This window comes from Columba livia, chromosome 7 (genome assembly GCF_036013475.1).
Source record: "Columba livia isolate bColLiv1 breed racing homer chromosome 7, bColLiv1.pat.W.v2, whole genome shotgun sequence".
NCBI classification, from domain to species: domain Eukaryota; kingdom Metazoa; phylum Chordata; class Aves; order Columbiformes; family Columbidae; genus Columba; species Columba livia.
Window position 1 is genome coordinate 16,424,066 of NC_088608.1, and position 121,896 is coordinate 16,545,961.

Genomic DNA, 121,896 nt, shown 5'->3' on the forward strand with positions numbered 1-121,896 from the left:
TGATGCTACTATGAGATGCTAAGCACCATCTGAATGAACTGGACATAGAGAAACAAAAAACTAAGCTTAGAGTTCCTGGAGATACACCCTCTTCAGTATCCAGCTGAAGACTCAACTGCTTTCCTTGCAGTCTACATTGCAAACATTTGACCAGTTTGGGATGCTCAGTCTGTTTGCATTGCCCTACTGTACTATGAGACTCTCTGGAGAGAGGATCTTCCCTTTTCCAAACCACGACACAGATGCACTATGGATCTACAGGATAGTTCAGACAGACAAGTTTAGCACTCTTACCTCTAGCAGGCGCAATGCTCAGCTGGGAGTGGAAGGACACTCAGAGCAGCCCTGACATGGCCAGGAACCTGCACTTTTGCTGCAGTGCTTCATACAAAAACAAATAAGGAAACAAACAAAGCATGTTTGACAGTACTTACAGTTTGGGGGACAGGTAATAACTGTTATTATTACTATAATGGCCAAAATGCCATGAAAGATCCAGGGTTAAAATTAGTTGTAAACTGAGTAGGTCCACTGAGAAACTATCTTTGCCCTGAAGGCATTATAACAACACAGAGAGTATATTGCAATGAAAAGAGGGTGGTATTTCCCTGGGGAAAATGCTCCACGTAGGAACAGTGGCGAGGGCAGGTGAGAATACCTGTCTCTGTGCATTAGCTTGAACTTCAGAAGCCCCTTCCAACCTCAGTTATGATACAATTCTATAAGGAGTCCACACTGCTGGCTTAGGTTAGGCACTTAGTCTGCAGACAGCAAATCCTACGCCTAAGTGACTTTCCTAAACTCAAATGAGGTCCCTGGCTGAATCAGGAACTAGACCTCTCTTTTTCAACCCTTTCCAAGTCTGTCTGTCCCTCCCAGCACTTGAATTTTCCATTTTTGTCAAAGGTTCTTGAAAACTAACAGAACTTCAGCATTCAAAGCCCTATCTCTTTAAACACCACAGTGTCCCCACAGAATGACAATCAGCCCCACACAAATGGCTAGCAACAGTAGTTAAATGGCTTGCTGAAATGCTGCTAGTTCTGTCTTCATGGCTGACTTCCACCTTCCAAAAGCTGAGCTCACAAAGATCTGTGTTTCTGCTCAAAATGCCAACACTTTGCCCTTCTCCTTTTGTTCAAAACTGCTAGAAAATGAGGACTCTTTCTTAATCAGTTACTTGAAATCTTGGTGATCGTGTTTTTGATTTCACAAGAGGACGGAGGGGGTGGAGATTAGACATTGCCTATAGCAAACTAGCAGTATTTCACTACCTCTGCAATGAGAGAGTTTCCAAAACCTTCATAATCTTCTCATGAAAGAACACACTGACCGTGAACTTACTTCTACCAACCTAATTTGTCAGCTTTGACCCTAGACCCTCCTCCTGGTTTAGGATATTGGCTGAAATTTTGCTGTTAGGATTAGTCCCTCTCTCTCTAACTGACCTCTGGAAAGGAAAACCAGGCTTTCCTTACAGGGAATTACGAAGAAATTTGCAAAGCACGCAGAAGATAACTACTGAGCCTTTTCTCTGTGCACAGCAATGTCACTGAAATCAAGATATATCAGATGAGGACTTAGACCCAAAAGGAGTAGGTAGTGTGAAGCAGTTTTTCTGTTAGAATCAGTTTTTCCATCTCTATGTTTTACTGGTTTGGCTGGGAGAGGAGAATGGGAGCCACAAGTGATGTGTCTGGGGCCATGGAGCGACTCAGCTCCACATCTGAGACTGTGAATGCCCCTTCTCCTCTTGGCCTCTTGCCTTATTCAGTCAAGACCACACAATGTCCTTAGGCTGCTGACAGTTCCTCGGCAGCTGAGTTCCAGTTTATTCCTATAGACCTTTATGGCTACATATATCATCCAGAGACAATTTAATCTCTAAGTATCATCAAGTTTATTCTCTTTGATCTGACAAATCCAGCCTCTCTTTTTCTTTTCTTTTCAACAATCTTTGTGGTTAATCTTTTGCCCGCTGCAATGTTGTTGCTCTGCAACTGTAGCAGGTCAGGGAACTTAGCTGCTGACTCTGCAAATATTGTTCTTAATCGTGATTTGATGGCTTTTCATCTCTAATGACAGCCAAACTATGAGCAGGGATCCTGTTCTATCACATGAGTTACCTGAGTTTGGATAGTTGTACCAAAAAAAAACAATACACGCAAAAACCCTACAATGAGCACCCAAGTGTCTGTAAGAGAAAGTCATTTTTTTCACAGCAGCATCCAACCAAAGCGCTTATGGTCAGCTGATCAGCTGAATTCCCTTCTTTTCAATGACCCAATTCACTGCTATCACTGTGAATCAGAGACATCCTTCAGGATTTGGCAAGAGGAGGGGTGCAAGATTCTTGGTCCAATCCCATCTGATGGACCAACAGTCCATTCTTCCCTCCATAGGCCCCAATCCAGTAAAGCCCTTAAGCACGTGCAAAACCCCCCTTGACTTCAGTGGAATTTCTCACTGGCTTAACGCTAAGCATATGGTTGCGTTCATACCACCGCCTCAGCGTGCCTCTCCAATGGCTGTGTAACGTGCCCGTGACCTGGTAAGCAGCTGACACATTCCACCAGGCAGCAGTTCTCCACTGTGCAAGAGTGCAATTTAGCCTTATTGCTAAATATCCTTTTATTTATTTCTTATCTTTGTGCCCATCCCTCAGCAATATATTAAACTGTCAGAAGGGCAGGGAGACGGGAAAAATCCCTGGTTGGTTTGCTTCTTATCAGTCACAGAAACAGGCTGCAAAGAGGAGGAGGAGCATGAGGACCTGAATAAAACAGACCAGAGTAGGCCCACTACATGCAAGGATCGTAAGGGTATTACATGAGGAAGGGAGAAGGGGACTTAACATCTTAAAGAAAAGATACTGTGTTGAAAGAGAGCTGGGAGCAGGCAGGAAATCTGCCTGTAGGAGACTTGCCTGACAGGTGAGAAAATTCTCTCAGCAGGCAACAAACCCATGTCCAACACTTCATGTCCCATCTCCTTTCTTTTAAGAATATCCATGTTTTCTCCAGCTGCTTTTCTTCATCCCCTTTCCTTTGGGTCATCCTGGACCAAAAAAGCTTGGGTAGAGATTTTATCACCTGCAGGGCTTTTCCTTCACTCACATCCCATCACTGTGCTGCACGTAGGAACACCATGGTTTGGAAGCCAACTAGAGATGCCTGAGGAAGCATTGCATGGAAATCACACCTGGGACAGGATGGATGGGGGAGGATTCAGAACTCGCTGCAGAGAAAGAGACTGAAAAGCTCATCTCGGAGAATTTTATTTTAAAAGTTGGTTCACCTGCAATTTAAGCCCATGTCTGTTCTGTCGCATTTCAGCTCCATCTCACCAACACAAATGCTCTGAGGAGGACCTTCAGCAACCCAGACTAACAAGATTTGTTCAAATGTTTCCCATGGGAGACATGCTGAACCTGGCCAACTTCTATTCATCTTTCACCTGCCCCTGGGCCAGAGGACTTAGTAAAACACATCAACTTTGTGTTGCCTTTGTTTGTTGACCCCACTGGATTTTACTGCTACAGTTCTGCTGCCCCAGCCATGTCTCTTCTTTGTCAGAGGGTGAATAACTTCAGAAATGCTGTCATCTGCCCCATGTTTGGAGTTCATGGGGGATCTTTACTTTTGGAAAGCTGTAGGGATAAAGTTGTTGACCGAGACACAGCGATTCAACAAACAAAAAGCTTGAGTTAGAAATGTGAGGTGTACCAAATTCTTCTCCTTGCTAGAAGGGCTACAGTAACTTTGAAGCGATAAGAAAGCAAGTAAACTTGTATAGCCCATTTCCCTCTTCCTTCTATTTGCTTTGCAATATCAAAGTTTAAAGTACTTGAAGTACTTTGCATTGCAAGAGCGGTCACCTGGCTTCAGTTCTCAAAGCCTTTCTGACTTCCTGCTGACCAGTTCATCTGGAAATTATTTTGCCTTGTGAAGAAGCCCCTGTCATTGGCCAAGATTGTCTAAGTGGTGACATGAATGTGGGGCGAAAACCCTATTTTGGTACGGTGCTTCTATAGACCCAGGGAGCAGAGGTCTTGAAGGAATAGAACAAGAGTAGGATAGGAAACATTCCCTTTAAGCTCCCTCCTACAGTCTCAGAAATTTGTGGGATGCCTTTAATTTCATGAAGCTTCTTGACTGAGATCAAATGTAAGTCAAACAAAAAAAAAAAAAAAAAAAAAAACAAAAAACTGATATTGGGCAGGACCAGATTCCAAATATGTTGTTCTGATGCTTCTTCCACATTTTTTTTCAAACTCCAAAGTAGAGAGGACAAAACTTGCACTGGCTCTCCAGATGTGACTCTCTCCCACACCCAGCTCTTCTTGACAAATAGATAAACAGATGTCTTCATGCCATGACATCCTTAAGCAGCTAGCATCCCCCTAGAATATGGAATCTTATCCATCCATCTATCCACCTATCAAAAATGCCACACTACATTTTTCTCAGGTCTCCCCATAGGCAGTCCAAAGATCCAATTTTTAGAAGGAACACCAAACAGGACTGAGCTACTGCTTGAGTAGATACCCATGGTAAATTTTCTATTTCAGAGTTCTCTCAGGATGTTAAATTAAGACTTTTCAGGTGAAGGTTTTGGTATATAAGATCTGACAATACAAAGAAGGTGTTTGCCCTGTGTAGGTTACTGGCTACAGCTCACATGATGAACTGAAAGCTGCTGAGAGAAGGTAGGTGTGACTGTTTCTGCCATAAATGTGTGTCTGACTTGGCAAGAAAATAACTTTTTTTCTGCAGTACAAAAGGATATAAAAGAATATTTTGCTATAATCTCTGCACCAGGATGGAAACACATAGAAATAACTCCAAATGGAAATTGCCAGCTGGTCACAGCTGACAAGGAAAATTTTGGAGAAGAAAAATGGTTCTGTTGGTTTTTCAGTTCCTTATTTCTTCAAATTAAACCAAGTTGAGGGCATGCAATGGACTAGTGGAAGATTCGAAAGTGTAATGTTGTCCTTCATAAGAATCCCCTTCTCTGGAAGGAATATTTTCATGTGTCCCACTTACAAAATGGATTAACCAGAAGTAGCATAGTGTGCCTCCTGGTAAAAGATCTAAGACAAACATCCTTAGACTTAATGACTCAGCCTTAGATTAGTCTCCCAGGAGGGAAAAAAACAACAGTGGTCCCATTTTCTAGAGCATTCCAAACTAAACTAATCATATAGCTGTGATAATTAATGATTTATCCCCTCAGTGGGCAGATGAGAAGATTAATAGTTTTATTACATCTCTGCTTTGATATCTGTAATTTCATAAACATGGTACTCACATTGAGTGTTCATCAAAGTAAATAATAATGTGTTTTGAAATAATGTAGAAAAATGGATAAATGTTCCACGACCACAGGTCTTCAGGGGATGGCAGAAAGCAGCTTTCTTTCAAGGACTAGCTACATATAATAGAAGTTCAAATGATGCACAAGAGATTTACTTGGTGACTGCGGCTTTTTCTTTTAGCAAATGGTCATGACCAAGACTTCAGTATTCTAAGCAGTGTTCAGTATGGGGGATTTTTTTGTGAATTTCTTAAGCAAGCAAATTCTGTTCCACAAATTATTAATATCTCCAGCTGGTTTACACTACTGGTAGTTTTTGACTGTTTGGCTTGTCTGACATTAGTGTATGGGAAGCCTTATGAATTTTGCAGGACTAAATTGTAAAACAAATGAAAATAGATGGGAAGAGGCTTCATTTTGCTCCCATTACCACCTAATTTAAACATTCACTTTAGAGGGAGAAACAGATCCTCCAGGGGCACCCGTCCTTCACCTTTGACTACAGCATGAGCCTAGAGAACTAGAAAAGTTTACATTTGTTTAAAGCTTCGGATAAAGTGTTGTGAAACAAATTCCTCCCCTAATTTCATCCTGTGCTGCATTTTTTCACTTCTAGCCATAAGTAAATTAGTACTGAAGGAAAGTTTTTTGTGGCCATCATCCAACACGATCTTTGTGAAGCACCTTTCCAAGAAAGGCTGAGCCTCCACAACTCTCAGGGAGATCCTCAGCACCTCACCACATTAGCCCCTTCATTAGCTGATGTCCTCACCATCAGCAACAATGCATTTCAGTGGCATATCCATTTCCACGAGGAGAAACACAAGTAGCTGGTGCACACAAAGCATATTAAGCCTGTCTCCAAATCAGCATGTAGATGCAAAACACATTACTGATTTATTATTTACTAATTATTGTGCAGATTTTTCATAATGGAGGAGAAGAAATCCTCCCTATCTTTGGTGACTGTTCAGCCAAGAGTCACAAGCAATGAGAAATGTTATACAGATACTACCACCAAAGAAAGAAGAGTGAAATTCTGGAACAGATGGCCTGGAAAGTTTGTGAACTCTCCATCACTGGGGGATTTTAAGAGCAGCCCCGGCAAAGACTGTTTTCAGTTGAGTTGCTGTTGTCTTGGGGAAGGTCAGTGCAGTGAACTGCCTTTTGGGATCCCTGCCATCTGTTTTCTGTGGCTCTAAAAATTCCCTTTTCTCTAAAATATTTGAGGTGTATTTGCACACAAGTGCTGCCATGCATCAAGGTGTTCCAGAGGCAAGCAGCACACTGAGTAAACGCTTTCTTGACAGATTGCCTTGCCTGACTGAAAAGCTGAATGGTTTTCTGGTGACTCAAACACAGACATTGTCATGAAAGGAGCAGTAAAATCCACCACAGGTAGAGTTTTTGGCTACTGCAGCACTCCTTGGAGTGAATATCTACAGTACGGGCACGATTTGCTGGGAAAAGAGTTTTGATGGGGATGAATCTCCATGGGTAAGTCTCTTTGTACTTCCTTCTCTTGAGAAGACAAAATCCTGGCACAGCAGAGCCTCCACTAGCACCAGTCCCAGCCTCAGACTGGGGAGGGGACAGCAGCTCTCCCACCGGGCACATGGCAGCAGGATGCCCAGCACCTGGAATCACTGAGGCCCCCCGGGCTGCTTTAATAAATACCCTGACTCAAGTCTGGTTAAGAGAAAGCATGTTTCTCCCGTAGAACAGCGCGCTGGACCTCCCCAGGATACAGCAGCAATACGATGACAGCACAACCGGAGGGGACTCTCCACCCCAAGTCTGAGTTGCCAGCTCAAAGTCTCTCAGCACACTCCTCCTGTCTCAGGCCAGAAGTGAGGGAACAGCAGCTCTCCTTTTGTCCAGCACCGCTGCTGACAGCATTTCTCCCCGGTGCAGATTACAAGCAGCAGCCTCCTGCCCTCCCTGCCTGACTCTCATCTGCGCAGCCCCTGGAAGTTCTGCCTCCCCCAGGCAAGCAGGGGAGGGGGATGTTTTGAAATGGCTCTTCCCCGTTGACTGTTTGGTTCCAATGCAGAGTTCAGGTCGCAGCAGACTCACTTGTTTGCTTATATTTAAAAGGAGGGGGTGGAAGGGGAGAAAGAAGGAGGAGATGGGTCAGGAGGCGCACTTTTTTTTTGTTGTTTTCAGGCAGAGCAAGAGCACCCTCTACAGCTTACCGGTCAGAGCACAGGCTGGGAAAAGGAAGGTGGATCGCCTCCAACCCTGTCCATCTCAGAGAGAAGAAGGGGTGGAAAGAAGCAAAGCACCAACAGCCTCTCAGGTCGCAGGTGTTTCCTGGCTCCTCATGAAGTGGCCCTCTGAATTGCTCTCAAATCTGTTAAGCAGACCAGCTTAGCCTGCCCAAGGCACAGGTACACTTGCCATTGTCTCCACAGCCAGAGGACCCGGGATTCAGGGGAGAGTGAAGGTCACTTTGGTTCATTGCAGTCCTGATCTGGAAAGGCATGTGTAGCAGTTTCAAGAGCTGAAATCATAACAAGGCTGTGCTGACTCTTCAACTGTTACAGTGTTTCCAGACAGAAGTCCTGGAACACCACAAGGTGGGCTCCCCTACACCAAGAGGATCAGAAAGTCCCAGCGTCATCTTGGATGTCGTGAGACTTCACAACAGTGCAAAATGATGTTTCATTTGTTTATTGGACTCTGGGTGGTTTTTGTCATTAACTCATTGCAGAAGTTACAAGTTTGTTCTTTATCTCAGAAAGTGAAAGCAAAAAGCCCTGTCTTATGAAGATCACCTGAATCTCAAAGATGCACCTTCATGGCAACAAACAAAAACTGTTAGGCTGAGAAATAAGGAACACAGATATTAGTCTCACCCCACCCCTTCCCATTTTCACTTACGAATATAGCTTTGCATCCTGCTTGTATTAAAAAATAGATGGTTTTGTGTTTAGAAACAAAAAAGAAAAGCCGTTCCTCCATCTTCTATCTGACCTTAGAGACAGTGAGGAACTTGTCTCCCTGCAGGTCCACAGAACATCTGTCAATTGTCACAAGAAAATATTGTGAATTTCATAGCCACCCTGGATATCTGCAATAGCAGAAGGATATGAAGGAACCTAGTAGGTTGCAGAATCCAGATCCCTGCTATGGCAGGCCACCAACTCATACCCTCTCCGTAAAACTGTCAGCATCCATCATACAAGAATATCCTAGCTGTGATAAGGGAGTTAAAACTTTTTATGACCCTAGTGCAATCCTTCCCACAGCTTTTTCTGACAGCAGGTGAGCATAGTGCAGTTAATAAAACAGCCAAGCATGAAGTCTGGCTCATACGGGCTAGGAACAACTAGAAAAGCCTCTTTATTTGATTGGAGGGGCAGAGAAGATGGTTACACCATTTAATATTTGAATTAAATGGCACTGTAGATATGACTACTGACACTACAATAGAACAACAACAGAAGGTCTCCTTGTTTGTAGTTAAAACACTTCACAGCATAGGCCCCCAAAAAGCTGAGGTCCAATGTCCTGATTCAACTCTTGCTACTAGAGAAGGTTGAAAGGAAAATCTCCCACAGAAATCTAGAGAGCTTAAGCAATGTCTCCTTGGCATGTATGTTTATAGAAATGGCTTGGAATTTCCTGTTGAATCCCAAGAATTAAGTTATTTGAGATGGGTGAAGAAAGAAGAATAGAAAACCAGTAGTTTTTAGCTTAGAACAGAATTGCTATGTTTTTTCCATTTTCCAATGACAAAAAGAAGCAAAATAGCACTTTCCAGAAGTCCAGCTCCTCACTATGAAAGGACCAAAGGCTTTTTACCATTGTTTTCAAGGATACTCATTCAGTCATCAAACATCTCCACGATCAGCCACAGGTCACTGGAGTATCGAAGAGAACCTATGTTCCTTGTCAGCAAACACCAGCATCTTGTTGCACCTGATGACTTGTGCAAAAGTCACATAGAAGTCAATGAGCTATTTCTTGTGAATTTTGTATCATTTCAGATCTATTTCTGAGGATCAGGCAGGCTAATGAAACCATTAACCATTCTGTGGCTTTCCAGAGCCGGGATTTGATCCAGTTTTTCTCTCTCACTGTAAGAGACATTTACAAATGGACCGATTGTCCCTGGACTTTTCTTCAGAAGAAATATATGCTGAATTTTGCTGAAAGCTGTGGCCTATTTGGCTTCTTTGGAGATCCGAACCATATTATAATAACTACAAATGACACAGCTGCACCCAGGGACTCCAAAGCTTCTAAATTCTGGAATGAGACCGGTCCCATAAGTTGGTTGGTCTCCTGTCCGAAACTGTGAACAACCCTTGCATCCTCCCAGCTGAAAGGGATTGACTTGAAAATGGACCAGAGTCATCAGGTCTCATTGTTTTTCTTCCTGAATATCAGCAACCCAAACTGCCGGCATCTGTCTTTTCTCCCAGCTGCAGAACCTGTGGATCTTAGCATGTGCTGAAAGGCCCATGTGACTCCTTTTGCACCTTGCCTCTACATATGCATTTTGCTTTCATGACAGGTCTTGGGAAGATAGAACATGCTCCCTGCAGCCTGCAGGTAGTCTTCTGCTTGCTCAGGCAAAAGCACCAGATTTTCTGAAGGGACACAATGCCTAGTGCTACTGGAAAAGTCAGGAGGCCACTACCATTTGGGTGCTACAATAAAAGCATCTTGAGATTTCTCAGTGCTGCAGAGAGTCTAGAGCTGTTTCACTCAAGACAGGGTCATAGGTGCCCCGCTCATCTCTTGTACACACAGCTAGCTACTCACCCCTAGGTAGTTTTCTATGCAACTTATCCCTTAAGCAGGTTCTCTGGTCACAGCCTGAGCCAGACACAGCTTCTCATCCCAACAGAGAGCAGCCCAGACAATCAAGCAGAGAAAAGTGTCCGTCAAACCACAGGGATGTGACTTTTCTTTTGATTTAAATTCTGTGTTCTTTTTGTATAATGCCTCATTTCATATTTCAAAAACCAAACCCTAGCCTTTCTTCTTACAGGTAATTAGCTGGAGAAATGCCAATACATCCCAGTGAATTTCTCAAGGCCCACAAGGAGTTAACAATATTCCTGATTCAGCTCTCTTTACCTCCTCATTAAAGTCAAAGGCATTCTTAGCAGCTGACCTTGAATACTTCCAAGGGCAAGTTCTTCTTGATGTGTGCTTTGAATTCCTGAAATGGGGCTCATGCATTGGCGATGCTCTACCCGCAATTAGGTAGAGATGCACTTTCTTTCGAGAAAAGCCATAGAATCCCAATGCCACCATCCCCTAGTCAAGGTGAGACAGCAGTCCTGAATGCTCACCCACAAAATGTCATCTGCAAACACCAAGCATCCTCTGAGTTTCAGCACATCCTTTCAAAGAGGCCTGAAATTATGGTGCTGCCTGTGTGACCTCAGAGCTGCCTGCTGGAGCCACAGGTAACAGCTTAAATTCATGGCTGGCTATAGCTACAGCTAAACAGTGGTGACCTGAGCCTCAGGTGCAACAAGAGGAGATTGCAAATTGAAGGGAAATAGATCCCTTCCAAAGGGAAAACGTGAGATTCCAGGCATGTTTAGGCTGTGCCTAATTGATGAGGATAGGCATAATTACCCTCAATTTCCAAAAGAAGGGAGGAAAACATGGAGCTTAAGCTTTTGCCCGAGGGCACCTTATGTCACCTAGTGTTTCAAAGACCAGCATTTTGAGTTTGGACTTTAAAGCACTGGGTTTGAAACTAGTATTTGAACAAGTTTCCAGGCAAGTATCTTTGGCAAACCAAAGAACATCATAACCCAGAAAACCAGCCCAGTCTTTCTCACTCCCAAATAGTACAATGGTTTGAGCCAATCAGATCTTGTCTGAGGCGTCTGATGTTGGGCACAATTGAACATATAGCATAGCTGGGCCACTACTACAAGTGCAATGACAAAGAGTAAGAAAAGTCTCTGTTTGTTCCCCATTTTATGCAATTCTGATAGCTTCACATCAATTAGTTGAGCAATTAGACATGCATTTTACATGCACAATTGCACATCTATACTGTCTGAGAATCTGGTTCCAGGCTAGTGCTTGCCAACCATTTCAGGCCATCACTGTTTGAGCAGTATGCAACGTGGCCCATATTCAAATGATATGTCTCACTTCTATACGGATGATTTCTTTTAAGTGTCCCCATCCAAACGGCAGCATTGTAAGCTCCCTGTAGCCTGCGCTGTCCAAGAGCTAATGTTCATGTGTCTCCTGGTTCACCCAATGCAAGAGACTTCTCTCTCTCTCTGAAGCCAACTTACATGTCTCAAAATTTTGCCCTCATTTCCTTAATCAAACTAGTGATGGGTTTGGATACGACTTCTTCAGTCTGAAGACCCTCCTGTCATGGCCACATGCTCTTCATTTTGCATGACATTTTTGCTTGCACAAGCAATCCTTTGTACATGCAAAAGCTCGCATTTGTTCTTGCCAGTCAAGCAAGCCATTGTCTCCTTGGCCTTTGTGCCTGCAAAAATTCTAGGGCAAATGGAAAGGCTGGACAGAAGAGCCTTTGGGACTCCCAATTTTCTTAGCAGCCAAACGCACTTATAACTCACAACAACCTTATCACCGTGAATTCAAGCACATATCCATCTATCCTGGCACAAAGGCTGAAGTCCTGGTCCTGTCCAAGTTGATGGAAGCCTTGCCTCCGATTTCCAAGACATGCTGGAATTTCCCTTCTGTGCTTTTTTTTTTCCAAGTGTCCCCTTAGTAGAAACGATGCTCCTCAGTTGCATGTGCTCTGTCACTTGCAGCAGTGAAGGCAGCCACATGACCCAAAGTAATTAAGGCACCAAGCACTCAGGCTTGCTCTCACATTCTGTTTGGTCACAAAAGAGCAGTCATGGACTATTTCAACTGAAAACAGACCTGAACACAGAGACTTCATTGTCCTGAGGCCAGAAGAGATGGCTGCTGGGAAGAATCTGAAAGGCATAGGTTTCGGTATATATGTTGCTTTTCCATGAAACTATATACGCTTTTGCAAATTATAAGCCGTTTCCTGTCTATGTTCCAGCACTTTGGGCTCAAATTAAAATCTCCTTAAAAATCAGACCAGCAGGAGGGGGAAGAAGGAGGAGGTGTTTGCTGCAGTTCTTGAGCAAATAGGAGGAATTTAAGGTCTTGTCCTCTCTAATTCCTTCCCTATAAAGGAACGTACTTCAACAGGTTGCCACATACTGAAATAAACTTGGCAGTGGTGACAGAAGCAATGTTTTCCTTGGGGTTTTTTAATGCTTTTGGCTTAGACTGCATTCTCATTGCATCCTCCTATTACATTCTCCTGCCATTCCATCCAGGTGCCACTTAGCACATGGGACATTTTGGCCAGGGACATGGCAACAAAAGGAACCATTCCACCAGACTGTGATGTTTTCCTTCCCCTTTGCCACTGGCAACCAGCAGGCCTCCAGGCAGGAGGCGTTGGCCAAGAGGATAGGTAATGTTTTATATGCCCCTTGCATGGGGCTTGCTTGCATACCAATTACAGCCTGGCGCACCTCTGTCCCCCCGAGGGCTGCAAACATCTGGAAGCATTCACAGTTCAAGCACAATCTGGGCCAGGTCCCAGATCAGAAGCAAAACAAACCAGGGAGCCCAGGAAGTCAGCAGAAGAAGGTTCACTGAGATATGCAAGGGACCCACCTCTGATGTCTCTGCTCCTCTCTCTGCTGTGGGATGGGAGTTCTATGAGGTGAAGATATCCACCTGTCTGCTGACCCCATGCTGTGAGTCTTTGCCATCCTCATAGATCCTCTTTTCAGTGCAAAAGATCTGTCTCTGGGTTGCTTTCCTTCTGTCCTCAAGAAGGACTTGATGTCCCAATTTGAAACTCAAGCCTTCATCTTTTCCAGCCTTCTGGAACTGGTCTCTTGTTTCCCTGGATCAGGTTTTCCAGTGCATCCTGGGTGCCATGAGACAGCACACAGACACACCGAGACATGGACAGGCACTTCAGCTCCCAGGAGAAGCTATTTTCTAACACCAATGCTCAGTCATGGCCCACCTTCAGGCACCTTCTTCAGACAGTGGAAAGAGCTCAGCACATGCCAAAGGACAATTCAGGCCATGCACTTTACACACTGACCTGATGCTTTGTAGTGCCCTGAGGAACCAGTCTGCCTTTGCTGATGTTGCTCTTGGAGGGATGGACACCAGCTTCCTAAAATGATACTGCTACAGCAACTGCAGCATTGTGCAGAGGTAGAGTGCTCAGTGACAGCTGGCTGTGCCAGTGCAGAGCTCAGCATAAGGAAACTCACCCTACTGCTGAGGTGGGTTTTCTAAACCATGTTCAGCTCTATGTTAGCCTGGCTGGATCAATACTGTGCTCAAGACAGCACTCAATTTTAAAAGCTGAAAAATCAAACAAGTAAGGAAACCAAAGAGAATGGTTTGGTGTCGAAGAAAATATGGACTAGCCTTCATGTTTTCTCTTGGTAGTTGTGTTCATAATGAAAGACAATGCCATGCCACAACCATCCATGAACCAAATATGTGCATGATTTATAGCCCAGCATGAATTCTCTGTTCAAATTTTCATCCAATGTTACAAAAACCAGGAACAGTCTAAGTGTATCCTTGGTGTAGAAAGGTGAAAATAAATGTGGAGAAAGCTTTTGAATTATTTTATTTGGTTTCTGCTGCACACCACATACACATAAAGGCAAAAAGACAGACAGAAGGTAGGCAGTTAGTAACTTGTTTTGCTACTCTAATGGGATTTGCAGAGTCCTACAAAGCAGGCAGCACAATCATGATCTTATCCCACCTCAGCTTTCTTAGCAACTGCAACAAACCATTCCTTCATTTGCAGATAGTTCAGAGTAAAGTACATTTCAGAGACACGGCAGCAGAATCTATGTCCTCCTGTAGTAGGGAGAAGAGACTGATTTTTCTGTGCTTGATGCCTACAGGTCATGTTCCCAGAGGATGCTGGCCTTGGTAATTCTGAATCTTGAGTAAGATCTTTGGCTTTTTAACACGGTAGGAACAGCACTCCATGTTTCTTTAAGTCATGGCGGTACAGGGGTGTCTTTGCCAGCTGTGTTTAACCTTACTGATTTACACACACACACTCCTGCTTATTCTCATTCACACATGAATATTGTTCCTTTGCCTTTTGACAAACTTTTCAGGCAAAGTGGACAGTTGCTATCTTGAATCCAGCCCAGGACAGAACCAAGAAAAGCAATAGGCAAACTGGGAGATCACAGTTTAGCAGGAGTAAAGGGAGTAAAAGTTCTTACACTGGGACACAGGTAGCCTGGTAGACAGTGACATGTATTCATTTCAGACAACATAAATCAGGATTCAGTTGTGGCTTCATGTTTTATGCAGGGAATTTCATGGCAGCAGACAGTTGCAGTCTGGGAGACCAAGTCAAGACCATTTTACGTGGTCATCACAAGCAGGTACAGAACCAGCAAGAACAGCATTTCCCTTCCTGTGGTCTCAACTAGTTTCAGCTTGACTGCTACAGCCAAGCAATGCTGAGAACAAAGAATTTCCTTCATTTTTGCCAGCTTCAGCTGGAAGGTCCAGAGATCTGAACTCAACTAAATAAGCCAGTTTTTCTAAAGCCATTTTATACAGGTGGAAAAATAATACAGAGAGCACAATACTACAGAAAGCATGCTGTCAATCTTTCATGCCTGTGGTGTGCCTTCTGCACAGAGGTGCAGAGCCAGTGTGCAAAGCTCAGCAGATGATCCTCCCTCCTTGTCCACAAACAATTGCCCTAGGAAAAATATGTCTGTAGGCACATCCCTGCTCTGGCCCCACCTCCACGCCAAAGACAAAGGAAAACATAGACACAGTGGGCAATTTCCAGAGCTACCCAGTCTCCAGCTGCTCTTGGGGCCACCTTGATGCTGTGCTTGCCCTGTCCCACGATGTGGCCTGCAGGTTTCCTTGCTTTGCACCTCATGATGCATTAGTCACGCCCAAATGAGTTAATAGCTCTGCTGTGTTGTTGTGGGTTTTTTCCTCCACACAAACCAAAACACAAAAAAGCCTGTGTTGAGAGGCCTGTCACCATCACATATATTTTTGAGTCTCCTTAGGGTGCTCAGAAAAAGTACTGATGAGGCAGATTTTTGCCTAATGAGGGAAAGAAAGAGGAGGAGAAAAAAAACCCTGGGGAATCCCCTTCCATTATACTGCCATTATATTTTCATGAGCAAAGGACACAAGGTAACTTTTGGTACACAATTTGGGGCTTTTCTAATAAAGACGGTTAAGTGGTATCTGAAACTAATGTAGACAGGGCTCCTCTTTGGACTTTTGGCAAGTTCCAAGTGCCAACCTTGAATCCTACAAGCAATACTGGGTTTTAAGTGTCCAGTTGAATTCAACCATACCCTTCTCTCCATTTGGTGAGAACTCCAAGGTGAAACATGCTAGAGAAGGAGGAACTTCTAGATGTCCTAGTAGAGGCTGAAGACAAGAGACATTTAAGCCAGTTATACCTGTCTAAGTCCCAGATCATGCTAGGACTCTGGAAACCTACCATCAGCCAGGACAGAACTAATCAATGTTATACCTGGCTGCCCAAGTGTTGTTTGTAGACAGGGAAAACAGCATCTTCAGAAATCAGTTTATCCAAACTTTCTTGCTTCTGTCCTGAACAGTGATAAAATCCTTCCAATTTAAGCAATCTATTCTCTATTAATTGATCCCAAGCTTTTCCATGCTAAGCATCACATGTCTCTATATACCTCTAAATACTCTTTATTTGGGGTCAAAAATCAAACAAGTAAAACCCCAGTGGATGCATATATTGACTTTATTACTGATTCCCTAGATTGGCAAGACTCCTTTAATATAGCTCTCTTTCCTCATAGAAGAGGAGCACAACTTGAGCATATCAAGTTCCAACCTGCAGGGAGAGTTTATGAGCAGGCCGAAAGAGCCTGAAATGTGACTCTTAAGATGTGCCTTTGAGAATATTGCCACTGAAAGCTCCTCAACTGAAAACCCTTCATATAAAAATCTTAACTGGAAGAGCCAAAAGAGAATGCTGGTGCCTGAGTACAGACTGAGGAATCAGCAAATTCATTTGAAATTCAGATGCCAGCACTGAGACACATATGGAAACAGGCCCTACCCCTTCTAATCTAGATGATCATGGGGATCACGTTCCTTGCAGGACCCAGGCCTCAGACAGACAGGGGATTTAGGCAATGGATGACCTTGGAAATGCTGCAGCATAAATCACCACGCAAACCCAAGAGGGTGGGTCTGTTTTCCCCATATAAATATTTAAAGAACACTCATTTTTTTCTAAGTGATAGATGACAAGCAGGTGGCCTGAAAATTGGAAATACTTTTGCCATTTGTTCAGGGAGCTTTCCACACAGGTTTTGCATTTACTTCTTTATCTATTTATTTATTTATTGGTGGTTTGCCATGTTATTCTCCAAGGCCAGGAGTTGGTTTTGGAAACTTTCCTGGAGAACAGTGCTCCTGCTCTGGGATTGCTTTCTAAGCCTGGTTTTGATTTTAAGCAAGCAAGATCTGATTTCCCTGCTTTGCTCCAAGCTACCTTGCAGACTACGCTTTGGCCAGACCCTCAGCGCTCGCTCCATGGTCGGGACTGTGCTGATTTCATTAGCACATGAGTGCAGCCAGGTCTGATCAGCCCAAAGGGCCAATATCTTTTATCTGAATTTAGGCAGTAACAGGTGCCCAGTTAAGAATGTAAGGGCTAAGCAAGTGTACAGTGACGCCTCCCTAGAGTGCTCTCCCACCCTCCAATGATCAAAGACACTAGCTTTGTGCTTTAAAGCCCTTTATTAATCCAGTTAGCTTTTGAACCCATGCCAATTTTTAGCCTTCATAGTCCTGTGTGGCAAGGAATATCTTTGGTTAACTTCAGGGGACTTGGGGGGTTTGTATTTGTTTGCTTCCTTCATACTTTTCCTGCCTGTACAGATATCTATAAAATCCTGCCTAGGTCACCTGTTTCCCACCTGAAGAGTTCTACTGTGCTTATTTTTCTTAGGAAAGCTCTTCCTTGCTTCAGACCACCCCTGTCAAAGGAACACAAGATACAGGTACGAAATCCATCAGTAAGTCTCACCACCTGTTAAGTCTGGGAAGTCAGACAAGTGGGAAAAGACTGTTCATGCTTCCGCTTCCGCTGTGGCAGAGCTTGCATCTATACATAAACAACACACCTCCATCTGGCACAAACATAGCAATAAGGGGGATCTATACCCTAACAGTTTTAAAAAACAAAGAGGGGAAAAAGGCAAGACAAATCATAAGGCAGAGGGCAAGACATTTTCTCAGATAACCTGTTGACTTCAAAGTCCATTTGCAAGGTAGGTTTGTGAAACAAATACCTAAGATATATTATCCAAGCATTAATGGGGCCATCCAACAAGTCCATTTTCCTGGACCAGAGCAAGGTTTTAAGATTGGGTAGGTGAAAAGCACTGTAAAAGCATCCTGTATGGGACAAAGTGATGCTGGAACAGAGACTCAAGAGAGACTGGCAGGGAGAAAGCAGTTACTGAGCCTTGGTTTGCCCTAGTTTATTTCCTCCTCCTTGTTAGCATGAATAATAACGAGATAACAGAAGGGTGGTTGCTAGCCAGGCTGCTAGTAGGACTCCTGAGTCCCAAAGGAGAGTATATGCAATTATCTGAATGGGTTAAGACCAAAGTCAAAGATAACCAGCACCAATAAATGAGCAGAGATGAGATCAGGCTGACGTCATTCACCCCGGGCAAATTTTAGACCTCTCTCTGGGTGGAAGATTCGCTAACCAGTGCACTGAAAATAGGAAATTAAAAACAAGCCTCTGAACCATGACTTTCACCATTGAGTGCTAACACTACTCTCTCCCCAAAGCGAAGGAGGAGGCCAAGTAGGGGAGAAAAGATCAGGTTCCTGTTTATCTCAGATCTATCTCCCGGTCCTCAGCAGTGCTTTGACATGGTTGAGTGGCTTCCGATGAGTCACTTCCCTTCCAATTTTCCTCCACCTCATGTAGCTCAATATTGGGCTTATGGAAGTAAGACACAACCCCCTCTCCAGTGGTCAGGCTTAACAGTCCTGACATTCGCCAAGGCTCAGCAATTACGCTAGCAATTTTTTGGAAGTGTTAAGCACCTCTTGACAGCAACAGGAGTCAGAGAGACTCAACAAGCTTTCAAAACAAAGCCAGAGGAGAAAGTTGAGCTATTGCTGTCTCTTTTTTCTTTTTCAGTAGAAGCACGTGTATTAGAGCAGAGCTGCTGACCGGTCTCTCAGTGACTGACATGTGGCCACTGGGTGAAGCCATTGGTCATGGATGCACAAGGGTTGTTTCCTTCTTTTGTCTCAGCAGCCATATTTATAGATCTGCAGAATGTTCTCTACACTTAGCAAATTACAACCTCATACAGCTCTCATCTTTAAGATTTTCATGATACAGAGCCAATCCAGCATCTAGACCAATAATGATAGCCCACATCCCAGTCAAGCCTTTTCTTAATTGTCCACAGGACTGGCAAGGAAATATAAACATTCTTACAAAACCGACATTACTAAAAAGGCTTTGAGCATCTGGCATCTTTCCCTACCAGTCCTGGGGCAGCTTCTTACTGTATATTTCCTAGAGTTCAATCCAGTCTGGTCTTAAAATAGCTCAAATGATGGTGGTTCCCTAAAAAAGAGGGAGTTTCTGCAGAAAATGTAATGGCTGGAGACATGCCTTCTGACTCTGCCTGTTGGGGTGAAGCTTTGTTACTCTTTCACTCACCTGCAGACCTCTCAGCTTCTTTTTTACACAGTGTGGTAGGGGCCAGTGTTTTGGGGTGTCTTGGGAAGGCACAGCCTCCTCCCTTGCCCATCCTTCTCCTACACTGATGGGGCCACATCTCACATGTTGGAACACCAAAGCCATGGAGTGTCTCACTGTCAGCTGCAAAGTGCCCCTGGTACCATTAAGGGTCTATAGATGTTGCCATACGGCAAAAACATCATTGTCTCAAAAGATGGTATTTTGTATTGAAGGAATCTTGGCTGTGCCAAGGCATATGTCTATGCCACACCTTTCTTAAAGTGTATTATTTTCTTCTGGATCCTCAGAATCTCCTGAATAAAGTTATGCCCAACTTTCTGTCACTTCTCTCCCCATCCAGCTGTCCTGCAATTTGGTGATCTTCTCCTTGTTCTTCCACCATTTCTCCAACTCACTTCCAAATTTTTTGATTGCCTGTCCTCCCACTTTGACTATGCACCTTTACTAAATGTGTGCCCAAAGCCAAGTGTTGTGATCCAGGTGTGACCATACCAGTAGCCCTGACAAATCATTCCCTAAATTTCTCCAAGACTGAGACGCTCAAAGATTGTCATGAAACTTGAGACCATGTGGTCTTGTGCCTTTGTGTTCATCTCTCTATATCCACCTATTTTGACTTCCTTGGGACAAAAATTGTTGGTACGTGGTCTTACACTTAATTTTATGGTTTAAATAGCACCAGGCAAAAGGAGTGCAGTGGGGAAGGGAATGAGCAGGTTCCTCAGTGTTCTGTCCAGATATTAATAAGAACCCCAAACTGCCCTTTTCTCTTGCATTTACAGGGAGAACCCCACCTCACCAGCCCAGACATTGTGTACCCCATCCCAACAAGGCCTAACTTTCATTTAGAGTCCAACTCAAACTATATTTTGTGGCATTAAATGGGAGTTAAGTACTGAGAAGGCTTTATGCAAACTCTGGGCAAAGAGGGAAGTTTCACCACAAAAGCATTATCAGAGATTGCTGACTCAACTTCTGCAGCACCTCATTTTCAATTGCGTGAAAGCTGCAGGATCCAGACTTCAATGTCGAGGGGCCAGGGGCTTCAAGGTTTTGGCTGGGGCCTGTGTCCCCTTGCAAATTACCCACTGAAGACACAAGCGATGCTGTGGGCTGTCACGTAATTTGAGGCATTTTACTGCAGCCAGGTTGGGGTTCTAAAATAACATGATACCATGCAATGTGCAGCTGGGGAACATCGCTAGAGAGAGTGCCACTTCAAGCCTTGCCTGCTGGGAGTCCGCAGCAGAGCCAGGAAATAAACCCACAACTCCCAAGACTCAAACTAGTGGCTGAGCCACAGGATCATTCCTCTCCCCCTCCTGCAGTCACAGCAATTGCCCCACCCAAGGGCCTGCAAGCTCCCCAGCATACCAAGCAGAGTAGGCTTCCAAAACATCCCTGCCAAAAAGACTGAAGTGATGCTGGGACTTGTCCCCATGGCATAGAAAGGGCTCTCATTGCTACCCCATATGCAATCATTCTGCACCTCTATGCCATTGCTGCTGGCACAGCCCAAGGAAGCCGCACTTCCACCTTCCAAGTGTTCAGCTTCCTTTCTCAGACACTAGAAACCCATGGAGTCCATGTTCTTCCATCCTTTAAAAAGATTCTCCCCACACCACTAAAAAAAGACAGCCATCCAATTTCATCTGCACATACAGAGAAGGTCCCTGTGTGCCATCAGGTTGTCCATGTCATGGAATAAGAGAGGGGCAACTGGAATTTGAAATGCATGGTACCCTGGATAGCAAAGCATCAAGCTGGGCAAGTCCATCAAAGAGAGCTACCACCAACAGTCACCATGTGTTCTCTTTGGTTCCTGACAATCCTTTGGAAACATTCAGGTGCTGGTTTCGTTCAATACCAAACAATCACTCTGCAGCTAAACTCAAGGGGAGGGGGTCATCAAATGTACACCTGTGATCAAAGTCCACTTCACATCAAGTCATTCAGGGAACTCACAGAAAAAAGAAAAAACATATGCCACTATATCCAAATGAATGTTGCACAAGAAGCCTGTTTCCAAGTATTTCCAATCTCCTGACCATGAGTTTGCAAGCAGAGCACTCTATTCACTTCATTTTTATTTGGTGTAATATCAGCAGAGTTCCTTATGCCTCTTTTATTCAAAGGATTGTGTCAACTCTTTTAACCACATCATTGCACTATGAATGTGTATTCAGCTGGACATTCACCATAAACCCTGTCTTTTGCATAGTCACCATCTTTGGGAGAACAGCTTTTCCCTTTTTCCAATTTGCCTTTCCTTTTTGTTCATAGTTAATATGTGCACATATATATGCATGTGGCCCTGTTAAAACCCACTTCCACATGCAACCAACTATCACTGTTGAGATGGTTATTAGCAGCCAAGGGACTGAGCCAGATGGACACATTACTGTAAACTTGTGGTAATGACAACATTGCCCTGGCACACAAATGAGAGGGTTTCTCACTCCTCTCCTTCATCATTCCCTGAGCGTCTAGGTCTTCCAGATTGCAACCTGGTGCTCTAGGCTACTAGTGGCATTGGTACTATAGAAACAAAAGAGGTGGGCAGCTAGATGGTTGAAGGCTTGCCAAGCCAACAAAAATAGCTGAGCAATGTTACAGCTTAAGCCAAGAATGGATGACTTCTAAAATCTTGAGAAACTCTTATTGCCAGTCAGGTGTTCAGGGACCAGGCAGATGCAACTTAATGCTGCAACCTGCCTAATAAACTTTACCAGACCTAACCAGGGTCTGCATTGCTCTCCCAACAAACACACCCCAAGGATGGTAGGTCCACCTTCAAACTGGATGCTAGGGCCTGCATACAACTTTTGAGTTGCCTGCTAGTCAACCTTAAATAATCTAAATAGAGAAAGTGAACATGAGATAGCGGCCCCTCTCTTGTGCTGACAATGTTCTTTCTTCGAAAAAAAAAAAGCCAAGACTTCCCAGCTCCACAAACCTATTGCATTTGTAAGGACACAATGAAAACACACATTAACCAGACCATAACTGCTGTAGGCACTGATTCCACACACCAAAAAAAAAAGAAAAAAAAAAACCTCACATTTGGAGCATGACATCAATTTGCCCCTGTAGTGACGAATTCCCAGACCTGCATCTCTCCTCTCCTCTCCTTTTTGCTTCTTGGGCTATTGCTTACACACAGTCTCTCACTGTCCCCACTCCCCAAAGACCACAGCAGAAGCCAGAGCAAGGGCAGGGGTGTTTCTTCCCTGAGGCCAGAGGCAGCTCCAGAGTGTGATGTAGAACTGGCAAGTCCCTCTTCAAGGGACGGAAGGAAGAAAGATCAACATTTCTTTGGGACAAGCCTGGCATAGTTGTTCTTTGCTTGCCATCTGGTGCCCAGGCTTGCCATCTGCCTGGCTCAGCCAGGACCTTCCTGCAGGAACATTTCATTATCTCCCTGCACACATCATGTGCTGCAATCCTGGATCATGGGTCACCTGGTTATGGTGACACAAGACTGAGGTTTAGTGGGTCCATTCCTCACTTGGCCACAAACCATTTTGGGGAAAGTAAATAAATCCCATTCCCACTTGTAAACTGTAGATAATATTTCTTTTCAGACTATCTTTGTCTATTAAATTTATAATCCCTTTATGGCCAGGACTATGCCTATAGAGCACTCCATGCCACACATGTCTAATTTCATGAGACACATCATCCCCATGACTTCTGACCTGCCAAGTCAGAGCAACAAGGTACCTTTTTTACTCACAGTTTGGCAGGAAGCTTTCACCATAAATGGAAAGAAAATGAGGAAAGAAAAAAAAAAAAAAAAAACAAAAAACACACACGACACCTCACAGCCCTGAGCCTGTAGCAAAATAATTTAGATACTTTAGTATCTCATACCAGTGGGAAATAAATTACAACCTAGACAAAAAGGACGATGTAGATTCTAGTCTGTGTATTTGCCTGTAGTTTCCTGTGGCAGCATTTCTGGATGATAGGTTTTGGCTTCACCTCGAACTGGTAGATTCGACAAAAGAAACAGAAAATTCTGCAGGGTTTAGCTTATCTGCCACATGTCTGGGTTCATCTTCACAACTGTCCTTCCAACCTTACTGCTCAAGGACCACCACACAGAAATCCTTTGGGAAAAACTGAGGAACACCATAGACATTTTCTAACTAGATCAGTTACAATCAGCTAAAACTTAGTCTGTTTGAGGACTTTCTGCTGGAGCTACAACTTTGGGTTTTTAGTCAGCTATGACAGGTAAAGGGAAAAAAATCACAACAGTCACTTTCACCTTCTGTGTGATGAACATACCAAATAGGTCCCTGATCTGTCCTCTTTGGGGACCACTCCTCTACTCCATCCCTCCATCACACATGATCACTATTTGTCTTCAGCAAAGAAAAGGTTAAGCTGGGCAAAGAGCACCTTGTAAACAGACTGGAAGTATAACCTTTGCTTATAAATCATGCATTCAGCCCCAGAACATGCATTTAATCCTGTAATTACATTCAGAACTCGCTGTTTCAGTTCATGAAATAAGAGCTACTTTCCAAATGGCACTGGAGCTGACCCTAAATGATATGTTAGCTCCCCAAAACATCCGCAGAGCCCCACATCTTCCATCATCCCATTCCTGGGCGGCAGGGCAGGAGGAGCATGCCCAGGCTGCATCACTCCAGGTTTTGTGACAGTTCCGAGAGAAAAACCGCCTGCAGGCATTGGGTTGGCTTTGCAGCTGCGGCTGACCAGATTCCAGATCCCTGACAGCTCAGGAGCATGCAGGACCTCAGCCATTGGTAGCAGGAAGAGGGGACAGGCATTATCAGTGGAGCATGGCATCTTCTTTTTGCAGCTCTCCTCCTGTTGTGGGCACAGCCAGTCCCCACAATCCCTGGGGAACGAGCAATTGTCAAGAGCAGGATGAGGGCAACCAGGCAGCTCCCTTTCTGGTCTCAGCTCTGCTTCTCTCTCTAGGAGCAGACTGATGTATCTCTCTGGTCACTGCATGGCTGCAGCAAGCAACACAACTCATGAGGCCATCCTCAGGGTGGTCCCCAGTCAGGGTCCTGCCTGTACCTCTCAACTCTTATTCACAAATGGAAGGCTGGGAGCTTAGAAAGAGGTTTCCACCACAACAGCAATGTGCAGGCAGCCGGCCAGCCCTGCATGAGCCCAGAGCAATGCTCTTCGCTGGCATGGCCTGTGGATGTTGGAGCAGGTCAGAGATTGCACAGTTAACCCCACAAGCACAGCTCCCTGCACTGACACTCACCCAGATGGTGTCAGCTGCAAATGTGGAGTATTCCCAGGAGGAAGACTCTTCTCAGGTAGGAAAAGAGTTCAGCTGCACAAACATACTGTACCATTTGGCTGCAGGGCTCAAGTGCACTCCTCTGCCCATTTTAGTATTTATACAGGCTTGGAAGAGAAGCTGGAGGACCTGCAGGATGTCAGTGGCAAAGTGGGAACCTGAAGCTAGAGTCAAGGCCCCTGAAAGGTATTTTCTCCAGCCCAGTGTGCAGAGATCTGCCCAGCATGGAGGGGTGGTCACCTGTCCTTGGTTATCTGTGAAGCAATAATTGTGCAACCAAGGTTTTAATTTATTCCCAAGGCATCTGTATTACATTCTTTTGATTAACCCCGGGATTATTTTCACCCCATTCACTTCCTCTCCATGTCTGTTTCTTACAGAAAACATGCACCAGCAGCTTCTTACACAGGCTTGGGAAGGTTTTTCAGGTCTGATCAAGAACCTTCCAAGGGTATGTTTTCTCCAGCAATTTCAGAGTTTCTGTGGGTGGATAAGCAAGGGGCAGGGAGGCGGTAGGGAAAAGGGTACTACTATGGCAGTACAACCCCTGGCTCCCAGGTGGTCTGCTCTGGTGCAATTACTTGAGCTAAAACTTCTTGAAAGTTTAGCAGAGCTTTCAGTTAAGTGAAAAAGAGTTGCTGCTTCCTCAACCCATTTAGTCTTCCTTAGGATATGACAATGTGTTGTTTCCAAGACATCTCAAATGGATAAATCAAGCACAAAGCTAGTATCTCCAAAGAGAGGCTGGCAAGATCCTGCAATAAGGAGATGTTCTGCCAGCACCTTCTGAATTTCTGGAGCTCAAAGTAGTAAACAGGGTTATCACATTGCAATGAACTCCCAAGATCTCTCTGGATTCATTCCATTTTCCATCCCCTCCACGGTAGTGATCCAGGAGCTGGATGATTCATTAGCGGAGGCTGGCCAGAGCATGCAGCAACCACACACCTCTTGGGCTTTCATGGGAGCAGATGTACTGTCCTCACTGCAGAAACACTGGTGCGTTTCAATCCACAGCTGCCTCACTGTTGTCCTTTTGGAATCCTCACTTGAAAGATCTTACCTTTCCCTTTTATTTCCTTTGCCAAGGACAGGGAATGCCAAACGCAAAGCTGGGCCAGCAGATCGTAATCTGTTGTTAGTGACATCAAACAACAGAGTCTTGAATGTCACTTAGCAAAACATGCACCCATGGTTCCCCTTTAATCACACTTGTATCCTTCACATAGGTCAAGAAATTAAAATATTCACCCCCCTCTCTCAAATACCTACTACATCTGCAGGGATGATTTGGTGGCCAGTCCATCTATCTGAGGTCAGTTGTGCCCTGATGCATAGACTACCACTGTCCTATGGGGGCCTGTAGGCAGTATGTTTCATTGTTCATCTCTCTTAGGACAACAGTCTGTTGGCATAGGTGGGAAAGCTCCTGGGCTATTCTGCTTTGGAATAGTAATGAAAACAGTAAGGGCAGAAGGTAATACAAGAAGCACAATTCTGCTTGTTGCAGTCCTGTAGAACTGGCTGTTGAAGTGACATTTGGTTTTCAAATTTGCTGTTGAAAATACTTCTTGCACTTGAGGCAGTTCATATCAAATTCTTGAGTCCTGACCTCTAACTCAGTAACTAGGAATTTACTCCTTTTCTCTTAGGAAGCCTGAACACAGTAGTTCTGCAAGGATCCTGAATTTCCAAATATGTGAGTCTTCCGCCTTTGCTCACAGACAGGAAGTTTCTTGCTTGAAAAAAAAGCTTCCTTTAACTTTTACAACCCATCTCCTAAATACGCTTTTATTTCCTCCCTCCTCCTATTGTAAAGTGTTAACATCAATACTAGTTCTGTGCCTTTTCAGCAACACATGGCTGATAGCCTTCAAGGCCTGACTCCCTCTCTGGGCAAGATTGCAGATAACTGATCTGTCCCTCAGTGCTGAGGAGCAGGAATTGCAGCTACACAGTCTTTTTCAGAGTTACATCCCTTTTTTTTTTTTCCAGTCTTTCCCAAAGCAACAGAGAAATCTTCCATTTTATGCACAGGATACTTGCCACTGTGTCTTACCATGTGTCCATAATTCCTTCTAAACCCATACTCCTGGGAACAGCAAGGCAGAGCAACGCTTTCTCTATTCTAGGGTCTCCATCCTATATATTACTACTTGCACAGAATGCATTTGAATAGGTTAAACTGTTCTCCATTGGTGCACTCTGCTTCTGGGGGAATACCACAATAACATATCAATTTAGATTGTCAAACTTCAGCTGCAAATGGTGTGGCAGAACTGTTGTAGAACTGATTTACATGACCAAATGTATGATGTGGTCAAATCTGGCTTCAGAAATCACAGCTTTTCCACAAGACCTCTTCCTTCTAGGTCTGCTGTGAGATTTTCACAGTATCACAGTATGTTTGGGATTGGAAGGGACCTCAAAAGATCATCTAATCCAATCCCCCTGCTGGAGCAAGACAAAATTCACCTCACATAATAGGATTTTTCTGCCATGCATTTTGGGGAAGGCTGAAACAAGGAAAAGGACAGCTCAGATTCCACTCACTGACTCACGGATAGGAGAGGAAAATTGGCTGCAGAGCAAGAACAGTCAGATAATTCTCAATGGGAACTTTTCTAAGAGGGAAGGAAGTTGCTTGTGGAATACCACAAGGATTAGCACTGGGCCTACACAACTTTTAATTACCTACGTTGCATAAATTAGAGCTGGGGAGTACTTGGTGGGGCACAGGGGGAATAAAGAAAACCCGTACACCAAACACACCTTAACTGGCAAACCAACTCTGCTTCCACCAAACCCAGCTTTCACTCTCTTTCATGCCTACTCTCTCTCTTCTTCCTTTCAGCCCTCTACTCTTCACCATTACTCACTTTATACCTTCCTTTGTTCTAATATTTATGACATGATGCTGCGCTCTCATATGGTCTATACAGATTACACTCCACCAGCTTGTGAGCTCAGAGGAAGGCACAGTCAAGGCTGTGCTGGCATTTTGAGTTTTAACCTATTTCCAGTCATTAGTGATGCATGATTCATTAGATTCTTGCAAGTGCCTTCTATAACACCACAAGAGGGTTTCTGCCCCAAGGAGCCAGCTCCAGGCAGGAACCTCACACTGCAACCAATCTCTGTCCCAAGTACTTCCCTAGTTATGTTCTCATGGTACCTTAACATCACACAGACCAGACTCCATTCCTACCAGGACACAGGTGTGTACAGAGAAGAGTGCAGAGGGGTTGAGACTTTGATTCAGCAATTGAGAGGCTGTCTCTCCTCCTGGAATGCAGTCCAAGGCTGTGCAAAATTACACTTTCTTCACTTTCAAGGGGCATTTTTATTTCCAGTTCTGCTGAAATAGGGATTTGGGCCTTGTTCTTTATAATTAAAAGAAGTGATAAGAAACAGACCCTTTGCTTTGTAGAGATAGGACCTGAGCTTTTCTCTAGTTCTGTCCCACTCCAATGGGTCAGCTGGCTGCAGAGGCTCAGGGCTGAACACAAGCCACCTGTAGAGTCTGATTTCTAGCATTTGCTTTTTTTTTTTTTTCCTTAACTGAGGCAATATGACTCTTCAGGGAGCAAACCAACTCAATCGGCAGCTTCACAGAGTGAACACGCAATTGGGAGGAAAAGTCAAGAGCCATGAGTTTCGCAGAAAAAAGGAATCATCTGAGCACTCATCTGACTCATCTTCTATTTTCCCAGCAAAGCTTTTTTTTTTTTTTAAAAGGGCTGAACTAAAACACATGAGAAAGATACACAGCCTAAATTTAGGGGCACATGAACTACTTTATTTACATAACACTAAAGAAATATCCATTCAGCCTGGGAGTAACTATCAGGTACTACACAGTCACACCAAGTCTGAGTCTGATTTGCAGAAGAGAAGAAAACAAACAAACCCCAAGAAGGTCAAACAGCCAAAGAAAGTGAGAAGAATGGAATGGGAAACCCAGTCCGTGGTTTCCCTTATGTCCTGAACTTCTCATAGACCTGAACCCTGAGCCTATAACTTAAGCACAGACATTTTTCATTACAGTAGAGGTATTTCAAAGCATTGGGATCTTTGGCAATTGAGCTTAACACTGTCTATACAGCCCCCACCAGGAGCCAAAGGGGATCAGTTTCATAGCTAAGGTGGATAAATTGGGTCAGATGAAGACTGAGGTTTGGGATTCCTTGTCCCTGTGCTCTATGGCCACTCATCCAGCAGCAAGGCACACAGAAAGTGATAGGGTGAAAACAGATGTTCCCCTCAGACTGACCTTTCCTGGGAAAACCAAATTCACTGAGGCAAAAGCTTTTCTGGCCCCAGTACATTTTAATTCAATGAAAGACTGGTGCTTCCATTCACAGGAATGGAGATTTCTATCCCAAACCACTGTGCTGATATCCTTTCTCTGATGGCAGCCAAAACTTAATGCCTCAGACAAAAGCAACAGACCGCCACAGTGCACCTGGTCAATTTTATGTGGCTGAAAGGAGCACAGGAAGGGTCTAACTTCTTCCTGGGTCCCAAGGTGATGCCTTTGCTGATGCCCAAGATCTCATTACTTCCGTTTTTCCTTGCATGGCTCCAAAAGTTTCTGACCTGCTGTTTGTCCTGTGACACTGCTGAACTTGCAGCAGGAGTGTTGGGTTGGATTAAATGAATGATCTATTGCTCACCTTTGCTCCAAGCATGGAAGCCTCTCAGAGGGGTCAGGTTCTGATCCAACTGTGCCTCCCTCCATCTAGAGACTTAAGCCCCACTTAAAACTAAGGCTGGCACTCTTAAGACCCATGACAAGGTTTCCTATCAATTTTCTTGTGATCTTGCAGTCATCTAGTCCTGGATGGGATCCCAGTAAAGGCAGAGGAAGCACATGTGATCAGATGAGGCCCAGGAACAGAATCAAAGCATCTGACGCAAGGAGTCCCAGCCGGCCAGCCCTTGGCATGTGCGATGTACAAGGGCTTGAGAAACGGCTTTCAGCTATGTCTGGAAGGGATCCAAAAGCCTGAGAATAACATGTTGCCCATTTCCACCTAAAACGTATGCTGAGCTAAAGACACAGACAGAGGTCCTGGCAGTTCGAATGCCATAGCACCTACCAGCACACCACCACCTATCTTGATCATCAGTCCAGTGAAGAAGGCTGTCAATATAGCTGTGAGTGTAGGCCAGGGGAAACTGAGGCAAGGCATGTTTTTAAAAGTATCTCCAATAAGACAGCAGAAACAGGCAAACCAAGAACACATCCCAGGTCTAGAGAGCCTCCCCACTCTAGTTCTGGAGCCAAAAGATTTTACATCTTACTTTTTATACAGGTACAGTCAAACCTGTCTCAAGAACCTGCCAAGCTTGTCAGTACAAATTCCAGTCCACCTTATATAGTAAATATTTGTTAGCCACATCTCCCAAGCACGCTCCATCCCAGTGGTCACATAACACAGGCATCAGCTGATCCACAAACATAGACAGACTCAAGGTTACAAATATGGATATGCTGCAGTGTGTCTGCAAGCCCTCTTAGGTGAGATGACAAGCACATCTGCACTTCATGTTGCAAGACACTGCATTCCTGAGAGTTTCTGGTGTCTACTCTGTCTTGCATGCAATGCAAACACAGCCCCAGCTGTCATGGCTAGCTGCACCAGCAAAACCACTTGAGTAATCATTGAGGTGGGAACCAGAGCATCTCATGTGTCCCTGCAGACACAGTAAAGAGGGGAAAAAAAAAAATCTCCATGGCGTGGACACAGAGCACATCACCACCACGCCCACAGGAGGGTTGTATGGGCATCTCAGAGAATGATGCTCACCTTGTGACATGCAGCTACAGACCATAGACAGGACTTGCCTGTTTTCTCCTATGCTCAGCAGAAGCTGGTGGCTGCATTTGAGTCTCCTCACTCTTTGGAGGGAGGTCATCACTAGCAGAGCAGGGTCAGAGGCATTACAACTCTCAAAACAGGTGCTGTGTGGTTTGTTCCTAGTGCAAGTTCCCAGAGGAGGGGAATGAAGACTATCCACTGAGATTTCTGACCTGGCCCCTAGGGAAAAATTCTTAGTAATGTCCCTCAGAGACTGGTTTAATGGGCTTGTACCTCAGGGCTGTGTCTGATAGCCTCAGTCTCTCTGATGGGAAGCAGGTTTCCCTCTCTTCCCACAAGGAAGACAGCATGGTGCAATGTTTCCATCATCACAGAAGGGGGAACAACAAGCTGCTGCACAGATCTATGGCATGGCTGGACTCAAAGCCACTCGGCCAGAGGTCCTGTACTGTTAGCAACAATCCTCTGCCAGCCCTTCCATGGCTCACTTTTCCAGTAGAGCGTGTGAATCCTATTGCCCCTGCAGCTGCAATGCTCAGGTCCCAGCACCACTGGTATTGACATCACTAGATTTACAGCCTTCCCCATTTTGCAAGACTGTTTTAGCCTCTCTTGTTTGCCTTGGGGACACTAGTAATGTGCCCAAACAGAATCACCCGCTGAGACCAAGTTTCTCAAGCTGTCTCCCCCTCATGTATTATAGCAGCAAGAAGCTGGATGAAAAAGCCTTGGCTTCAGGGAAGAGGCTGAGCCCATCAGCTCTGTCTCACATCACCGTGGGAGTGCAAAGCTGAGCAACTCCGCAATTTTTTTTTTTGGCACCATCCCAGAAGTGGGTGCTGCAGGCACAAAGCAGCTCTCCATGGACCAGGGAAGCCAACCTCCTGGCAAGGGGTACCCCCAGTGGGATGGCATCACAACATTTTTCCCACTTCTCCCTCTTTGCCAGCTATACTCTGTCTCCCTAGTTGCCACTTTCTCTTGTGTCGGTCTCATTCCAAGCTGTGCTGAGGCTCCTCCATCTGCTATCAGGCAATGGAGCTCACCACAAATTACTGACTCCGTGTGCCTGCAGGAAACATGCTCCAGCATTGGGGGGTGGGCAGGAAGAGGAAAAAGGGGTGTTAGCTCCATGCCAAACACGCACACAGTGCTCCCTCCAGCTGCCATTGTTTTCCTTTCAAGTCTGCTATGGCTCTGAGGAAAGCTCCCTGAACCCACAGAGCAACTACTGGCTCAGACAACATGGCTGCAGGGCCCTAAGCCCCGCTGTGGCTCTGTGCCCCAGCTCCTGTGCTCACACACACTTTCCACTTCACATAGATGCTGCTTAGCTAACCAGAGACCAGGCTGCAGGAGTCAAACCTCTGAAGGTGAGAGGGGAGGCTGTGAAGGGGGAGGGAAGCACTGCTATTTGTTGCAGGATAAACAGCTGCTCTGGGCTGAACACCTTTCAGCAGTGAGCAGTGCTACATGCCAAGGTGCCTACACGGGAGGCATCTCTCAACAACTTGCTGATGGTGTGATTTAAGAACAAAACCTCCCATCTGTAGCCGCTTGCCCTCCCTGTCACAGAGGCACCCCAAAAGTCAATTTTAGGCAAACAAGTTCCAAACCAGACTTGATTCTAGCCAGAAAAGTGTAGCAATTAAACCAACTAGAAACAGGTTCTATACAATTATTTGTATAGAACTCCAAAAACATAAAATACAGGTTTGGATATCAGTTGAGCAGATTATTGGGATACAACAACATAAGAATAATGAGGATCCACAACATGCACTCATACACTCACAACAAAGAAAACCAGAGGCCGCTCACTCCAGGGTACCCACAAGAAATACTCATCTGGGTTAGGTGAGGGCTCACACTCGCTTGGGTTAGGTGAGGGCTCATTCAAGGATATATCCAGTAGAGAAAAGTAACCACTCACCACAGGAGGAGGTGAGGCACTCTCAATCCCAGAAGTCTCCTTAGATGGCGTCCAAGTGTAAGGGGAAGGCTCCTGTTCACAGACCCACTGCTCCGAGAAGACAACTCAAATGGGACCCCATTTCATAGCCTGGTCAGATCTGGCTGTGGGCATTACAACATAGTCCAGAAGCTTCTCAGCTTCTCTGGGCACCTCGTTTGTTGAGGACTTCTCAATCAACTGAGGGTCCCACCCCTCCTGCCCCCCAGCTGATGGTGGTGAAGTCACCCTGCCCCAGGGTAGGGGAGGATGTGACTGTCAGCACCTTGGCACCACTCTAGACCTTGGGACTGGCACAGTGGGGCACAAAAGGTGCTAAGGAGCCATCATCTGCCCTACTGAAGGCTCCACATCTCAGGGGGATGTGCAACTGCCACAGTCCCCACACTAAAAGATATCCATCACTGCCAAAATTTTCTTCTCCTTCCCCAGGACAACTCTGCAACCTGACTGCATCCCATCAGCCCTTTCCTGGGACTGCAGCACCTGTTGGCCTCTCTAGGATGGAGAGGATTATTTCTTGCCCCTGATTCACCAAAGGGGTGTGAGAAGATTCAAAGCTTGGAAGTTTTGCTTCTCTCCTGTTGCCGCAAACAAATGTCACTGGAATTGAGGCTGAGGGCAGAGGCTGGAGCTGGGAGCCTTGGAAAGACAAAAATCCTTAGCCATCAAGGACTGAACTGCCAGAAACACTGTTCAGGGGATATCTGGGAAGATATGCAGTTCTGATCCAATTTGGCAGGTTAAAATTCATCAGCAGTGACTCCAGAGTCCCTTCCTTCCTACTGTGAGAGACCAAGTGAAATGTCTTGTCCATAAGTTTGGCATGAGGAGAGATGCCAGGAGAGCTCTCAAGAGATCTATGTTTTACTGTGCTCATGGCCCCCTTCAAAGCAGACAAAAATGCTCCCAGAGATGAGATGAGCTACCTGTGCTATCCAGGACCTAACTTGGTAGATGAGGGTAGAAAAAGCAAGAAACCTGGGTTTCTGCTCCATTCTCACACATTGGGCAAGCAGCTGACCTCAGTGTTCCCACCTAAGAAGTCCAGATGATCTGCTCACATCCTGTGCAGTTACATCCCCCTTCTGAAGTGAAAATATAGCAAGGGGGTTGCATACCACCACCAAAAAGTCTGCTGTGTGTCTGGGCACTTGGGCACCCTCTGCAGCATGGCCACATGGTGCTGCCCAGGGGATTTAGAGGCACCATTCCAAAGCAAATGCTTGCTTGGCTCCTTAACAGTGTCTTTGCAAGACAAATCACACCATTCCCTGCCTTCCCCATCCAAGATCAGCATTTATAATCAGAGCTTTTATTTTGTGAAGTAGAGCTGCACCCCAGCTTCTGAGAGCAGAGGGAGAAGGTATTTCCTCTGTCCTGGAAGGAGGTCTGTCCTCAGTCTCAGTCTGGAATGGCACAGAAGAGTTCAACAGGGGCAGCATCCAGTGCTGGGAGGAACAGTCCCTTTGACACAGCCCATTTGAGGTTTGGAGTGAGGAATGGTGGTGGGAAGGAATTAAACACCATAAAAATGTAGAAGGAGTGCTAAAGACATGCACTGCCATTTAAATAGGTCGGCGTGATTAAAACCCTATGTGTTGTAAGATCTTATGGGCATCTCATTAAAAACCTATTACTTAAAAAACACAGCTTAGATGGGAATGTTGTTAAAGGGCAACTTAAAATAAAACTGACCATCTGGTCCTCATTAGGCAATTGTCTATAACCACTGTGTTATTATAAAATCCACTGTGTGCTCCACATCTGCTTATCTCCTCCCTGCCCCTAAAAGGGCAACATTGGCTGAGATTCAAAGTCTGGAAGGAGCATGGTCTGGGGGAGGTGTAGGGGGTCTATGCTGGTGTAGGATTTCTAGGTGATAGTGATCAGCTCTTCCCACATTGCCCATCTGCCCATATATCCCCTTATTTTGTTTATCCCCATACCTTCTATCCATCCCTGCACAGCATTTCTGTTGTGATACTAGCTTTCTTTGTCTGTCTCCCAATGTAAACCACTCCTCTTTCTACTTCACCCCCACTTTCAGCTTTGTCCAGTGCCAACAGCATGCCTAAAGCACACGCAGTTAGCAACCCCAGTTGGACCAGGTACTCCAGGCTCTTTTGCCTCAACCCACAACAGTGCGATCCCAAGACCAATGCCCTGTGCTGCAGCCTCAGACCATCCACACTGTGAAAGTATGGAGGGTATCAGCATCACAGGAGGAACACAAAAGAACAGAAACCCATCCGCAATAAACAGTAGTTTCATAAGTCAAACACTTCCCAGAGGTGTCGGACTCACACATGGTACGTGGCTTCCAAGCACAGACTTCACCAAAGATTCCTTGTGCCAAGGCAGGTTGAATAGCATAACTACATTGTTGATACCAAACCTACATGCAGAGCCATCAAGTTTTTAAATCAAAAATATTACAGGAAATCCCATTCCAACACAGAAAATCCTCCAAATATGCCCAGAAAACACTTTCTATGTAGAAAAGAAAAAGGATCAACACCACCACGACCAAAAAAAAAAAAAAAACACATATATATATATAACATAGCTTTGCATTTGTTAATTGCAAAGCCCAGGATGAATAGGCTTTGTAAGAACAGCTGAAGTAATTTCCACCTAAGGAAGGTATACACTGACAAAAGTGGTTCCCAGAGAAGTTTATCCTCCAAACTATACCTGGGAGCAGGACCACATACTGGTCATAGGGTCCCACATCAACCCCAGATGAAGCAAACAATGAACCAGTCCAAGGTTCATACAAAGAGCCCGGTGAGAATCAAAAAAGATACAGGGCCAAAGACAAACTACAACCCGCATTAGAAAAACACATGCTGTGAACAAATTACCTGGAGCATAGGTTCAAAGTCTGTCCAGAACACAGGATCAGAGTCAATACTGCAGCCAGACGTAACTACAAGACAGCTCAGGAAAGGACTAAATACCCTGGGCTGAGCTGAAATGGGACTCTAGAGGCATTGGCAGAGGGTGTGGCTGGAGGTCCCAGGTGAGGCTAGTTAGGGCAATTAATGCCTATTAGTACACTGAGAGACCTCATTAGAATCTGCTTTGTCTGACCCTTCCTACAGCACCCAGCTCTTCTATGTGGGAGATGCAAGACCACAATGTTGTGGTGTAGTACATTTATCAATCCACCATACACAGGACCAAACCAATAGAGGCTCCTACATTCATGTGCCTTGGGCTCGGGAAGCAGAGACAGGACCACTCTGAATGTGCAAACCATCTTTCCACACCCAAGGATGGGGCTTTTTCTAAGAGGCAAGGTTCAGAGGAACAATTTGGCAAGTTCTCAGCACTTTCAGTATAAAGTGCAAACAATTCTGACTAGGAGGAACACACAAGTAGCCCGCAGTCACGAGCTCCTGCCCCCAGGACACACTGCCTATCAATCCCAGTTGAAGTGGGAGAGACAGGCTTCCAAGAAAGAGCCAACATTGGAGAAATGGCTTTTGCTTGCTCACAGAGAAGGAGGTGAAGGAAACAGATGCTAGTCCAGTAGGAAACGACAACTGTAGGAACAACATCCTGACCCCTTTCTGTTTTGGAGGGGCTGGACCCCCAAAATATGTTTTACTGGAGTTTTCCTCTTACCTCCCTGGGGCAGAAGTCAGCGATTTGCCATTTGCTCCAAGTATCCACCCTGACACAAGGGCTCTATGTTTGTCGCCAAAGTCCAGCTCCTGCCCCCAGGCTCTGGAGAATAGAGTCAGATGCCCTTCCAGGAACACAGTGTGTGTGTACTTGTTTGTTTGTTTGTTTCTCATCGGGATGTTGTGAAGGCTGCCTGGTTTGTTTGTTTATTTCTTAAATCTCCCAGGGGAAGTTTCTGGCAGAAAGCACCTCCTGAGTAAGCTTGGACAAGGGCATGGTTTGGCTGGGAACTGAGGCGATCTGTGTACGAAGAAACAAGAGGTGAAGAAAGGTGTCAGGCCAAGGGCTAAGGATTTGGCTTTGCTGTGTAATGTCGTCATCAGGCAGGGACAAAAACAACCAGAAAATCAGAAGCAAGCTTTGCCCACAACACAATTCAAACCTTAGCAAAAGCCATTGGAAATATTTTCATTTTAATTTTTTGCCACCATTGAGCCTCCTTTGTGTTTTATGTGACAGGGGCTACTCTGGTTCCTATTGAGATCTGTAGAAGGCTGCCTGCTTTAGGCTGGGGCCATGTGAACCCCCCACTTGGAGAGAGATTGGGAGATGTTATTGAAGCCTAACATGCCTCAGAGATGTTAGAGATGGGTTGCATTCAAGGCAGTTAAAATTCCCTACATGGCATCTGTCAGCCAGCTTTACCTTTGCCACTTGAGGAACTACTCGCTTGGGGAATATTACTGCAAAGAAATCCACAGAGCTCCAAAATATGCCTGAGAGAGACAGAGGGCTGGCATACTGATGTCACAACAGTCAAAGAAACATGTCCTGTGGCTGCTGAGCTATCACATAGCCCTAGGAGCTGTGGTGAGCTGCAGCAGTAGGCAGCAGCTTTTCTGTAGACTGGCTCTGCAAGCCATCTTAATTGTCTATATTATTTGGTTTAAAGTAGCTGGACATGTGGAAAATAGAGCTACCTTTCCTGTTCATTGTTTCCCTTGGGATAAATGAATATTGCACAGGTCACTACAAAGAAATCTTTCTAACGAGATGCCAGGTCCCATCTGCTCTGGGAGAAGTCACAGTCCTGCATTCAGAAAATGCTGATGGAAGTAACAGATGATGTAATAATGATCCTTGGGGCTTTTAGACAGGTTTACTTAGGAAACCAGGCATGTGAGATCACAGTGTCTTTTAGTCTGCCAATACATTTGTCTGGGTCCTTCCTAATAGCTTTTTAACTCACAGGCCAGTTTTAAGAAAATGTAACAGAAGAGTTTAAGTCTCCGTAATAGGAACTTTCTATGAGTTTCATGAAAATTATTGGCCGAGCAAAAGAAAAAAAAGTATAGGTCTAATAAAAACACACACTGCTGCATGAGCTCAACCCTTTACAAGGCTTCAGAGAATCCACAGAGGTGCTCACCTTCAGGTCACCTGAGAAACAAAGCTTCCTTGGTTTTGCTGTTCACTTAATGTGTTAGGACATCTGTAGGCTTCAAGTTCTGAATAAATGGGTGCCCTTTTCCCCTTTAGCATGCAATGCACCTGTCTGTCAAGGTCAGCACAGGTGGATCAAGCCTGCCCAAAAGATGTTGCAATGCAGGATATATACGGTCATAAGCAGACAAGGCTTGTGAAGCTTGTGTTTGGAAAGCAGCAAGGAAAAAAAACATATAATTCTTAAACCCCGAAAGAATAATGCAGATTTGGGCATACTCATCTCATTTTTGTGTTTGAACTTTGTTTGCTTTTCATCCCACAAGCTCTAATGTAAAGGAATTTATTTGCCTAAAAAACATGCACTTACACATCCAGTACCATTTCCTTTGGAACAAAAAGCAGTATTTAAAAAAAAGAAGCAATCTAAGTAAGGTTGAAAAGGCCTCTCAAAATGGGTGCTGCAAACTATCGTTTGCAGAACCACCATGCCATCCTGCCACGAACACACACACCAGCACACACTCACTGGTGTGAAGAGTGCTCTGGGTGGTGAGGAAGGAAACACAGAAAGGTGAGCAAGAGCTGCAGACCCCAGTGCCCAAGGGATCAGCATGTTGTTAATTACTGTAGCTGGTGCTATCACAGGTACACTAAAGCACAACTCTCATGGTAGCATCTGATACTACATGCCTGAGGAGGTACCAGAGCATCGATGCCAAAGGTAATTCTTTGTTTTTAAAACAGCCACTATCCTCTCTCTCCCCTTCTTAGCACTCCTCTTTCCACTGATCATATGGTTGGTTTGGAGGACATGTTTCCTCAGCTTTCCCTCCAGAGGCTGATGCAAGAGGAGGCCCACCGGACTTAGCATGTGGCCATATACAGCAGAGGACTTGATCTCCTCATCCCACCTGCTGCTTCTCATCACACAGCTGATACTCCTCAAGCATTGACATCTAGAATGCCACCTCTGCTACTTTATCCTGGGTTTCTTTGCCCAGCTATGTCAAGTGCAAAAAGTGTTTTCCTTCCCTGATCTCCTTCTGTACCTGGCACAAATGTGTGGAGAGGGGGGGACTGATATTTGTTTTCTTTTTCCTTTCCTTCATTTTTTATCATCTAAAGATTTCAATGATGAAAGAAACTCTGGTAATATGTACTGTGGGTGATGAAGTGTCATGTAAGATTAGCTATGAACAGACAGCAAGTTGTGTTTACTCCCCCTGGCCAGCTGGGAATTGGACATCTCCTATCATATTTATTGGTCACCCATCCTCTGTCACCTCCCCCTTCCTATTTACCCCATCCTTCAGCTGCTGCCTCTCATCTTTTAGACATGGAGATTCAATTAGGATCGTTATAACTATGTAAGAGCCTTCAGCTGCCTCCTAATATACATAATTGTAATAATATTTACATGCTCATTTCCATTCAAAGGCACTGTCAAACTTGACTTTGTATGCTGGTATACATAAGCAGAAAGAGATCTACCCAAGACTCAGCAGCCCAAGGAAAATGGAACTAAGGAACTTCGAAGTACAGACTCAAAACAACAGCAACGCCATACCCTGAGATATTTTGGGCACAACTTAAGTGTCTGATGATTAATGAATTGGCCTGTATTTGTTTTAGAAAACCTTGTGAACCTTCATTAAAATATTCTAATAATGTTATACATCAAAATCAGGCGTTATTCTTTTTCAGTAAGCAAATTCCTAGAGTAACTCAAGGAAAATACTCATTCAGCTCATTACAAGAACTACAAATAAGACAGAAAAACATATTGTATATTGTATCCATATACACTCAAACAATTAACAACATGTGGGACATTTTGTGATTATTCCCATCAGAAAAACTGATGATACAAGAAAAATATATTCTTGATGTCATCTTGTAAACTTTTTTTTTTAATTATGTATTTCTTAAATGTAGTTTATCTTAATAACTGTGGCATCCCATTTTATTGCTGGAAATTCCCTTTGTAAATTCTCTATGTTCCTGTGATATTTTGTTTCTAGAAAACCACACCACCTTACTTTACTTTCTTGCACATTATGTCCTCACTGCACAAATAATTCACAACTTTTCTTGATTATAACTTATTGTCTCTATTCCATTTTTAAAGAAAAAAACAAAAAAGGTCCTGGAATTGGGTTTGGAGATACCTTGAACCTGGACAGGCCTAACTGGCCTGAGGTATTCATCAGAGCTCTCCCACTTTGAAGAAAAGGATCTGATAAAATCACAAGGGTGCTGATAGTCCTCCCCTCCATGTTTCCCCGCAGTTGTTCCTGAAGGACATACTTCAAATTCTTCTGAAATGAACACAAGAGATGGGAAAATAAACATGGCAGAGAAGCTGATGGGAATTCACCCCTCAACATAGTTCCGAAGAAGTAGGGATGACGTGTGCTATATATTTCACTGTGATGGACATACCACCAAAGGTTGGAAGACTTTTCAACAAGGCAGCCAGTCTTCTGGCATACACAAATCTCCAAATGGGCAAGAAATGCAGACTGAAACTCTGAGGGCTGAGGTGCCAAACAGCTTCAGGTGAAGTCTGCAGTCAAGAGATGGTAATAGCAGTCCAAGGGGGTACTCTGCTCCATATTTGGAAAGAAGCTGTATTTCTCTCTGGCTGTCTTCAAGATTTCTCATCACCAATACAGCCCAAGGATAGGTCATACAAAACCTCTACCACTTCAAATGCCACCTCTTGCAATACATGCAAGAAACAAAGCAGGTGACCTTTTAACAGCCACTGGAGCACCTAAACCTGGATGTGTCTGAGCACTCAGGGGTCATGTGGGCATCTGTGGGAAGGAGCAGGCAGCAGAAAGCCTGATTTAGAAAAGAAGAGATTAAGAGATGCTCAGGTGCACTGGAATCTGAAGGAAGGGTACCTGGAAGAAGAGACAAGAACTCTTCTATACTACTGAAGTGCAGAACTTCCTCAGGCTAGACCCAGCTTGTGCAACCTGTCTGTGGTGTGTCAGAATGTCTTTGAGCCCATACCAGAAGTAGACCTTATTCTTCCAAGCTCACTTCAGATATTGCATGGACACAAAGACAACAGTCAACATTTGGCCATACATGAGCATACCCCAGAAATTCATCGGTACAGTAGCAGCCAGAAGTTCTCCGCCTTTGTCACTGCTTTTTGCAGTGCCCACAGAACAGCCCAGGTTTTGCTGGTCCTCTTTCTTCTCCTGTGCCATTTCTTTTCAGGAACTACCCAAGTTACTTCTGCAAGTTGCCTCCTATTTGCCCTCTTCCTGTCCCTTCCCCTCCCGCTGGGAACCTCCTTCTATCTCTTATTGCCCATACAGCACTTGGCCTTTGAGGGAGTTGGCCAGGCATGGGCTCAGTAGAACACAGATCTAATCCAGGTGCAAAAGGACCTTACTTTGGGGAAGCTTCCAGCCCACACCTGACCCCATCGGCACAGCTTTCCCTTTCTGCTTCTGGACCCACTGTATCCCTGCAGCTTCCTCTCTCCATCCTGAAAGAGGTGGAGAAGAAACAGGAGGCATTTCCTTCTCCTGGTCATGCTTTGGAAGATGTACTGTGCCCATGGACAGCATTCCCCTCCCCCTCCGCCATGCCTCCCCCAGGGTTGCTCCTGGTGGCCATAATAAGAGGTTAGCCAGCCTATTTTAATTAGTGGCAAACCATGTGGCGTGACTCCAGGCCCTCCATATGTTCATAAGTATGTGCAACCGCACTTTCCTTGACGCATTCCTCATTCCAGGGAAAGGCCACATCTCCACAGCTTGCTGGCACAAGTCACACCCGCAACTGCAGAAGAGATGGGATAATAAATACACACTCACATATACATACACACACACATACGTCGGAAAACTTGGCACCCTCCCACCCTCTCCCGTATTGACTGCCACATGGTCCCCATCAATTTTTGTCAGAGCCAGCAAGCCAGCCAACTGCTCACGGATGCTGACAAGGCAATTTCAACAGCTGAAGGGACTTCTCTGCTTTCATCCTCCAACCCATGGTTGGTGGGGTTTTTTTTCTTTAAAGGCATCTGCTCCTGGGAGACCCTTCCCAGTCATGGCATTACCAGCTTCCTGGGTGCTCCTTGGCTAGGGTGCCCATCTCTGCAGCTGGGGGTCAGCAGGTTCCATTTTGTCTTGTGTGAGGATGGGATGGGTTCTGAAAGCAAAGGGGTCTCATAATGTGCCACCTCTACTGTCTCAAGCATCCCTGGAGGAGACTGAAGGTCTCCAAACTCAGTTGCTGCCATTTTCCCATACTGGCTGCAAGGGTGCAGATTCCATCTTCTCCTCTACCCTGAACATGATCGCTACTCGCATTCCTTCACCTCACCACTTCTTTCACCAGCCATCTTCCCCCTTCCCTAAAACTGTTTCCCACCCCTCATTCTCATTTCTTCTATCCTATCCTGGGTGAAGCTCAAGAACAACAGCTTTGTCTAATATAGGTTGTTGTTTTCAGCCCCATGAGAAGAAGCATTTTCATGTCCTGGGCCTGGAGGTGCCCATCACCTTTGCAAATCCAGCATATCTGACCCTTCTTTCCCTGCTCAGTCCTATCCCAGGTCAGGAGAGAGGTCTGTGGTTGAAATGCGGTTCAACACAGAGAGAAATCCTCCAGTCAGGCACGACCCCCCAACCAGCTGTTTGCAATACAGCTGTTGAGCTGTGTTTTGCAGGCAGGAACGTGCTGCTCACCCAGATGCCCAGAAACATCTGTGCAGTGAGACAGACAGGCACATGATGGGATGGGAAGCAGGGGGAGAGCAGGACTGGGAAAGGACTGAATGGAACTGCTTCAGATGAGTAAGCAAAGTTCAGCAAGTCTTCACAACCAGGGTGCACAAGCAGGTCTGGCAGAACTGTCCATCACAGGGGCACTCTTCTTCCCCCCCCAGCGTTCATGTCCATAATGGACAGGACAACTGAAACTTCTCCCACATTGCCAAATGTAAGGTCATGTCAGCCTTTGCCATGCAGACGAAGAAACCACATGACTTGAACAGACCCATTTCTCAGAGCTGAAAGCAGCTGAGATAGAGGAAATATGGAGATCAGTGTGCAGCTTGGGCCTGGATGGGGTCATGGGTAGTGTCAAGGCAATTATGAGGAAGTGCTCTGACCACAAGCCCACACTGCCAGAGACACATCTGATACGTAAAAGGATCTTCTTAGCAGAACACACCCTGAAAGCTATCCAAAGCTGACGAACCTTTTCCAAACCACTAGCCTGGGCTCAAGATACAGCATCATGGGATTTCCCTATACCTATATTGTGGTGCTGCTCAATTATATGCATTATGGTATTTCTATCTCTCTATCAGAAGCCCTGGGTGTTGATCACAAGTGATGACAGGCAATTGGGCAAGGATAACCATCAACCAGGAGTTTGAAACTACAAGCTGTGGGAAGTAGGCTAGGCAGTCTGGCCTCACAGAGCAAAATATTGCCATTTCCAAGGATGTGCAAAGTGAAATATTAAATAAAGTGCTGGGATGAGCTGAGGAACTGAGAAGCCTTGCAACACTGCATTTTGCTTCACTGCTCTGTCACATCTTAGTTTAGTGACCCATGCAATCTCATTGGGACTAAGGTGGGATGTAGAAACTTGTCCATGTCAGAGACAGAGTCTACAACTGGAAAAGGAGCTGGAGGACAAAAGCCATGAAGACTTTCTCAATGCACAGAACTTAGGCAGCTTCCCCAATCTCTCTGTTGGATTGCCCACTGCAGCTGTACCTTTTGCATCAGGCCGAAGTCAGGTGTATCAGCTATGACTGGAGATGGATGAACAGGGCAGAAGAATCTGAAAGCAATCTTGAAGAGTCCTGACAAGTCCCCATGGGAGGTACTGTTTCTTCCTGCAGCTAATGGTGAGATCCATGCTACAAGAAACTTGCTGCTTCTACCACAGTTTAGGGCTTCCAATCCTTTTTCTGAGCATGGATCCTGCACAGGAAATGAAAGAGAGAGGTCCCATATAAATGCAGGAGTCTTCCAAAGAATATAAAATTATGCCACAACATGGAAACAGTCCCAAATATCCCACTCTCGAGGTGCTCTTCTTCCACGTTCCTGCCTACACATCTGGGAAGGTCAGAAAATTAACAGGAGAAGTTAGAGAAAGTTGCGTAGAAAGCACAGTTGTTTTCAGACTCAACCCAAATATGCCAGGAACTCTGTGCCCTGTTTCTGAACGACCAGACATTTCAAGAGATCAATGCTGTCTCAATGCCTGGGGTGAATGCTTTCTTTCCCGTTGCTGCTCTGCAGGTAACAGTGGAGACACCGCATGGATGTGGTAGCTTTACTTCCACTGGTCCAAATCTTCTCTAATCAGTCCTGAAACACCCACATCCTTGTGGATCAACAAATACCACCACAAGGAATGAGGCAAAAGAGAAGGAAAAATTAGTTTTGTCAACTTTGCCAATCTGATTGAAGGCTAATTGTCCCCATATCTGCCCGAGCCAGAACTAAACCACGTGACCAGTTTGAAATCTCACTTGCTGGCCATCCCTGGGTGGCTGGAGGAGCCAGCTAGAGAACAGGTGCATGCAGACAGTTGGAAAGACCTCTAAGCAGAGCTCAGGGAAAGATCTAGAGTTTCACTGTTGGTTGAATGAAATGAGCTGATTTTGCCAGTTGTCAGGCAGAAATCACAGCCCTGATGAATGACAGAATAAACCAAGTTCCTTCTGCAGCCAAATTCCATTGACACCTCCACAGAGTTGGCTTTCACCATACATCACGACATCTGCTGAGGTCCACAGGAAGGGGAGAGGGTGTAGCTCTCCATCCCACCCTGGGTTATTTTTACAGCTGGGAAAGGAGGTGGTGAACCTGGACAAGAGGGTTGGAGGCATTTCCAAGGCAGTTCACAAAAGCTGTGAAACCAGAATTGGAGCTTACAAGGCCCCAGATCCCCAGATCAGCAGCTCCAAATGTGTCACTGGCACTGAACCTACAAGGGCCTTGTGCCCCAGAAAGGAATTTCCCTGGTTCTGCCCAAGTAGAATTTTTCTGCACACAAATAAAATCTCTCAGCCAAATACCTGTCTTCTCCACTAGTGCAGGAACCTGAAATAGATACTCAAAACTCATAAGCATCTCCAGCCCTCCTGGAGGACACAACCTCAGGGGGTACAGGCAAGGCAGTGGGACAGAAAGACCATCTATGACATGCAAATCTTTTGCCTGTCCAGATGCAAGACTTTTGGAAAATACCCGATCAAGCCAAGACAACGGAGCTGTGCTGATTTCCATTAGATGACGATGGGTCCCTTGAAAATCGATTCCAGGTGAGCTGCATGGAGCTGCCCAGAAGTTACTTGCTAGATTCATTCTCTCCCCGTTCCTTGTTGCCAAAACATGTTGAAGCTGAGGATTCACAGGCAACACAGAATGGTTCCCTTGGGAGGAGCCGTTCCACACATGCCTTCCCAATAAGCTATCCCATCAGAGTGGCAATGTTTAGAAACCAAATTGGTCATTGCTGGCAATTGTAGAAACGAACAAAAATAGCAGAAAAAAAAATTTCACAACTTCCTGTACATTTTTTCTGATTGTTCCACAAGAAATTGTTGGGTTATCCAAATAGAAGAATGGTTTTAGCAAGCAAAACAACAGTAATCACCTGCTTTGCTAAGTGTTTGCAAATACCATAAACTGTTTTTCTTGGCCAAATGTAATTTCTTTCCAGAACCATCACCCCCTTCTCCCAGTTACTCACTATGACTAATGGGAGAGAAAAAAGATTGTTGTCTTTTTTTCCAATGCATTTTAACTCAAAAACTTTCATTTTAGTTGGAAAGTGCTCTCCTTGCATCTTCTTTGCCCCCCATGATGGGTGACACCATTTCATCTGTGGCATGAAATGCTTTGACTTTGGTCACTTAAACATTTGGCAGTAGAAGATAACAACTAGCTAAGTCCTCTCTGGCAAACTGTCAGTGATGGTACAAGATCTCTAAGTTTATAACACTTCTCCAAAACAGCAAAGGTTCCTCAGCACATCCTTCATCAAACTCTCCATTTTGTTAATTAAGCTATCAAAGCCTTGTTGGAGGGGAGAATTGTTTATATTTATTTCTTTTTCTGGATTGTAGACATTGCCAGTAAAGTCTTCAAAATAAGAAAAGAAAAACCCTCTGACTCGGTGCCCAGAAACTCAATCCCAAAAGCCTCCTCCCAACCTCTGTTTACAAAATTATAAGCTTTCTTTGTCCTAACAATTTTCCTGTTACAATAATATTCTTCATCTTCTATCTGACTTCTTTTTGGTGCATGAAAAATATGATTTCATTGTGAAAGGATTTCTTATGAATCAATATAGCAAAGGAACTCAGAGATGTTTGCAGTAAATCACCCTCAAAGCAGAGACATGTAGAAAATGAGTTACAAGAAAAAGTAGATAATCCCAAGCCATTTCCAGATGGAAGGAGCTTATATTTTCCATACACTGTATCTGGTTTTCGTGTCACAAAACATGCCGATATTTATTTAAAGTATTTTTTTCTTGTACCATTGGGTTATGATTGCATGAAATCAGTTTCCAAAAATTACAAAAATTGGCCTGCTTTAGGTAACAAATGGAAGAACTGAGATACTGAGTTCAAACTACCTAAGGCTCAGTTTCTTTTAAGTTAAGAGCCAAGTCCAGCAGCAGAAGGCTGACATCCATACAGCAAGGTTCCCTCCACTGCTGGGACAGTCGTGACCAGTACAGATATCCGATTTTCCAGCATTTTGCAGTTTCTTTCGACCACTTCTCCCTTGCTGGAAGGGACAATACTTGGAGGTAGTCTTGCTTCTCCCCTTCCGTAAAGTGAACTCTGTCATTGCCATCTCCTTGGAGAAGGCTTGGCAGGACTAAGTGCCTGCGACTTGAGGAAGCCGCTGGATCACTGAGTTCTTGGAAGTGCTGGATGGGGAGCAGCCTGTCTGAGCCACGCATCAAACTGGGTGTTAGGTACCAAGCCGTTCTTCTAAAGGAGAGACATCTGAAAGCCATTTAGAGAGCATCTGGATGGAATCAGGTCTGGCTGCAACCCAGGGGAGTGAGGCACATCCTCCAAGTGGTTCGCTCCTTCAGTGACCTAAAACCTAGACAGGTAAATGAGGGAACTACTCCCTCCTTCCAGCAACTCCCTGAGACCTGAAAATCTGTTGAAACATCATCCCATGGGTTCTTCATGGAACCATGGTTCATCAACCCTGTGTGTAGCATCCTGCAAGGCAACTGAGAAACCAATGACTGTAATAGATAAGACCTCAGACATGCAAGCAAACAAGCAACCTCTGAATAAATAAAAGTAAAACCAGACTTGTCTAAGATCAGTCTAGCTGTGAGCAGACAGTGTAGGAAAGCTTCTGTGCAGACATTTGGGGGTCATGTTCCAGAAAGGGAAGAGGGTCCTTGAATTTTAAAAACTGGTGAGAAAGATTGCTGTGGTACCCCCATAAGCAGAGCAGTGTGGATCTGGGCTAACTATGTCATGGTCAGTAGCCCATCTCCAGCCATCTTGGAAGGTGGCTGGATCCTGGCCCAAGAAGCCACTTGCAATATTGCTGGTGTTTCCTGCTTCAGCGCACCTTAATCTCTGGCTCTGACAAAGCAATAAAGCTGTGCTTGGCCTGTCTCACATGTTATTTGGATAAAACACCAACAAAAAGGTCTGGTGTCACACAAGCCAGACCAAAAGGAAAGTTGCACAAAGGGTGGTTTCAGGGGAAAGCCAATGTACCCAAGCTCCTGTCCTTCATTATCCATTTAATGCAATATTTACAACCAACCCACCACCCGTTACTCATAGTTTTGTTGAACTGAAGGACTCTTAGTAACACAAGCAGTTTAATTGCAGCCTGCCTTCTCTAGATACACCAGACGAGCTTCTTCCTTTGCTCTATAGATGGACAGAACTGAGCAAAGCAAGAGCTAGAGCTTCATTAAAGCCCCTGGTTGTTCCCTTACTATGAATCCCTGATTCTAATTGTACTGACAGGTGGTGGGATCCACACCTGTTGGTTATTAGGGTTTCACACTCAATGAAAAGTTCTGAGGGCATCACCACTTTCTGAGTTCATGCAGGTCACTGAGCAATGGAGGACTCCAAACAGCATGGAGACTTGTCTCCATGAGGCTGAGGGTGACTCTCTTCACCTCTCCAATGGCTGGAGCTGCCTCTGAGGCTGCCAGAGCTCTGTATGCACTGGCTGCCTGCTTCAATTTTGTTGTTGTTGGTTTTTTTTAACGATGAAAAGCTGGCACTCCAGCTATTCCAGCACTCCCCTGCCCTTAACCACCTGATTTTTTTTTTCTAGCGTGTCAAATACACGGATCTATAAGAGGAGCAGCACCAAGCCTGGAAAGCTGGCCCGGGGCCGGTAGAAATGTCAATACGAGAGGAAGTGTCTGTCACACACACACGGCTCCATCAGCCAAGCTGTTGGAAGTCATCCTCGGCCGGCTGCTCCCTCCTCCGGCTCTCCGCAGTCCCATCGGTAGGGACCGGCCGACCTCTAGTGGTGTGAGCCCACAGTGCCAGCAGGAGGTTCCCCTCGGGCTGCGAGGAAGCCTACATCCAGAGCAGAGTACCTGACCTTTGCATGGTATTTTTCTCTGGATAATAAAAGGTCTGGAGAAACTAAAAAGGGAGGAAACGGGTGGTAGAGCATCTAAGAGTTCATAGGGAAAACGACAGGAGCTCAGATTACCAGCTTTGGACTTGCATTACCAAACCCTTCAGCATCTCCATTGGAGCTATTCCAAAAGGGCTGGTGGCTCTGACAGAGCACTTGATGAAAATGAGGTTGAGGGAGAGAGCAAATGTGGGATAACAAAGTGCTAACCTTGGTGAGGGCTTGTGAGGCCAGGCAGACGATGTTTAGAGTCTCTGGGTTTGTGTCCCACGCTCTGCACGGTTATTTTCCTTTCCCTCTTGCAGCAGTTTTGGAAGTGACTGTAAAGGAGATGTCTCCCTGTTTTGTAGTGAAGAGGAGGAAAGCCAGGAATGAGCACCAGCCAAGAGCTGGGTAGTATCTAGGATCTCCCTCTGCATTGGGCTGAAGCTGGAGCTGAGGACCCTTGGGAATGAAGGACAGCCATCACTTGCAAGCCGAGGCGGATAGCAACCTGCCTGAGCAAGGCTGAGATTTCTCTCACGTAGAAGTGTGAGCTATAAAGATGTGTGAAATCCTATCCCCAGCACTATCCATATCAAAGGGTTCAAGGGGGGCTGCTTTAAAATAGGACCTTGGCACAGGTTCCTGCTTCTCCTCACGTCCTACTGAGTGGCACTCTGCCAAAATGCCAACTTGGCTGCTCCACATGTCTCTGGCATCCCAGGCATGTCCTACAAACCTTTCCGGTGGTCCCAAGGAGTTTTCTGCCTCCACATGCATGAAAAGGTCTCTGAAGATGGTGCTGGACAAGATGTGCACAGGGACTACCTTTTTCCCTCCTGCCTTGGGTGCCCACAAGAGATCCATAGGGAACTGAGGAGCACAGGAAAAGCTGGTGGAAAATAACTTTCTGTTGTAAGTGGAAGAAGATATTGCAGCTGTGGTGATCATGGCCACAGGTGTCCAAAGGCCCTGAAGGTTCACAAGGAGCCAGAGGCTGTCAAAGCTGTGGCATTTTGGAAACCACTGCATGCACATAAACCATGGAGTCATGCCCCAAGGGTCATCCCAATACCACAGTAAAACTCTAGAAGGACCAGACAGAGTCGTCTGATGCTGTCCTGGGATACTGGCTCAAGTCAAACTGTCTTAAAGGGAAAAGACTACATTCTGACTCACCACAACCATTTTTTCCCACCCAGGCTTTCATTCTGGTTTTTGCCCTTCTCAGCCTAGTGCACTTGGAAAAATCCCAGCCCAGAGAGGGAGCTCACACAAGCAAGAAGCCTTTCAAGATTACTCCAAGGCTGGTAGGTGAGCCTTTTATCCCCTCTGCTCTCCCACCTGGAGAAATGGGCAAGGGTGGCTCAGAAAAGATATCCAGCAGCACTGGAAAATCCGAGATCTCAGTAAAGCCAAAGGCATTTCCCAAGCATTTCCTGTTAAGACAGATTTCTCTCACACAAGCCCCTTCACAGACAGCCAAGATAGTGAGGTGCTTCAGCAGTAAACTGCTCATTCCCTCTTCTTCGCAGCCTCTTGAGTGACTGCAGCATATCCCAGCAGAGCTCCGCTACAACAGGACCAAGGTTCCTGCTGCACTTGGCTTTGATTCAACGCAACCTCCCCTCCCACAGGAGGTTTTCATTAGAGCTCTTCTGGCAAGGGCACTGTGCACAGTCACGAGAAGCTGTTCACTGGTGGCTTGTTGTATCCAGTTGTTGGAAGCTTAAAACAATGAGCCTGCAAATATTACATTCCTCCCTTCCTCCCTTCTTTCCTTCCTTTCTTCCTTCCTTTTTTCTTTCCTTTCTTCGAAGTGAGAGGTGGGAGAAACATAGCTGATAGCACTGGAGCCTGGGCATAGGAGAGGTGAGAGAAAAAAGATCAGAAGGGTATTTCTATCATATTTTGCTCCCCTTGTGAATACAGACACATGCCCTCTCAGAGGACTGTCCCAGCTGTCTGGCACCATTGCAAACTGAACATGTATGTTGCCCTGACTCAGTCAGGAAGGCTCAGAGCAGGATCCCTATCATCACCACGAGAAAGCCACCACAAAGGACATGCCAAGGCCACACAGCTGTCATAGTGTCACCAGGACAGAGACACATCCCTCTGTGCCTTCAGTCTGGCAGGCAGAGACATGAAGAGAAGGGAGCCTGGAGACCAAAATGATGACCTCCATTTTGAGGTCAAACACTCTTGCCTGCCATCAACTGGCAATTTTCTGCTGGGATCAGTTGCCACCAGGACATACTGATGTCTTGAGCCCCAGGTAACATGTGCGGAAGGCTTGCTTTTTACCAGAGATGAACTGTGTGCCTGCTTCTGCTGGGCACTGCCTGAGGTCCATGTAAGGACAAGCGGGGAAAGCAATGGGATAGTGCGAATATAGAGTAGCAGCCACAAGGTAGGAGGGTATGAGTCACCCTGAAACCATCAAGACATGAGGAGGCAGAGAACAATTCCTCTTGGGTTAGCCCATCACAAGGACACATGGATACAGCCAGATGGAGGCCATCAGGTGGTGTAGTTTGAAGCAGATATAAGGCAGAGCAGGAATGAGGTGGGAAATGAAGGACCACTGAGCATGTTAGAAGAACTTCCTTGTCCTGGGCTGAGGCAGAGGGGTTATTAACAAGGTGCTTCGCATCCCTTCTCTAACCCACATTGCTTTCTTCAGCCTGGCTATTGCATGCTGTGCCAGTCCAGACTCTAACTTGTCACTTCTTCATGCCCACCTGAAATTGCTGGCGTAAGGGGCATCCAAGGAAGGACGGTGGCAAGCTGAGCATCAGCTAACCGAGGAGGAGAGACCTGGCTAATTCTGCTTTCACTCACCTGAGCTTTTGAATTAGGCTGCCGCCTGATTTGCTTGGACTTCATGGTCCCTGCAGCTGCACGATCTTCCATAGGGTTGGAAAGAGTCACTGGCACTGAAGGCCTGAACAAGGGCATCTTTAGGCTGCACTCACATGAAAGGCAGGCAGGGCCTGGCAGAGGCTGTGCAGACCATGCCACTCTGGGATCAGCAGTGCCGGGAGTGCTCTGCACCCGTCTCAGGGTGCCCTTACTGCACCCCGGTCCTGCAGCCACCAGCCAGGCTACCAGCCCCTTTATCTCAGCAACCTACAAGCCGATCTGCATCTGAGCTCATCCCCCAATAACAGAGCAGAAGGAGCACGACTCAGAGGTGTTCTGCGGAAGAGGAGCTGCAGGAAAAGCTGGCTGCAGGCAGGAGTCATTACCTCCTGCCCAGCCTGCTTTGGGTTGTGTGTCAGTCGAGGGCCTCGATCACTTGAAGGCACATCCCTGTAGATGGAGCCAGAACCTCACAAGGCAGAAGGACAGCACAGTCCTACCCATCACGCTTCTCCAAGTGACAGCCCAGAACTCTGCTCTGAGGAAGGGTTAGCCCAGCCCCTCTACCCCCTGCCCTCAAACACCTCCAAGGTTTCAACTCCACTCCCTCTCTAGGTGAATCACTCCAGAGTGTCATGTTTCCCTCTTTATTCAACATTTAACCCACGTTCCCTTCTGTTGCCTTTTCCAGTCCACCACAGCCATGGACAGTGGGTAACTCCTGTATCACAGGCGGCAAGTTTATGCCCCCTTCAAAGCGGTAACCTCCCCCTGGGATGTCAATGGAGACTCTAGAGCTATTTTTGGGATGGCTTTTCTCACCACCAGCCCTATGATGGCCTTCACCAGGCCCTGCTGGTTTGGATGGAGATACACACTGTCCCCTACAATTGCCTTGGCCCCCTCCCAGGGAAAGGCTGAGAGTCTGGCCCAGGAAACAGAGGGAGCTCCAAGTGGGCTGCTGGGGTGAGGGAAGCTGGCAGATCCCTCTCTTTTACCTCTAAAGCTCCTGATTTGGTGCTGCCCAGTCGCAGTTTTGTGTGTCAGTAGCAGCCCTTGCACCTCCACATGTGGCTCAGGGTATCACCGTTGCACACAGCGGCCAAGCAGCTCAGGCATGCAGTAAATTAGCAGCGATATCCTGGACACCAAGGCTGGGTTTGCAGCCTGCAGGGAGGCACCAGCACTCCCACATGCACAGCTCACCAGCCGAGCTTGTGTGTGTGCCCACGTTCATCTGTGTGCAGTGTGTTGCACAAGGGTGTGTGCGTGTGGGGCAGGCAGTACTCTGTCCAGCACACCCACCTCCTCCAGAGAGGGAGCATTGATCAGTCCTTCTAGCACATTTGACTGACTTCAACACCCAAAAAGGTTTTTTTCACTTCAGGTCCCAGTCTGTCCTGCCTGCAGCACCACAGAGCCTGAGCTGGTCTGGGAGACAGGACACGGATGCTTGGCTGGCAGCAATGTGGCATCAGTCAGGCCCAATTCCACATGGACAAGTCCCTCCCTTGTGTGGCAGTGGGGTGAAGGCAGGATCAGATCGGCAGGGAGGACACGGCTTGGGTGGTTTGACACCAGTGGTTGCAGCAGGACAGGGGATGGGGACACTATTTGCTGCATAGTGTGCAGACATGAGCATGGGTCGCACCAGCCCCAGGGTCGCTTTTGCCCACATCAGCTTTGCTCCACCGTTCCCACCCTGGGGACCCTGGCTTGCTCCTGGTCTTTGCTTGGGGAAAGGTTGTGTCACACTTTCTGTCCCTTGGGGACACTTCTGAGGGGGCCCCAGCACAAGTAAAAAGCCTGGGAAAGAGTAAAAGTGAAGGAAGAGGAAACTGCCCCATGCCCCACAAATGACCCCCTTTTGTCCTGGAGCAGAAGGCAGAGAGGAGCAAGAAAGTTTGTCACCTTTCACAACGCAGCAAGAAACACTCCCTTGGTTGGCCCTGAATCTCCAGAGCACGGGCTGAAATTAAAAAAAAAAACAGATTTGAGAACCCGAAGGTAGGGACTCAATAGGCCTGGGGAAATGTGATGGGGGCAAGATTTCCTGGCATGGAGTTGGTGGGACCTGCCTTTCCTGATGGTCACACCAGAGCCACCAGCCTGGCCTGGACACAGCAGCAGGCCGCAAAGAGGGAGACCTTGAAAAGCCTGCACTGTGAGAGCCAGCAAAGGGAAGCGGGTGGCAGATAAGAACATGTCGAGGAAAAACACAAACCAGAAGCTCCCGAGGAATTTTGGAAAGGAAATGGGGAATTAACTGCAGAAAAAGAGCTGGGGCAAGGAGGGGTGAAAGACAGGAAATGCACAGCAGTCTGTGGTTTGCAAGGAATAGCCTGTCCATGCCACCTCGCCAGGCACTCGCCACCTCCCCTTGCTGCCTGGGGACACCCAGCAGCATCCATCCCAGCTGGGCAGGAGCATTGGGAATGGGCAAGTGGCTGCTGCCAGCTCCTGGGGGACAGTCCAAGCAGGAATCAGGAAAGAAATGAAACCAAGAGCAGCTGGCAAGAAAATACCATCCCCATGGTGTTGGATAGGGAGAGGAGGCTATGGATCCCGTCTTGTCGGCGAGTAGACAGGGGACAGCCAAGGCCAAGGCTGGCAGACTCCAGGTACCTCCCAAGGTCCTGTGGTGCAGCCTGGCTCAGAGGGCATGTCACTTGGGTGCCCACCCACAGCCCCACAGCTATTTCTGGGGGGCCAGAAACCATCCCTTCTCCTTTCTTTTCTTATCCCTCTTGCCTTCACCTCCCAGCAGAAGCCCCACAGCACGGGGTCTCTGCACAAGCAGCCCCCTCAATCCACCCCTCGCCCCACAGCTATTTTAGAGAAAGGCTGGAGATATTTTTAGTGCTGCCGGCTCCCAGGAGAAGCTCTGAGCCTGTGAGCCGCAGCAGTGCTGGCGCCAGAGAAACTGCCGCTGCTCTGGCTGATATTTCTTGTATAATTAAACTCAATCCATCCCGGGGGCTGGGTCTTGGCCACCAACTCAGCGAGAATGGGAAGGAGTGGAGCCAGAGTGCCGGGGGCTGAAAGCTCTGACGGATGCTGGGAATTGCTCTGTGGGAGCTAGAAAAGCCAGGCCTGAGACTCTGAGGGGAGTTTTGCAAGACATGGGGGGGCAGGATGGCTTCGAAACGAGCAGGGAGTGGAATCTGATGGGAGCAGACCTTCACAAAGGCAAAAGACCCCATACCAGCATCTTCCTATCCCACTCCACTACAGGAAATGGACTCAAAGAGGATGCCCAGGGCTGGACAGATGGCATCTAAAGGCAACCTGGGAGAATGTAACAGAATCTGAAGAGCACCTAGTGTCTGCAGGGCAAGCCAGAGAGATCCCTCCTGGTTAACAAAAGCCCGAGCTGGAGCCACGTAGGAAGTTTTGGGGCTGTCTGGTTAGTGAGCATCTGGTGAACACAAGCTGCGGCTGGAGGATGACAAGCAGCAGCACAACCCCTGCTTCCCACGCCCACCGGCTGTCCTGGGGCCCCAATCTGCTGCCGAGAACAGGGGGAACAACAGCCCAGAGAAAACACAGCACCCGCCGGGGCTTACGGTTTTTTTCTTTTCTTTTTTCCCCCTGTGCAAAAAGAACAGAGCATTTATTCCTGCGCTCCCTTAAATTTCAAGACACATTTCCAACCATCCAGACACCAAGCTGGCATTCCAAGCAACAGTATATTTTATATAACTGATTTTTTTTGTTGTTTTTACCACTTTATAAAGCCATACAATGAACAGCAAAGAATCCAACGTCTGTACAACAGGAAGACAACAGCGGAGTCACATTCACACAGGGACATGGGTACAACCAAAGTCATCCTTACACGCGCGACATTATGGGCACAAAGATACAAAATATAACGTATTCTTTTTCCATCTATATAAATACACAGAAATGGGCAAGTCTAAAAGTTTGAAACTGTTCATTAACACTGATTAGCAAATAAATCTGTAACATTCCCAAAGTAACAAAGACAACAACAACAAAAAAACCACGCATAACACGGCGGCACATGATCCGCCAACAGAAACATCAGGTTGCTTCCTTTATTTCTTGTTTTTCCTTTCCTTTTTAAGGAAAAGAAAAAAAAAAAAAAAAAAGAGTAACCCCAAACCAACCTCACAATTTGCAAAACAAACGAATGAAATGAAACAAGCCCCTGCGGGCTCCTTTGCTGTCTGATCCTCCTGCCTGCTCCTTGGGAAGGGTTGCCTTTTGTTGATGCTCCTGTCTGGGGTTTTTGGGGCAACTGGTTTCTTCACCCACCCAACCTGCTGGGTGGGGATTTTCTTTGCACTTTGGTTCAGGCGGTTGAACTCACTGGAAAAGCAATGCCTGGAGGCTGGGTTGGGTTTTTCTCCCTACCTGGTTTGTTTTCCATGTGTGGTTTGACCAGGAGACAGACAGCAAATGTTGCATCCTGAGCAACCCCAAACTTCGCTCCGTTTATTTGCTTAAACCCTTGAACTCCCATCTCCACTGGCAATGGGGGGCCTGGCCAAGACCGTGAGATGGGTGCATCCCATCAGATGATGATGATGCGGATCATCCCCCAAAACACCTCTTGGGGGGCAAAGCCAGAGGCAGCCCCATTGAACGGGATCCCCACATTTTCCATCTTGCAGGTGCTACCATTTGGGACAGGCAGCAAGCGACCCCCTCAAGGAGCGTTTCCCAACAAACAGCAACACTGACAGCAAAGGGAGGATGGATGTGAAGGGGCTCCTCTGAAGAACAATTCAACACAAAAAGGGCACGTACAATAAATTTACACACGCAAAAAAAATTATATATATATATATCTATATATGTGGGGAAAAGTGCGTTTTTAAGGATATCTTTGGCAAGAATATATGCAGTTCTTTGTGCAGGAAGAAGGGATGTGTTTGTGTGTGTGTTTGTGTGAGAGAGAGATACCATCCAGCTGCTGACAACGGCAGTGTGATTACAACGAAACATATGCTGGGCTTAACTCGTGCAAGCTCAAATCTCAAATACCATGACTGCATTTAAAAACCAAAGAATAAAAATAAAGAGTATTTTCTGTCCCTTTCATAAGGAAAAAATATCAACACTGGGTCCCCGCCAGCCCCAGGAGCTGGGTGATCCTCAATGCCAGCTGACGGTCTCTCCTGGGGACAGAAAGGGTAGTTACATCTAAAAATGTAACTTTAAAAAGAAGACAAAAAGAAAAAAAGTGCCATTAAAGGGAGCTGACAAACACCTGGCTACATCATTGGAAGGTGATTAGCTCTGTTAAAAAAAAAAATAATAAACATCAGACAATTTTGTTAGTGTTCGAGATTTGGATACGGTCTTAATCTCCACCTAGCAGATTAGTGGGGAAGCCGTGCGTGGCTCGCGGCCCAAAGCAGGTGTGATGCTGTCGGCACGTATCTGCTGGGGTTGGCTTCTACACAGCACCTCTGGGGTGCTTAGATCTGCTTCATTTGTACAGGGAGAAAAAGAGGAATGGGAGTTTCAAGCACCGTTTTCCGAGGCAGCAGATTAAAATAAAATTACATTATTATCATCTCTTTTCTTAGCAGTGAGAAAACCGAGTCTGAAAAATAGAGGCTTTCAAAAATATATTTTTATATATCTATAAACACAGTGTTTTCTCTAATTGATAAGCGGCAGGGTAAGGAGATTACAGGTGAGATCATCTCTCATCTCGCTTGAATTTTGCAGAAGGAGGGAATCGCTTTTTGGAAACAACAAAAATGAAAAGGTCTCTGCATCTGTGTGGCCAGGGAGGGGGAAAGCCCCCCTAGAACCTCCTGTCCTGCCACCATCTCACAACCAACTCCTTGCTATGCATCCTTTCACACATCAGTACAGCCTCCGGCCGTGCCAGCCCCTCCGGGCACCCATGCCGCTCCCCCACGCACACGCGCACACACACACACACGCACACCGGGCACACACACGCGCTGCCCCGACACGGGGGACCCCTGCATCTCTTCCCCCATCTGCATTTTTCCTTGCTCCGCATTTTCTTTTAACATGAAGGTGTTTCCCCAGGGCAGGGGAAGGGGGGGCAGGCAGATATAATGGGGGAGATATGATATGCATAAAGCGATATGGCAAAAATAAATACTTTTTGAGTGTAAATTTAACCTTTTTTCCTCCTTAGAATTTTGTTAGCTTACAGTATTTCGTCAGTATAGCTCGTACATATATTATAGCTATCAAGGCAAAGGCAGTCCAAGGGAGGCAAGCTTTCTCAGGGGGCTGCAGTGCTATGTTTCTCATTTTTGCCCCCAGTAGAGTATCTGGGCCACTTTGCACTGAAAACTTCTCCCAAAAGGCTCTCAGGGGGATATATGCAGCAGAGGGCTCAGCAATGACCATTCCCCCCACCCCAAACCTGCATGTATGACCTAAGGCATCCTCTGCCCTCCCCCAGCATCATGGAGCTGGAACCTCCACCTGCTGTCCCCGAACCATGATCCCCCCCTGCTGCAGCAGCTTGGGGGGCCCTTCGCTCCTCTCACCCGCAGCTGGCCCTCCACACCTCCCAAAGCAAAGGGAAAAGCTGACGGCACCAAAGTCACTGCAAAACTATGGTGCATTCGGGGAGGGTGAACCTCCAGCCAGCCAGCCAGTTTTTTGGGTACACGCGTGCTGAGCAGGGTGGCTCTCAGAGGACCTGTTACCTCCCCACTGAGCCAAAGTTGCCCAGCGACCGCAGGTCCTTTTTTTTTTTTCATTTTTCTTTTTTCCTTTTAACTTTCTTCCTTATCTTTTTTTTTTTTTTTTTTTTTTTTAACGTGGCCTCCAAAACAAAAGGAGAAAAAAGCGCCTGAGTTACTTGTAGTCATTCGCCTTTCGTGCAACTTGAACGTCCATGCAATTTAAAAACCACTTGCTTGTCTCCGAAGAGCAAGACAGGGGTAGCCACGGGTCTGCTGCTTCGCACAGGGAACCCACCTGTGCCAGCATCCACTATTATTATAATTATTATTATTATTACAATGTTTTTCTTTCCCTTCTGTTTTGTTTTGGTTTATGTGTTAAGAGAGCATGTGACAGGCTGCAGGAGAAAATTGCCAAAGAGGACTAGCGATGGGAGGGAAAAGGGGAAGATGGGAGAGGAGGTTAATTTCTGCATCCTCCCAGGAGGTTCCCAGGGAGGGTCCTGCCTTCCCCAGGAGCAGCAGGAGCCCCCCACACACACCTCCCCGAGGGCTATGGGGCACCAAAGCACCCCTAGGGAGGTGGGGAAATGCCATGACCCTCCTATCTGGGTGGACTCACAGCTGCTCACCTGTGATCAGCGCTGGGCTATGGGTCAGCAATGGATGTCAGCCCATGGCCAAGCTCCCTGGGGATGGGAGGGCTCAGGACTAAGCCCCCCAAAAACCCTATCAAGTCACCAGGCAGCCAGCAGGTTTTGGGAGAAGTGTGGGGGCCAGCAAGGACCCTCCACTGCAGCCATGCAAGAGAAGGTTTCCAAGGGCATCTCCTCCAGTGTCCTGCAGGCCCAGCCCACGTTATCACCTATGTGTTGTTTCAAACATGCAGCAGACATTCACTAATGGAGTTGATGGGATGGAGCTTCTTCCATGGGTTTTGCTGGTTGTCTCCTTTTTTTTTTTTCCAGGTGGAAAACACCAGTCATGGTCCCACATCTGGTCCCAAGTGGATGTCATAACTCAGGACTGTGATGCTGAAAGCTGGGAACACACCTCTTGCTACTGCCTTCTCTTTGGTCTCCGTCCCTGTGCTGAGACATCATGCATCCCGTCTGACACGATTTTGTGGCTCTCTTATGTAGGTGCGTGGTTTTGGTTCCTCTATGTGTGTGTTTGACTTGTGTTGAGTTCTTAAGGGTTTCATAGGGGTTTTGTTTGTTGTTTGCTGTTTTCCTCCAAAATTCCAACCCTTTTCCCCCCCGATTCACTTCCCTCTCCCACAATGCACTTCCTCACACTCCTTCTCGGATCAGCTCCAAGTCCTTCTCCAAAATTCAAGAATCACCTGCAAGCACCGGCTCATCTTTTCTGGCCGGAGCCAAGCATGACCCTGGATACAAAGTTGACGATGGCTGCAGCTGGCTGGTCCGGGTCCAGCTCAGCAAAGAGGTGGCAGACATTGTCTGTGGTGCTCCCTTGCTTCCTGGCCACAAAGCCAAAGAGCCTGGGTGGGGAGAAGGTGAGAGGTTCAGTGAGGTTTGACAGCATTGCTCACACAAGGAACACCACAACCCTCTTCCAGCATGGTCTTGTCCACCTCTCATTCTTTAACATCCACCTCACATTGCGCAGAGGGAAACATCACAACCAGTCTGCATGAAAACCAGTCTACTCTTCCCTTTGCTGCAGTTTCTTTCAAGGCCAGCACTGCATTTCCATAATCTCTTGGCCAAACCTCCATTGCTCTGACCATCCCTGCCATCCTTCCCTAGATCGCTCCCAGGAAGGGACCTTCCAGATGATCACAACACTGCCTCACTTTGGGCAATGACCATTGAAACCACAAAGATATGATGGGCTGGGCATCAGGGTAGACCCTGTATGAGAGATCCCATAACATTGGGAAGGCCATGTGGGGACATGGGGCACTGGGTAACACCATGTGGTTATTTCTGTCTGTCTCTTGTCTGATAAATAAAATGTTCCTTTTTTTTTTTTTTTTTTAATTAGAACATGCAAACTCAAGTTATAAATATGGGGGAACAGAATGTGAGACAGGCCCGGGCCGTGGCATTTCTAATTGGAGAGGGGAAATATCTCAGCAGCTGGACATCCTAATAAAAAACCCTTTGCTAACACAATGGCTAAAATTAGTGGGAACTGACCCCTGGAAATGGGCTCAGCCAGCAGCTCTGCACTCCTGTGGGTCAGGACAGGGAGGACAGGAGGAAAGGGAAGGGCTGGCTGGTGGCTCACACACCCTCAGCATAACCCCCAACTCTGCTCCATGAGCTGCCTTTCACTGACTCCACTGAGTTTCCAGTAAGGCCAGTTCAGTCAGGGCCATGCCTGCTCTGACCAGAAATTTGGGGCTGAAAGGTGCTTCCTGAGTACCCAGAACCATGGCCACATGGCTTGGTTCCTGCAGCAAGGAGCTGAGCCCATCTCACACTGCCCTGTATGGGGTATCTCCCAGCCAATGCTCAAACACAAGCAGGAGCCACCCCAACAGCAGCTGGGAGGAATTGAGCACAGAAAGTACTTACTTGGCCGGGCCACTGCCATCAGTTTTAGTCCACCTGCAAGGAGAAGAGAAGGTGTGAGGAATAGTGCCTCCTGCACCCTACAGAGAGATGGGGATGGGATGGGGACCACAGTAACAACAATGAAGGGCCAGCCTGGCTTTGCACAGGCTTGGTTCTATGGAAGGAAAACATGACACTCCTCTCCCGCAGCAGGCTTGGAGATACCAAGAAGTCACCAGGAGAAGTTGATGTTGCCCCATGATATCCAAGGGGACCCTTCAACCCTGCCCTCCACAGGAGTAAGAAGGACAAAGGAAGCAAGACCCTTCTCCATGCAGCCCAGGAGTGTCAGGGAGGGAAAGGGGCAGGGAACACTTACTCCCCCAGGTTACGGCACTCACTTTCGTTCCTGGGGGTCCAGATCACAGAAGGTGACAGTGTTGAGGGGGTAGTGTCGTCGGAAGAACAACCTGAAAGACATGGCTTGGAACATCAGGGCCAGAGAGCCCCCACCACTGCCTCACCACAGCCCAGCCCCGCTGGCACCAGGGACACTCCCATGGGTCTCCCCTAGGACGCTCCAGGAGTCAAGGACAAAGCCCAGCCCTGCCCATGACCAGGTTCATGCCACCCCAGGGACATCTTTCAGCCACACACTCCCTGGATCACAGCCCTGTTGGCTTTGGGGACGCAGGGACATGGCCATGAGGGCTCTTACTTTCTCTGGTTGTCGGTTAAGGTGATGCCTTGTGCAGAGACTTTGAAGTGGACGATGGTAGCAGTGGGCGTGGGGTCAGCTACCAGCGTCTCAGCAACAGCCTTTGCGATGGCCTGGGGGCCCGTCAGTGACTCCATCTCCACAGAGTTGATGAAGAGAACATTGCAGGCTGGAAAAGGAGATATCAGGCGTGGGGTCAGCCACTACTCTGGCCACATTCACCGCACAACAGCCCCCCCTACTCACCTGCACCCTGTTTGAGGAGGTCCGTGGCCGAGTTGGTGGCCGATGTGTTGTCTTTCTTTTCCTCCATGGGATCTAGAAGACATGGGACAGTTACTGCTGCTCCCTGCTTGGAAATCCACCCCATCCCTGCAGGCTGTTGGGGCGGATACATTCCCTTCTGGTCCTGGCTCTTACCTCGGTCAGGAATGACAAGCTTGCAGGGCAGGGCCAAGGGCATGATGGAGTGCTGGTACACCAGAGCCGAGAGGCAGCCTGGGGAGAGAGGGGCAACGGTCAGCGCAGGGCTGGGGACATGGGTTTCCCTGATGGCAGATCATTGTTGCTCTAGGTGGATGGGAACAGGCTTTTTGGTGGGTTTCTTCACTGGTCCTAATGCCATATGTGGCAATTCCTCTTGCTGAAACCACCATGACCATGGAGGGCTCAGAGAAGGGGCAGAGATGCCAAGGCCACCTTAGCAACGAATGGGGCAGCCGTCCTCATGCAGCACCTCAGAGCACTTTAACCATGGGAAAAATGGAACAAGGGGAGACCTTGCCCTCCACCCTGCCCAGCAGCATCATTTGTCCTACATGTGTGTGCAGGAAGATACATACCTTTGTATATACACACATTTGTGTATATTCCTGAATGTGCATCGCCTCAGAGACTCCAAATGCTCACAGGAGTTGGTTGTGCAGGGACCAGAGGCAGTAAAAGTGACAGGGGCTCTCCCAGATAGTCTGTTTTGATAGTCCAGCAAAGGCAAGGCTTTCCAAACCCAACCCCACATGCAGGAAGCACACTGGGGGCACTCACCAAAATAGGGCTCGTTGGCACATCCTTTTAGTTTCACACCCCGTGGGCTGGTCTCAATGAGGAAGTGCCTCACCAGCTCGTTGGTGATGTCTCCTAGGAAGAGACGGGACATTCTCACATCAGAGCCATATCACTCCTCCTCCCACTCTGCAGTCCCAGGTGGAAACCAGTACTACAGCTCAAGGGAGGGGTCCCTGCCAGCCCACACACCCTCCCCAAACCCAGGCCTTTGCACAGGGTTGACCCCAAGCCAGGCTCCCCCAGGGTGCTGGCAGGCCAGGGAGGTTGTGCCAATTTCACCATGCCAAAGCCCGAGATGCAGCTGTCCCTGAGCCCTCCACTGCTCAGAGCAGAGGGCATCTGGTACTTCCCTGTGCCCTGTGAGGAGACAGCTGGGAGGGAGGGATCCTGCCACATCAGCACATACCCAAGGGCACGACCAGCACAGCAGACCCAGCTGCCCGCTCACCCTGGCCGAACGATGGCAAGCGTGGGATGGAGAAGAGAGCACAATACCTTTCTTGTTCTGCTGCATGACCGTGGGAGGCGGAGAAGCTACTTTCATGGCGAGGCCATAGGCTCCGCGGAAGGAGTGGCTGTCTCGAATGATGAAAGCCCCTGGCTCCCTGTCCTTCAGCAGTGCAATGGCTGCAGGAGAGGAGGGAAGACCTCAGAGCTGGCACAATGAGAGCCAATGAGACCTCCAAAACCAGCAGGTGTGTGGGCTGGGATGGGGTGCCATCACTCATCTGCATATCTGGGTGGAGGTCTTGAGGGGATCTGGAACCAGGCAGGGGCTCACCTCCTCCCAGACTCCACTGCCCTTGCATGGGCAACTCAGAGCATCCATTCCCACCCAGCCCAGCTCTGCGCAACTGAGCACTGGAGAGCAGGCAGGGATCAGGCGACAAATACTGTGACCTTGACCCGGAGGCACTTTGTCCCCTCCTTGTTCTCACTTCTTATTTTAGTCATGTCTCCAAGACCCCCTCTGAGCTCTCTCAACTCAAGATTTGGGTGCTTTGCACCCCAAACTGCATAGATTAACTGCATGTTGTGGGGACCAGGGTTCCTCCACCAAAAGGAAGGTTTGGGGAGCCCACATTATGCAAAACTGCAGCTGAGCTGGGCTGCAACCCCCCCCGCCATGGTCTGAGTATCCGCAATCCACCTTCAATCCTGACCATGGCTCACTTGATCATATCCTTCTCCCTGCGTCATGTACCCACCCTGCTCCCTGGAGATCTCCGGTTTGTACCAGTACTTGGAAGTGTCTTGCACAAACTTGACATTGGCACGAGTCTCGGGGCTGATGTCTGTGAAGAAGGAAAGAGAAGACAAGAAAAAAGTTAAGATGCTGCATCTGAAACTCCACGTGAGCTTTTAGCAAATCTGGCTAAAGCAGTAAGACTTCCTCCTCTTCTCAGCCCCAACCACAACCCTATCCTACAAACCCAGGCAGACTGATCATCACCTGGAGCTGAGGGGGCTGCTGGGTATCTAAAGCTAAACCCAGGCACAAGGGCTCTCAAAGGGCTATGTGTGGGATGAGCCTCCTTGCCACAGAAGCCAACACAAAATGGGAATTCATCATTTAAAAGGGAGTTGGCCAGGTAAAATGAAGGCTGTTGAAAGAAAGAGATATGTCCAGGGTGTGGCGAGAGAGATCCCTTAACTTCAGAGGACCTTCACTGCTCTCTAATGTTCAACCTTTGGCTCACCTATCATAAAAATAAAGTATTTCCCTTTGCTTTCCCTTCTTTGCTCCATGCAGAGGAACTGTGCTCCCCGAGGAACACAGCACCCAGCCCAATTCTGCCTAACTCGATGCCCACCAGTGGGATGGCCCCAATGGGAGCCGGTCCTCCAGCCATGAAGCCCCAGCTTTACTTGGGTAATGTTTCCAGCCACCTGCTTTCCAAACACAACCAAGCAAACAACCCAGCGGGCCGGATAGCATCGCTGCTGGAGACGTGTTATCAGACCTCTGCAATCTGGTCACCTTCAGAGAGGTGGGAGGCTTGCTCCCCTCCCCAGCCCACTTGTTAATTGTTATGGTTTTTAACTGCTTGTGCTTCCCAGCTGGGAAAGGTCCCAGCCACAGCGGGTCACAGGGCCAGAGTGGGCGCCAGCCTGCCCACAAAGGGCTGTGCACTCAGCAGCAAAACCGGCCAGGCAGCCAGAGCCACCGCTGCCCCACGGCTGCCCCTTGTCCTATCATCCCAATCTTGGCGTCACCGAGGTGTCCCGTAATGGAAACCAGCGAAGGCGTTCCAGGCGTGGCGACACCCAGGGCACAACACATCATTTGAAACAAGGAGGCAGCACCGCAGCAGGGTCTTGACAGGGTAAAACCCACTGGGAACGGGGCCGGGAGGTCAGCACATCCCCACGGCAGAGAAAAGCTGCCTCCGGGTGCTTTGATCTCCCTGTACACAACTCTGGATACTGCTTACACCATGCCGGGTCAGTGCTTTTCCTGTTTGGATTTACCAGAAAGTGCAGGAAATGGCCCGAGCCCCGGCAGTGTTACCGGTTTGAGGATGGGCAGGAGGGGTAAATCAGGACGCGGCTGCAATCTCCTTCGCTGCCAGCCAGTGAGGAGGAGGAGGGGAGAGCCTTGAGCAGAGGAACATGGGGACCTCCAACAGCATCCTTTACCTGGCATGGAGAACTTGGAGAAGTCTGGCAGCGTGTGGGAGAAGGTGACGGTGCTCCCACCGCTGGGGCTGGACATGCCGCTGGAGAGGGGCGAGGACGCCTTGCCGTTGATGGTGGCATAGTTGGGCAGGCTGTTGGAGCGGTCCCCTGTTGATACGCGCCGCTTCTCAGGCAGCGCGGGCTGCGGTGTGGGGCTGCCCTGGTGGTAGGCAGCCGAGTCCGGGGAGGAGGAGTGCGGTGTGCTCGTGCCGGGGTAGTATGCCGGCGAGACAGGGAAGGATGGCGTGGAGGGAGGCTGGTAGCCAGAGGAGCTGCTCTGCCGAGACAGCGTTGGGTGCCTCTCCTCCGGGCTGGGGTAGCCGTACAGGGGGCTGCCAGGGGGGACGGCTGTCGCAACTTGATGCCTGACCAGGCTAGGGCTCCCCGGCGGGGCCACCAGGTTGCTGTGGGCTGCCATGGCATGCCTGCCCAGCCCAGGGCTGCCAGGAGCACCGCTCACGCTGGGGTTGATGGCTCTTCGCCCAAAGCCAGGGCTGGGCGGCGTGTTGGTAGCCACTGTCCGGTGCAGGGTGCGGGGGCTCCCTGGCAGGACATGAGCCCCCGCCACGCTGACCTGCGGCTGTGGCCGAGCTTGGAGGTCCGGCTGGAGGCCAGCTCGGCTATCAGGGTAGTCGGGGCTGGTATATGCTGAGCCTGGGACCCCACCCTGGATCATTGTAAAGGAAGACGGAGACGAGTTTTGGTAGCTGCTGTGAGCAGATGGCATCTGCGAGCCAACAGGTGACCGGTAAACAGGCTCAACCGAGGCGTGGGGAGGTGTAAGTGTGCCATGGGGGCTGCCCTCCGATGGGTAGCTGCGGAGAGAGGCCCTGAGGAGAGATGAGAAGGAGGATTCAGCACCATCACTTGTTCCTGCTGCTGGCTGGCACCTTCCTGTGAGTGGTGCACAGGGCAACTGAGGCACAGTGCCAGACAGCTGCTTGGTTGCTCAGAAGCAACAGTGGGATGGGTCCTGCCAGCTGCATAAAAGCAACTGGTGGCAGCTTTAGCTCCCACACACATTCAAATTCCCTCTCAAAATATGACTTACTGTGAGACAAGAGCATTTTCCAGCTCCTCTCCCAGCAAAATGCCATGTTCATTCCTCCCTGCCAGCCTCACCAGGTGAGCTGGTGCAGGACACCCGATGGGCAGGGTAGAGAGGGGACAGGGACGATGGCTCCACTGCACCACAGGGCACCAGTGCTCAGCCCAACCCAGGGCTAGGGGTTAGCACAGAACCCATACCTCCTCCCACCCCAAGGGCTAGGTTCCCAGCAAGATGCTGCTGAGGACCAGTGACCACCAGTGACCCAGCCTTGTGTCCTCAGGGCAGTGAGCCACACAGTTAGCCAGGACCCCTAAACCCTGCACAGGGAGATGGGGATCCTTGCAAAGGCAATTTCAAAGTTCAACCCCAGCCCCACCAGTCACCCAGACCTGCACCCACTGCCTTACCCATCCATGCTGTGAATGGGGCTGCTGGTAGAGACAGGGCTGGGGGCAGTGAAGGAGTTGGCAAAGGTGCCATTCCTGGTGGGCATCTCGGGGCCCCCGGGCTGGGCGGCAGGCAGGGTCCCTCCCCTGCCTGTTGTGGCCGTGCGGGCCACCGACTCGACATAGCTCCTGGGCTCTGCGGCAAAAGAGAAAAAGATGAGCCCACAGCTCCCATGGGCAGAGGGCCATGCCCTTCCCAGTATCCTCTTTTCAGACAGTGAAGGTGTTTGGGCTGAGCTCCTCCAGCTGCATATTTCTCTCATCCCTTATCGCACAGGGGGCATGGAAAAACACATCTGGCTCACCTAGGCCTTTAGGTTGCTCCAATGGGTGCTGAAGACCCAAAGCCAGGGCATGGGGAGGGGGGTAGTGCCTAATCTTTTCCCCAAGGGGACTACAGCACATGGGACCGTGGTCCCTTCCAGTGCCCCGGCCACTCCACCCGGCTCTGAGTCAGTGTCCCTCCCCGCCCAGGATGCCACAAAGCACACGTCGTGCTCCCTGCTCATCCCCAGCCTCTAAAAATAGAGCCATGACTCTACCCAGCCTGCGCTGACTCACGCGGGACTGACGATGATGCCTGGCGGTCACTGCCCTGTGCAGCCCACCTCTACATCTCCACCTCACCATCTCCAGCAACAGACCAGAGAGCAGGTCCAGCTATTTCCACTGCAGTATCCAACACTCTCATTTCCAGCCCGGCTTGAAACAGGAGCCCGCAAGCATGACCAAGAAAAGTAATTTTCCTTTGCAGCTGCCGAGCTGTCCCGTGTCAGAAGCAGTGGGCTGGGCTCACCATCACCAGCCAAGGCAGCCTCCAGTCCCAGCCCTCTCTCCTCCCTTTCCCCTCTGCCTCCTGCTCCATCCAGGCTAGTTCCTATCCCTACGATAGCCTCCTGCAATCCCCAGCTGTGACAGGCAAAGGGGCTGCAGCTTGAGCCCCGTCACCCTATGCCCCAGCAGCCATGTCACATGTGGGCTGGCACGTACCACCGACTGCCTTCATGCCGGGGAACAACACCCTAAGCAAGACCCACTGGCGTCAAATGCTAAGGCACCCGTGCAGGTCCCCGGCTCCAGGCTGGTCATGCCTGAGGCGGCTTCATAGTAGTAATTAGCATGACAAACATTATTATTATCATTAGTCATAACAGACAGGCTTCAGCTAAGCCTACCAGCAAGCCAGCCTGCTCACAATCAGCAATGCCAATGCACAGCTCTGTGTTCAGTGCTGGACCAGGGGGTCGCAAGGAAAAAAGACTGTCGTGGGTCCTCCTCCTTCCTCTCTAGTGTCTCCATGCCCATTCACCTGAAGACATGGAAAGAACCATCCATGCCTCGGGCTGATCTCCATGCCGTGCCCTGCTCATCCCCCAAGGGAAGATATGAGCCAAACCAGACCAAGGACCTCAACACAGGCTGAGTACCAGCATCTGAGGCAGGACACACAGCTCCGAGTGACAGGGATGTGGCACTGCCCAGGGGGACACCCAGGGCAGCTGCAAGAAACTCATAATTGCTTAGGTAATTAAATTAATTTCACAGCTACTCACTTTTCTACCCCAGCTCCCCACCCCTGACTAAAATTAGCCAGACAGTACATATGAGTCAGCCTGCAAGAGGTTAAGACCAAACGGTTGTGAAGATGCCAGGCCCTCCTGCAAAGGTGGGGGCTGGATGGAGGTAGGAGCCAGGGGCTGAGGGAAGGGGCACACTGTGTGCCACACCAATGCGTTCCATTTGTTTGGCTCAATATAGGAAAAAAGAGAGAAAAAAAAAAACTAAGAAGTTTCAATCAAGGCTTTTTTAGGTAGAAAAAAGAAAACAGATCTTTCGTCCTAGTGAGTTTTTTTAAGAGGCTCTGGAGATGTGAAGCCCTTGAGTCACCAGGGGGTGAGCAGTCATTTGGGAATCCTGAATCCAAGCGGGGCTCTGCTCCAGCCAGAAATCCCCAGCACTGCGACTGCCGGCCTGTTCTAAAGGTGGCAGCCAGGCCCCAAGCTCCCGTGCTGCCAGAGCATCCCCTGGTCCCAGGAGCAGCTGAGCAGAGCCCAGCGGGGCAGGGATCCTATGAAGCCTGTGGCTTGGTGCAGAGGGTGTTAAGCCAAAGCTTTGTTAAGCCAAAACACACCTCCCTGCAGATTCAGTCCCCCAAAAAAGCATCATGTTATGCAAGAGGAAGGACTAAAGCAGGGCAAAAGGCTGGTGGTGGCTACTCAGCTCGGCCAGAGCGGGATCTCCAGACATCCTTTAATGTATCCAAGAAGTCATTGCTGAAAAATCAGAACCAGAACATTTGCTTCAAGCAAACACTTTCTCCCGTATTACACAACGTTCACGTTTGGGTTATGCACATTTTGAAGAGCTCCTGGGGGAGAAACACTGCCGGCTCCTGGGGCCACAGGAAGCATCACAAATTCACTGAGAGGAGATATCCTCTCCCCAAAACCCATCCTGAGCACACGGTTCCCCATCCCAGCCCTGAGGGCCCAAAGTTTTATTAAAGAAGAAAGTAAAACCACCCAACAATCATTAGATAGCAGGCAGCACTCCAGGGAATCACAGCCACTCCCTAAGCCTCCATCCCCATGGGAGATGTGCTCCCCAGCATCGGTAGAGCCACCCCCCAACTTCTGTCCCAGCTCAGCCCAGTCCTCAGCATCCCAGGAGAGGTGCAGTCCAGGGATGGGAGAGGCGGGGGGAATTTTGGCAGTCTCCCATACAGCAGAGGATGCACACCGGCTGCCGGCACTGTACTGCTGTCCAGCCGGCTGAGCCGGCAGCACACTGGTGGCCTCTGTGCCTAGTGACCTTTTGTGCTGCACTTTGGTTTATTTTCGCTCCAAACAGCAGCGGCAAAGCCAGAAGGGGAAGGCAGGAGCCCAGAACTGGGGCTGCTGCTCCCAGCCCCCCACCAGGCTTGTCCAAAGCTGGCCGTGAGATGCCAGCATCCTCAGCATGCCACTGGCGAGGATACCATGCACCAACAAAGAGCTCTCAGCCCCCATGGATGATCACCACCCAACGTGACAGATCTCCAGCGCCAATTTGGATATTGGGGGAGCCAACCACAACACAAAGCACAACGTTTCCTTTCTCAAAAGGGAGTGATACCAGCAAGACTCAGGCTCTTCCATCCCTAGGGGCCAGCGCAAGGGAAGGCTGCTGGCGCAAACAGTGGGAGCCTGCTCTGAGCAACAGTCCCAACAGTGAGCACGAGGAGAGAAGAGACAGAGAAAGAAAAGCCTTTCTTACCTTCTTCAGAGCTACCGCCCGCCTCCCCTTCTAGCTCTGAGAGACAGAGGGGCAGAGGAGAGATGGGATCAGGGAGAGGAGGAAGAAGGGAGGTGTGAGACAGAAAGAAAGAGAAATCTGAGTTAAGCAGCTTTGCCTTACTTGAGCACAGGCACACAAAGTGCAAGGAGAGCCCCACAAATCCCCAACACAGCACGCCAAACTCAGCCCCTGGCCTCACACAGCCCCAGGGTCCACCTGGACATCCCAGAGATTAGGTCCAAACACCAAGAAGCTGCTTTCAGGTGGGGAAGAGGGAACAGTGGGGAGCCACCACAAAGGGCTGCTCCAGGAAAGCCAGCAAGCACCAAAAAAGTATCAGCTTGCCCTTGGGAGCACAAGGAGAAGGGTGGGCTCAGCCATGCCATGCCCGCAGGCTTAGCCAGGATTTGGGGATGTTACACTCATAGATGGCCCAGGAAGGGGCCTCAGATGTTGGGGAGCAGCAAGATCTGGCTTGGCAGGCTGCTCTGGGACATGCCCTCAGGATAGCAGGGCCTTTGCACCCAGGGACCACTCTCTGAAACTGAGAGCACTCTGGATACTGTTTCCAGCTGACAGGCTCAGCTCCTGGAGAGCAAATCCTCTCTGGCTGTGCTGCAGAGAAGAAGGGAGGGAAGAAGGAAGGGAGGGAGGGAGATGAGGCTGGGGAGGAGGCAGGACCCCTGAGTTTTCCAACCTCCACCACCAGGGACCCTGCTGGGCTAAGCCTCCTAGGCAGCACCAACATTCGCCACCCTCACACAGACCCAGAGTCCCCACAGTAAGTGACAAGGACCCCAAGGCTACCTGGCCCAAAAATGAGGCAGAAGTGCCTTCTCCAGCCAGGGGACTCTTCCAGAGGTATCCTCACAGACACACCCCCCAAAAAACACCTGCACCCCCCCTGCCTGCACTCACCTCCCACTGGATGCAGCAGGATCTCAGCCGGGTTGTGGGGTTTCAGCCCCAGTGCTGAGAGAGGCGTCTTGGCCAGGCCAGGGGGAGAACGCACTGTCGGCACAGGGAACACAGGAGTGTTAGTTGCGAGTGGGAGGTGAAGCCTCAGAAAGGCTGGAGCTGTCACTACCCAGGGGTTCAGAGCCCACATGACCCATCCCACCCACCAGCTGCAGTCAGGGGCTGCCAGGAAGAGCCCTTGTGTGAAGCAGCACCCTGGGGAAGGTCACCCACCACCCATTCCATTTGGGGATGCACATAAGGCAGGAGGTACCCAGGAATAAGCAGTGTGCCCCACTGCGGGGCTGGCAGGATAGAGTAAGGGGGCAATTCCCAGGGCAGGCCCAGACCCCATCTCCCAGCAGCATCCTCACAAGGGAATGGTCCCACCATAGGCATGAAGCCTTTTTCATTGCCCCTGTGCAAGCAGCCACCTTCCAACCCAGCACTCCCAAACCTTAACCCCCCAATCACCACGTCTGGCTGAGATGGGATTGTGCTGTCTCAGGGCAGTTCATCACCCCCAAGAAAGGGGCAGCAGGGCTGCCAAAAAAACCCCAGCCCTCCAGACCAGCTCAGCGGGTGGATGAGGATGTTCACACAGAGTATGTTCCCTGAGGGGTTGTAATGCACACATGAGGTCTGTGCCCCTGTTACCATACATACGTACCAAGAGGAACTGCGTATGTATGTATGGCTATGGTATGGACACACCAGCAGCAAGGTTTCACAGGCCGCAGTGGACCTCTCCAAGCAGACTACACTTTCTGTCCCCTCCTGCCCCCAGGCTTTGACCCATCTCCTTGACGCTGCATCTCCCTGGGTCTCATCTCCAGCAAGAGGGACCAGAGGGAACATCCCTCCATCAGCATTTGAACGTCCACAACTGGTGGCATGAGCATGGGGCCCACAGCGAGGCCGGGACACGGTGGGTGGTGGGTGCTCCAGAGGAAAGCCAGACCCTCACCCCCAGGCCAGGTCCCCCCAGCAGCCTCGGGCTGGAGCAGTTGAGCAGCTGAGTCCCTGGGAAATGAAGAAGGCAGCATTTTTGCCAGCAGGTGTCCAATTTCCCCAAATCTGGTCAGCCACAAGCCACAGTGTCAGCTCACACTCTGTCTGACAAGCAGCGGAGTCCTCCCCGGGGCTGGGAATTCCCCTGGGACCAACATCTCCCCATCCATCCTCCCCTGGGAGCACTTTGGCAAAGCCTGCAACCTGCAGCTTCAGGCATCCCAGGTCTCCCTGTCTGGTGATGGCTAAGAAGTGCTGCCTCCAGGCCACATCCACAGCCAGGCTGTTCCCATCACCTCTGCAAGTGACTCAGCCCCCAAAACAAGTCACTGTTCCACTGCCAAGGAGCTAGTGCCCTGGGGCCAAGCTCTCTGGGTCCCTGGAACAAGGGGGCCATTTCTGAGCTGCCAAATGCCCCAGGGACACTCTCACGCTCCAGCCACTGCATCCCATGAGACAGGGCTCAAACACCAGCAGGTTGCAGGGGAATAACAGCAACAGCAGGAGAGGAAACATCCTTGAGCCCCACGGGCTAAGCTATAGGGGTAGGCAGCCCCATTTCAACCAGGATGTGGCATCAGAGAGGGCTGCACTCAGACAGAGCATCACTAGGCCCAGAGCATCCCTCGGCATCCAGCCTACAAAACTGATTTTGCTTCTGGGCTAGGAAGGGGCTGCCAACTTTTTAATGGGTTTCCCAGTTGACCGACTGCTCCATTGCACTGGTCCAGCCCGAGTCGTGCTGTGCTGACATGAGGCTGCTCATCAGGGCTCATAGCTCAAGTTGTCACACAAACCCAGTCCACAAAAACCAACCACAACTGCACAATCAGGGTTAGTCAGAAAGGAGGCATGCCACACTGGAGGAGCAGATAAAAGCTGCATGCAAAGGGATGGCATCTCCCAGCCTTCTCCACATCCTGCTTTGGAAATAGCGAGTGAGAAGTGGCACGGCATGCGAGGGTCTGCCCTGAGCCCCCTCCCAGTCTCCGGTCCCTCCTGCCTCCCCCTGGCTCGCCTGCTACTGCAGCCTCACTGCCCTTCTTGCCATGCAGACAGGAAAGACGGGGAGGTGCAGCACTGGGATGGAGTGCAAGGATCCTGTCTTTTGGACCCCGTCTCTCTCCTTAGCCCACTTGGAATCCCAATAAGCAAATGTCCCAGGGAGTATAGGGTGGGAAAAAGCCAACAGGAGGGTGCCGAGCACAGGATTCTGATGGCAGTGGGATGCTGATGGCAGCATGGAGTGGTGGGATGTGGAAGAGAGAGAAGGATGGAGAGGAGGAGTGATTGACATGGTGGTGGTGTCTGGAGCCTGGAGCTGTTTGACCCTTGGCGAATTTCTGGCTTGCCGAGAGCCACCCACCAAGCCCTTCCGCCTCCCGGAGCCGCAGCACTTACAGGGGTTGGAGTAAGGGGTTTGTGGCGAGACGGGGAAGGCTGGGGTGGGGGAGGAAATCTCACCGCCGCTGGAGGGTGGGCTGGTGGGGGAGGCACTCTCCATCTCTTCGAAGGCTTCCTTGTAGCTGTGGAGGTGAGGCTGGAGAGAGCAGAAGAAAGGGTCAGTCCCATTTCTACAATGTTCATGACCCTCCAGGACACCACCTCCACCGAAAGCATCATTAACCCACAACCCTGCAAGATGTCATGGATGCTAAAAGTCCTATATGCCCCTCTAAGCCTTCTCCTTCTCCAGAGGTGGATGCACCCCACCAGCCACCCCCTCACCCCAGCATCCCCCACCCCAGCACACCTCTTTGGGCCTCCCTCCAGGGTTGGCTGCGATAGTGCTGACCACCTCAGGCGAGAGGATGGTAGGGCTGCGGGGCGAGCTTGGCTCCGGTGAACTCTTCTCATAGTGGCTGTCAGTGGGGGTTCGCTTGCGAGCAGGGACAGTGCTCTCCTCCAGGGGCTTCTCCCGGGACTGTACCCCTGCAGGGCAAGCACAGGGTGGTGATTGGCTGAGGAGCTGCCAGCTGAGATGGGGACCACCAGGAGATGCTCCAGGGCTGATCTGAGAAGTCCCGCCAGGGCTGGTTACCACAGAGGGGACTCTGCCCAGTTGAGATGGCAGCTTCAGCACTCACCTGCATCTAACCCCCAGACCAGCACTTTCAGTTTTGAGCTGGAGCAGATACACCCTACAGCACTGGCCCTGGGCCAAGCAAAAAAGCAAGGCAGAGTTGTGTGGCTAGTGGCTAGACCACTACACTAGCCCTCCCAAGGACCTCGAGTCTTGCACTCAGAGGCAGCATCCCCAGGCAGTGGGTGCAAGGGGCATGAGCACCCTGCGAGCAGCCCAGCCCTGCAGAGCATCATGGTGGGAAAGGGTCAAATCCCCCAGCACCGGAGCAGTTGCGTTCAGCTGCATCCCCACTCCCACAGCCTGATGCAGCTTCAACCATAGCAGTGGAAAAAGCCTGGTTCTGCAAGTCCCTAAAGCAGAGGGAACACCAGGTCAGGAGGAAAAACCCCAGAGGAATAGTGCAGGAAATCCCAACAAACCACTGCTGATCTCCTACTACCAGCACAAAGCCTTCCTAAAAGGGGAGATCATGATCTCCTCTCCATCTGCCCCCAAACCACCTTCCCAGGCCCCAGCACCACCAGTGCCCACAGCCTGGGACAGCACCAAGGGGCTATGAGACCCTGGGGTGAAGAAGAGAGCAAGCAAGTCACTGTGACAGAATGGGTTACTCCAGGCTGTCAGGGTCTGGTAGAGCCCACTGGTGAGCCCATGGCTTGGGATAAAGCCCAGGAATGAGAACAAAGCCAGCGCAAGGCAGGGGATTTGGGGGGCTGGGATGAGGGGTGTGACCTAAAACCCCCCAGCAAGGCCAAAACACACTCTCTGCCCCATCTCGCCTGACTAAGAGGTTAATTAAGGCTCAGGGACGATGGTGCTGGGTTCAGTGCAGGGGAACCAGGCAGAGCATCACAGCTCAGAGCTCCATGGGACTCCCGTTCCCCCCTCAGGACCCACACAGCAGTGGGGTGACCCCTGGTCTCAGCCCCACTAGCAGAGGTGACAGCACCATCCCCTCCACCTTTCCCGCAGGGAGGGCTCACACTCCCCGTGGCCCTGCACACTGCACGGCGGGGGGGGGGAAGAAAAAAAAACAATATATAAAAAGAAGAAGGGGAAAAAAAAAAAAAAAAAGAGGCCAGCATCACGCTCCAGGAAATGCACTTTTCAAACACCAACTCTTTTCCCACGGGCTGGCTAAGGAAAAGCAGCCATCAGCTGCTTCCCCTCACTCCCCGGGGCTCCGTGCGGGACCCACGCCTCGCACCCGCCGGCCGCCCCTCGTCCCTGCTCCCGCACCGGAGCTGTCCCGGCCCTGGGGAACGGGCTGGGAGCGGGGAAAGGACTGGGGGCGCGGGAGGGAGGTGGCCTGGGTGCATTTCTAAATAATCAGCCCAGTGAACGGCAACAACAATAAAATCACAGCTGGGGGGGGGAGGCGGCCGGGCTGGGAGGCGGGGGACTCGAGCCAACGGGGCTGGCTCCAGCCACGGAGGCGGCCTGGAAAATTCCACTAAGAGCAGCTTTGAAACACGACTCCCCAATCCCTTCTGCAGGTGCTCACCAGCGCAGGGGACAGCCGTTAAAACAGTCCGTGGAGAGAACAAGGGGAATGAGAGGGTCTCTGGGAACCTGCCCTGCAGGCACAATGGCCGTGGCTAGCATTGTATAGGGCCACCTTATATTTTTTTCCCCTGTTCCTCGCTTTAAGGGAACAAAGCCCCAAGTTGTAAGCATAGGGAGAAACAAAATGGGGGAGGACAAATAACACAAACCCTTACATTTTCACCCCTTTACTTTGTGCACTGTGGGGTTTCCTGCACACCCCAAGAGCATCACCAGGAGCAGCCCTTGGAACATCCCAAAGTGAGCTGCAGCGACCAAGCGCTGCAGAGAGGCAAGGATCACATATGCCTGCCCTGCTTTGCATTTTTCATTTGAGAACCACAAACAGCAGCTCACCAGAGCCCGGCTGTCAGTACACATCACACACCTACAGTGTGGGACCCCCTGCTCCATACTCAGGGCTGCGTGTCACCCAGCTGCAGGGTGCCGGATCTGGCCCATCAGGACACCCAGGCGCTCACCGGGCTTTGGCTGCTCCACTCCCCAGACATGGAAAGAGGCTGGAACTGCAGGGAGGGGAGGAACGAGAGGGGAAAAAAGAGACTCATTGTTCGGAAGCTGAGAGTGGGAAACTTTACGGGCTGCCCGGAGCAAAGCCTGGAGGAAACCCAGGCTCTGAGCACGGCTCCCCTGACCCCCCGGGGTGATTTATGGGCTGGAAACTACGCTTGAAAAACAAATTCTCCTTTCCCCTGCTCGCTGTGCCCCTTCAGCACACATAGAGCTTCCCTTAGCCACGGTACCATCTCCAGCCTCCCATGGATGCTCGGCTGCGGGGCGGTGGCGGGGAGGTGGTCCCCATCACAAAGGGGGAACAGCAGCCCACACCCTGCTCCCCACCCTTGCCACCACTATCTCTGGCACTGCCACCCATTCTGCTGCCTATTTAACTCCTTAACCTGGCAGCAACCCCCTCCCAGCAAAGTCCTGCCCTAGGACACAGCTCTAGGGCTCGGGAAGAGCAGAAGCACAACAGCCAGAGGACAAGGAAACAGAAGGGATTTAAACCCAGGTGGTTTTGCAGCTGAGGAGCTGCATCTCTGGGCCAAATCAGGAGGCAGCTGCATTCTGGGTATGAGATGCTGGAGCTACTGCCAGACAAGGGCCAGGCGATGCCCCCACAGTGGAGAGGAGAGGGCAAAGCAGCATCCCATGGCCCTTGGGATGCAGCACCCATCAGTTAAAGCCACATGGACATACGATGCCCAGGGAAAAGACAGACGCGAACTCACTCCCTCCCCGCATGAAGAACAGCAGCAGACGTTGCCCTATACCTCTCTCTGCCAGAGCCCAACTCATCCCATCCCACTGGGCACAGACATGTTTACTGTTCCCCTGCTCCCAGGGCACTTAATTGATGTGTCTGTCCATGTTTCACCCCAAAACTAGCACATCCAGGGGCCCTCCCTCACTCCCCACTCAGCTGCAGGTGGACCCATAGAGAAAATCCCCAGACTGAGGCAAGTGAGACCCTGCCAGGCCAGGAGCTGGCTGAACCAGGGGTCTGCAGAGCTGCACCCCAGCCAGGGCAAAGCTTGGAGGGACTGCAGCAAGGGTCTGTATCCAGCCCAGTGATGAAACCTCACCAGAGAGCAGTGCTAGGCTTAGATGAGATGCAAAGCCAAGCGTGGGCAGGGGAGTCTGTACCCAGGGCCAGGGGCTCCATGATCACTGGAGGAGGTCAAGGGGGGGCCCTGAGCATCATCCTGAGAAAGGGGAAATTGAGCCTGCATGGAGAGGGTCTCCTGAGGCTCCCTCCATCCCACATGCATGCAACACACAGAGCACTCAGCATGCAGGGACAGGGAAAAAGTGATAAAGGGGAAGGAGGAAGGAGAGATTAAGGGAAAAGGAAGGATGAGAAGGAAGGAGGTTAGGAGAGAAGCAGAAGGAGAAAGATGAATGGCAAAGGATGGTGGACAAAGAAGGAGGGAGGTGGAATGAACAAACCGGAGAAGGACCGTTGCTGGTTCAGAGGAGGACGGGGGACTTTGGTGCTCTTGTTGAGTTCCCTGAGCTTGGCGTTGTACTCTGCCAGTGTACCAGGAAAGGGAGTGCAAGGAGGGTGTGAGGTCACACAGGACAGACACAGTCCCCCATAGAGAGAGGAAGGGGCAAGACAGGACAAATGTCACAAGATACAACAGGGAGACAGAGAGAGAAAACAAGAGAAAATATTAGATGGGTTCCAGCAGACAAGATTGGGGTCCAAGGAAGCTCAGACAAATCTTGGAGCTGCTTTCCCATCACCCAAATTGCCTGGCTCCAGGCACTGCATAAACCCACACAGGAAATCAGCGGTGGCTCCCAGCCACATGTGGCCTTGTGCAATGCCATAATTCACCACCACTGTCCCTTTGGGGGTGGCACTGTGCAGGTCTCCTCCACCATGAGATGCCCAGGGCTGGGGCAAGGGATAACCCCAGATGGGAGACAATGGGGACTGAAGGATGGCAGGACCAGCTCCTCTCTGTGAGGAGGCACAGGGCACACCAGCACTGCCCCATTCCATCTCTTCCCCTCCATCATCAGCAGGAAGCATGAACGGGAGCTCTCCGCCGCCAGGCATGGAGGAGGTGAGAGATGCTCCTCATCGCTGTGCTGGGACACACAGGCCATTTATAGCAGCAGGGAATGTAAACAAACCCATCCGTGCCCCACCACCCCCATCAGCCATCCCCTCTCGGTGCTGGCTTTGGGACACCTCGTTCCCGCCGGAGGTCAGGCTGTCCGCCCGCGCAGTCCCCGCCTCGGCACAGACGGCCAGGCTCCAGCAGTGACAGGTGGCCACAGGCTGGGGACCATCCCTGGGACACCTGTCCTCCCCAGGAAGCCCAGAGGCTACAGGGGGATGAGAGTGACCTCAGCCCAGCCTTGAGGACGTGACCCCAGGGTTGGGGGATGCATTTTTTAGTAGACACCATCAAATATCCATTTCTCACACACTGCAAATACTGCTCCACCTCTCCTGAGGCTATCCTCTTCCATCCCATTTTTTCCCTCCATACCCTGTTTCCCCGAAAATAAGACAGGGTCTTATATTAATTATTGTTCCAAAAGGTGCTTACTTTTTTATATGTGGACACTATTTAAATTGACTTTTTATGAACTGTAACTAGGGCTTATTTTTGAAGTAGGGCTTACATTTCGAGCATCCTCAAAAATCCTGAAAAATCATGCTAGGGCTTATTTTCGGGGTAGGTCTTATTTTCCAGAAAACAGGGTAGTTCAGGAGCGATCTGCTCCCTATAACGTTCAGTCCAGACATATAGCAAAGTTTGGGCATCCAGGCAGTCTTGGGTTTGTTTGAACCTTCTGTGCAAGCTCTGGATCTCTCTGTGCATCTGACCTGGATCACTGAGGTCGGGTTCGGATGCATGCAAACTGCCTCCAGCATGTTTGCACCCCTCCACATCCCCTACCTGCCCCTCGCCCCGGTGCCACAGTGACTCCGCTCCTGTGCCTGGGAGGTTGGTGGTGTTGGATTTTTCCAAGCAAGCCTCTTCCTCCTCCCTCTAATGCCGGGTGAGTTTCTGGACTGAGCACAGAGCTGGAAAAGACGGAGCTGCCAAGCCCCAGCATCATGAGCTGGCCCCCAGCCTGGCCACAGCCCCGAACCTTTCCCAAATGTCGCTCCACAACCCAACAACTGCAGACAAAGCAGCGGAGAGGGAGGGCACCTACCCTGCTGCAGGGCACCTCCTTCACAGGGGGCTGGGACCCTCTGTGTCCCCAAAGCCCCAGAGCTGGAGCCATGGGAGGGCAGGGAATCAAAGGACAGAGTCTCCTCTGCAACACAGAGCAAATGCCTTCACCCAGCAACAGCACCAATGCTCAGCGCCATGTTCAGCCAAGCCTGCCACCAAGCCCCTCTGGCAGGGCTGGGAAATACCTTCCCAGCTCCTGACCACCACCCCAAGGCTAGGTCAAGCTTCAAACCACCCAGGGCCAAGCTGGCTGGGCCACCAGGCAGAGAGGCTGCCGCCAGCCTACACCCTGCCACCCCCAGCTCTAGCAGCACCCTGACTGCCCAGAGAGGAGGTCTAAACACCAGGGAGGAGGTCTGAGCACCAAGCACAGCACGCTGGGGGTAAAGTGGGGGCTAAACTCAGGGAGGAGCCCAGCTACACTGAACACAATGCAAGTTCTCTGCTGGGACCTTACACAAGAGCACGCTCCAGGCAGGAAGAGCATCCTGTCCAAAGCAGGGTCCAGGCAGGACACCCGCAGACAGAGCTGAAAATATTTTCCCAAACTGATCTATACTCTCCCCAAAAGGGAGAAATACCACTGGTACCCAGCAAATGGCCCTGCCACAGAAGACAGACCAGCCCCATACCCAAAAGGGGTGAGGATGGGCAATGCTGCTGTGGTCGGCGAATTGCAAGGGGGGTGGTCTCGGCAAAGGAAAGTGCCACAGGCTGCCTCCCTGCCCAGCACGTCCTCACGGCCGGTGGTTCAGTCCCAAGCCCGGATCCAGAATGGACGAGGAGTTGCCACATCTCCCATCCCTGATTCCACCATGCATGCCACCCCCGTGGGGTCCAGCTTCTTGGGACATGCAGTCTCCCCTGTCCCCTCAAGGAATCAAAGTGTCCTACCTGCCACCCTGTGGGCCACCAGGCCCTCCAGATTCAGAGGCTCTTCTGCTGACCTCGACAGGTCTTCATAGCTCTCCAGTCCCTTGGGGGGCATCTGGGTTTGTGGTGTGACAGTGGGAGAAGGCGGGGAGGAGACGTGGAGCTGCTGAGACCCCACGGGGCTGTAGGAGGTGCTGAGCGGGAGGATGCCCATTGTTGGTCCAGCTGGGGCTTGGCTGTAGTTCCTTGGCTCCGGCACTGGAGCTGGCTGGTAGCTGTATGGTGAATAGGTTTCCCGGTACTCGTGTACCCCATAGTCTGACTCTCCAGGAGAATAGGCTTTGCCCCGAGGCTCGGAGGCCACAGGGCTCACAGATGTCCCAAAGGACCTTGGCTGGGCCACTTGTGGAGTTGGCTGGGCATAAAGACCAGCAATGGGCTGGGCTGAGACAGAGGAGAGCAAGGGTCCCGCCGTCTTGTCCTGGCGGGAGGTGGCAGGCACACTCTGTGACTTGTGGACGGCAGGCGCGAGGTCCAGCATCAGGACATCAAGCGCTTCAATGGACTGCTCAATCTCCCGGCGGGAGGGCGCCCGGGGGAACTCAGGCATGCTGTGGCTGTGGGGGGGCACTGGCTGCAGCGGACTGGGCTGGGGGCTGCAGCTGGAGACACTGGGGCTGTGGCTCTCTAGGCCAACCTCCTGCAGCCGGGAAGGTGGCCGGCTCCCCCCTTGCTGCTGCCAGGAATTCAAGCCTCTCTGCACAGCCTCCCGGCTGCTGGTGCTGCGAGCTGGGGCCTGGGGCAGTGCTGGGTTCCCATCATACTTGGCCATGTCCACCACTGGGAAGGACCGGGAGCGATAGGCACCAGGAGGGTCGTAGCTGTACAGGTAGGGCTGGGAGCTGGGCAGCGGCTGGGGCTGCAGCCAGCCCGGGGCGTGGGAGCCCGGTGGGCGCTGAGGGTAGCCAGCCAGGTGGTCCTGAGCTGATGCTGAGGGCCGCAAGGGAGGCAGCGGGTCACGGAGGTGGTGTCCCATCATGGTGTTCTGGTTGTTGTAAGGGTAGCCACCGTTGGAGAGCAGCTCACTGTCATACAGTCCCTCCTTCAGCAGCTTCTCAGCCCCGTTGCAGCTTGAGGGGCCATTGGGCAGGGAGGAGAGGCTGCCCACCCGGGGCGCCTCCTGGTAGCCGGCCTCGCTGGTGGTGGTGGTGCCGTCCAAAGAGGAGAGGGTGCCCAGGCTGCCCACGCTGTGCCCGTCCTGGTTGGGCAACTCGTCATCCAAGATATCCGTCTCCCGCTCAGCCACGAGCGCCGCCGCGTTCCCGTTGACATGCACCTGAGCCGGCACCACGTGGCGGCCCGGCACGGCAGGCAGGCGCGCCGGCACGGGCCCAGGCGCGTGGTTGTGCATGGGTGGCGCACTCTCCAAGCCAAAGCCGACAAGAAGACGATCCAGCTCCCGCTTCTCCTCGGGGCTCAGCACCGCCTGGCCACCGGGCGCCCTGGGCACCCCCGGCTCATCGGTCCGGTCAGTCTTGGTGGAAGCGGTGGAGTTGCCCGAGTCGCTGCTCACCGAGAGTGTGTGCTCAACGTGGTTGGGCGTTGCCGAAAGTGGGAGACGGGCGGCGTTGATGGCGCCGGTGCTGCCGTGGAGGGAGTCTTTCTTCTTCACTTTAGCGTAGAGGCTCCCGTCCAGGGGCCCTTGTGTGTGCCCAACCTCTGCAAGGGGAGAAATGAACACGAGACCCCAGATCAATTGCTGGCTCTCTGCACGGAGCTAATGGGTCCCATTAGCCGGTGGTTTCGATCTCTTCTGAGCCGCCAGAACACTTAATGACCAGCATCGCCGTTTCCTCGGCACCCTCCGCAATCCCACAGGCGCCACCATGCAGAGACACTGGAGCAAGACACCCCCATCCCCATGAGCCCACAGATCCCACTCTGCACATTGTCCTGCCCTGCCCTGCAAGCATCACCTGCTTCACTGCCATTTCACCAAATATCGCTCCCCCTGGTTCCAGGAATCACTCCTGGCAATTCCCTTCCATGGCTTGTGAGGGCCAGGGCTGCCCATACAGTCAGCCATGACTTCACCACCACAGTACAGGGCTCAGTCAGCCCTGAAGGGCCACACAGCACCAGGGAGGTAACCAGGGAGGGCAGGGGAGATGCACCAAGGGCCATAGGAGAATGGGCAGAGATGGTCAGGATCTGGCCTGGTAGCTCTGCATGTCTCCAGCTGGATGGATGTACTCAGCCCACGGGTGAAGGACAGATGAACCATGGACCCACCTTTCCCCTCCCTGCCAGATGATGCACAGATCCAGCCAGTTGTCCAACCTTGACATTTTCTTCTCTGGCTACAGACAGGCTCTCACCCTTTCTATCCTTCCCCTTCCCTCACAGAGGCCGGTGGATCTGCCCCACACCTTTCCTGCCCTGAAGCTCCTGCACAGGCAGGACCACTGCCCAAATCCAAACGCGTAGCAACTCCTCCCTGGGAGGCACTGAGTGCCTCAGTATCGCGATTCGAGGCTAGTGCGAGAAGCCAGCTTTACTCTGCAGCCCCGAAAAGCAGGGGGCAGCCAGGGTACAGCAGCATCATCACCAACAACCTTGCATCCCATCTCTGAGCTCCCCAACTCCCACCACTCTCAGCAGCCCTTAGATCACAAACAGCTGCACCCTTTAAACTTTTACAAACAGGGCAGACAGATTTTGGGGGCACAGAGGGACCCCTGGCCACCAAGACAGCAACAGGGATGGCCTCCAAGCCGTGTCCCCGACAACAGAGCGTGCACAGCACAGGCTGGGCTGCAGACTCTTGTTTTTCCAGCTCCCTGCCGAGGTTTCCTGGAAGGGCCCGCGAGCAGCATTAAACACTTTCTTTTGGAGGAAAAAATGACTCTTCCCTGGCAGGGAGCCAGGTGGCTGACTCAGGGACGGAAGACGGCCCTAGTGTGATAGTGTGAAATCAGAGCACCCCTATCTGTGAGCAAAACACTTCCGAAAGCCAGCCACGAGCTGAGGACAGCTTAACCAGTCCCACACTGCCACACCCGCACCCCAGCAGCTACCACACTGCCGATCCCCCATCACTGTTAAAGCAGAGAGGGGTGATAACACATAGCACATGTCCTACCAAGTAAGGGTCCCCTCCTCGCCAGAAATTTTCCACTCCTGAATCCCTGTCAGCAGCATCTCAAGGAGGTAACCAGGCCCCAAAGCTCCCCCTTAGCTTGAAGGTGCCCCAGGATCATGCAGCAAGGTCCTCTCTGGGCGCTTGGTGCAGGAAAGAATGAGGATATAAGTCCACAATTTCTTCTGGAGATTCAGAGCTCCTTCATCCAGCCAGTATAACCAGGAACCAGCAGTATTTGACTCCTCAACACCTCCCATACAGGGGAAAAGGCATAGAGTGGGAGGGAATCCCTTCCCGTGGAGGGAAAAAGGAAAAAGTAGTGTGTCCAGGGGCAGTGTCAATGCTGGAGAGGTTGAGACATCGCCTGGAGCTGGGGAAAAGGACCAGCCCTCCTGTTTGACGGCAGCAATGGGTACTGGCCAGTCCCAGGAACCAAGGCAAGAGCCAGGGTGAGGGCTGGGATAATAAATAGGGTAGGAGAATAGAGAGGAAAAGGGAATAAATAAATACAAATGAAAGCATGTGGCACCAAGGGAGAAAATAGATGGGAAAGGCTTTAATTAGACTGTGGGCTGAGCACTGCCCCACAGCTGGGAGAAAAGTCTCGAATAGAGGTCAGGATGTGGCACAATGCAGTTCACAGCAGAGCCAGAAAGCACCAAGCCCCCCGTCCCACCTTCCCTGAGCCCTCTGGCCAGGTGGAGACATGGGGGCCCCCAAATCAAGAGTGGTACCAGGGTAGTAAGCAAGGAAGGTGCCATGACACCTCCACCATCAGTCAGGCCCATGGGTGCTCTGCCCCACACCTGACTGCTCACCCTGTCCTCATCCCCACACATCCCCTGGGCTCAGATGCCAAAAGCCAAATCCTGCTCCCAGCACCGCTTCCAAGGCCACACAATTGCTCACGTGGCTGTCCATCGCTTATCACCTAATAATTTGAATAAAATCTCCCCCCAAAAAAAAAAAAAAAAAAAAAAACAAACAAGGGAAGCGGAGACAAGCTGCTTCAGCTGAAGCAGCCATCCCGAAAGCAGCACGATCCCAGGTCCCCATTTGCAAAGTGTTTGCAGCTCCCAGCAAGGTCAGGTTTCATCCCTGAAGGTCAGAGCAGCTCCAGGCTGGCAGGCTGTGCCACTCCAGCGTGGGCTGGGTTCACCCAGGGCTCAGCCCTGCTTCGGCTCTGTCTGCTCTGGCTGTATGGAGGCTGCTGGGAGAAGTGCTGAGCCCAGTCTGATCCTACCCCTGCTGCCAGCCTTGCTGCCCCAGCAGGGCAACACTCTGCCCTCTCCCTCCCCTGCACACCACAGCTACATCTGGGAGAAAAACTGGTCCAGGGCACACATGACAACAGGATGAGGGGTCAGCTCACATGCCCAAACCCCAGCCATCCACTTCATGCCCAGTGGAATGCACCATATAGCATGAGGCACCAGCACAAATCCTGGCCAGGTCTCTGTACCAGCGTAGAGTATAAGGCTGGGGCACCATTTCTCCCTTGGTTGTGCCCTCAGCAGCATCCCACCTGCTGCCTCTGCTCCCTATCACCCAGAGTCCTGGTCCCAGGGTAACTCTGGAGCGCCAGCTGGCATGGAAGATCCTGGAGTCTTGGGACTCTTCGTAGGATGAAGGATGTGGGCCGAGTCCCATGGGGAAGAGCTCAGCCCTCTCTTGCTCTGGTTTCATCATGTGCTCAGATACGATGGCAAGAAGTAACTCCAAGCCCTGAGTTGTGGGACACCACGGCCATGAATTTCCCACTCACCTCCAGCCCTTTCCCCTCTCTCAAACAAAAACAAAGTCAGGACTTACCAAGGGGGAAGAAAAGATCCCAGGCGAAGAGGAGTGGGTGGCAAAATCCCTTTCCTTGACCCTGTCCAGCACCAGAGCCTTCCAGGGGGACCTGGCACAGTGGCAGCTCACACGGCGCCTGCAGCCAGCTCCGTGTGTCTGCCCAGGACAGGAGCCGACAGCCCAGGGCTGGCTTTCGTTGGCGTTTGTCCCTTTGGCTTTGCTTTCCCTCTCATCGAAGGAGCGATTCCCTCCCCAGCGCCCTGTCCCACGGGGCCAGCGAGAGGGGAGCCCTGACAGCAGCAGGGTGCCAGAGGGGCTCAGATACAGGGGTACCCCCAGGACATGGGGTGCCAGAGGAGAGGATGGAGGAAAGGAAGGCAGCGGAGGCAGGAGATGGGTTGGTCCCCTCCGCCCCGACCACACAGGGACAAGTGGGAGGGGAAGGCAGCTGGGGGCTGCCCGAGCCCCAGCCTGGGTTAACCCCAGCGAGGTGCTGGGAGGGCGGGGAGCTGTGGAAGGAGGACGGCTGGACAGACAGTTCCTAGCTATGAATATTAACTACTTCCTCCACAGGCAGCGCTGCACCACATTAACTGTTTCCTAGGCGCAACGGACAGACAGCTGGACAGCCTACGCACCCCACACCAGGGCTGAGCATCACCCTGCTGGATCGCCCCCCAGTTTGAGACCACCAGCCCTGCCCTGCTCCTGTGTGCATCTATGTCACACCTGTTCCTAAAAAAAGCAGTGAGGCATTCAGGGTGAGGATGTCCCTTCAGGCCATATGCAACACTGTAACCCAGCCGGGACTGCAAACCAAAATGTCTTGCTGGAGACCTGAATTCCTCCATCTTAAATAAATATGTAGCCAAAGAGGAGTGGAAACCCACCCCGGCCAAGCCAGCAACCACGCTCTCTGCCAAACCAGACCTGTTTTCACAACCCCCTTCTCTGCCATGCCAGCCCTGCAGCACAATGTGGACACACCAGAACTGGTTTTGGGATGGCACGTGCTGCCTTGTCCCATGGCAGGAGGCACAGCATGGACTTTGTCTATCCCGAAGACCCCCATGACTGTACTGCTCCATCCGAAGCAAAATCCACACTGAGATAGTGCTGACAATTCACCAGTCCAGGTGATGGTGAACCTACCTCATGTCTAGGTCCCTGAATACATGCTCAAGGTTCAATTCCTTGATTGATACAACGTACTCAGGAGAACATGAGGCTCCCCCCACTCTAATCCCCCAAATCGTGCATTTCCCACAACCCCGTGGATGATGACAGGGGGATGAGAGCAGCGTTTCCAGTGGCCCCCTGACTCACAGCCCCATTTGCTCTCAAACAGCAGCACATGCCAAGTCAGCATCCTCCCAAAACCTCCAAGGTCTGCTAGCTTCTCTGCCCAGTTGTGCAGCTGCAGGCAGCCCACAGGAGAGCAAGTCGAGGGCTCCCTGCTCCAGACAGACTGCCCAGGGACAGCCCCGGCCCCATGCACAGGCGCTCTGGCAGGCTTTGACTTCAAGAACTGTTTAAAGGAGGAAGAGAAGGGGCTGAGCTTCCATCAGCCCGTCCCTCCCTCCCTGCATCCCAGCCCTGCCTGCTTCTCAATCCCAGCGGGACCAAACCCCATCACCCCCCCACATCACAACCCCAAATACCAGGTCAGGGGACAGACCCTGGCCTGGAAGCAGCCATGCTCCAGCCGAAATGTCTAGACAAGCCCATGGATGCTCCAGCATTTCTCCCATGGGGAATAACCAAAAGCAAGGGGGAGACACTGCCTGTGGATCCCCATCCAGCCCAGCCAGGTCCCCACTGCCCCCCAAAATGCCCATCCCGCCGAGCACTTACCTTGCAGCAGCCGGAGTAGAGAGCAGCGGAGAGGGGCGGGATGGGGAGGGGGAAGTGGATTCCTTCAGCTTTAGTCAGCTGGCGAAGGCGAACAGAGAGCCAGCGGCTCCCCTCCCCGCCAAGCCCAGCCAGGGGACGGATCCAGCCACGGGGGGAGTGCAGCAGCCTGCCGGCAGCTCCAGTGATGGCTTTAACAGCTCCAGCCTGGCCCATTTGGCTCTCTGCCTCTGCACAGCCTGGCTCACCCGCCCCTGTGTGCCCTGGCTGGGCAGTCTCAGCCCCAAATATGTGGGGCAGGATTCAGACCTGCTAGGGGAGACACCCACCCTCCTGGGGGACCCTAAATACTGCGAGACAAACAGGGGACAAATGGCTGACAGCAACCCTACACCCATGGAAAGGTGCAGAACCGGCATCCAGCTCAACCTGGGGCTCTGGGACCCCCCAGCCTTTGTCACGTGGGGGTTCAGGCTCTGCCATGACCTCCATCCCCAGTGGAGTGGGATGCTTATGCCGCTCCCCACCCTGGCCAGCCCTGCCCTGCACACAGGGCTGAGCTGCAGGGGAGCCCTGCGCCAGAACCATGACTCAGGTGGGAATTTAGCAAGTCTCCCACAGATGTTGGATTTGGCCAGGCCCTGGCACTCCCCCTTCCATTCCCAGCACAAAGCAGGGGCGGGCAGAACTGGCCTGTGGTGGGGATGGAGATGGTACAGAGGTGGGCGGCAGGGAGGGGGACCGGATGCTGGGTGCGGCAGGACCAGATGAGGTGGGTCCGAGGGACAGCCAGTACAAGGAGCTGCTGTGTCAGCCTTTTTGCATTATCTCACACCATGCCAGCATGGCACAGCCAAGTGTCCCTCCACCACAGTCACATAGACAAACCATGGGGACAACCCCTCCACCCACCCGCTCCATGCCCAGCCGCAGCATCCTGCTCTCTATCAGTGTCGATTTTCTCAGCAAAATCAAACCAGGCCATTGATGTTCCCCATACAGCTTTGCCCACATACCTCAGTGAAACCCCCAAATTTTCTCTGCAGTGATCCTCCAACCAGCTGCAAACCCAGCAGTGCTGCATCCATCCACAGGTCTCCTGCCTGCCTAGAGCCAGCCTGACCCCTGAGGAGAGGCACCACAGTGCTGGCAAAGCATACTTCATTCACACAGGACAGGGGATATCTGAACCTCCAAACACTCAAAGGAAGAAGTGCCCCATCACCACCCACCAGCCTCCACTCTCAGCCAACTGATGGCTATGGGGACCACAGCAGGAACCCGCCACACAGCCGGCACCAACCACAAAGCCTTTGAGGAGGAGGAAGGACAGCAGGCAAAGCCATGAGCCACTTGAGGACAACACTCACCTCCCCTGTGCCACATGGGGACGGATGATGGGCAGTGGGACAGGTCCACAGGGGTATCCCAGCACACCCCACTCTTGCTAAGGACCATGGGGTAGCCTGAGCCTGGCAGGCAGCAGGGATCCTGCCTGGGTAAGGCAGGAGGATGAGCTCATCAACGGGGCCAGCCTGTGCTGTGGGGGTGGTTCGTGGAGCAGCCCCTGCTTGCCGCACCCAGCTGGGTTCCTTCCTGGCCAGAGGGCAAGATGTGCGGGTTCAGATCCCCTGCCCATGCCCCCTGCCCTGGTTGAGCTTGGTCAGCCAGCGATCCTGCTGCGACTCAGTTTCCCATTCCCTGCGCCCCTGCAGATAAGCACAGCAGAGCTAAGGGTGGCACCATGCGTAGCAGATCTCCTGGTGGATCCCCAACCTGCCCCTCTGGCTTCAGGGTCCCACAGGGTCACCCCCACCCTGTCAGGTACCCCCCCACCCCCCTGCCCAGATGGGTTCCCCACACTGAGCCAAAGCCACCGGAGAAAGGACATCCACCCCACTGAGAGTGGCTGTGACTGGCAGAGACGCGGTGCCGGGGGACCCACCGGTTGCCAGGCAATCCAAATCCCGTTTGCCCAGGCTGTGGTGCCGGTCTGCGGGGAGCCTTCGCCGAGCGGCAGGGACAGGCAGTGGCAGGGACAAGGAGCAGCGGCTGATCCCACCCCAGCCCAGGTCCCTGTGCCAGCCTCACTGCCCCCCCACCACCCCCCCCGCCACCACTCGTTCGCGCCTGGTGGTGCCAAAAATGTGGCGTGCAATTCCCCGACCAAATAAGGCGAGAACAACCATAAACAGGGATCCCCCTCTCCCCATTCCAGCCTGGGACATGCTGGAGAAGAGGGAAAGTGCACACTGAGCAGGAGGAAGACGGGAGACCCCCAAGCCCAGGGTGGCTCTCCTCACGACTGTTCAAGGTGCCCCATGGAGCGGGCAGCAGTAGACCCCCTTCAGATAGGCTGTCTCACAGCTGCCTGCACTGGCACGGGTCACAGGGCAGACCCCTGCCTCCGGTTTCACCTTCCAGCAGTCCCAGATCATGCCCAAACCAATTGCAAAAGTTCCCTAATTCCCCATAGCCACCCTCCTTGCAAGTGAGACAGCCCAGCTGGTGCATGGAGGGACATCAACAGCCCTGACACCTGAGATATCCAGGAGGGGACTTAGAGGAGCCCTGGGGTTCCCCTGCAGCCCTTGGAGGGGCTGGGGGTGCTGCGGCTCTACCCCAAGGACCAGAGGGGAATACATGTGCACCGAGGCACTCGGGTCTCTGCAGACAGGAGGGGCTGCCGGCTCAGGGCAGGGGCAGAGCAATGAACTGAGCTCACGGTGGGGACAGGCGTTCCCTTCCCTCGGGGCCAGACCCACAGCCCCCACCTCCCTGCTGCATAGCTGAGCCCACATGTCACGAGTTGCCTGTTTACCACCCCATGCCAAGGCAGGTGCCCGTGCCAGCTCCGCGCAGCTGCCCCAGGTCCGGCCCCATGTCCTCACTGTGGGCAGGGATCCCTTTGCCTGCGCCAAGCACCCAGAGTCCCCACCCTGCCCACAGCTCCCACTCAGAGTAGCCAGTGACCTTCAGGGACATCAGGGACCGCAGCTGTCCCCACTCCAGGGACACCTGTCTGGACCAGGCCAGAAAAGTTTAGGCATTTGTTCAGCCACAGGTGGCTTGGCTGCCAGGATGGGGTTCCACCACCCTTGGACAAACAAGTCCTGCCTGTTCCTGCCAAGCAGGCAAGGGCAGCCGATTCACTGCATCCAAATTGGTGCTCAAGGGGCTTTTGCCAGCTCCAAGCCATGGTGCAGACCCTCCAGGGCCAGTGAGGTGTCCACCTCTCCTAAGGGAAACTGAGGCACAGCAACATCCTGCCACACTTGCACCATGAGAAAAGAGCTAGGAGACCTAATGTTCCCCCCATTAAGACCAACTTGTAACAGGCTTGGGGTTTGGGTTTCCCAAGGCTATGAGGTGTATACCAGGGCAGGGTCCTGCTCTGTACAAACAATGAGCAAATTGCTTTGAGAGCAAAAGTGCCAAAAAAAGAGCCTGAGCTTCCTGGCACCGTGGCAGGAGGGAAAGTCCACAAAATCTTCCTCTCCTATCCCATGGTCATGCTCCTCCTGGCAGTGGTCACCTGTCCCTAGCTCTGCTGCCTGCCAGCATCCCCTTCCCTGGAGTTGGGGGGATTCCCATGGGGACACTTTAGCCACCGACCGCCCTGTGAGCCCTAACCTTTCTCCAGGTGCTTGCTGGGCAGAGGCGGCTCAGCCCAGGCGCCCTCTGCACTGTCCTCACGCTGAATGTTGAAGTTCTCATAGGAATCCCAGCGGATGAGCGGGTCAGATGTGTTGTAGTCCACAGAGACACTGGGCCCATTCTCCAGGTGCTCCATGCCTGGGAAGAGGCAAGGATGGTCAGTCAAGGTGACAATGGAGCCAGCATGGCTGGGATGGAGGGAGAAGATGTAAGAAGGTGCAGGCAAGGAAAAGAGGGAGGGAGCTGCAGGGCAAAGCAGGAGAGTCATGTAGGAATGGGGGCACCAAGAGGGATGGATGGGCACGGGGCAGTACACGAAGACCCACAAACGAGGTGTATAGAGCTAGCTGGGGCATTTGGGATTGCCTAGGGACAGGCAGACAGACTGACAGCAAGCACGCCTAAGACGGGACTTTTTGAGGTAGGGGGCATTCCACTCCCAAGCACTCCCTCCTTAACGGATCAGCAAGTGCTGCAGAAAATAGCCTCCCAGGGAAGAGAGTGGGGGCGATAGGGCACCCATGGGTGCTCCTAGATTACCATCAATGCCAGGACTCCTCATCCCACCCTGGTGACAAAGGGACAGTCCCTGGTTGGGCAGGGAGAGGTCGCAATGGACGCAGCAGGTGACAGAGCTCGGGAGCAGGAAAGGCGTCAGCACCCAGCTCCAAAACAGCCGTACCTTGGATCTTCTCGGGGCCGTAGGAGAACACGAACTCCACCTTCCCATACTCAGGGAACCGGTCATCTGTAAAGGAGAGAGCAGAGCAAAGGGATCATCTCCATCCATCCATCCATCCATCCATCCATCCATCCCTCCAATGGCACCCAGAGGGCCAAATCAAACATTCCTGCAGGCCAGCTCAAGGCCAGGAGCTGGTAGGACGTATCCTGGCATGGGGCAGCACATCTCAGCCCGCAGAACAACCCCAAGGAAGCCCCAGCACATTGGTATTTATCTTGACAACGAAGGGGATGATACTGCCAGGGTCCCTCAGCAGCCCCACACCCTGTGAATGGAGCAGGGGTGCCCTGCTTCGTCAGGGGTGGATTTGGGATGGGTGCCCATCTGTCACCACGATGGGAGCAGTGTCAGAGGGGAGGGAGGAGGAGGGAGCTTGGAGCAGGGAGGTGCCAGGAAAGTTACCTCTGAAGGCCTCATCCAGGTCCTCCTTGCCAAAGACGACATCAAGGTCATGCACAGCACATGTGTGGAACTGCACGCGGAAAATCACGTCACGTGTCGGGCTGCGAAACTTCTTGTGGTAACACTTCAGCTGTGGATGGGAGCAGCAACCAGCCGTCAGGATGAGCCCCCAAGGCTGGACGAGGGGTCCCAAGGCATGAGGACCACCCGTCCCCCAGCTGCTCCCCATGTGGGGGGCTGGGCCAAGACTCCTTACCAAGATATCGCCCTTGAGGAGCAAGCCAGGCTCAATGGTGATGCAGATGCCCGTCTGGCTGTCTCCTTGCACGTTGCTGCAGAGACGGATAACAGGAGTATGTGAGCTGCAGTGCAGAGTGCTCCCAAAACCACCTCCACCAGCCCCTTCCACACAAACCCAGTCAGGAAAGGTACAAAACACAGAGCTGACCCTCCACGTGACAGAAGAGAGTCCCATCCGCTACCCCAAAGGGCACCCATTTCCAGAGGGAGGCAGACAGGAGAGGGAAACAGCACAGCTCAATGAGGGTTTTAAAAATCCTGTGTGGGGAGGATTTGATGGAGGTCTGAGTGCTGGGTCTGGGCTATCAGGCTGTCCACCCTGCTCCCGTGGGTTGAGCAGAGCATGGGATGTGGAGGGAGATCTCTTGGGAAAGGCTCTCCTCCCTGCCCCAGTCTCCCTGCCAGAAGTCCTCCACAGAGTGCTGGGGGAGATGCCTCCAGGTGGTAGCATTGGCACTGGGGGACAAGGGAAGAATGGAGTTCAATTTCACAGGCAAGATAAACCTGGAATTTATTACTGGCATCCCATAAACAGTCTATTAAAAGCTGAGAGGCAAGGCTGGGAGGGCAGTAAATCTCAGCTAACGGGGACACCCAGCTGTGGGGAAGGGAGATCTCGGTTTGGTGGTGAACTGGGAATACACTCAGGGCCAGGGGCTCTGGTACCTCCATGGGGGCAGGAGCCAGGGGTCCCAGCCCAGCATCAGGGCAGCTGTAGAAAATGGTTCCTGCTTTGCCTTTGCCAGTGCCTGCTCTGGGAGCAGCACTGGAAAACGATGTCAGGGTAAATCGTGGGGACATTAAAACGGAGGGAAACTCTTTACTGGGGAGAGGAAGAGGGCTTTTAGGACAATTCTGGGCAGGAGAAGCAGCTCTTTGGGCAGGGAGAGGAGAAATGCCTCTATCCCCCAGGGAGGGTGAGGTGTCCCCATCCCTGCCCACGCTCCCTCCAGGGACACCCAGCCCCAGGCTCCCTCTGCTGCTATGCAGTGTCACTACAGCCATCCCAGCAGAAGGGCCCAGTATGGCCCAGTATAGCCAGTTACCACCTCCAAGCAAAGGGAAGACCCTTTTTTTCACTTCCCTGGACCACAAACAGACTAAGAACAGGGCATTGAGACCGGTTGGGACTTGGCCTTGACCTTCTCCATCTCCCCCAACTTGCCAAACCCCGTGCACTGGGATGAGGGAAGCCCCATGGCAAGGAGATAGTTACTAGATTCCCGAGGTGTAGACGGGCTGCATGGCCTGGTAGATTTTCAGGAAGGGCCGACAACCTGGAAGACATCAAGGCGGGGAGAGAAGGCAGTGCTGCTGTTAGCCGGCAGGGCGGAGGGGCCAGGGCAGGGATTAGTCATGGGGGAGAAATCCAAACAGGGAGGGAGCCAAGGCAAACAGCCACTCCCCGCCCCAGCCAGCCCGCACTGGCCATGGGCAACATCTGGGATGGGCAGAAAGGGATGCTTGGGATGGAGTGGGAAAAGAGGAGAGCCCCTGTAGTCCAGTTTGGGTCCTGTAGGACCTGGGGCAAGTGCCGGGATGAGGATGGAGGTGGGATATGGTCTCTGAGCAAGGGACCGCTTCTGGGTACCAGCACTGGACATGGCACTGCACTCCAAACCCCAGCCCCCATCTGGTGCCACCCTCCAAAAAGCCATCAGAAAAGGCTTGTCACCCGGCAGCTCAGGTTAGTGCCCAGTGTGGGGCCGGGGAAGGCACCCCATGAAGGTGTCTCTGTGGGAAAAGGCAGCACCCCCATAACAGTAGTGAACAGTGCCCAAGAGGGAAAGGGAAATTCAAATTGCCAAGGAACCTGTGGAAAATATCTCCCATGGAGAGCAAGCCCAGCCAGGCAGTGTGGGGCCATGGTATGTCTGTGGGGGCCAGGCTGGAGGAGATGTGGGGCACCTACCGCCTTTCGACTCGAAGTTGGGGATACCATGCATGATGACGTGGTGGAGGAAGAGAGGTTTGTTGTTCATCTTGATGCTGCCAGAAAGGAGCCCACTGAAGTAATGGATGTACCTGGAGGGCAGACAGGCAGCTCAGGAGCAGGACCCACAGCAAAGCACTCCCCTTACCCCCAACTGCCCTGGCCATGAGGGCAAAACCCAGCCTGCAAACGCACACCAGGACCCACCTCTTCTGGGATGGCTGTCCCACTGGCACCACCTTGTCCTCATAGAAGCGCTTCATGGCAAACCTGTCCAGAGCCTGGTCAGCGCTGCAAGGACAAAAGGGTAGATGAGGCTGAAGGACAGCATCAGCACCAGCACCCCAGTACCGCTGGACTGGAGGTTGGCAGTGCGCCCCAGGGCCACCCCAGGACCCCGCATCCCTCTCACCTGGCTGAGATGTTGCTGTAGTGCATGTAGGCAGCCACCACCACCCCCAGCCGGCCGCGGTTTCCCTGCGGGCACACAGCACAAGGGGTGTCAACAGGGGCCGTGGTGCCTGCGGCATGGCCACCACGCACACGGGCATGCACACAGTGCTCCCTGTACGCATGCACCGACATACACACCCCAACCCTTGTACACACGCACCAATCTACACATACATGATGACACCTACCCACAGCCCAAGCCACCCTGTGTCCCTTGGCCTTTGACGCTGCTCAGCCCTGTCCTTGCAACCCCCCGTCCCGCCCAGGCCCCAGGGACAAGGTCCAGCCAACCTTGTTGTGAAGCACCACCACGTTGTGCGGCGTTGCATTGAGCCACGTGTCCATGGCTTTGCAAATGCTGCAGATCTTCTCCAGCGCTGGGGTGTGCATGTCAGGCCACCCAAAATCCAGCACCTGGGTGGGAGGTGGGGGACAAACAGGGGTCACATCCACGCTGGGCTCCGCCCCTCCACAGTTCCCAGCCTGCCAGTGTGTAAAGCCCAGGACACATACCCGAGGGCACCCCTGCATTGCCCTGACGTACCCCGCCCAGCCTCTCCCCCAACCCTGCACCCCACTGCCCAGAGCCCTGCCCTGGGGAGCCCATCGGGGTCCCAGATCTCAGCCCTCCCCCCACGTCACTCAGCTCAGCTGCCCAGGGCTCCCCCACAGTCACAGGGATGCAGATGATGCCTTAGGGGGCCCTCCAAAAGACCACAACAGCCAGATTTGGGATGGGGGCAGATGGGGTTAGGCAAACTCATTGGGAAGTCCCAGTGCTTTCCTCCAGGTTCTGCCCCATCCTTCACCAGTTGGGTGGGAAAGAAAGGATGGCTGTTCCTCCCACAAACAGCTTGCACCAGGGAGCTGGTCCCACCGACAGCCCTGTCCGGAGCCCCAAGCCCCACTGCTCCCCACAGCTGCGACCCACCTTGGGGTGAAGTTTGTTGATATCGTGTCTCCGCTCAGAGAGGTTGAAAAGCTTCAGGGAAGAGGAAAGACAGAGTGAAGGCACACCTTTCTCCCTCGCTGCCAGACCCTCACCTCTTCTGCTCCTCAAAGCCTCCCCAAATCTCCCCATGAGAGGCTTCCCTGGATATATTAACCCCAGTAATGCCTTTCCACAGGGCAATGTAATGGCTAAAAATTCCCACGGGGTCCAAAAGGTGCTGGAAAGCTTCAAGACAGGAAAAGATCCACCCATGTTGGTGCAAAGACTCTTCTCACCAGAGTCGAACCCAGCGAGAGGTGAGGATGCAGCTGTGCAGCAGCCCCAGCATGTGCAGCACCCCATTCCCAAGGCCTGAGCACCCCAGCCCCTTCCCCAGTCCGGCAGGGACCCAGCCATGTCACTCACCACATAGTTGTCCCCATGCTTCGACTTCAGCATGTGGGCCACCTCGCGGAGGTTGCTGCAGAAGCTCTGCTCCTCGGCCGTGCTGGGGTAGGAGACCGCGATGATCCGCTCCGTGATGTACACTAGGTCCAGCTCGCAGCTGCTCTCCATGGCCATGGTCAGGCTCATGCTCCTGGGTGAGGGAGGGGACCATCACCAGGACTTGGTGTGGGGAGGGGACACAGTGACCCTTCCCCACCCTGCGTGGCCCCTGGGGTGAGGCAAGACAGGCTGGGACACTTGGGGATGGCAGCAGGGCAGCCTACAGCCTTTGCTCTGCTCCCAGTCCTAACACGGTGTCTTGGGGACCCCAGGTTGGGGATGGTAGGTCATAAACTATGTCTTTCCATGGGGACCATCCCCCAGCTGTAGTACAACTGGAGAAGCAAAGAATTGGCAGGGCCGGGGCAAGGTTCAGGTAAGGCAGAGATGGTCACCAGAAGGAGAAACTGAGGCATCTACCTGGATGTTTTGTGGCGTGACTGCCCACTCCTGGGGGATTTTGTGGCATCCTAAAGAACCAGAGAGGAAAAGCGAGTTACTGACCACAGTCACCACAGAGGTATTGCTAGAGCAAGGTGTGATGGTGCTGCTGGAGCATCCCATCCCCACCACACCACCCTGCATACCATAACACCCCCAAAATATCGCTATCTCCACATATCACTCACTGAGCATCCTGGTGGCACCAAATGGCCCAATAGCACCATTGTCCCCCCACCATGGCCACAAGCAAAACCCATCTCTCACAAGCCCAGTGTGGCTGTGACCAGCCGCCACAGGCACCTGCAGGGCCAGTACCATGGCACAGCATCCCAAAAGACCTTTGAGGAGGATGCTGTGGGTAGTCAGACAGTCTCAGGCAAGTCACGAGTCCCTCTGGTCTCAGGTGGGCCCTGGGCACACACCTGGCAGGACAGGGTGGCTTTGGCCATGCCCAGGGCAGGGGCAGGTTCACTGCCCAAGTGGCGGTGAGGAGCCAGCCAGGCACAAGGGTTTGCTCTGGCCCCAGCTCCGCAGAGCCAAATGCTGGGAGGAAATGTTTGAGCTCTAGGAGCAGGAAACTTCTATTTATGCATGTTCTCTGGCCTCAAAAATTTCATCTGCAGCCGGTTTGCTCAGTGACTTCGTGACCTCAGCCGAAAAACAAAGCAGGGTTTCCAAAAAAAAAAAACTGCTAAGGAAAAATACACTCACACCTCATTAATTTTACTATCTCTAGCTAACAAGCAGGAGTCATTTAAAGACTCATCTCATACAGGCAGCACATCCTGAGCTCCCAAAAGGATCCAGAAACAAGAAATGAGCCCTACAGCCAGCTCCTGGGATACCCCTTTTGTCCACGGAGCTGTGGGACCTACTGCCACTCTCCTCAGGGCTGCGGCATCCCACAACCAGCACAGCCAGAGGCAATGGGGCAACGTGGGAGAAGTTTCCCCGGTACCCTTCGCCCATCATCTTCCCCCCAACATGGTTCCAGGGCTGGTCCCACAGGCAGCCAGTGTCACCCTCCATCAGCCTCATGTCACCCTTCCAAAGTCAGGCTGCCCAGCTGAGCAGAGTTGGGCTCAGCAGCCCGTGGGACCTGGGGACGATGGTCTCCTCTCCCAGCCTAAGCCACTCCAGGAGGTGGCAGCTGTGTCCGAGCACCCAGGGGTGCATGGGCAGCAGTGACAATTCCCCCCCAAGGCTGTTCCCAAGGTGCCCCAACTCTCCTGCTCACTCCAGAAACCCCCCAGCGTTAAGGAGTTAAAGCATAACAAAAAGGGAAGTAAAACCTTCCATGGGCAGAGTCAGTGTGCATGAAGCAAGCTTGAACCTAAGCCTGGGCTTGTCCCTGCATCACCCTCGGGTGACCAGGACAGAATCCCCACTATGGGCTCTGCTCTGCCGCAAACCTTCACAGCAGGATACATCTGGGGTCGCCCACCCACACCTGTCAGCAAAGGGAGCCCCATGAGCCCCTGTCACCCCATCCAGCCACAACAACATCCCAAACCACAGCCCTGCCCAATGGAGGAGCTGACATGGGGCAACCAGGACTCAGCCCCCTCTCCCAGCTGGGGAAACTGAGGCATAGGCAGGCAAGCAAGGGATTCTAGAGCCCCTCTCCATACCTTGACGGCAGCAAGACCCTTGGTAATCCATTTCCATGGCATGGTGGCTCTACTCTGGCACCCTCCCAGCCTGGGGGAGCGGGTGCCCACAGCTGGGGTGCTCCAGTGTCCCCCACCCTGGCCAGAGCCCTTCGGCTCTGCCCCACTCCCCCCACGCTGCTCTAACCGCAGCTGCTGCTGTTTCTGTCGCCAGCCCCTGCACAAGCAAGAGTCAGCCTGCAATCAGCTGATAGGAGCAAACGCTTGCGTTATTAAACACTCCTGCCCACCACCAGGCTAGGAGACCCTGCAAAAATCCCTTCTGGAGCAGAGACCCAGCCAAGCCAGTATGTCCCAGTACAGCCCAGCACAGGGCAGGCTGGTCCCAACCACGTTGGGTTGAAGACCGCCCCACCCGCACCAGCCCCATCGAGCCTCCCAGCCCCACATCGGCTCAGCATGTCCCCAGGCTCTGGGTAGCATCCAAAACCCACAGGTCCCTTCTGCCTGGAAAGGGTGACCTGAGGCACGATAAAGGATGCAGGCATAGCAGCAAACTTCCCCAAAGGAAAGCAAAGCCAGCAAAGAGGACTCATGACTGTCCCAATGGACTTTTCCAGCCATAGGTGCTTTTTCTCCAGCTTGAAGAGGGATTAGAGACACACCCTGGACAACCAAAGGGATGGGGCAAATCTGGCTCCCAGGTGAGGAAGACTTTCACCCTATTCCTCATGGGAATCACTCTGCCTCCGTCCCTCAGGTCCCAGCCCTGGCACACCGGGAGGCCGGTGAGCTGGTTGCGGGCAGGGGGAAGCCATCCACGTTGATTTTGGCAGGGTGTTTGTCTACACTGTCTTAGCAATTTCATGTCCACAGATTAAATAACATATCCCCAGCTCTGGGACAGGAAAGCCGGCTTTGTGGCAAAAGCCCCAGCCTCCCCTCCACTGGGCTCTGCCACCAACCCTGGGCACCTCACTTGGCCTTTGGCAGGACCAGCATCACCTTGGCCAGCAGGGAGAGAGGGCAGGGCAGTTCCAGGGACGTTGGCAGACCACAGGGGCATCCCAGGCTGAGTGATTTGGGCTGCAGAAGGTGCTTACAGGAATGGGAAAGGCATAAGCAACACCCTGGAAAGTCTCTAGGCAGAGACCAGCCTCCACAGCTGGTAGCACTTACCAGGGCATCTACCTGCTTCACGATGCTCTCCCCTGGGGATGGCTGCAGGCAAGCAGGCAGAAGGAAGGAGAGGGTGAGAAAAAGGCAAATGAGAGAGAAGGAGAGAGAGACTGAGAGAAAAACATGCACACAAAGCAGGGGCCAGGGTCAAAAGTTACCCCTGGCTATTTCTGGCCCTTCCTAGGAAATGCACCACGGCCTCATTTCCTTCCCTGCCGGCCAGCGTGTCCGTTCTTCCTAAAGGTCAGGAATCCCTCGAAACCCAAGCACAGAGCTGGGGCGATGCTTGGTACGGAGGATGCTGCCATCCTGCCTTCCACAATGGACCGCTGTCGCGGATGGGGAGCACTCTGCCAAACCCTGCGCCCACTCCATGGTGGGCACCCAGTGCCCCAGACACCTCCAGAATCCCATCTGGATCCTCCATGGTCAGACCCCACAGCCAGGAGGTAAACAACAGGGTGAGCCCAGCACAGCCCCACACCCAGCTTGGCCACCGGCCACCAGCGGGCACAGCTCCTCGAGATAAACCTGGCCCTGTGGCGCTGGCAAAGGACTCTGGCGGGAGTCTGGGGGTCTGAGATGCTCAGAAAAGGGGCAAATTTGGTGACACACTACTGGATTCCATGGAGAGGTTTGAAATGGGGCTGGGAATAACCTTCCAGGGGTGAGGGAGAGTGTCCAGACCCCAAATACAGGGAAAAGGTAACAGAGCACTCAGCCTGGGGTCAGCTGGTTGGTGTGCCTGGGGTGGCAAATCAAAGGCACTCAGCTGGGTGGCTCATGGGGGTCTTGGAACCAGGGACCCCAAGACCAGGCTGCTCCAGTACTGACAGCAGGGCTGCGGCTGCTGTTTCCAGCCCATGGGATGAGTCAAACCCCTTTCGATTTCCTCCCTGAGCCGCAGTAACGGTCCCAGCTCAAAGACAACATGTTTTTGCTGGTGATAAGTGCCCAAGAAGGTTGACATGGGCTGGAAGTGCAGGCAGAGATTAAACCCAGGGCAGATAACCACCGCAAAGCCTGGGGTGTGCAGCACACTCTGCTCTCATCCCCTCGATCGGGCTCACACGCTACTTCCATGAGCTTGCAGGGTTCCATCCCCTAAACCCACTTGTCAGGTAAGACCCCTGCCCAGCTATGGGGTGCTCAGCCCAGGGCCCTGCATGGGGCACAGCCACCCCAGCACTGCCAGACTGCTGAGCCTGGAGCTGAAACCCTGCCAGGGCCTCGTCTCCCCAGCGCCTGCCCCAGCAAGCCTTGGCACATGTCTGGAGCAAGAAGGAAGGGCGGCTGCGCCAGCCCCAGGCAATGCCAGCCTCCCTGCTGCCACGTGCCCGCTCTGCCCACCACTGGGATGGGGATGGGGCAGGGGGGCTGCTCTACCAGCAAGATGATGCTTGGTGGGCACTGCCATGCCACACTTCCCAAACCTCTGCCTTGGGCATGATCCTGCTCCCAATGCCAGCCCATGCCCTGCCATCCCCAGAGCCCGGCCATGGCCCAGAGCAGTGTGGCAAGGGAGCACGGCTGCCTGGCCAGCAAACCCCCAAACGTCCTTCCCCAGGACAGGGTGTCCGGAGATGGGGCACCCAGCTGTCTTCCTGGTGTCCAGAGAGGACAGGGTGGAAAAGGCTGTGTGCCGTCCCCACCCCAGCTGCTCATTAAAGGTCCCCAGGAAGGATAAAAGCAGGGGACGACAATAACAAGGGACAGGAATGTGCAGCCTTGGGTGCTCCGAGCCAAAGGCACATCTGGTAGAACCATCCCTGGGTTTGCAAGATGGCTCCAGCCAGGGAGGGGAGACCCCAGAGCCCAGTCTGGTCGCATCTGCCTGCCCCTCCCATGAACCCTGCACACCCCTCTTCCCCAAAATCCCCATCTCCTGGAGTCCCATGATAGCTGGGCTGCCTCAACTCATGCTGCTCAGACATCCAATACCCTGAAGCCAGCAATGCTGGGGGACAAAGCACCAAAATGGCGGGGGTGCTTTTACCCCCAGCACAGGATCCCTGTGGTTTTGGGGGTGGGGGACTCACACTCTGAAGACCTCAGGCAGAGCAAGCCCCACACCCAGTGCAGAACAGGGGGTCCCATCCCACCCAGCATCCCCAGAGCCCTGCCTGTCATTCATGGCTCACAGAGGGGGACTCACCAGCTCATAGTTGACAGCAGGGGAGCAGGGGGTCACAGCCTGCAAGGAAACAGAAAGGGCCAGGATTAGACCCTGTGGACCTCAGTCCTGAGCATGAGGCATGGGAAGGAGCCAGGCTGCAGCATCCCTACACCCCAAGCAAACTCAGTGCCAGCTTAAGGAGGTGACAGGGGCACGCATGACCCATGGCCCTCCCACCCCGGGCAGGAGCACAGGCAGCAGCCCAAGGTCAGGGCTGGGCTCAGGTCCATGGCAGCAGTGCCATTTGTCCTCGGCCAGGGAGCCCCAGGCAGCCCCAGCGCGGGTGGGCACGGTGGGACGTGGCACAGCACAGGGCAGCTGCCTGATGCCAAGAGCGCGTCCTGGAACAAACCCCAGCCTGGCCTCGTGAATGCTCCTGCAGCTGCCAGCTGAACAGCCCAGCTATTGTTACCTTAATTACCAGCGGCAATTACTGACAATTAACCTTGGGTTTTGCGTGCACCCCAGTCAGCTAGGAAGCAGCAGCACACCAGGGTGGGAGAGGCAGCGTCTTGTTTGTCAGTGTCGAGGGCAGCGGGAACAGCCACTGCAGCCCGTTGGCCCAGAGATGCCAGCAGTAGCGGGTGGCTGTGATTCAGGGCACCTCTCCCTCTCTGACCCCACATGTGTCCCCAGGAGCCGTGACCCGCAGTCAGCCAGCCGCTGCCCCATCCCAGCATTGAGTCAACACACCAACCACCACCCAAGGGCTGGTCCCCCACGGGGGTGGCACAAGGACATCCCACACCCCACTCAGCCTCCCCTGTCCTGGGCCATAAAAAGCAGGATTTGCCCCCCAGTTCCCACCCCACCCCGGTCCCCACAGGGCAATGCCCAGTGCCTGCCCCCTTCCCAGCTGCCAGCCTGTTCCCGTCCCGCCCCCCTGTTTTCTTCAGGGGTTCCTCCTCCTCCTCCTCCCTTCCCCTGTGCATTATTATTATGATTTTATTCTAATGCAGAAACGCTTCCATAAAAGGCCCCTTTCCCTGCCCCGCGGTGCTGGCCCCACGCCAGCCTCCCTGGAATGTTCTCCGGCAGCGAGCCGCCGCAGACAGAGCTGGCGAGGGCCACGCCGTACCCCGCACCGTGCCCCGCACACCGCTGCGCTCTTCCCCCCGAGATGCTCAATCAAAGGCCCACAGCCCCCACACAGCCCCAGTTCCCAAGGCCAGTGATGGGGGGAGTTATGCAGCTACCCCCTCTGCCATGGGACACAGTGGTCCCACAGACAGGTAGGGTCCGTGCCCACCCTTCCTCTGTTGTCGGCACCAGGAGGTTTGCAGGCTACAAATGCTACTTCAGCTGGAGAAGGGGAGAAAACTGGGGTGCCCATGGTTGTATTTCCCTGCCCTAGCGGATTCTCTGATGTTTAGTATGGGCTTGTGCTCACCCAACACCGCCCCTCCCATCCACAAGAGACACCAGCCCAGGCTGTTATGGCACTCTCATCCCAGAAAGGCAGTTTTACAAGCACTGCAAGAACGTAACTGTTTTCAGCTTCTGTCCCTCTCTCAAGTTTGGCTCAAACATGCCTCAGGTTCAAGATGACGGGGGACAGCCTGCACCAGACAGATCTCTCCCTAAGAAAGCCGAGCTCCTGACCTAGGGGTGCAGGGGCATCCCTTCTGCCCCACTGGACCACTGAGGGCATCGCCCCACACAGGATCACAGTGAACCCCAGGACCACCACCACCTCTGTCCCCAGTGCTCAGAGGGGTGGGAAAGGCGAGGGGGACCCACACACCCCCATTCTGGCTTCGCCTCGCTGCAGCAGACACAGCGGCCTTTCTTCTCCCCCCACCGGTGTTTGCATTCCTGCCGCCCGGCCCCCGCCGCCACGACCCCGCCGCCCGGCAGCCCTGCCCAGGAATGCGAGGAACGAGGCGCAGCGGGGCTGCCGCCCACCCCACCAGCCCCCCACAGCCCCCACCGGCCCGGCCCCCCAGGTTGCAGCCCCATCCCTCCCAGCAGCCACATCCCGTAAGCCACTGCCTTGAGATCCAGGTTTTGCCTAACAGCAAAATCAGTTTCCTAGCGAACAAGGCCCCACGGTGACAAGTGGCGTGGACTCTCTGATGTCTTGTAAAGGGTTAGGCATGCCCTGCAGCCTTCTCCTGGAGACCAGGGATGGGCTCATCACTCACAGCCAGCTGTCACCATACCTAAAGAAACTCTACCCTTGAGATGTCCAAGCCCAGAAGTAAACACCTGGCCAGTAAAGCCCTGTCAGCCCCTGTCCACACCACCCCAGGGGCAGAGCAGCCCACAGGAGCCCTCCTCCACCACACCTCACTGGCTGCAGCTCAGGGACCAGCCTCTGTACCCCGTAGCCCCTCTGGGACTTTAGCACTGGTTCACAAGCATGGAGTGTGGCTGGAGGGATGCAGATACCCACCATATACTCAGTGATGAGACACCCTGGAGCCTTCTCCATGCTGCAGCCACCACCTCCATCTCCCTCCCTCCCAAACCTTTCCTCCTCCCTCAGCAAAATAAGCCCTGCAGCTGCAGAGGTGCCCAGGGACATCACCAGATCCTGCTCTGGACGGAGCATCCCCATGGGTTGTAGCCCCAGCCTGCAGGATGCCACCAGGACCGGCAGGAGACAAACCTCCACACAGGGGCCCCGTGATTCAGAAGCAGGTTGGGTCAATGCAACACCAGACACAAGGTGGGCTGGGGGAGTGCAGGGTGCCCCCCAGTCAGGCTGCTGGAGCTGGGTGAGTGCTGGCCCACAGCCTGCAGCACAGCCCTCCTGGCTGCTGGTGGGTGATGCAGGCCCATCTCTGACGCATATCCCTTCCTTTGGGTGGTGGTTTTTGTTTTTCCCTTCCCCAGGAGCTCTGATAAACATTCCCGAGCCGGCTGATATCCGGGCCGGCGCTGACCCTTGCAATGCCAGGAGCAGCTACAGCACCAGCTTCCCTGATCCTTGCACGCCAGAGCCGATTCCCACAGCCAGGCATCGAGACACTGGCAAGCAAGCCCAGCTGGTGTGGCTGGCGCCACAGACATGCTGCCAAAAGGGACCCTCCCAGCGTCATGGACCCCCCCCACAGCAAGCCAGCATCAGGCAGGCACAGCTCCCCTGGCCACCCCACCCAGAAGGGATGTGGACCCCAAAAGAGGGTAGCAAGGCACTCTAGTCTCCCTCAGCTTCTGGGAAGGAGGTCTCCTGCCCAAACCACCCTGTGGGTTAGAAACACAGTTGCCAAAGAGGATGGCAACTCTGGCTAGATCAGTGTCCCACAAGACAACACTGGGGTGGCACTGACAGAGGCCACATGAAATTATGCCAGTTCAGTCCACGTCACCCTATGGGGAACCTCATGGGGTCCCATGTCACCGTATGGAGGACCTCTTTCTCCCTAGGAAAGTCACCACCCACGTGCCAGCTGGACTGTGCATCACCTCCTCATGCACTCCATGGCTCTCTGCTCAAACCGAGACCTCACTCCAGGCAAGTGAGGATCCCAGGGACAACCACGGGCCACTGCACCCTCCCAGCTGGCCTCAGAGTGCTTCCCCTGCTCACCAGTCCCTCCAGACCTGCTGAACATGCTCTTAGTCATGGTGTGGGGCAGAGGTGCAGATCCACTTTGGCACTCAACAGCAGAAGGTGCTTTAAGGGGAAAGGAGTGAGTGAGTGACAGGTTGGAGCCACCAAGTTGGTGACATTGAGGAAGGTTTTCCTCTCTCCAACACCCCTGTTCCCCACTTCTCAATGGGGTGAGCCACAGCATCCTTCCCCCTGCCAGCCATTTGGGACTATAGGGTCTAGGCTCAGAGAGTGTCCCCCTGGCCACCCCCCTGCCCTGCACAGGGGTCAGGTCCCCCCTGCCCTCACCACATGCTGCCTGCTCCAGCCCTCACATTTCTTGCAGCTCTGGCAAATCTCCTGTTTATGCAACAAGTCCCCTGCGGGAGGACAGCATGTTTCCATCCACGTCCGCTCCCCCCTCGCTCCAGCTCCACCCTGCCTGACACAGCCCCAGTGTGCAAGGCAGCCGTGTGGAGCCCTGTCCCCCCAGCACAGGGGTCCTGGGGAGGGGGCAGCACCCTGGTACCACACAGTCCCTCTCTGCCCCCACCAGCACTCAGGGGCTCTGCTGCTTTTGGGGTTTCTCTCCTCAGGCGGGGGGAACCAGTAGCTGTGCCAAAGGGCTGGGGAGCAGCTTGGCCAGCAGCTCGTGGTGAGTCAGGCCAGGCTGATGCCGGGGCATGGAGGTCTCACCGCTCCCAGGCTCTCCTCCAAGCATCCCCGTTCCGCCCCGCAGCTGGACGAGGGACTGTCACTGTGCCAGAATGCCCAGCAGCACCCATGCTAGGGCAGAAGCCATCAGGCTGCCCTGCCCCTACTTTGCCCAAGAGATGCTGGTGGTACCCAGAGAGGGTATAGCACAGCAAAGAGCCACCACCATGCCAGCGATGTCCCCCAAGCTGGGACAGACCCCATCCCCTCCGTCTGTCTCCTGGTATGTCCTTGGGGAGCCACCTCATGGCCCATCCCCAACAGGAAGGTGGCAGCAGGGCCAGGACAGAGGTCAGCCAGTGCACCCAGCCCTGCAGGTCAGAGCTAAGATACCAGAGAGGACACCAGCCGCTCCACCCCACTGTGGCACCAGGGACCTCCACAGGGAGCACCACCAGCACCCCAATGCACCCCAGGACCCATAGCACGGCCAGGAGAGGACAGTCCCCATCAGCCCACAGCTGGCCAGGCCAGCAGACCCAGCACAGAAAGACAGGACGGAGAAGGCAACACACAAGGAAAGTCCAAAGGGTTATGATGGAGGCAGCAGCACCAAAATAGCCCTGGTTTCAACCCAAATAAGGGCAGGTCCCGGCTCGAGGGGATATAAGCAATCAGCCCCAGGGTTGCCAAGTGACAACTGAGGGAAGAGGGAGAAGGCAGTGGCCCTGAGCCTGTTTGGGGGGGAAAAAGGGGGGTTTTAGGGTCTGGAGCAGTCAGAGGTGCCTCCTCATGCCCAGGAGAGGAGCTGGCCCTGCTCTGGCAGCGGGTGCTGGCTCGGCACAGGGCTGCCCACAGGCAGGGACATGCTGTGCTCCAGTGCCTAAAAAGGCAACATCTGCAGGCAGCGGGTCTGGATCCAGCCCCATGGGCCAGCGCCTGCCTGGCGCAGACCCCACAGCCCCAGCCATGCCCTGCTGCAAGCACCCACACACATGGGCTGCCACCCCACCACAGGGACACCCCTCAACCCAGTCCCATGAAGAGCCCACAACCAGCCTGCCCCAAGGGAAAGCGTGGGGTCACTGCCCTCTACGTCCAGCCTGCCCCAAGGGAGGGCAGGGAGGTCCCCTCAGCCCCTCTTCAACCTCCCAGCCCCAAACCAACCACAAGGATTGGCTAGGAAGCAGCTCCTGCACCAGGGATCAGCCAGGAGCAGAGTCACCCTGAAATACACTCTGCCACAGAGCTTCACTGGGACTGCTTCGTGCACAAGTGCTTATATGGGATTGGTCAGTGGATGGATTATCACCTGGGATCGGTCAACACATGGATTCTCAAGTGGGATTAATCATGCATAAACTGTCACACAGCATTGGTCAACCCATGGATTCTGACAAGGGATTGGTCATAGCAGTGATTCTCACACAGGATTGGTCAGAGCAGCAATTCTCACACAGGATTGGCCAGAGCAGGGATTCCAAAACAGGACTGCTCAGTGAATGGATTCTCACATGGGACTGCTCAACAAATGGGTTCTGACATGAGCACAGGTACTCCCGTGGGACTGCCCAGCACATGGGCCCATAAGCAGGCAGGCTGGCTATCTGTGCCCCATAGTGAGCCCTGTGTGGGGTCCCGCCCCACAGATCCCCTCTGCCATGCCGGTGGAACATTAGGCAAGCCCCATCCCTAGGCATAGTGATCCCAGGGCAGGTTTTGGGCTGCCCCATGGGGCACCCATAAACCTCTGTGGAGCCATAATCCATCTCAAAGGGTGGTCAAAGTGCTAAAATAAGCCCTGGCTGCCCCAGGGGGTCTGTCCCCCCGAGCACCCAGCCTGAGGGTTCCCTCCATGGGGGAAAGTCTTGAGCAGATGGAAACTGGGGTCAGCGCTGTGTCCTGATCCCACGGACACAGCTGAAGACACTGCAGTAAAACTGAACTGCTGAGCAGTACCCCCAAAAACGGTTTCCCCCATCTATGGGGTTGAAGGGGTATGGGAACAGAAGGGGGAAGCAGGGACAGAGCCACTCGCCCCTGCCTGGGGACTGTGCCATGGGGCCACTCTCCTCCCAGCACTTATCGGGGTGCCTCTGGTGCTGATCGGGGGCTGCTGGCATGGTGACTGGATGTCCTAGGGATGGACTGCATGAGGCCAGACATGTGACCATGGCAAAGCAAGCAGGAGAGTGGCGCAAGGCAGGGCACAGCTCTGCTCTGGCAGTCGCCCCGAAAAAGCCAGGGTGCAAATGGACCCCTCAACTCAGGACCCCAGAAGGGGGGGGGGGCAGGGAGGGGCACAGCCCCAAGGCACAGCACTCTGCCCGGGGGATGGCAGGGAGCAGCAGCCTCAAGGAACAGCACCAGCCCTGCCCTTCCTGAAACAGGGGCCAGCAGGATCGCTAACAGTCTTCATTAGAGAGAGCACAGGCTGGGGGCTTGTTTTCTCCTGACCCAGCTTCCCAGGGGGTGTCACCCTTAGGGATGGCTTTGGGCTCCAGGCAGGACACACACAGCTCTCCCAGTGCTACCACACTGTAGGGACACAAGGTGCCTATTTAGGTGTCCCCCAGCACCCCCAAATTCATCATGCAGCAGATGCCAATCCAGCACCCTTCATGAGGACCCAGTGGGCACAGCCAGCATCACCTCCCTGTCCCTGCCAGCCACTCCCCAACACCCAGAGCAGGGTCACCGGTCCCGCACTGGGGGCTGACCTCAGTGTGGAGTAAGATCAGCCGCGAGTGCCCCGAGAACAGAACAGTTCTCTTTTTTTTTTCTTGTTTTCCCCTTAAAACCAAGAGGGCTGATGCCTCTCTCAGCCGTTTCCTCTCCGAGGAGCACAGCCCAAAAACATCTGCGCCGGGACCTGCCCTGCCGGATTTAACCCCCTGCGTGCCCGGCGGCGGCCGAGGGGCCGGGGGTCCCTGCCCTGTGGGGGCTGGCACTCGCTGGGGCTGCCGGGCTCCTTGCCACTCATTAACCCGGTGTTTAACCATCGACGGTCCCACGGAGGGACCAGGGAGGAGAGGTTAACCCGTAGGCTGCCAGGGTGTCCTGGCGCAGGAGCTGCCCCGCCGTGTCCCCCACTCTGGGGTGACAGGCACCCGCCCGGCAGCGCCCACCTGGCCGCGGGGTGGGAGCGGAGTGCTGGGGGAGGACCCCGCTTTCCCGCCCTGCCCTCGCTCCCCAGGGACAGGTCCGTACGCACTCCGGAGGGGACGCAAACCCCAGCGCCTGTGTGTCCCCGTCCGGGGCTCCCTGCCGGTCACCGCCCCGGAGAGGTGGGGAGGTGGGCACGGGGGACACGGCCCCCCGAGCCGCTCACAGCTCCCAGGCGGCAGCAAACCAGCCCTCACTCCCTCCCCAAATCCTCCTCCCTGCGAGCACCGCACTGCCCCCTACAAGCCGCCCCGCACCCCAAGACCCCCTCCAGGGACCGACAACTGGGGACCCTCCAACACAGGGGGGCAGCACGCCCCCAACCACGCACTACCCCATCACCGCTCGGATGTCACGCGTGGCCCCCGCCCCCTGAAGAGATGCCATCTCCTGCAGCATCTCTCCCCCCGGGGGCGCTGAGGACCCCCGTGCCCTCGCCGTCCACCCGTACCTGGTTCATGACGCTCCCGAAATCCATCCGGGGTCTCGCCTGCCTACATCCGAAAGGGACGGCACCGCAGCCTCACCTGGCCCGGGGGGCGCGGGGGCGGCCGGGGGGCGGCCGGAGGGCGGCCGGAGAGGCCGGGGGGGGCAGGCGTGAGCCCGGCGTCGCCCAGGCGGGCAGGCGTGAAAGCAAACTGCAGGCAGAGCCCCCCTCCCTCCCCGGGCCAAGCCTGGAGAAGGAAGGAAGGAAGGAGGGAGGGAGGAGGGAGGGGAGGGAAGGAGGGGGAGAACCGAAGGGTTTCGCTCCCCGCAAGCGGGACCCCGGCGATGGAGGGGCGCAGGGGGGTCCCGTCGGCCGCCCTCTCCCCTCCGCACCCCCGGGGCGTCCGGGAGCTGGGGACCCCGGGGGTGCCGGCCCCGGCCCTGGGGAGGAAGGGGGTCCCGGGCGGCTTTTTCCACCGCTCCCCTCCCTCCTCTCGCTCCTTCTCCCTCTTTCTTCTCCTCTTCCCTCTCTCCCCAGCTGCACGGCGCGCTCCAAGTCCAGCCCCGCTCCGCTCCCCTCGCCTCCCCCAAAAACGCCCTTAAAGGCAACCGGGAGCCCGGTTCGGGCAGCCAGCCCTGGGCAAGGGGTGCTGGCAAGCACGCAGACCCCACCAAAAAATACCCCCCCTCCCTGCACTGCCACCACGTCTGCAAAGTGCCTTGCACCCTGTACTGAGGGGCCACAACAGGCAGCGGGGCGCAGCAGGGTCGGGGCCTTATCGCCCCGTGTGACGCCACCAGTGTCCCCATGCCCTTGGCGGGGGGGGGTAGGGACAGGAATGTGGGGCCCTCCTTGGGGCCTTTTCTACCTGGCACCCCCTGGAACAACTTGGTCCCCCTGTGCCACACACAGGACGGGGTGCTCAATTAATGGTCCTTGGATGCCCCACACCCCTGGTGTTGGGGAGATATGAAGATTTACCAGCCCTCCCCCCACTCCCAATTATAAAGCAAAGCTGAAATGCTGGAAAAGCCCCAGTTGTCCCATGGCATGCAGAGGCACACTAGTCCCTGCTCGCCTCTCCCAAACCCAGGGTGCAGCCAGCAACCCCCTTGCTTTCTTCCCATCTCCCTTCCTCCTCGGGGCTCTGTGTGATGATGGATGGAGCCCTGCTCTCCCCAGCCACCCCTGAGAGCAGTCCAGCCCTGGCCCTGATGCATGAGCAAGTATGCAGTGCTGGGAAGACCCAAGAGCAAAAGGGGAACCCCCAGCAGTGTGGGGCAGGGGGGAGCCCGCCCAACAGTGCCCCACAGAGCAACAAACCAGCCCAGGAGGCAGCGAGCCAGGCACCTGGCCCGGTGCTGTTGACATTTTCTCACCCAACGCCTCCCCGTTCCTGTTTGCGTTTCCATCCTCATGCCGCAGGCCCAGCCAAAAGGCTGAGGCAGGCTCTGCCAGCATGGGGCAGGACCCCAGGGACCCCTCCTGTCTCACCACCCCCAAGAATGTCATTGGGTAGGGTGTAGCAGCAAGTGGCTCTCCTTCTGCCCTCCTGCGAAACCCTCAGAAGATGCATCACCCCTGTGAGTGCAATCCCACTCCAGCAGATCCTGCCTTAGTTTCCTGGGCAGCTGGATGGTGCATAGGACAGGAGCACCAAGAGACCCTTCCTGCTGCCAAGGACAAAGCGCCAGAGCCCAGACATCCACAGGGGGCACCTCCTCACCCTGCTCCTGAGCAAATGCTGACCCTGCTGCCCTCCCCAGCACCCAAGGGCATGGGGCTGGACCCCAACAGCCACTGGCACCCCAAGACAGCACCACAGCCCCCAAAAAGCAGACATCCTAAAAAGAGGGGAGTGCTGCAGCCAGGATGGAGAGACAACAAACACCCTGTGCCCAGGAAGCCAGGCATGGACCCCAGCTCAGCTCCATTACAGATCCCCACAGAAACTCCCTCAGCCCCAGCTCTTTGGGAGGTGACCGTGGGATGGCTCCCAGACCCTGGGAAACACCAGCAGCGGAATCGCTGGGACCAGATGGAAAAGTATCAGTGGCCGAGTGGGATGGGAGTGAGTGGGTGAGCAAAGGGCATTGACAACATGTCCCCGCCCCTGGGGAGGTGATAGGAGCTGTCCCTCGGGGAGATGATATGTCCTCTACACAGGATATGACCAGAGAAGTCCTGACAATGTCCCTGAACTCCAGCCACCAAATATCTCTCAGAGGCATCAGGGCCAAAATCAAGAGCAGGTCTGTCAGTCAGCCAAGTGGCTCTGGTGGCCCCTGCACCCTGCAGGGTCCCCCTATCACCTCTGTAGAAATCACCTCCTACATGAACCAGCTCCTTCACAATCCAAACCAAGCACCCTTCAGCATCACCACCGCAGATCCCAGCAGAAAAAAGGGGACCTGGGGATCAGGCACTGGGGCAGGGGGAGGTGGGGGTAATCTCCAGAGGTAAAAGCATGCAGGGAGGAGATGAAGCATCAGCACAGGGTCCATAAAGCCCATTCTTGAGCCAGACCTTCTGGCTGGTCTGGGGCCAGTGCCACACCACAGAGTGTACTGGGTGCCCCTGGGAACCCAGCGGCCTTCCTGGGGCAGGTCCCAAGAGGGGTAAACAAGAGGGATGCAAAGTGGTCTGGGAAGGGAAGAAATCGATGGGAAATGAGGCAGAAATGCCCCACAGGAGCCTCTGTCCAGCCTGGATTCTGCTTCCCACCACTGCAGGGCCCTGGTGGGCTGGATCCAGCCCTGGGAGCCCCTGAGGAGGGAGGCTGGTGGTCCCTGCTACCTCAGCTGACAATTCCCAGGCCAGCTCCGGCCAGTGCCCACCAGTGCAGTGAGCATGGGTGATCTCAGCATCCCCAATCCCCTGCCTGCTCTCCCTGTGCCCAGCAGCACCCAGAGGGTGCAGAGAAGGGCCCCAGGTCCTTTGAGCAGCTGAGCCAGCCCCCCCACCCTGGAGCTGAGAGAGACCAAATATTTGGGCAGTGACGTAAAGAAGAGGAAAAAGGAAAGCAGGAGGAAAAAACCCAGAACCCCCTCCAGGACCCATTGCACAAACATGACCTGGCATAGCACTGGGGCAGGGCTGACCCCACAGCCCCCTGTCCTGACACCCGGCTGGGCCCATGCCAGGGACAAGGACACATTCCTGCAGCATTCCACCCCCCCGCCGCCTGCTCTGTTGTGGAGACCAGGGATGTTGCTAATTAGCTGTCCCGAAGCACCGGGGGGTGGCTTTTAACGAGGCATCGGGGACAGGGATGGGATGGGCAGCTCCCCGTGTGACTGGCATGTCATCCCCTACACTGCGCAGGGAGGAGGCTGACAGGCAGAGTGGCTGGGGTGGTTATCGAGGATGGGACAGCCACATGTCCCCTAGCACGAGCCTGGTACAGCTGGGACAGCGATATCCCCTCCTTGCAGCCACTGAGCCTGGCACAGCCACAGGGAGCCCATGATGGTTGTGCCCCCCAGCACTGCTCAGAGCCCCCGGCCGCACCATGGTGCCCATCAGCACAAGTCAAGCCTGCCTGTAAGAGCCCAACCACTCTGTCTCGGTTTCCCCTCTTGGCCCTGACTTGTTTTGCAAGCAGCAGGGATTCCAGCCAACAACTGAGGCCAGGAGACACATGTCTCCTTCACCAGCACCGTGTGCCCTGGCTCAGGTCCCCCTGTGTCCCCCAACCACCAAGAGCCAGTTGGCGCCACGGGCACTGAGAGCAATTGCTCTGGCCAGGACACACCTCACTGCCCAGCTTTGGTCCCACTCCAGCAACTGGTTTAATGATGGACAAACAACCCCCCCTGGAGTGCCATTGCAGGGGGCACTCAAAAAACAAGCTGGGCCTGGTGTGAGGCCAGCAGGGATGGATGGCACTGAGCTGGGAGCACACTCATGTGACACCCGCCCATGTGCAAGCACACCTGTGCACACGGATGGATGTTCTTGCATGCATGTGCATTCATCTATGAGCATACATGATCACGTACACGCATGCACGTGCATGATTGTGCAAACACGCTCGTGTTTGGGCACACACATGCACATTCACACACGTGTTCACATGTACAGACACACACATACTCGCACACACGGCACAGCAGCCTGACATGGCTCCAGCACGCACTGACAGCTCCCCAGGGAGAGACACCAGTGGACAAGGCAGCCCCCAGGGCTTTGGTCCCATGCTATGTGCCATGCCTCAGTTTCCTCTCTTAGCACAGCCCAGTACCCCCACTCCCCCAGGACCTGTGGGCCTTGGTGTGTCACAGGGTGAGCAGGGCAGGCTGTAGCCCTGCCAGGACCAGGGGCTGACACAGCTGCCACTTCGCAGAACCATCCACCAGCGATCACCAGCCAATTTGGCAGCCAAACAGTGCAGTTCTCCCTGTCCCCCAACCAAACCAGCTACCAACAGGCCAGCTCCCACCATGAGGAGAAGCATCATCCCCCGTATTTTCTCAGCTTCACCAAGCAGCATCATGACAAAATCCAGCCCCAGTCAGAATGAGCACATCCCAGGGGACTGGAATGCCTGCGGTACCTCCCTTCCTCCATGATTTGGGAAGCACCTGCACAGCCCTGCTGCCAGGAGCATCTTCCATCCTTCCATCCTGGCCAGGCGGGCTCATCATGCCCTCTCACACACCTGATCACTGCCATGGAAAGCACTGCACCCCAGGCTGCCAGCACCCACGCTCCATGCACGTCCCCAACCCTGGCTGCCCCCAGGAAAGGGCTCCATTACTGAGATTCCCCATTTTTCAAAGGAAGCTACACCCTCTCTGCTTTGGTCAGGCAGTTTCAGTGCAGGGAGGGAGGGAGGAGGCAGGCTGGGGGGGTTAGATACATGCCAGTGTCTGACCGTCTGTCCATCCCCTTTGGAGGGAGGGAGGTTTGCTAAGCGAGGAAAAATCCCTGAGCGAAGGGGCTGGGCACGAGAAGGGCCTTACATGGACATGGGAACAGCGTCGCGCTTCTCAGCTGGTGCATATGTGGCTGCCCCAGCCCCCCCGCAGAGCCATCCAGAGGCCCCAGGCACCCTGCCAGCATTGCGCCACCAAGGGGTACAGGTCACATTGCTGTCCCTCTGCTGTCTCTCAGGCAGGGGTGCAGGTCACTGCTGAGGTGCAGGTCCTTCCTGCCATGGCACAGCTCTGCCTGCTCACTGCCTCACCACCTCCAAAGGATCATGGCATTCCTCAGCACCCCCCACATACATCCCAGTGTGTCCTCCCCCATCCCCATCACACCCATGATACCCCCTGGCACCCCACACCCATCACCCCCAGTACAACTCTTCACACCCCACCAGCCTCTACCCACACACCTGCCTCTCCCCTCTCCCACCCTCCCACGACACCCAGTTCGTTTGGGGTTTGTAACTGGGGGCTCCCCTCAAACCGGGCCAGGAGGCAGCTGGCTGGGTGCCGGCTGTGCTGTGGGGGGAAGCTGGGGAGGCAGAACAAGGGGTTTGGGCAGGCCCCAAGGGGGTAAACACAGGGACCAAGGAGACGCTGCCAATAGCAGCGGATGGGACAGGTCCCAGGGCCAGGAGCCACCAGAGGGGGACACATGAAGACCCTGGCAACATCTCCACAGCTGGAGAAGTTGGTGGGGGCAGCTGCCAGTGCTTTTGGACTGAGCACATCTCCTCCCTCTGAAGTATCCTGGGTATGCAGGGGTTAAACATGAGGGGCTGCAGGTAGACAAGAAGCCATTTTTACTCTGTGCCAAGCCCCCTCCCCACATGCACCCTCCCCAGAGACCCTACAATAACAAGCCGGCGTGTGAGTCAGCTGGCCGCTTGCCCGGCCGGAGGAGCCCCTCCCTGGGCGCTGGCCCAAAGGAGCTCTGCAGAAGGCCCCTGGCCCTGGCCCCATGCACGCACCCCCCCACCAGCAGCACACCCCTCAGCTAGCCAGCCCCACCAAGGGGGCTCCAGCTTCCAGCAAGCATGGGAAGGGTGATGGAGGCTAATGAAACGCAGCCGGCCACGGGAGCAAGCCACAGGCTGCCCCTGTGCACAGGCTACCAAATGCTGGGACCACAGTGTGACTCCCCTCTTGGTGCACAACCTTGTATCAGACATCAGAGAATCCCCATGGGGCAGATATCCAGACGAACACGCTTCCCAGCACTCTCTCCTGCCTGAAAACCACTAGCAGATGCTCCCTGCTGCTGCCTGCCATTCTGTGGGCATCACCCCACTCCATGCCCCCCTTGCCTCTCCCCGTAGCACCCCAGCATCAAGGCAAAGCCACCTCTTCTGGTCTCAGACCCCAGGCATCTTTGGCAAAGGGTTCCCAGGATGGCACTGGGTCCCAAGGCTGGCAGAGGGTCCCCAAGATGGTATAGGATTCCCCAGGGTGGCACAGGGTCCTAGAATGGCACAAGGTCCCCCAGGTAGTACAGCCCCACCAAGCCTCCCAGCTACCTCTGCCCTTCCCACTCAGGCCTCAGAGTTCTAGGCATGTCCCCAGGGTGTCCCCACAGCTCCCGCCTCCTCTGACACCCCAGCCAGGGCTGGGTGCCACAGCCACTCCCAGTGCCTGCCCCATGCCGTGGCATGCTTCGATACCCGACGCGTGCCTGGTCCCTGGCACAGGACCCCCCCGGGGCTTTTTCTCTTCCTTCCTGCCCAACCAGGCATGGGCACAGGCATGGGCACAGCAGGAGCACGTCCCAGCCTAAGCTGCCTGCCTGAGATGCCTCTTCCCACCCGGGATGCCAGCCTCTGAGCCGGCTGGCACGCGTGCCTCCCTGGGGATTCAGAAACACGCAGCCTCCCCTGCCCCAGGAGCCCAGCAGCAGGCACCATGCCCACCTCCAGATCCCTGGAGAACCTGGGTTACCGTAGGGTCCCCGTCCACTGGCACAGCAGCCGGAGAAACAGACATCACTGCCGGGTATCCTCAGCTCTGCTCCCTCCTGCCAGCGAGATCCGCCCCCGGCGGCACTGGGTATCGGGAGAGGTGCCCAGTCTGCGTGGATGCTGCTGGCAGCGCTCAGCCGCAGTGCGTGGCACCCACATGCAACAGCACCCACCCCGGCAAAAGGCACACTGCTCCAGGCACCCGGAGACAGGGCCCTGTCGATGCCCTCCAAGAAGGGCTGCACCCCAAAACCCAATCCTGTACCTGGATGGGCACATGCCATCAGGGGTCAGGCAGCGAGGTGTCACTGGTGCCACCAGGACCAGTCCACAGCTACTAGCCATTCTGAGTGCCCATCAAGTAGGGTCAGCTGTCACAGACCATGGCATTTCCCCCCACCCCAAGTCCCCAGTGAACCCTGGGCAGGGACAGGCACACCTCAGGGTGCTAGCCTTACCTTGGCTTGGCACTTGGTGTGGCAGGAGAGCTTGCAGCCTGTGGGAGGGAGAAGGGAGAGAGAGTTAGTGGGGGCGGGAGGGGGCATCGCCAGGGGTTAGCCCACAGGCACCCCACGTGGGAGGCAGGACAGGAGCGGCAATCCATGCTGTGGGACATGGAGCACTTTGGCACCAGGCACAGATCACCACAATGTGCACATGCACACCTGGATGCCCACACCTTGCATACTTCCATGCACAGACACCGGGTGGCACCAGCATTGCACAGCACCATGTGCACATGCATGTGGCACTTGGCACACACCCCACACACGTAAGCTGACCCTCCCCTGTGCCAATGTGCTGGGGAGGGTGCACACATGCAGATTCCAGTGCCTGGGGATGAACAGCGTGAAGGGAGGCCATGCACAAACACGTCTCACAAGGCCTCGCACGTACACCAGCATGCAGTGGAGCACCATGGGGTGCCACCAGTGCCTGTGCCCCTGCCTGCCCATTCACGACTGTTGCACACTCATGCCTGCACCCCTGCAGAAGACAGCACGTGCACACACATTGGCGTAGGTCTATGTTTGCCACTGCTGGGGACATACACAGGACACCGTCACCTGCCCAGGCAGCCCTACAAAGCCACATGTCCTGTCCCCAGGGAACACAGTGGTCCTTGCACAGCATGGCCCCGGCCCAGCCGCTCCCTAGGCCCTGTCCCCCCAGGCCATTTCCTACAGTGCAGGAAGCCACATTGTTCCCGCAGCCAGCGGTGTCTCCACCCGCCACCCCTTGCACGGGGCTCAGCAGCACCGCACACGTGCAAGGGGCCACAGTACTGCCTGTGTCCCACCAGGCACCCTGGGCAGTGGGCATGGCAGAGGGCATGAGCACCCACCTGTGCACACAGATCTGCACGTGTGTGCACACTCATGAGGTGACAGTTGCACACTTGCTTCATGCACATGCTGCTGACAATCGGCCAAATGCACACATGGAAGTGCCTTCACATGCCATCCTCACCTCCCAGTCACCTTCCTGCCTGCAAAGGCGTCCTCACATGCTCTTGCACACCCACAAGCTCCCCTTCAGCACACACACAAGTGTGTGCACAAAGGTTGGCACAGGCACACGTTCCCATCTTCACATCCTTGTGCATGCAGCTGTACATGCAGGTACACGCACACACATGCTTGCACACACATATGCAGACATGTGCAATGGGGCGCTCACAGACTTTGACACCACTCATAGACATACAAGTGCCTTTCAAAGCCACACATGATCACCCGCAGCCTGTCGCACAAGCACCAGTGCTCAAGCACAGTTCCATGCAAGTGCATGCACTGTTCTCCTGGTCCCCAGCACGTGTGCCCATGTCCCCGGCTCACCTCGGCAGGTGCTGCCCTGGCGCGTGATGGCCTGCCGGCAGATCCCACATGCCTTCACCTTCTTGAAGCTCGTCATCTTGAAGCTGTGTGCTGAGGGAGCCTCCAGGTCCTGGGGCTGGGGGCACATGGATCTTTGTCAGTGCGAACAAGATGGCATGGAGAGCTGGGCACCCAGCCCTGCCTCAGTTTCCCTCTGAGCATGGAGTCATCCTCCACCCACTCGCCCAGGTGAGTAAATGTGTCACCCCCACACCCCATCATCCGGGACTGTGACAGCTGTGGCAGGGCCGTGCCCGTGGGGTGGTGAGCAAGGCGTGCGGAAGCCACTGCATGCGCCCACTGCCGCGGCCCCTTTAAATAGTCTCTGCCGCCCCCTGCCGGTGCGGCCGGAGGGTTGTGCTTGCGCGTGTGCACACGCTTGTGTACGCACTGCATACACATACATTAACACATCCAGGTGTCCATCTGTGTGTGCGCAGACGTGTGGGTATGTGCGCACAGACACGTGTGTGTGTGTGTGCACGGACATGTACGCACACACAACTGTGCCCTGTGTGTGCACACCTGTGCACAAGCACTTCTGTGAACATGTGCAGGCACAAGTGTGTGTGCCTGCATGTCTGGGGTGTGAACAGGCTTGTATGTGTGTATGAGTGCGCAAACTTGTGGGCACATGAGCACATGTGAATGCACATATATAAACGTGTGCATGCACAGATGTTTTTGCACGCGTGTGTGTGTGTATAAACAGATACATGTGCAAACATTCATGCGCACACCCAGGTATACACAGGTGCTGCCAGAAGGGCGTCTGTGCAGGAAGGTGTCTCTGTGTCATGCTGTGTTTTGAGTGTGCAGCATGTGCTGGGCTGTCCCACAGGGCTGTTTGGTGGCTGCAGTGCCCCCCGAGTGGGAGCACCCATGCCCACCCTGCCTGGCACTGCCCACGGCAAGGGCAGGCCAAGGCCACCAGTATGGGTGCAGGATGGATCCAAACGTCTGCAGGTGCTGGGGTGTGAGTGTGCAAGTGTGTGCAAGTGCTCACATACTGGGGCTGAGCGTGGGGGGTGCGGACCTGGCACAGCAGCCGGCAGCCAGGATGTACCCCAACCCAACCCGACAGTTTGGGTACGGGGGCACCCACCAGCAGTACACCAGCCCTGCCCACCCACCCGCTGCCCGATGAAGACGTGAGCCCCTGTAAATCCGCCTTTTCATGCCAATACTAATGAGATTAAGCAGAGGCCTGGCGGCCCCCCCCTCACCCCAGTGTCTCACTCTCCTCCAGCACCACACCAGAGCCAAGAGGGACAGTGCCAAAGCATCAGGGTGCCAGGTCCTCCCCCGCTAAACCTCCCTGTCTCACTTTCCCCAGTGCACACATGGACAGACAAAAGGCTTGCACACATGCACCGTGTGCCTGTGTGCACGCAAAACGTCCTGGAGCTGTGAGGGTGCTGTGCATGCTACACATGGTGCTTGTCACCACCCCGCATGCATATGCACACCTGTGAGTATGCAAGTGTGTGCAACCATGCACATCTCCGCGAGCCACAGCAGCAGCAGACACGTGAGCAGATGTCCATGTTCCCACATGCAAGTCCATGTGCAATCTTTTGCACACTCGCATGGGTTCGTACATGCATCTGCAAGCCTCCCTTCCCTGGGCACCTGCTCCCACAGGGCCACTTGCTGGTCCCTTGGCAGCCCCCAGGGCTTGTGCCACCCTGCAAGGGAGCAGAGCACAAACAACTGGACACGTATACATGTGTACACACATGTGCACACAGGAGTATTGTCACCCATCCTGCAGCCGTGCGAAAAGCTCCCCCAGGGCCGGGGGACTCCCACGTTGCAGTTGCTGGGTGACAGCAAGGTCTAACGATGCCATGAGTTCATTTGCATATGCAAAGCAGCATCTTTGCTGCAGGGTGCCCCGGGAAGAGGCCTTGCTCCCCGCTCCCAGAGATCCAGCTGGGATGCCTAAGGATGCCAATGCATCTGCCATGCACGTATCCCCCACCCTGCCCTGGCCCCACATGCTAGCATGGGCCTGCTTCATTAACAGCTATTATGTTCGCTAGGGAAGGCACTGCCCCCCCCACCGCATTCCCACCCTACAGAGCCCCATTCACTTGTCCCATTGCCAACATCATCCCCATAACAGGGGCTGCTGACCAGAGCCTGGCTTTACGCCCCCACCTCCCTGCTGCCAGGGAGGCACCCTGCTCAACCAGTGCCACCCAGCTGGCTGGGCTATCAGTCTGTCCCACAAAATAACCCCATCTCAACTCCATACTGGCAGCATCCCAGCTAACTTCCTAGTTGGGAACAACTGAGGGGATATGTAGGGGAGCTGGGGTACCCCTTGGGGATGTCACCTGGGTACCCACTGGGGGTACCCAAGGGTACTGGTGGTATGTTCAGGGGTAGGCCCCCACATGATCAGGCAGGGGGCACTAGCATCCCTGGCCATGGGTGCCCCAACACACAGACCCAAGGAGGCTGGAAGGGGACCCAGGTGTCCTGAGCTGGAAGAGGCACTGGGGAGAGATGCCAGATTAATCAGGAGCTGGGACGCGTGGGTTCATTGCCCAGCACTGCAGAGAGGTGCAGTGGGGGGGAACTGGGACATCCAGTTCCCCTGAGGCTGCAAAGCTGGGATGGGCAGAGGGCACTAGGATGCCTGGGTCCAGCCCTGTGGGCTCAGGCCCACCCAGTGCCTTGCATCCTGCTGTGCCCCAGGGCCCAGCTCGAGTTGGTGATGGGCTGTAGGGGCAGAGCCCCAACACTCAGTGCAAACTGGATTCCCTCCAGTCTGCCCAGTTCCCTCCAGTGGGGTGGCAGAGCCTCGAACTGGGGAATGGCAGCGGCCCCCAGCCAGGTCTGCAGACTGGATGTCGTGGGGCATTAACCCCCACGCTCCCCAAACCCACACAGCCTCCACAGACACCCCCCCAACAGTCCAGTGTCCCTGTCCCCATCCCAGCCGGTCCCACATTCGTGCACCCCTCAGCCTGGTACCCACCGCCGCCGCTTTTCCGGGCTGGGTCCCGCTTTGCTCTACCCGGTCCCCGGGGCTCCTCCCGGTCCCGCTCCCGTTCCGGTCCTCCCAGCCCCGTCCCGGTGTCCGGCCGTCCTTGCCGGTCTCCTCTCGGTCCGGGTTCCCCCAGAGCCGGTCCCGGCCCAGCACCTCCGGTTTCCCCCGCTCCCAATCCGCCCGTCTCAATGCAAACGCTACCCGCTCCGTCCCGGTCTCCCCCGCTCCCCCCGCAACCAGCCCCATCCACCGCCCACTCTCGGGATCAGCTCCGCTCCGAGACCCCACTGCCGGGCCCCACCGCGCTGCTGTCCCGCTCCTCCCCGGTGCCCCCCGGTACCCGCACGGTGCAGGCGCTGCGGGCCGTACCCAGAGCAGGCAGGAGAGGCACAGCCCGGTCATGCTGCCCGCGGAGCGGCTCCGCGGCCGGCCGAGCCCCCACCGGCCCCTTCGCTCCGCCCGCCCGCTCCGCCCCGGCCCCACACCGCCCCTCCAGACGGCGGTAGAATGAGGGTGGCAAAGGCTCCCCCGACCCCCACAAAACACAGCGGCACCCCGGCCGAGGTGGCCCCCGGGGCGGCCAGGACCCTCCCCATTCCGGCAGAGGGGCTGTGGTACTGGGGGGGCTGGACTGGGGCTGTGTCGTGTTCCGGCCCTTCTCTGGCCCCGCATACACATTTGGGATTCATTTCCTCTGCTGACTGGGGGGGCACCCGTCACCCACTTCACCGCCATCCCTCCTCCGACCTCCTGTGGGTCCTGCGGCCGGGTGCCCACCCCCCTCGATCTCCAGCTGTATCCCCTGGGTGGTCCCGGGATGGGGGACAGGAAGGGATCAGGAGACATCTATGCGCCAAGCTGGGGGCCTCAGCGAGGGGGGACAACCCCTGGGAGGGACGGAGAGCGGCTTGGCAGCCTGTGGCCCGGAAAGGGGTGGATTTGGCAGGGGGGTGCCCCAGCCCTTCCTGGGGGAGCTTGGCCGGGCAGCACGCGGTTGTCCACCCCCACCAGCGCTGACTCTGGTTCCAGCCTGGAAACTTGTGCTCAGCCGGCCGTGACCACGGGCATGTGAGTCAGGGTGGGGGACGCGCCGCGGGGAAGGACACGCTGGCAGGATGAGGCATGTCTGGCATGGGGACGTGGGTGCGACGGGGATGTGGGCACTATAATGCCCCCTCTCCCCATGCCTCAGTTTCCCATCTGTACACTGCATGCAGCTGCCAGAGCAGAGAGGAAGGTCAGGGTGGGATGGGGGGCGTCTGCCCTTCCCAGACACAGGAGTAGCATCTGACCCCCCAAAGTGCCACAACCCCTCCCCCAAATATCCCTGTCCCACCACCTTCCACCCCACCACTCTGTCATGCCTTCCTGACCCACGGTAGAGGTACCAGTGTGGTAATGTGCCAGCTGGGATGGGGGACAGGTGAGGACAGCACCCCTCACCCCCCCATGCCAGCCAGGCCCAGGGGCAAGTGAGACTTGGGGGCCAAGCAGGCAGTGAGGTCCTATCCATGCACTCCCCCCATTACTACAGCCCTCATTAATTAGTCTCATTACTGGCCAAAAATGATAGGCCCAGTGGAGAGGGGTGTCGCCACCCCCACATAAGTCACTACCTCTCATTCACTGCTATGACAAGCTTGGGCCCCTCTGAAGGGCAGGGACAAGGGTCATGCGACAGGGACATGGTAGCTGCAGGGACACTGCCTGTGAGCATCATTTAGAGCTTGTTTTCTCAGCAGTGGGGGTACAGACAGGGGCACTTAGCCCAGGGAACCCCCCACATGGGCACCACT

At 52.9% G+C, this 121,896-nt stretch overlaps 1 protein-coding gene across 14 annotated transcripts; it reads right to left on the reverse strand.

The window, feature by feature from the left end:
* Nucleotides 1-54,485: 54,485 nt before the first annotated feature.
* Nucleotides 54,486-120,582, reverse strand: TNS1 (tensin 1). Of its 14 annotated transcripts, none has more exons than XM_065070679.1 (34): nt 120,470-120,582; nt 117,061-117,175; nt 115,681-115,718; nt 100,532-100,570; nt 98,377-98,418; nt 95,564-95,613; nt 95,063-95,234; nt 94,637-94,687; nt 93,997-94,119; nt 93,665-93,729; nt 93,460-93,543; nt 93,232-93,344; nt 92,536-92,596; nt 91,276-91,351; nt 91,020-91,149; nt 90,555-90,620; nt 89,849-90,010; nt 79,450-81,147; nt 76,799-76,879; nt 72,950-73,128; nt 72,598-72,736; nt 70,147-70,239; nt 69,208-69,243; nt 65,914-66,088; nt 64,417-65,285; nt 62,985-63,071; nt 62,272-62,403; nt 61,756-61,848; nt 61,132-61,209; nt 60,958-61,029; nt 60,712-60,880; nt 60,395-60,463; nt 60,015-60,047; nt 54,486-58,972 (listed from the first exon to the last, which is right to left on the reverse strand). In XM_065070679.1, exons 1-34 carry the CDS (start codon nt 120,500-120,502, stop codon nt 58,828-58,830), a joined length of 5,568 nt encoding a protein of 1,855 aa, XP_064926751.1. In that variant the 5' UTR covers nt 120,503-120,582; the 3' UTR covers nt 54,486-58,827. The 14 variants fall into 14 exon arrangements, with proteins under 14 accessions (XP_064926751.1, XP_064926754.1, XP_064926753.1 ...); XM_065070682.1 differs by having other exon boundaries at nt 72,661-72,736; nt 120,470-120,581; XM_065070681.1 differs by lacking the exon at nt 98,377-98,418 and having other exon boundaries at nt 120,470-120,581.
* Nucleotides 120,583-121,896: the final 1,314 nt, after the last annotated feature.

What these genes read in the sequence shown, in the direction of transcription:
- TNS1 (XM_065070679.1), bottom strand. Translation starts at nt 120,502, where the DNA reads ATGACCGGGCTGTGCCTCTCCTGCCTGCTCTGG. An exon ending in CCTGCTGCATCCAGTGGGAG is followed by an intron (nt 69,244 to 70,146) that starts GTGAGTGCAGGC and finishes TCTGTCTCTCAG; the next exon opens with AGCTAGAAGGGGAGGCGGGC. An exon ending in CCTCCTCAAACAGGGTGCAG is followed by an intron (nt 60,881 to 60,957) that starts GTGAGTAGGGGG and finishes CTCCTTTTCCAG; the next exon opens with CCTGCAATGTTCTCTTCATC.